The sequence below is a fragment of the Camarhynchus parvulus genome, chromosome 4 (genome assembly GCF_901933205.1).
Source record: "Camarhynchus parvulus chromosome 4, STF_HiC, whole genome shotgun sequence".
NCBI lineage: Eukaryota > Metazoa > Chordata > Aves > Passeriformes > Thraupidae > Camarhynchus > Camarhynchus parvulus.
The window spans coordinates 31181192-31324243 of NC_044574.1; the positions used below are offsets into that span (position 1 = coordinate 31181192).

At 37.8% G+C, this 143052-nt stretch overlaps 1 protein-coding gene across 4 annotated transcripts; it reads left to right on the forward strand.

The window, feature by feature from the left end:
- The first annotated feature begins 10695 nt into the window (after window positions 1–10695).
- Window positions 10696–113542, forward strand: FAT1 (FAT atypical cadherin 1). Of its 4 annotated transcripts, none has more exons than XM_030947369.1 (29): window positions 10696–11175; window positions 19014–22302; window positions 48017–48331; window positions 63397–63458; window positions 66227–66556; window positions 67066–67276; window positions 71534–71673; window positions 78835–79110; window positions 79324–79534; window positions 82032–86099; window positions 86684–86880; window positions 88216–88369; window positions 89812–90045; window positions 91317–91706; window positions 92906–93120; window positions 93524–93661; window positions 93960–94103; window positions 96474–96671; window positions 100704–101505; window positions 102450–102581; window positions 102689–102852; window positions 103396–103858; window positions 104376–104529; window positions 104761–104871; window positions 105086–105717; window positions 105936–106073; window positions 108127–108186; window positions 110891–110926; window positions 111825–113542. In XM_030947369.1, the coding sequence occupies exons 2-29, from the start codon at window positions 19035–19037 to the stop codon at window positions 112451–112453; spliced, it is 13872 nt and encodes a 4623-aa protein (XP_030803229.1). In that variant the 5' UTR covers window positions 10696–11175; window positions 19014–19034; the 3' UTR covers window positions 112454–113542. The 4 variants fall into 4 exon arrangements, with proteins under 4 accessions (XP_030803229.1, XP_030803230.1, XP_030803231.1 ...); XM_030947372.1 differs by lacking the exon at window positions 10696–11175 and adding an exon at window positions 12875–13028; XM_030947370.1 differs by lacking the exon at window positions 108127–108186.
- The last annotated feature ends 29510 nt before the right edge of the window (window positions 113543–143052 follow it).

A 143052-nucleotide genomic window follows, 5' to 3' on the forward strand; every position in this document is an offset into this window, starting at 1 on the left:
CAGGGTCTGTTATAGTAAAACCAAGCTTTATCTACCTGCAAGACTGCAAGATTTTTTAAATTTCTTAATTTGAGAAAATTTTCATGGAATCTAAAATATTCCCTAGGGATTATTACAGAGTAAGTTTTGAGTAATACCTTGAGGTGTAGGTGCTGAGAAGGCAGACAGTGTTTGATTTTTGCTCTTCACTTTTTTTGCTTTTTTTTGAATTATGTCACCCTTTAAGACTCCAGCCCCCAAACCATAAACCATCAGCAATAAATGATGTTATTACACTGCAATAGCACATTACCTTCCTAAATGATGGTTGTATGCTTTTCCAAAGCATGAGAGAAAAGGTTTTTATTAAAAGTCATTCACCATCTTCACTCTTACATAAAAACGTATAGAAACATGTAGTAGCTCCAATGTTGTCTCCCATAAATGTTAATTATTGTCGTTCTGACTTTCCTGAGTTATTTTTGGTGTCTCAATATTTCACAACTAATAATTTAGGTCAGGGCCCTTAGGTGCTTGAATATCAATAGCATTCAATGACATTTTGGCATTGAAGTAATTGTAATATATGACCTGGGCATGCTAATAAAAGGTGTTCTTTGTGTTTCTCTTTCTCACAAAATGAATATACTAGAGCCTTCTAACCACAAAGTGTTATTACAAAAATAAACACATTGAAATTGTGGAGTAAACAATGATTACATGATTTGTAAGATGGTAGTTACATAGACTCTTAGCACTGGATTTGGAGAGGGATCAATGATGTAGCATGGTTCCATGGTGAAAGGACTTATACTAGAAGGGTAGCTTTGCTACATTTTTTACTTTTCTTCTGCAAAGGAAATGCAGAAGAAAAACTGTAATGCTAAAGTGCCAATAGTATCAGACTCTATGCTACTGAAGGGCACTTATTTTATCTAATTATCCAATGAATTTAAAATTTCCATTCTTAAATCTTGCTATTTATAGTCAGCTAAAGAAAATACCCAAATTGTAAGTTTCCCTTGCCCAGATAACTTTCAATCCCACATGTTCCCTGAATACATTCACAAGTCTTGTATCATGCTCAAACATTTATTTCATCTGGGTTCAGTATTTCATGGCCACAGATCTAGGAAAAACAATGTAATGAGAGAGAATTAAGTAAAGCAGCGGGAACTGAGCTTCTCATTGTCATCTGGAAGGTAATGCAGTATAACACAATGAAAAATATTTCAAGGGACAGACATCCCTTATGCAGTTTCTGGGGTGAGGTGAAATAATCAAAGAAAGCAGGGGTTTGATTTTCTTAAAAAAAATAATTCCTGACACTTGAACTGCAAGGAGGAGCATAATTGTGTCTGTCTCTGTGCTATTGTGTCAGGATATATATTAACTACTGAAAGGGTCATCATAGCATTAAGAAGACAAACAAAATATTTCTTTAATAACTGGATGAACTGCATTTACAAATAAACTACGGAGGCCTCACTTAGACTAGAACATATTACATAGACCAGTTTAAAGAAATATTTCAATATCTTATTCAAACATGAAAAGGAAGTTAAATAAAGCTCAGTCATTGGCTAACTCTTTTTGTTTTTAATAATTCACTACTGGAAATCTTATAGTTGTCATCTCAACAAATAAATCATGAAAAGATTTTCCTTGGGCTTGTATGTGTCATTTTTCCCAAATTTACTTTAATCAAGAAACATTGATTTTTCTATGGTTTAAGACCATAATGAACATTTTTTGATCGTTAATTTCATTTAGGGTCTATTTCTGCAAATGGATTTTTCTCATGGAAAGAGCATTGTCCAGTAATAGATACAGAATTTCTCCTTACATTCAACCAGGTAACTTAAGGAAAGGATTCTTGTCTGTAATGATCTCCAAATAGTTTGAAAATCTCAAGTCCTTGATGTCCAAAGCAACACAGAGTAATGGCAGTACAGGCTTCACTCTATTGCTATTCCCCACTTATTTGCATTTTCAGAAAAAATTTTAGTCTTTTGATAAAGTCTCTAGAAGTATCCCTTTTTGTCTTCTGAAATGTTAAACATGTATAAAGCCTTTTTTTGCATCCTAAACACACAAAACTAGATTAATTCACAAACAAATTTCTTACAACCAGTGATGAGCTACCAAAAGGTCAGTATATTCAGTCACCACTGAAATGGACTACATTCAAACCAGTGACTTGGCTGTAAAAATTCCATTCTCACTCCCTGGAGTATCCTTCATCTCAGACAGCCTTTTTACTCTGTAATTATTTTTTTCCACTAAACTCTAAACTACTGAATGATGATTGGGAAAATACAGAAAATTTAACTTCTATATTTGATATTTCATCAAAATGCAGAAAAACTCTTCCATGATCAGAGCTTTCACTCTTCTGTGCAGTGACATTTGCAGTTAGAACACAATTGGAATAAATACAAAATAAGAAATACAGTCCACTGTGTTTGAAGATACTCTAGCAAACTATTTTAATCAAAATGGAAGAGAGAAGTCAGTGCTGCCAAATATTAAAAAGCACAAAATCTTCATAACATATTTTACAAATACAGTTAACATAATGCAATCAAGTAGTGCTCTGCTATAGCCACTGAAATTTAATTACATATAATCTTTTTTCAATGACCCTGCCTGATTGAAAACATTTTCATCAGACAGAAGTACAAAACCAAACAAAATTTTAATAAGTACTTTTATTTATGCAGTTAGATAGTTGTACAGCCCTTGTCACCACACAGACTAAGCAGTTTAACAATGTATTTTACTGTTTAAATCATGCAAGATGAGAAGACTTGAAGACAAGAAGGCAGCAATACAGTTTCACATAATGCAGTTTCTGCCTGCTGCCTCTGGTAATGAAAGAAGATAGCCAGAATATTTCAAGCAGTTCGGTAAAAAACTTATCTCCTTCCAGCACAAACATAGTTACTTACTGAATAAACAAACTTTTTCCATTGCTGGGAAAGTAGCAAGTCTTTTTCCAGTCTGCATTTTACTTCCATTTTGAAAAGGGCTATGAGAGCATTGTGGCAGTGGTTATTCTGACAAATAATCACTCAACTACTTTTGATTTCCTGACATACTTCTACCCTGACATGAAAGTAAAGGTGATGATAAATTCTTGCATTTATTTTATATGATTTTCTTTGAGTCACCAATTAAAAATGCTACTGTAAAAATGCTTCTAGCCAAACACATGCAATCCTTAGAATTGTTTCATTTGAACAGTGTCTTGATAATATAACACATAAAAAGGGAAGTGATGGGCTTTACAGCTCAAAAATGCTAAAAAAATCAGAATTCAGTGCATTTGCAGGAAGTTTCAAAACCAACACCTCCTGAAACAGAGAGGCCTCTTATTTATAATGAGGAAACACTTGATGAGATATTTTTCTGATCTCAGTTAGATTTTCAGAAAAAGTTCAAATGAAAGTGCAGTGGAGTGCCCTATTCCTGAACACTTATGGTGGTAACAGTAATAGGAGAGAAAACTAAGCAGGAAGAAAAGTCAATAACTTGAGAGCAGAGGAGTTATCATCAAAGCCAGCCTTCCATCGTGCACTCGGATTCCTATTACAGTTATAAAGTGATAAGTACACAGAAAAGTTGAGATAGACAGCATTAGCAGAAATATCCTTAAAACCTGTTGGAAAGGAAAGAGGGGTGGGGAAGAGAAGAGAGAAAATACAATACCAAGCACTGAAAAACAGGTTTAGGTATGTCTTCTTCAAAATCATTTTATTTTATACAATGCTTTGAAAATGACAAATTTAAAGTAATATTTTTCCTTATTACCTTGCTTTATTGGACTGATGTTGATTTACTGAAATATATTTTATTATTATTATTAATTAACCAGATTCTGTTGAATAAAATACATGTGGAAGTATTATTTCTTCCAGATTTTGGGCAGCACAGCAGCACTGTGATTTATTTGGAATATTGTGATAGGCCTGGTAGAGTATTTGACTCATCAGCCTTGAATAATTTATCTAATGCTTCTTCCACAGGTCTGAAAAATTCCATCTGTGCAAGATGCATACAGATGAATGAATCACCACAAGAATTTATTACTGGTTACATCTGCTTTCAAGGTACAAATAGACCTAATTACATTGGCTAGTTGAAATATCTGCATGAAACCTGCAAAAAATTCCCTGCTACAATGCTAAGTTCAAACAACTGAATGCCAGCTCTGCAGCTCACACAGTACCTTTTCTGAAAGTGAAAATATTTCCTACTCCCTCTCTCAGGAAACTCATCTGTTGAACTCTACCCAGTCTACCTCACCAATCTAACTTTCTTCTTTCTGCTCCCTAGGTAAGACCCTCTTGGCAGATATATCTTTCTCTGTAGTTTGGACTAAAACAAGGACAATTTTTTCTGAACTTAAAAAACTGCTAAGGAGTTGTGTTTAGGTGGCATGCAAGTTTTATTGCACAGCTTCAGCTTCCAAGACACTAGCTTTATAAAGATTGTCAATATAAAATAATAGTACAGTAGAATTTTATTTTAAGGGCAATTCATGCCTGAAGGCATGCTCTGTAACTCGCTGTGGGTAAGCAATGATGTTGCAATTACAAACAGAAAAGGACAGAATATATATCTGGTGGCTGACACACTTATGATGTGAAAATGGGATACATTGATATTGATTCTTAGTTAGGTCCTATTTTGATATATGCATTTATTTAACAGACATTGCCCTTTATGTGATCCCATTTATATGAGGGAATTTTTCCATGCATTCAAAGGGATACAATATTGGGCTGAATGAACATTTCTATGACATTCATTATTTGGCTAATTTAAATAGTAATAGCCTATCTGATGTGCCATACGAGTACTAAAGATAGTATAGAGTACTAGAAATAGCATAAACTAGAACTTAAATATGGCATAGCTTTATTATGGAAGATGATGTGTTATATTATCTTAGACATTCTGTGAGGCTTTTAATGATCTAGCTATTTAAAATACAGAACTTTGGGAAAAAAAAGAAATAGTCAAGTAGGCAGCAAATTATATTCTCTTTCTTCATTATGAAAGAGAGACAGAAGGTTAATGTGTGCTGAAATATAAGAGAAAAAAAAACTGGTTGTCAAGTCCTATTGAGTAATACAGAGCATAGGAGACAACAGATAATTTTTATACAGAATATACATATTCATCCTTTTATTTGGAAATTTTGTTTTGGCAACACAATTCCTTTGCATATACCCGAAAAGAAATTACACTGCTCTATGACAAGAATTGTGATGGAAAGCCAAGTCAGGTAGAGTGGATAGACCAAGACCTTTTTCTTACACAGAGCTGCCAAAAACGGATAGTAAATTACCTTCAAATACAGGAAAAGTAGATTTTATTAGCCTTTAAAATTGAGCAGTTGACTTAATGGTGCCTAGGCAAGACAGAAAACAAATAAAAAGAGTTCATAAAAGATTCTTTCTCTGCCCATTGTGCTCTTGTCTCAAGGAGAAGTTCTTGTTTCTTGTGCTGGATTTATTTCAGCTGGAGGAGCAATGTTTCAAGAAGTAGAGAACTGCCCCCTAGTACTCCTGAAGCCATTATTCTTTCCATGACTTACGACGGGTAACTGTGTATCCTTTGGATAAACCATTCTTACAGCAGAGACTCTCTTCTTCTTGCTGTGACACTGTGCTTGAACTAGACAGCTAAAAGGAAAGGGGACTGGTCCTGCTGAGCACCTTCTTTTTGTTCCTTAAACACTTGGGCACTTCCAAGATCCAATAGCCTTTCATTGAACTCAGATTATTTTCATTGATTTAAATTGGATTTTGATTAATAACTTAGAGAAGAACACCATATAAACAAAGGAAGAATGGATTTTTCCACATATACACTCTTTCTGGACCAGACAACTCAGTTTACAGTAGATAGGATATCATATGGAATGGGAATTTCTAGTTAGGAGAGTCCTCTCTTACACTGGATGAAATAATATTCCCAAACACATTGAACTTTAGAAACTGGATGCACATACACAAAGCTTAATCAGAAATTAATCGTAATATTAGTAAAATGGGATAAAAACTACCAGTAAAGACCTGGAATCTTAATCTTGATTAAATCTAAGGGCTCTTAGCTGTATGTCCAGATTAATTGTAGCAGAAGAATCACATATAATATTCTATTCTGTGGAAAAACATTGACAGCGATGACAGAAAACAGCTACCTTTCTATCCGCTTTTCAAAATTCTGAAGTCATCTAGGTTTCTAATTATTTGGATTTGCAAATCCTGAACCAAACCTTAACCTAAGATTAATTAAATTTGGACGAATAAGATATCTAGTCTTAAAAAAGCATGAAGTTTATGACATGGTAGATGCCAGCACATTTAAAATCTCTTTGAGACACACAGTAAACTGAAGTCAATTGGATTCTAGATGTACATACTATATATTTTAATGCTATGGATTTATAAGCTGTAAGTCTACAGCTAGTCTATTAAAAAGGACTGATGGCCAAAATAAAAGACATGATGACTTGGTCTCAGTAGAGACCTATGCATTTCCTTTTCCTTAAAACCTGGAGAATTTTGAAGATATGCAGAGTATTACGATCCACCATTTATCATCCTATGCTAAATTAAAGCCATCCTACCAACCAAGGAACTTTAGGTAAATCCATTGCTTATGCAGAGTCCAAAATAATTTCAGATGTTTATGACTACCAGTCAGTTTGTTTCTCTACTTTTCTCCATAGTTCTTCACACCCTAATTTTGGAATTAGGAGCAGATTTTTTTTTAGGACCAAAATATTTTAATTTTTTTCCTCTGTTGCATTGCTCCAGGTTTTCTTTACTACTGCATATATGCGTATTTAACACATATGCACAAATAGTTGTAGATTGTAGGTTTTATGATTGAGTAACCTCAGTAAACTCCTCTTCAGGTTCACAGGGCACACAATAGATTGTCAAGTAGCTGAGATTGCTTAGCATTTCATTATACCAAAGCTGATATATGACTATTATTTTGACATTGCTGCCTTGGAAGTCTTGAATAGCACTGTGAAAGAATACCTAATCAAATAGTGAGTGATATTTTACGCAGTAATAATTCTCTAGGGTAAAAGAAAGTCAATAAAAATAATTAAAATATGAAAAGTTAAATATCCTTGCACAAATTCTGTCAGATAAAAAGATGTAATCCTAAAGAGTTTCAGGGGTTTTAAAAAAGTTTGGTTTAGGCAAGAAAATGTCAGCACTCTCTCAAATGTGTATTTCATAGAACTTGCCCCCCTTCCCCTCTGTAAATGGCAGATGGGGGGAAGGGAAATAGACATTTGTAGTTCAACCCAAGTTTTCAAAGAGTAGACAAGAACAGCCAGAAAGACAGAATTAGTTTTTATTGCCCAGGTCTGCATTTACTAGACAGGAAACAAAGTAGAGTGGTAAAGGAGTATATACCCTTGACTACAGGCCAGGGGAAGGATAATTATGAAGTTTTGGGAAGTTGTTTTGTTTTGCTTTCCAAAGGCTACAACTAATTGAGATCTGGGGAGTTCTTCCTAAGACCAGAAGAGGAAAAGGAGAACAACCAGACCAGAAGTGTTACCAAACAGCCTCCTCCTCGTATAAATGCATTTCAGATGGAGTACAGGTTTTGTGCTGGCCTTTTGTACTGTACAGAATTTGGTTCTTACTGTAAAACCAATCAGGTCAGTTCATATTTAACTGGCAAAGAACTCACTGGAAACTGTGTCTGACCTCTTTCCTGAAAAGATGCTTTTGCCCTCTGTCACAGACAATCAATGTTTATGGCCCCTTTATTGCCCCTGAGTCACAGGCTGTTTTGTGTTCAAAAGTGCTTTTTTTTTTTTTGTAGCTGCACTTTGTATAGCAATTGCAAGTGGTTTACCCTCACAGAAACCAAGAGAGAGTTATCCTTGCCTTGGCCATCTCTGAGCCGGTGCAATTCAAAGTGCCAGTTTTGATCTTCAAACGTTTGTGCAGCTGGAGTTCCAACAACTTAAAATTATCTTCTCTTTAACAAAATGGGAGCTGAGAAATCAGTCCAAAGTACTTCAGATATCATTCCCCAAGTGCATACCTTGGGCTGGGAGCAGGAAAATTTCTCTGGAGGACACTTGAGTTTGGTGTTTACTTCCGATTTCACCAAGTTAACTATCAGCTCCTCTTTGTTAAATATGTAGCAAACAAGAGTTGAAGTCTGCTAGGTTTTGAGATACATTAGTGAGAACAGTGTTAGTGCCATAATGCCTTAGAAGAAGATGGTAATGGCTATGATTATGATTACATGAAAATGTAATTTCTATTTCAGTGTTTGGGAAATTCCTAAGTTGAAGGATTCATATTTCTCTTGAAAGAAAACAGTTGAGTACACATAAGTCTTTTTTTTTTAATTGACAGCTGAGCTGAAACTTGTTTCATCTTAAGAAGTTTGATAAGGACAGACGAATGTTAATACATGACAGGGAGAACCAAACATATTTTGCTACAATGGTTATAAGATTGGAAGACTTTCAGCAATGTGGATGGTGTCCTACACACCCAAATGTGATTTCAAGTACTGTCTTTAGTACCTTTCCTATAGGTTAGCAAAATATAACAGAATATATGGATTTTCTTTGGGATAACATATCACAAAGATACCCTTTCTCATTATAGTGAAAGTAAAGTATAATTATAACAGGTTTATTGACTCTATTTCCAAGAAAAAAAATTAAAGGCCAGAGAAAACACAAAATGAAAATAGAATATTCAGTAAGTATCAAAATGGCTTTGTCAATATTATTTAAGATGTTAGAAACCTGTTTTAGAAGGTAAACCTATCTATATCAAGCAGATTTATGAATATACTTGCCTGGACATCATGGTTCCATGACTTTACCTGAAGTGATTAGCACCATTACCCACTATTGGAGAAGGATGGCACATCCCTTTACTCTTCTTCTCAGGTTCTTTCTGTCAGCATAGCATGTCTGGTAGGAGATCCAAATCAGAAGCCTCTAATTTTTTGTTACCTTTACCGGATACTCTTCACAGATGTTCCTGTCCAACTTACAAGAGGTTGTTGCAATTCTACCACTTCTCCAGGCATTAAGAATTAAAGTTTAGACAAAAATGTAAGCAATCTGTGGTCCTGACCTTTTGTTACTTAACTCAGCAATCAACCACAATATGGTAATGAATCTGAAAGGTAGGAAATTTCATACTCCAAAATTAGAAAATATTTGCAACTGTAGGGAGTAGAAGTGTGGTTTACATTTGTTTCTAGCCCTTAGCTATAATGGTCTAAAGTGTTTCCCTTTTAGTCCTTTTCTGGAATGCTATTTTCAATGCAGTTTATTTTATGCAACTCACTTTGAAGCAGTTCTCACAGAAGAAAAGGTCATTTGGCCCAGTGGCACTTGGATAAGGACTCAGTATAATTCCATTTAGGGTCTTTAGAAAGAAGATGAGATGCTAAATAAATCAGTCAGCTGGGTCTGTTGTGGAAATCCATAAGGACAGAGAATTTTGACATTAAACTTTCCAGAGGTTTGCTCAAAGTGAACATTCCTAGACTGAAATGGCATGTATGCACTATTTGGAAATGTACTTTATATACTGCAGTTTGTATCTGCTCTTCCTATCCTAGAATCCTGCATGATCATTTGGCTGATAGATTTTAGCGGTGTATCTTATAGGAAATAATGATCCAATGTCTTCAGAAGGCAATTTGACTTCTGGAAGAAGGCCATGACTTTAAGGTCCTTAGGGATAAATCATTTAGAAAAAGAATATTTTACCTTGTGAGAATCTCAGAGTGCTTTACAAATTTACTGTTACACTATGTCTCTCAGAAAAAATAACTTTTAAAGCATTTTCTGTAGTTTTTCCAAAATTTCATAAACCACACCATTCAGGACCTTCTGAGGCTGCTCCTTTCAGCTGATCCTTGCCACTAGGCAGTGCGGCATCTCCTGAACTTTGTCGAGGAAGAGTAATTGGTTGGGGATGACTTTGGATGAGGGAGAACCTCATTATAAATATATCTTGCTTGCTTGTGATGCATTATTTTAGAGAAGGAGCTGTCATTCTGCACTTTTTTTTTTTTTTTTTGCTGTGCTTTGAGAAATACACCTCCCTTGAAGAAAAGAGAAAGGAAAAAGAAGAAGAAGAAAAGGGAGGGAAATAAAAAAAGGGAGAGGAGGGGAGGGGAGGGGAGGAGAGGACTATTCTTGACTTAATGTGGCCAGGAGAGTGGGAAATTCCCCTGCTTGGCCCGCTCGGAGCCTCCCGGTTGAGCTGGCGGCTGTGCCCCGCCGAGAAGAAGCCGCCGGGCGCTGCTCGGGGCGCCCGCAGCGTGCGGCGGGGGCAGCGCGGTCCCGCCGAGTCGAGCGGCGCTGCGGCGGCGGAGCCAGCGGGGCCTCCAAGCGGCGGCGGCCGCGGAGAGTCGGGGCGGCGGGGCCGTGCCGGGCACTGCGCGGCGACTCACCTGCGGGAGGGCGGCCGCGGCCCCGGTGCGCGCCGGAGACCCCGCGCGGAGCCGCGCAGAGCTGCGCGCTGCTTCTTCTCACCGCTGACTGCAGCGGCGAGGGCAGGGAGGGGGTGGTGCTGCCGTGAGCAGGGTCCGAGGGGGACGGACAGAGTGCGAAAGAAGACGGAGAGAGGGAGGGAAAGAGAGAGAGAGGGAGGGAAGGAGGGAGGGAGGGAGGCGGGGGAAGGAGAGAGAGAGGGAGGGAAGGAGTCGGCGGTCCGGCGCAGCGTCTCCACTCTCACTCTCTCCGCTGCTGTAACTCCTCAACTGTGCCCGTTCTTTGCCTGGACATGTCTTAAGAAAGTTGGATCTCTCCCTCCCTCTCGCCTTTATTCTTCTTCTTTTTTTTTTTTTTTTTTTTTTTTTCTTCTTCTTCTCCCACACCCTGTGTATTTTTCCTTCCCCCCTCGTTCAAGTTTCAAGCAGCGGATGGGTCGGAGCCGACATGCCGCGCTGTGGCGGCGGGGCCGGGCGCCGCGCTGGCTGCGCGCCGGGGCCGCGCTGAGCGCCAGGGCCACCGCGGGGTTCACGCTCTAGAGGCGTGTGGGCACCGGAGCATTGCTCGTGCTTTCTCCAGAGGACAAAAAAGAAAGCGGGAGGAGGAAACGTGCGGACATGAACTGAGCTGGAGCGGACTTTGTGAGAAGAGTGCCGAGTCCAGCTGGTCTGGTGAGTTCTTTGTTTAATGAGTTTATTATTATCAGCAGGGTGCTGAGAGGGATGATTCCCATGAGAGTTCTAGTGCTCTTAATTTTTGCGTTACTGAAAACAGTAGGGTCTGTGATTCAACCCGTGGTTTTTAACTGTGTAGACTCTGTATGTTTATGTATATATCTGTACATGTATATATACCCGCACATCGACTCTGTGCAAAGCTACGTGTACCTTGGAGCGGAGGTACCCAAGGTTTACCGCCCCCTTCACGGGGACAGCGAGGCTCAAGTTTCCCGACCCGGATCCCCGCAGCCGGAGCCGGGCTCGCCGCTCCGGGCACGGTTGTGCTCCCTTCGGCGGAGCCGGGGCTGGCAGCCGTGCCCGCCGCCCGTGCGCTGTGGCGCGGCGCCCCCTGCCCGGCCGCCGCGGAACTGCACCGCCGCCGCCGCGGCTGCCGGGGGCAGCCGGGCCGGGGCCGGGGGCTGCAGGGCCGGCCCGGGGAGGGGGCGCGGGCCCTACGGGGCGGAGCCGCCCGGCCGCGGGTTGGTGACCCTGAAGGCCAGCGCTTTCTGACGGGGTTGGTTCCTCCTGACCTGCAGTCCTGGGCGCATGAGGCTGTGGTTGGAGGGGGCTCCCTCCGCCGCTGGCTGTATTTATTTATGTGGCTAATAAAAGACTTGGCGGGGCTAATGCGTGGTAAACGCGCCCCCGCTGGCGGCTCCTACCTGCAACCCGGCTTCGTCGTGAGTCCGCTGGGACAATTCCCCAGACAAACATTTGATAGTTATTAAGTGTGATCCCTTATTAATGAGCAGGGAATCCTTCAAGGACTGTTTCGGAGTATTAATCTTTAACGGAGGGCTGACAGACTGCCAGATATCCCTTCAGCATGAATCCGGCATTTTCCCCTTGAGGGTACGGATTGGTAGCCCATACCGTCTCCGCGGGCCGCAGGGTGGTCGCCGCTGCGCTCCCCCCGCTGTATACCCGGCTCCGCGCTCCCTCTCACTGCTGCTGCTTTTCCCGACGCCGGAACAGGGCGCCGTTCCTTACAGCGGTGCCGGGGAACCGCAGGAGACGCCAGTGGCTTTTGGCCTCTGCTGAGACCTCCCTGCTCCGCCCGGCCGTTCAGCGGCGGCTCGCCCAGCCCAGCCGAGGTGGGGAGGCGTGAGCCCAAGCCCGCCGGCGCGCTCCGGGGGCGGCAGCCCGGCCGCCTGTGGGAAGGGCAGCGGTTGCCGAGGCGCTGCGGTCGCCGCTGGGCGCTCCAGGGTACCAGCGGTGCGGGCGGGCACCACGGGACTTGTCCGGGCCACCCGCTATTCCTCGGACAGCAGAGGACCGCGTGTTCCCGCGGGCTCTGACGGTCTCCCTTGCCATCCCCGTAAGACACCCCCGGCAGCAGCTTTCCGAAGTTTCTGAGTAGCCTTTCCGGGGGAAAACTTCGCCGTACGCGAAGTCGCCCCCGTCCCTAGACCGGCACCCGATTCCCTGCCGCTCCCGTCGTGCAGGAGCGGGGCGGAGGTGAGGCGTTCCCCCAGCCTCGGGCCACCGGGAGGAACAGCTCGTGCTTGTGGTTCGCCCTTCCCCCGCTGCTCTGTTCCGCGGCCCGTCCTTCCACGGCGGGGCCGGGCAGGGGTGCGAGGGCTGCCGCCGCTCCAGCCGCGCGCCGCAGAAACGAGTTCCGGAGGGGCGGCCGTCCAGCGCCGCGGAGGAATCCGGCGGCGGGGGGCGCCGCGGCCCGCAGGGGGCGGGGAGGCACCGGCGAGGCGCGCTGGTGGCCGGGGAAGAAAGGGGGAGCGGCGCGGCGGGCACCGTGCGGGGCTGGCCCCGGCCCGCGCCCTCTCCCGCAGGCAGCGAGCCGCACAGAGGTGAGCGCTGGGCCGGCCGGAAAGTTGGGAGAAGTTTTGGCCGTGGGGGAGGGCGGCGGGCGGCGCGGACCCCTTGGGAAGTTGAACTCCGAGGCGAGGCCGGGACGGGGGCGAGCGGCCGCCTCGTGCTGCGGCCCCGCTGGGGCAGGCTGCGAGCGGCGCCGGCCCTTGCCCTGCTCCCCGCCCCGCCGGAGGGGCCGCCGCGCATCGCGGGCCCCGGCGCCCCGTTCCCCCCGCGGCTGGCGGCGGCCGGCCGGGCTGCAGCTGGGGCCGCACTGCTCGGAGAGCCGGCAGGACTTCAGCGGGCAGGTTCCGCCTGAGCTGGGCAGAGGAAAAGAGCTGGCGGTAGTGCTTTTCCCTGAGGCAAGGTGTCTGAGTGCGTCTGATGGGCCATTGCAAACTTCATTCCCGGGTGAGCCGGCAGGGGCGGTTCGCGGCGGGTGAGAAGTACCTTAGGATGAATTTCTTCCTTTGTTCGCACTTCCACACCGCGTCCCTCGTTGCGTTCCTCGCCGGATTGCTCCGAAAGGTAAAGGGCAGTGCCTGCCAGGACCCGGGGCTTGGCAGCGGCTCCCCGGGAGACCCCGGCTGCTGCTGGGCTTCTGCTGCTTCTTTTATTCTTCTTTAGGGCAGCTGGAGCAGAACAAAGTTATGTTTGAAAGATGCACTTTTTAATCTTTCTCGTCAGTAAGCGACGCCGTGTTTTACCGCTGTTAGTATTCCCCTGTTGAAAACTTTTTTTCGGAAGAGCATTAATAAGTTTAAGAATTGCTGCCTTCTAGGAGCAGGTTTTCCTGCGGTTTAAATACTTGCATACAAGTTGTTCCTAGGGAGTGGCATAGGAAATACTACCTGTATTCTTTTACCACCTCTGCTGTCTCTATGTAAAAGAAAAGAAAAGAACGTTGTATTTCCTATTTGCTTTTCTAACCGTGTGGAAGTAATTCCACAGTATTTAGTGAGTAAATATCTTACTTGCACACTGTAAACTATTTTAAAAGTTTTTGTTTTATTCACTATGAAATCCTAAAATCTCGTTTAGGAGAATGAAAGGTGTGCCTTAGTAGTCATCCCAGAAGAATTATGGTCTGTTTTTTTTAATTAAGCATGCTTAAGAACTTTGCATGGGTAAGTTAAGTCTGCTATCAGTTCAAGAAAACAAGTATAAAATGGTTTTAAACTCTCGAAGATTTGCTTCTTTTTTTTTTAAGTTTAAAACTGAATTCAAAATCAGCAGAACTATTTTTGTTATCACAAATTTTAGAGTTTCATGCTGAATTTCAATCAAAGTGTTATTCACAGAGATTGGAGGTCTGCTTTTCCTTGAACAGCTGCTGAGTTCACATTAGATACACCAGTAAGTAACTGCCTACAGATAAACAGTTGCAATTCTCCATGTGAATCCTTGTTTCATTCTGGTTTCAGAATCTTTGCCTGCTGCTGGAGTATAGCTGCTGCGTTTTCCTTTTAACAGTTAATATCTTGAAAACATAAATCAGAGTATCTCATGAGATTAGCTCATGATGTGGGGAATACAAACATAAAATTTACTGGACTTTAGTCACAAGTTGAAACTGTTATGTTAATCTCTGCGACAACGTACATTTTTTGAATAACTCACCAGCTTTACTAAAGTAACACTACCATACACTCTCATCATGTGTTAATTTTCTGAATACCAAAACAGACACCTTCCCCTTCTGAAAAGCAAAAGACACTGTAAATTGGTTTGATTGGAAAGTTATGCTTGCTGAAACAGCTAATCCTGGTATTTCTTTTTCCCATCAGACTACATGAATAATTCCTTTTAAACAATTGAAAGGGTAGGTGTAACCACAATTAGTGCAGCTTGCAGTGTCTCACGATCTCTCATGGACTGCTACACTAGAAATCCTGTCATGACCGTTTAGTTTCACAGTGCGTTTCTGTCAGACAGCATCAGTTGGGTGTGCTGATCAAAACTGACCTTTATGGTAAATAAACATGGTTAATGTTTTGCTTGGTAGGTAGGTTATTCTGGATTTAATTGGTAGAGCTTGCATGTAGAAAAAGAATAGCAATGAGACTAAGACTACTTGGGTGTATTGCCTGATTTGCCTGGTAGTTCTTCTACCTGTGACTTCCATTGGTGGAGGAGTAGATATCTCAGTGTATGCTTCCTATAGATACCTTGTGTGTCTGTGTATGGTAAGTTGGTTCAATGTATCTATGATAAGCAAGATAAGTTTGGTTTGGTCTTTTTTTTTGCTTGCTTGACATTGAAATTGTTCTTTACTAAATTTTGTATTTTTTGCTTAAAACTTTCAAATCTCAAACTACAAACTTTGAAATCTAAATACTGTAAACTTTGTGCTAGGAGAAACAGTCTGTCTTGTGACTGGTATCTTATCCAGTCATCTTAATTTGTAACTTATCAATTTGAGCTCTGCTTGCTCCAAAATTATGCTTAGACCTGTAATGTAAAGATAGTTCATATTTCTAAGTTGCATTAATACTTTTTTCCATGTACAAATTATGTTAATGTTTTAATACGTTAATAGTTTTGATGATGTTCTAACTAATTAGTAAAACTGTCTTACATATCCCAGTGCTGAATTTGCATATAAATAAAAATGACCTGGATATGCATAGAAATAAAAATTATCTGAATAATAATTTCCAGATAGGAAATCACAGTTTGTTTGAAAGTAGCTTTTCAGAATAATATGGTGTGCACTTATGAGGTTAGGGGTGTGATGTTTTGTTAAGCAAACTGTTGCCTTGTGTATTGAACATGGATACAGAAAATCCTAAACTGGTCGGATTCCAAAGATAATAAAATTTTAGGAGTTCAAAGTGTAGCCTTTGGCTAAAATGTTTCTGAAATTCAGTCATTTTGGCACGCTGTAATGAGCCATCTGAGTTTATATCTAACACATTATCACTTTATCTTAATGCTTTCATACTTTCTCTTAGTAGTTAATAGTTTTTTTATAACTGGAGCTGCTTAATACTTTAGATATTTTCCAAGAATATACTATGTTGATTTTTGGATAATCTGAGTCAATGTTTTTAATTTCTAGTAACTGTGTAAATTGTGACAAGATGGAAATAGTGTTATGTAAAAGAAATTGCTAACTTTTTATCTGATGTGGTTAAGTGTTCACTTGAGAGATACTTTTGCATTCTTGTTTGTAACTCAGCGAGCCATAGGGGTTACTGCTGGGGAGTGGATTCTCTTGCTGGTGGTTGTGTTATTGTTTGTAATGGGCTGCCTGTTGCTGGTTCTGAGCAGACTTGAAGTTGCTACAGAAGAGCAGCAAAAAGTGCTCAAGGTATTATGGCACGGAAAAATATTTGCAGTAATAGTAAAACCTACCCATGTGTTCAACTTTGAATATTAATGAGAAGTTTGGATATCTTAATGCATCTTACTGTGGTACGTGTCCGGTCTAATGTGCCTGAGATGCGAGCAGCAAAGGATAAGAGATACAAACAGATACACTGTTTTACATTATAAATCCACCAGTTCAAATAGCTTGCTGCCAAACATAAGCATAGGCAGTGAGTTACGTGCTGCAGCATCAGAAGTAAAGCCAGGTTTTGGACTTCAGTATAAATTAAAAATAATAATAATAAAAAATCCTAGTGTAACTGAGGGAGAAAACAGGGAAGCATCTGATCAGATCAACATAAAATTTGATTATTGAGTAATAGATCATTGGTAATAGATGGCTTCCAAAATTCCAGCAAGATGGAGGAAAAGCTGGGTTTGTTGATTGCTTAAAAATGATGTTTTAAGCAATCTTCTTAACATTGCCTTTTAGGCCAGTCTGGTGGCATTTTAAAATTTTCAGAGTTTTGGAGTTAGTGATATCAGTTATTTGTTGCAAAGATTTGTGTGTGTGTAAGAGTGTTTGTGGTTTTTTTGTTTGTTTGGTTGGTTTGGTTTTTTTTTAAGCAAATATTTGTTAACTTGGCAGTATACTGGAACATAAAGCCCTGGAGACCCAAGTGCCTCTGTATTCCCAGGACATATCATAGCCTGGGAAGGAAAGTAGACGGGGAGGAATAATACTGTTTAGCCATTGAAATGGTGACTGTTCAAATCTCACTCATTTGCCCTCCCAACCTTTTCTTCATTCAGTGTTAAGACCTTGTAAGTATTGGTTCCAGCTAGTGACTAACTTCAAAGAACTTTAATGCTTTTTATTGTCACTTTTTGTTTGCTATGTTTATAGTTTTAATTGTGCAACTTAATGCCTAGATTTGGAAGACAGACACACTTTTTTTTTCTTCTTCTGGAAGGATATTACTTTTCGTTACTCCCCTGCAATACTTCCTATAGTCTGTGTGAATCTGAGTCTTAAATTCCTGTCAAAATCATTGACTTGGGAATATCTGTGACTGAATTCCTTCTGAGGTTTTGAAGTGAACTGTTGACACAAGCAGATTAATTTGCTCTGATATTTGCTAGTGGGCAGTCAGTCCATGGAATGTCAGCCAGTGTGATCTTTCACATATCTACCTGAGCAGGTGGGAAGCAGGGAAGAGAAAAATTACTGGAAGACAAAACATGAGTGGAGAAAGGAGACAACATGTGATATTATTTACAGGAGATGAACAGAAGTAGCGTGAAGTTAGGCACTTAGAGATTGACATCCAAAGGATGAGGGCAAACCAGGGCTAAAATGTGGGGAGAAAAAGGTCAGGAACAATAAAAGAATGACATAGTGAGTAATTAGTTTGATTTGTATAGCAGATTGGCCAGGGAAGAAAACTCAGAAGGAGAGGTAAGGGAAAAAATTTAAGCATAAATAGAGAAAGGAGAAATAAATGAATGTGTACTGCTTAATCAAAGTAATCAAGAAAATATTAGGTGCTTTCTACTTGCTGCAAAGAAATTTTGCCCCCAGGATCTTGTTGAAAGTTTGGGCTTGTTGAGGGAGCCTTCTGAGGCTTTGATTTGTTGTACTGTGAGACTTGAAGGAGTGAAGACAGTTGCTGTAAACCCAGATGAAGCAGATGGTCCCAGACGTCTTGTTCCTGAGGTTTCTGCCTTTCTTCCTGCTGCAATCTTGCCTAGATTTAGGTAGCAAAAATGTTATACTGACTTCAAAAGGCAAATCCAGTGAAGGTGTGCCTGTATGACTGTCTTGCTGTTCCAGGCTCTTTCTCTGTAATTTCTAGAGTGTGTTGGAGAAACCCAACTGAAATGTTCCTCCAGTAATTTTGATAGATTCTTGTTCTTACAGCTCTTGATACTCATTTGTTTCAGATCTGTTCTGAGAGGGGAATAAAGGAATATGTCTTATTCTTTATGGGCTTTACACCTTAGTGGTGCTTGATTTTTTTTTTTTTTTTTTTTTATGATTAGAACTTTCTTACACTATTCTTACAAGTGTAGTCAGAGCTGGAGGGAATACAATACAGAATTATTCTCTGTTCTATTAATAATATTTATAATTCTTGGAACGGGTACACATTGGATACTGTAAAGAATTGATGGTGATATCAAGCCAACTCTTGCAGTTTACTTCCACACAGTTGGACATCAGTCATTTTACAATCTAAATTAAATGAGGGAGGAGAATTTTCCACTAGACATAATTGTCACGTATGAAGTAGAGAACTGGAGTGAATGTTCGCTACTCCAGATTAGTTCTGACCTCGTTTGTTTGCTCATAGCAGACAGCATTGATATATTTCTTCTACCATGTTGCTTCATGGGAATGTTCATTTGAACTTAGCTCTGTGTTCCTCTTGTGTTGTGTTAGTAATTCCTAGGCTTTTGATGTAATGGATTCTTGGCATTTTGTAGGAGTTTTTAATTTATCTATGTTTCTATTACTGCAAATAATTTTGACACTTTATTCGAGAAAATGATATAGTCTAAATGTGTAACCTACAGTTTTCTTTCAGCATGAATTCTGAACTAAGCATCTATGTTTATTTGATAAACTTTTGAACAATCATAAGCCTTACTACATCTCTTTCTTGTTTCAGGGTTTCTTTGTAATTGCTGCCATGGGAAGATACTTGACTATGCTGTTGCTGCTGACGCTGCTGGTGCAGCATTTTGGAAACTGTGAAGGAAATCAAAGGCCACATCATGCTCCATCAATGCAATTTACAGAAATACAGTATAATGCCACTGTGTATGAGAATTCTGCAGCCAAGACTTATGTTGGGCATCCAGTCAAAATGGGCATTTACATTACAAATCCACTGTGGGACATAAGATACAAAATTATTTCTGGTGACAGTGAGAACTTGTTCAAAGCTGAAGAGTATGTTCTTGGAAACTTTTGCTTTTTGAGAATACGGACCAAGGGAGGAAACACAGCTATCCTTAACAGAGAGGTGAAGGATCATTACATGCTGACTGTTAAAGCAGTTGAAAAAAATACAAATGCTGAAACACGCACGAAGGTCAGGATACAGGTACTGGATACAAATGACTTGCGGCCTTTGTTTTCTCCAACATCTTACAGTGTTTCTTTGCCTGAAAACACAGCAATAAGGACCAGCATTGCAAGAGTCAGCGCGACAGATGCAGATATAGGAACAAATGGAGAGTTCTACTACAGCTTTAAAGAAAGAACAGATGTGTTTGCTATACATCCAACTAGCGGAGTGGTAGTTCTGACTGGTAGACTTGACTACTCGGACACGAAACGTTATGAGATGGAAATTCTTGCAGTGGACCGTGGGCTGAAGCTGTATGGTAGCAGTGGCATAAGCAGTATGGCAAAACTAACAGTTCACGTAGAGCAAGCAAATGAACATGCCCCTGTCATTACAGCTGTTCCATTGACTCCATCAGAATCAGACACAGATCCAACATACGCAGTTGTAACCGTAGAGGACAATGACCAGGGTTCAAATGGGGAAATAGCATCATTAAATATTGTTGCAGGAGATGCGCTTCAACAGTTCAAAACAGTGAGGTCTGTTCCGGGTGGCAAAGAATACAGAATAAAAGCCATTGGTCCCATTGACTGGGAGAGTCACCCTTTTGGATACAACCTTACCCTTCAAGCTAAAGACAAAGGGAATCCCCCACAATTTTCTTCTGTAAAAGTTGTTCATGTGACATCACCACAATTTAAGTCTGGTCCTGTCAGATTTGAAAAAGAGATATATAGAGCTGAAATAAGTGAATTTGCTCCTCCAAACACACCTGTGATAATGGTGAAAGCTGTGCCTAGTTACCCACATTTAAAATATGTATTTAAAAACACACCAGGAAAAATTAAATTCAATTTAAACACTCACACTGGTCTTATTACCACATTAGAACCCATAAAAGCACAATATGCATCCCATTTTGAACTTGAAGTTGTGACAAGTGACAGAAGAGCTTCTGCAAAAGTATTAATTAAGGTACTAGGCATGAATAGCAATCCTCCTGAATTTACTCAGACATCCTATAAGGCCTCCTTTGATGAAAATGTGCCAATAGGTACAAGTGTCATGAGAGTAAGTGCAAAAGACCCTGATGAAGGGGAAAATGGTTATGTGACCTATAGCATTGCCAACCTAAATCCTTTGCCGTTTGTGATTAACCATTTCAGTGGGATTATTAGTACCTCAGAAGACTTGGATTATGAATTGATGCCAAGGGTTTACAATTTAAGGATTCGAGCCTCTGATTGGGGTATACCATATCGCCGAGAAGTTGAAGTTCCTGTTACTATTATTTTAAATAATTTGAATGACAATATACCTCTGTTTGAGAAAATAAATTGCGAGGGAATAATCCCCAGGGACCTTGGTGTTGGAGAGCAAATAACAACTGTATCTGCTATTGATGCAGATGAGCTCCAGTTGGTGAGATACCAAATTGAATCTGGAAACGAACTGGATTTATTTAGCCTAAACCCAAATTCGGGAGTACTTTCTCTCAAGCAGTCACTAACAGATGGCCTAGGTGCTAAAATGTCTTTTTACAGTTTGAAAATTACAGCTACAGATGGAGAGAACTTTGCAAAGCCATTGTATATCAACATAACTGTAGCTAGCAGTCGCAAACCAGTCAACTTGCAGTGCGAAGAAACTGGTGTTGCCAAAATGCTCGCCGAGAAACTCTTACAAGCAAATAAGTTGCACAATCGTGGAGAAGTTGAGGATGCTTTCTTTGATACTCACTCTGTGAATCTGCATGCGCCTCAGTTTAGAAGTACCCTTCCCAGTAGCATTGAGATAAAAGAAGACCAACCTGTGGGCTCTAGCATAATATCTGTGAATGCTGCTGATCTTGATACTGGCTTCAATGGCAAGTTAGTGTATGTTATTTCTGGAGGTAATGAGGACAGTAGTTTCATTGTTGATATGGAAAGAGGAGTACTGAAAATTCTATCTCCCCTTGACCGAGAACTAAAAGATAAATATACCCTCAATATTACTGTCTATGATCTTGGAATACCACAGAAGTCTGCCTGGACCCTTTTAGACATAAAAATTTTGGATGCTAATGACAACCCACCAGAGTTCCTCCAAGACAGCTATTTTGTTGAAGTAAGTGAAAACAAAGAGCCCAACAGTGAAATAATTCAAGTTGGAGCTGCTGATAAAGATTTGGGGGCTAATGGAGAAGTGAAATACTCTCTTCTTACAGATACAGACAAGTTTACTATTAATTCTGTGACAGGAGTTGTGAAAGTTGTAGGGGTCCTGGATCGGGAGGAGCAGCCCATTTATTTGTTGAAAATTGAGGCTAGGGACCAACCTGCTGAAGAACCTCAATTATTTTCAACAGTTATTCTGAAAGTGGCTGTAGAAGATGTAAATGACAATCCTCCCAAATTTATTCCTTCAAATTATCATGTGAAAATTCGAGAAGATCTTCCTGAGGGAACAATTATTACATGGCTAGAAGCCTACGATCCTGATTTGGGCCAGTCAAGTCAAGTACGGTACAGCCTTTTGGACAGCGGAGACAGCACCTTTGACGTTGACAAAATAAGTGGAGCAATACGTATTGTACAAAGACTGGATTATGAAAAGAAACAATTTTATAACTTGACCGTGCGGGCCAAGGACAAGGGAAAACCTGTTTCATTGTCCTCTACGTGTTATGTTGAGGTTGAGGTAGTTGATGTGAATGAAAACTTGCACCCCCCACAGTTCTCCATATTTGCAGATAAAGGCTTCATAAAAGAAGATGCTCCTGTTGGCTCCTCAGTAATGACAGTATCTGCTTATGATGAAGATGCAGGACGAGATGGGGAGATCAGATATTCCATCCGAGATGGATCAGGTTTAGGAGTTTTTCGAATAGACGAGGAAAAAGGTAAGGTGACTTTCTGTTACTTTTATACACTAAACAAAATCAAATGCCAGGAAAGAGAGAAGGGAAGCAGCATTGTCACAGTTGATGTAGATGTCCTTGTTTGGACTAAAAGATGCCACCAACAATGTGTATAGTTCTGCCTGCTACTTAGGTGAAATTATTTTTATACATTTGATAAGTAATTTCTCTCTAATACTCCCAGTTCCATTCACCCTACCTAAAGCCATGCTTAAGTCTTAAAATCTATACCACACAGAAAAAGTAAGAATACTCTTGATATAAAAAGGAGGTCTGCCTCATGGGAGTGCATACACTCTGTCTTGTGGCCAGTGGGACTGTCATGCTTTTCAGTCTTAAATAACATTATCTTTTGCTCCTTTTACCGGAGGTATGCATGGGTGTGATATTGTCATAGTGCATGGTTTAGTTAGTTACTTTCAGAGTTTACAGGTGCCCATCTAGAATTCAGTAAGCAGTGCCATCTTCATCGGAAGGATTCTGGCAAAGAAAGCATTGATGCAACCTTAGAAAAACCTCATGTGAATCAAGCGGACTGAACTGTTGACTTATTGCATAAATAATACATACATTGATGTGCAGTGTGAGAATTTTTCCAGTGTCATGTGTTCAGAGGAAACATAATTTTATTTTCAGTAAAATCCTAGTGCTGATTTTTAACATTTTGGTTGGATGTCTGTGTAGCTATCTATTCATTTATGTCTTTGATAAAGAGAGAGCATTGATATTTTGCAGTTATCTAAGCATCTTGAAATAAATTGAGGGGGAATCTGGTGCAAGATTTGTCTACAGGTTACATATAGGTAAATGATGACATATGTGATCAATGTCTTAAAGAAAAAAAGCTTGCAACTGAGAATAAAAGGTGGGAATTATGTCTGATTCATCCAGAAGTCATTCGGTGTGTTCTCTGTGCTTCCCACAATTGTGAATGTGGGTAATAGAGACTCATGAAGCCACTTTACTCTGTAGGGTTTGGGTGAACAAACTGTTCCTTACTATTTTTCTTCTCTAGAAAGTCTGTTATTAAATTATGTGGTTTGTGGCAAAAGAACCAGCTCTGCAGGTTGAAATGTAGCAATGCTTCTCTTAGCTTTGCTTTTAACAAAGCACCTAGTTAAAGTAGTGAAACAGACTCTCTAAAAGTGGAGAATTGAATACTTTCTTTCCAAGACCTTGTAGTTTCGCTTTTGGACATTTGGTATGTGTGCAGAATATTAATTTGTGTATCATGATGCATTTCTTTTTACATAAGTGTATTAAAGTTTACTGTGTGTTATGGTATTTTAGAGGTGTCTCTAGTTGTCCTATAGAATGAGTCTGAGTTTGGCAATGTATTATACATGTGACAGGTAACAGTAAGTGAGAATGAGCCTGTTTACGAGTACGTAGGCAGATGTGTGTGTTTTTGTGGTGGTACTACCATGGCACAGTTAGTTGTCTGCATGAGTTGCCTCTCTACTTTTTTGACACAAAGCTGGTTTACTTGACTAACGAATTGGTGTGAGTTTAAGTAAGTTGCTTTATATCAGCTGGGTTTACAAAGTTAGCAGAGCTTGGGGCAAAGCCAGCTTCTGTTCAATAATATTGTCCAGAACAGTGGCTCTGTATTTTCAAGGCATGGGAGAGGCATTGTCTCTATTCATATCTGGTATCCAGTATTTGCATTTGTTGGGATGAAAGTAGAGGGATTTGGTGGGAAAGAGGTGGTGGTAGAGAGGGGTTGGTAGTTTTTAATCTTATTTAACAAATTCCACTTATGACACTGGTGTGGGAAAGAAAGTTTTTATTTTGGGTTTCTTCATGTGTATTTTCCATCAAATGGTGTGCTAAAGGAAAGAACATTGAGTGTGTACAAACATTACAATGTAGCTTAAATTTTGGATTGACATTTTATTTTGGTGAAAAGCCATAAGAATTGTTCTTGAAGGACTCTTTATACTGCAGTGTCTGAATATTTGTCATATTTTTCAAAATGGACTGGCCTTGATACAGGGAGCAGACTGATTATCAGCCAACAAAGCACACTGAAGAATTTGTGAAAGATAAATTTTTCAAGCAACTTGCTAACTTTTTCAGCTTGCTGAAAGCTTCTTTTGACTTTAGCCCTGAGCTACATGTCTCATCCTGCTGTCTTTGAAGAGCATCATACTACACTGTCAGTTCAAAGACAGATAAATTGGATTTAAGAACTTATTTCAAGTCAACATTAAACTATTCAGTGGTTCAGAGGGGCTCTTTTATCCCTTGCTTATAAGAAATTAAGGACAACAATCATATTTGCAGGTAGACTAGATGATGATAGAAGCATTGAATAGCTAGTTCCATGCATTGATTTTTGTTGACTTTTAGGTTGTCTTTCCTATGTAAAGTTTGTTTTAATTTTACAGTTCTAAAGGTAGGAAATAGTATTGGCATTTGATATTTGAACCTGTAATTCTGGTATTTTCACAAGGGACTTTGTCTTGAGTACTGTTTTCCAAGACTTAACCTTTATTTTCAGTCATCGGTTTTCATAGGTTCTGTTTTTTGCAGTTGTGCCCAAACCATTAGCAGTCAATGTCTTAACAGGGAGCACTAAACACCAATATTTCCATACTCAGGAGCTGCTTTGATTACTTAGTTCCCTGACTGCTCTGATGCTTTTACATAGAAAAAAAGATATGTTAGGAGTGAATTGGGTAGTCAGTCATATTTTAGCTTTCTTAGTATTCTTAAGCCTGAAAAGGCAATAATGGTCAGAAAAGAAGGAGAATAAGATGATAAAAGTCTAGAAAATTGCAGTAGTTTCTGTAGCACCTATATCACTGTCTATTTTTTGTAATGTAAAAAATAGGGCACACGCAGTTACCAGGTTTTAAAGTATTCTTCCTTTCCTAAGCTAAAAGGAAGTATTTTTCACATGAAGTGTAATAAAGTCATGAAACCCATTTCCTCAGGAAGTTATAGAGATTTATAAAGTATGACTAAAGAAAATAAATGATACTAATGACATTACTTTGAGGTTCAGCCTCATGCTATCTTCAGCTCATAAACTGTTAACTGGAAGCCAGGGGGGTAAGGGAGAGAGATCAGAGGTCATTGCTCAATGCATGATTCAGAAGTACAACTGTGCATTATGCCTGATATTGCACAGAAATAAAATTTAAATTGCATGGTAAATGAAGACTTTGAGATATTATATGAGAGGAAAAATGTTAAAATGAGATTTTTGTACTGTGAATTTATGTAACAAAGCCATTTGTTTATCCTTTAGGTACGTGTTCAGGAGAACTTGGAATTTAAGATAGCTTTTTATTTGTGAGTGGAACTGAAGGCTGTAAATTGAGATGATCAATTGGCTATATAAATTGCCTGCTAAAGTAGCAGTAAAATATTTTCTCAAAGAATTTGACAAGGAGTTGAGCACATTGGTGTGCATTAATAAAAGAAGGCATTGTGTTGATGCAGATCTCAGTGTGCCACAAGAAAAACCCATGCACCATCTAAATCCCATTAGCACAGAACAGTAAAAGTGAGATAAATCATGTCAATACCATGCTGCTACTTCGATTGAGAAAAACTCTGAATAATTACAGAAGTAATTGCTGGAGCAGAACTAAAGCAGAAGCTCTGTGGGATCAAGGCACTACTGAAACTTCCTTGTCCCAGTTTTTATTCCAGTGGGCAAGGAGGGAAAAAGAAGAATGTCTTCCTGTTTACTGTTTGGTTTTCAAATACAAGAATGGAGCCTTTTCATTGGCTATTTGCACTCCTCTAAGGTTAACTGAAAGATGGAAGCTCTAGTCTGTAAAAATGGTGTTGGGAAGAGCTCATAGTACTTCTTCCAGTTGTTTAGGCAGGTGAACAATGTCGCTCACTTGGCTGAATGGGACATTATCATGGGAGCACCAGCATGTGCTGAGCCAGTGTCCACACTGATTTTCAGCTGTAAAAAATGAGCCTAAGAAAAATTTGTAGCAGTTATCTGGCCTTCTCCAAAGAATTTTTCCAAGCAGATTGCTCTTTTCCTTGGGATATCAGGACTTCTGGCTTATTACTGAGCACTGCTCTTATCATGTTTCAAGGTTGTTTTTTATGGTTTTGCTTTTCTTTCTAGTGCTCAAAATTTAGATAGCTAAGGGAGCCACCAGCCTCTGGATGTGTAGATGCCATGGGTCATTTAGCCTAAGAAAGGTCTCATTGAAATGCTTAGGGAAGATGGGAGCCTGGAAACCGATGCTCAGAAGTGAAGGAAGGTTTGAGTAATGAATTCCATGGTGTCTGTTATAACTAACCAGTTGAGTGGTTGCATTTACAATCCTTATACATGCAGATGGTGGGTGTTACATGTAGGCCCTGCACAGTAAGATTTCAAGACAGAGTGAATTTTATAAACTGATTATCAGAAACTTAGCAAGCAGTTCAACTTGCAAGGCTACCAGCAGGTGATATCTAAACTTCTGCAATTGAGGATATTTCACAGTACATGCCCTAGTTCCAGAATGGTGTGAAGGATGATATGACAGTCTGAACCTCATACATGATAACCTTATTACTTGTGTTTACAGCGTGTAGTTGTTACCAGGAATCTTACTGCTCTTTCATTAACCTGATTTTGAGTTATTAGGCCATAATGTTACAGAACAACAGTAATCCTGCTTTAACGATATGGACAAAGTTTAAGGTGATTAAACTAATTTGCTGACTTAAAAAGATGCATGACTGTGGTTTTGTAAAGCAAAGATCTGTCTAGCCTGAGATACTGTCTCCAGTAGCACAGAGATGATGCTTTCTTCTAATACTTTCCCAGTCTCTGGTTATTTTGTATTGGGGAGTTTTCAAGTCACATGGTTTGTAACATTCACGTGCTTATCTTTCTTTTGTAGTCTTCTCTTGGAACCATATAACTTTCAAGTGTAACCTTGCTACTGTGATAAGGAAAAGTCTATTGTTTTGGTAAAAAATATTAAAGGAACAAGTAAAAAAACCAGCAGGGGCATATGGAAGAAAATTAATTTTATTGCACTATCTCTGTATGCATAAAATAGTGTCAATAAAGCTTAATGGCTATAGGATGCCATTTTTAATATTACCAGAACTATTTCCAGCTGGGCAGGCATTCATTAAGAAGAATGGATAGGATTTTAACTGTGTAAAGCAAAGTACTGAATTATATTCACAAAGGAACATGGCTAACATGTGATAAGTATGTTAACATTGCTTTGTAGTGTTCATGTAAATCCATTAACTTAAATACAGGATATCATTAAGATTTGTATGTAACAGATAGCTTCAGGCTCCATTTCTTCAGTGGTCTTTGGCTTTTGAGCTTTTCGAAGACTGGCATTAGCAAAGTTTAAATGCCATGATCATCAGTGGAGCAGAGCACGTAAGCACCCAGTGGATAGCTGTTAAACCAGCACCATTTTCTGGAACAGAAACCAACAGGCCTGCATCTACACCAACAACTCTTGTTGGAAGGGTGACTGTACCCAGATCATCTACTGGGAATCCTAATCCTCAGTTCATTCCTAACTGTGCCCCTGCTCTTTGAAAAACGGTAGTTGGCACAAACCAAAAGCAATTTAACAGTACACAAGTTCAAATGTTTGGGAATGTTTTCTGTCTGTTGTAAAGATACAGTCATAAAATACTTGGAGATAGGGGAGACATTTTTAATCAAAAATGAGATTAGTATGACTTGGTTTTAAGTTAATTGTAGTTAAGCAACCTTACAAATGCAGGACTTTCTTGACTTTTGCTTGAATGCTTCATATTGAAGTTGCTCCTTCAGTATACTTTATTACCTTGTTGTATAAATCGTGGATATAAACATCAGGATGTGCAAAAACTTAGTTTAAATTAAAAAAAAAAGGAAAAAAAAAGACATCAAGAAGTTCTTAATAATTTCCATTCTTCTACTATGCAAATTCCATGTTATATGTTGGCTTAGTGTTTATTCTGAGTCTTTGAAGATCTGTCAGATTGTAGTCACTGAAAACTATGAACAGAAAAATATGTTGAGCAAATCTTATTGTAAGAAAGCAATGAAACATTAAATTGAAAATTGTGATTGATCAGCTGATGTTGATACTAGGGAAAGAATATTCTAGGTGGGTTTAATATGATCAACTAATTCTTAGAGTATCTTCACATCATAGACTAAGTTTGTTTACAAACATTGACAATGGCATTTCTGCTTGGGTTCTGCCCACTGATGCAGTCTCACTGGCACATAGGTTTTGCAGTTAAAATTCCTTGTGTGAATATTTTGACCAGTTAAAAGTGAGAAGTAACTAAGAAGAAGCCCCTCATAGAATGGGGTCTTCAGATAGCATTTTTTTCCTGCAAAGCACAGTAGTTCTTCCCAGTAGGAGAGAGAGAAGGATTAATGGGGTCTCTATTTCTGCAAAATGCTAAGTGGCTGCAGCTTTTTTGCACAATAAAGTTTTACCCCAGCTAGCTCAGGTACAGTCATGAGTAAAGCTCAGAGCACAGACTAATCTTCCAGGTATCTAATTAGCTTTTCGGGCACATTTTTTTCATCCTACAGCTGCATTACATTGTACTGAAGTTAATGATTTGCCCATGTAGCTTTAGCAGTTAAATTTCTTCAGTAGCTGAGGCATACGTGTCCTAGAGTAAGAATTTAGATTATTCTGATGCAGTTTGAAGAAAACCCACAAAACCAACCCAAACTAAAAAAAAAATCTCAAGAAACCAAACCCCAAACCTAAAACAACAACAAAAAAAAATAACCTGAACAACCCTCAGCCTGCAAAACAGCCAAAACAAAAACAAAAACAAAAAAAAAAAAAAAAAAAAAAAAAAAACCCAGAATGATTACTAGGTTCTGTAAACTCCAAGTTAGAGTTAAATTCTTAAGCTTATAAATGTTAATTTGGAAGGTTAATCGTTTAAATGAGGGGTTGCATCAGCACTTCAGTTTGCAATTAAGAGAAGACCTAATTCTAATGTATGCTGGAGAGTTGAATGACATTCTAGTCAGCAGATGGAAATTTTTTCTTAATCAAAGGACTTACAAAGATTATTTTTGGATTCTGGAGTTGGTGGTTAGTTGTCACACTGACATCTGGAACAGAATTTCGGGTCAACACCTGGAATTTGAATACAAACTGAAACTTATTTCTTTGGAAAACAGTACAAAGGCAAGGATCTATTTGTTTAAATACTGTGTAATTAAAACTCTTGAAAGAGTTTGAGAGATGTATTTTTGTGTGTATCTCTGTAAAAGTGAATGTGGGGTTGGGTTTTTTTTTGTGTTTTGAGAAAGTTTGGGAACATACCTGTTCAAGAAGATTTAGTTTATCTGTGCTAAATAATAAACAATACTGCTGTTCTGGAAGTATTAAGTAGTATGGATCAGAGATGCAGAAATAGTAATTCCTTTAGCCTTCTCTGTGAGGATAGTTTTGTAAAAATAACACTACTTAGAAAAAGAGGGCAGGGCAAGGATTACTTTGGTACTTAAGTGTTCTGGAAAGATATTTTAATGCTGATACATATTAAGGATGTTTTCTAGGGCTATATTTTGTTCTTTGTCTGGGCATTCTCTCCCTTTGGTGTTGAATTGAGAAAGATGAGGAGCATGAGAACATATTCACTGACTCTAGACCAGGTCTGAACATTTCACCTTTCCTGCTGACACTTTTGTGAATCCTTGGCAGGAGAGTCCTTATCAAGCTTCTCCAGAAACACCAGACAAAAAAGGTTTTGTTGTGACTATAAATAATAAGGCAACTTATGGTACTATGCTCACCCAAACACTATGACCTGTTTTTTAAAGCATTTATCCAATGTTTTTATGACCTCTGTTTCCTACCATAATTTTCAGTGGTAGTCAAGCATGCTATATATGGAGCAGAGCTTAAATTCTAGCTTAGTCTGCAAGATGGGAGAGACAATCATATCTGTGTGGGACACTTAAATTGAGGAGGCATACTTGTGGTTGTTAATTACAGATACTAAAAACTTGGGTAGACTATTTCTAAAATGGGGTGTTATTTTCTGCTTTCTAATTAAGCATAATGCAGTGGGTTTCTGTTGTGTTCAGTATGAAAAAGAAAAGAGAGTGAAGCTGATGCAGAAGATGGTCTGTTTCATTTTGGTTTTATGGATTTTTCTTCAGTGTTATTAAGGCAAACTTGTGCCATTATGCAAGAAAAAATTAGTTATGTTAAAAAAAAGTAACTGTGCCTAAAGTGAGTAGTATTTTGAGTTTAAAAAGCATTTGCTTAAAATTTCATGCAACTAAAATATATTTTCCGCCAATTTGTTATGGTTTTAAAAATGAGTCCTTTGCCACATAGATTCTCTTTTATGAGACGGTACAAATAGTTGTAACACCAGCTTACTAATAATGATTTTTGTACTTCTAGATCTCCTCTAGTATTAGAAATCTAAGAAGTTTTCTTTTAAGACTGTAGACCCAATGTAATACAATTTGTGTCTGATTAAAGAAATAAAAGAAGCAGGGATGCACTATCTGTTAGACTGAGGACAAGGCCTGAATTTGCTGCTATCCGTAGAAAGCAATACAGAAAGTATTTTACTAGAAGATGACTAAATTCAGGTGTCAGACAACCATGGTACTGGCAATCAAGCAAAGTATCTCACATCCAAAAGTTAGTTTAAGTGCATGTTAATACTCCAGTTCAGAAGAGGTTCCCTGGTTAACCTGTCAGGGACCATCTGCTTTTGACTGCAGTTTGCAGCCTTTTACTACTGTACTGAGGGTGTGATTATGCTCATTCTAAGGTCTAGAACTAATGGTGCCACTAGGTTAAACTGTGATATGATGCTGTTGCATTTGTGTTTCTTTTTAGGTGCACAAAGTTAAGCCTGGCATTTGGAACTAATGTTGCGTTTCAGTTTGGCAAGGGTTGAGGAGGCCTGGGTTTGGACCAAGGTCCTGAGCAGCCTGGAGCTAGGGAATTACTTTTCTTTCTTAGGCTTGAAGAAAACCATGTAATTTGCATTTGTGATGGTGGCAACTCCCAAAGTGCTATTAGGTTGTTAATGCAGCTTTTAGAATGTGTCTTTGGAAAAAGCTGAATTAGTTTTAGACAAACATATTCATCTTATGTTCTCTGTTGGCAGGGGCATCTTCCAAAGTAGTTTGAGTTTTCTTAGGTATCCTACTGAGTAAAACATCACCTTAGCTGCCAAATAGGGATCCCATACAAAAGCTGAGGCTCCCCTCCTCTGCTGCAGGCATGCTGAAAGTAAGGGATTGTTCCTTTCTGAAAGGTGTTGATTGGGTTACAGCTTGGTTGATGAAAACAGAGCTGCCTGGGGGCTGTGTCTCTGTAGGAGATGAACTGGGGCTGAGCCACATGTGGTCCCAAAGATTTACCTTATAACAGCAATCAGTTCAGGCAGCAGAATAGATACTAAGGGCCTATTAACTTACTTGGGTCTCTCTTTGACTTGGAAAGTACTTGTGAGCAGAGGAATAATAAAAGAGAAGGGTCGCCAAAAGCTATGGAAGGTGCATCTTGCTATATCACTGTTGGGACATCTGCTAAATTGGGGATTTATTTCCTACTAAGCATCTGCTGAGCTTTTGAAGTACATATTAAGGTCAAAGGAGGGGAGCTTGAAATGATTGCATAATGTTTATTCTTTTCTTTGAAGATTTTAGACTTTAATCATACAGCATTTGGACATATTTAACAAAGGACAAACCTACATGAGCATTTGGCAAACTTCCAGAACTTATTACATGCAGTAGTTGCAGCTTTAGAACTTGGATTTAAAAATACTTTGGGCTTTGCCGAAGCTAGGTTTTGCAGGTCCATTTTTTAATCTGTATATCATTCTTACTGCATATGTGACTTTATTACACTGGACATCTGAATGTGACCAACAATGAATTTTCAATTCATGCCTCTCCATGAGGCTCAAGAAAAGAAAATCTCTAGCATTCCAGTGCCATCAGAGAGGGATTTTTGGAAAAACTGAAGTATCCAAGGAATCTAGCAGCAGGAGTGCAACAAATCGTTTCCATGTTCAGAAATTAGTTTTCCCCAAGCTCCTTGTGTTCTATCCATGATTCTAATTGCTGCTTCTTTTTCATTTAATATTATTTGTGAACAAGGATAGTCAATACCTTCATGATTTTTATAAGTAGTTGCATAGTTTGGATTGGCATTAGGGTTACAGAGCAAACTGCTAGGTTAATTAATAGTAGTGGTGGTCATTAATAGTTCATTTGATTCAGAGTTCTGTCTTTGCAAACTTGTCAGTGTGGTATTGCTGATAACAGAGCTGAATAGCTGCTGTTTGTTGGGAAAGTTACACATAGAAAATACAGTAGTTGAATTGCTTTGTTGACTAATCTTCCACCTAGAATAATCCTTTCCGACATGAATAATTTCCAAAATCTGCATTTATTTTGCTGATGCAAGAAGCCTGATACCATCTCTGTACACAAGAAAGTGAGAATGACTGAGTTTTGGTTTTGAAGCTGCTGATCATAGGGTGCTTGTTCATATTTTGTGTAGGATTTAAGGCTTAAAAGGTGATTATATTACAAATTTCAAAAGACAAGAAGCAAAATTATGGAATAGCCTTCTAATTTTAGTGTTACTGGTAATGTACATGAGCATTACAGAATTGATACAGTCATGTGAGTGAAAAAATGAAGATTCCAGTAACATAATATGCTGTGAGTAAGAGTGAACTAATAATGTGGTAAAAATGAATACAGACTTCCTGTATGTGTTGCCTGTAGTCCTGGTTCTATTTATGAGAGAGAAGGAGTTTGGTAGTTCAGCTTGAAAGACTTTCAGTGCCAATAAGTTTATGATGGAGTTATGGATTATAGAATTATGAATGTGATTTTTAATGTTGGTATGTTGTCTCCTCCGTTTCTCTAAACCTGTGAGAGTGACATGTATAGCTCTTTCACAGGGAATACATCTCCATCCATTCTACAGGGGGTTTGTATTTTATTTTTTTTAATCCTCCTTCCCCCTCTGCCTGTAGATCTGCCATGACAGGGTATATCCTGTCTCTATGAAAATTAGAGATTGCTGTGTAATGATAAGGGTTTAAACTGCAACGAATCAGACATGTGGAAACTTCTGTCTGTGGAATTTTCTGTTTGATCTGAGAGGAATGCCCTTGCTGTGCCCTTCCTGTAATGAAAGCAAGGTAGAGTGAATCAAAGTGATTCTAGATAAGATTGGAATGTGTGCATTGGTTATGCCTCTATTATATTTGGTGTTGCAATTCTGGCCATATGTATTATCTTATTATTCAAGATATTAGCAGCATAGTTCATCTTCTTAAAAGATACCTCTTCTTGTTTTAGCTAAAAGTGCTATATTTTTATTGATGAAATTTGAGTTATTTACTTAGGTTTGAACACAGAAATTCTTGCTTACAACAGCTAATATTGTCAGCAAGATATTAAATGAGCTATGGTAATACAGCATCTTTTTCTTACTGTAAATAATTTTACAGTATTCACTTAATCTTCTTTTTTCAAGATTTTGTTGGTGTGGCATTGTGAGAAATAGCTAACAGTTTCTCTCCATCATTATTTCAAAACCAGTTAATGATTAACAAATGTGCAGCTGCCTGTGCAAGGAATGTTACTTACTTTGGGAGGGGGGAAGGAGAGATTATTTCTTCACATAAGAAGTCTGGTGTGATAGTTCACTTAAAGGTAATTTAAATATTACAGGATCAATTTCAGCAGATTAATCAGAAATGGGAAAATGACCTGTGCCTTTCTTTGATTTTTGGTTGTATCTATGTACTTTCTACCTGTAGTATTAGTTAGTATAGTAATAGTTTGGGTTGGCTGTGTTTGTCCAGACAGTAGTTTTAAAGTAAAAAACTATGTAGGAAGAGATGGCTATTTATTAATAAGTGTATGGATATAGGCAGAACATGGCTCAAAAAAAAAAAGTGATAATATCTAAGCAGTTCATAGTCCAAACGATTTTACACTATTCCTAATCAGATTTCTGAGTGGGGCCTTGTCTGTTAAGTACAGAGACCAACAGATCAGGAACTGTGCTTGTAAATATTAAAACAAGAACTATCATACAATTTGGGCTTTTCAATTAGCTTTTTGCTTGCTTCAGAATGTTCATACTGAATGGTGAAATTTTGTACTGAAATTTTGAACTGACTTAAATCTTTACAGTTAAGGTAGAGCAGGAAAGTGCGAGAAGGTTCAAAAACTGTTAGTGGAAAATGAGTTGTCAAGTTGCCATTGACTCAAATGACACATCAGTTTTAATAAGCATTGTTTAATAATAAGTTAAGGGAGTGACAGAGTGAGAGCAAGATTACTGCTGATTATTGGAGTAAATGTTTGAGTGAATATTGATTCAGTATGTGATGGGAGGAAGTAGAATAAGACGTACATGCCGTTTTATTTCTGTAATTCCAGAGATGATAAAAAAATACTTTGGAAACTGAGTCATTCAGTCTAGTCAAACACAAGAATGACCAACATTTGAGAGTGTCTTTTTTGAGAACAGCTATGCACAGATACAGAGATTTGAGAAGGTCTCCTGGTGCAACTCACTCTAGTTACTGTATATTCTGTGAATTTCTTAAACAAGGAAGAAAATCCTCAGTGGTTAGGACCAAAATACATTTTGTGCCTAAATGGCCTACTACTTACCTACAATATCATATTCTTTCATTTACACTGTTCTAGTGTTGACAGAGTTGATCTACTTCTTTATGACAAATTATTGGTTTATGAAGCAATTATTCATCACACTCATTTTCTTTGCTATTGTTTTGAAGGGTGCAGTTATCTTCAGCAAAAAATGTTTCTGTGGAGAATAAGAGCTTTTTCAACGGAAATTCTGTCAGAGAGACTCTATGGTCTTTGTTCATCCAAATGCTTGCAGGTTTGCCTAGTAAGCAATAAAATGAATTAAATTAATCGATTTTTATACTTTTAAACTGTAACTTGCATTAATTTCTACTACCATTAGTAATTTTTTATTCTGGAGAGTGTTGATTAAGACTGCAGTTATCCATTGTTTATATGAGAAAGACTGAAACTAGTTCCCAGCAAGCATCCAGGGCCCCCACAAATAAGTATGCTTGACATTTGATAAATAGTCTCTAGTTTTCTCGTTACAAGTCTTCTTTTTAGATGTTAGGTATTGATTCTTCAGTGTGCTCTAAGAATTTGCTTGCAAATGGAGGATTTCTCATTTGCTTGATACAGTAACCCTACCAAAGAGAATAAACATAATTTTTCTTTGCTTTCAGGATTCCTCTGGCTTTAAAATTTTACTCAAAACCAGACAAGTTCAGAAATGTTTCTCTGAATGGCCTTGTGTTTAATTTGATTTGTGTGCAAAGACAAATAAGGCTAATAAAAATTAGTTTAACAGGTACTGATCAATGTAGAATCCTCTCTGGAAACAGGACCAGAAATAAAGTCTGAATAAATAAATGGATACTTTGTAGGTTAATACATCTGACTTTGTCAGAACAAGGATGAAAATGTCTTTTGATGTCATTGAATCCCAGATGCTTTCATTCCATGACTTTGTCAATTTGCTTTGTTCTCCTAGCATTAGCATGCCCAGAGGTGTATCAGATCTTCTTTGCACACAGAAATCTGCTTGGGAGCAGCATTTCTGTTGGCAGTAATTAAGTGCTTTTGTGTATATAGCTACCTGGTGCAGTAACATGAACAGCAGTAATAGCCTGATTTTCAGTATTCCTCAACGTGCTACCTCCCTTTTGATAGATATCAGTATCTTTTTTTGCTCAGAGCTGGTCTGGAAACTATCATTGCTAACCAGCAGTTTCTGCAACTGAAAATATTTTGGAGACTGAAAGCTTGAAGCAAAATTGCAGTAGTCCAAACCACAGCCATGCATAAATAACACACACATGTGCTAAACAACAATTTTTTTGTGGTGGGTTAGTCATGAGCCAGAGTTTTTGTGGAACACAGCTGTAACAGCTTCTTTCTGAAGGATAGGACTGCTCTGTTTGACTTGCTGGGCCTTCAGTGTTTTGCGGAAGTAATAAGAGGTAAGCTGCAGTTTCAAATTTCCACCAAAAACGGAATCTGAGAAAAATGAAGTGTGCGCAGGAAAAGTATTCCTGGGATACATGGAACAATTTTTCCTTATTTAAGATGGTCACTAACTCCTGAGATTTACAGAAAAAAAACTGTAATCTGTAAAGTTTAATAGTTTCAAAGTATACTTGTTACAGAACTGTCCTGGTTTTAATAGTTTGCAGAGGTCTAAACAGCTAGATCCTTCTGGATCAACAAACCAGTTTCTGAACAATTAAATGTGTTGCTCTTGGGCATAATTGTCTTCCCATGCGTCTCATTATTTTCCTTGTAGACTCTTCTTCTGCCTAAGGGGGACCTAGGTTAATCTGTCAACTCCAGTTAGTTTTGAAATTCCTGGGGCAATTTGCAGAGGAATTTCCCCTTCAGACGCTCCCCATTTCCCAGCTAAGTTATTAGACTTACCACACTCATTGTCAACAATTCCTTAGTAGTAAGAAGACTAATAGAGAAGTTAAGAGGGATTTTGCAGTCACTGGTGAAGCCAGAGTTCTAAAGAGCATATATTTTTTCATTTGTGTATTTAAGAAATTCTTGTAAACTTTAACAAAGAATATAGAAATTCATCCTTTGCCTTTCTCATGCAGAAGCAAGTACACATTCTTTATGAAAATTTGATTAATTAATTTCCTTCTTTGTCCTTGATGTTCATAAGTAAACAAACAGTGGACCTGTAAAAGCCTTTGCTTGTTTGTGAATCACGTACATTTTAGTAGAAATTTTCTTGGTCATGAAGGTAACTTAGCTTAAAACAGCTCAGCAGTATTATCCCAAAGTGTTTTGCTTAAATAGGTTTCTTATTCTAATTTTATAATACTGTGTAACTGAAGTTCTTGGGACACAGAAACTTGTTGTATCTTTATCTGAAGACAAAAAACTGTCCTGAATGAAGGATGGGTGGCCAGAGCAATGACTTGCCTCAGATCCTACAAACCTTGCTCATGTAAAGCAGAAGATGCTTTTGTGGGTTCCAAAATCCCACGTGCTCGGCCCAGAACCTACTGGCAGTTTGTCCTGCTTTCTCTAGTATTTTATAAACCTGCTGTAATGTTGATGTTCAAGTGCAGTCATGTTTTTTCAGCAAGTTTTCTCTCAAATCGTGAATGACTGGTCATGTTAACAGCAAAGCATGTTAACATGACTAGTCATTCACGATTTGCTGTCTCTTCAAGGCAGTGTAGATCCTATGTGGTTGTATTACAATAATTTTTGCTATTGGCATAGGAGTTAACATTACATTTCCCTAATGTGGACGCATCAGGGGGTTTTTGTGTCTCTCCCTATCGAGCTTTAGCGACATGGTACTGTTCCTCTGTATAGCAATTATATTGCCTGTCCAAAAGCTTGACATACAAGCCGCCTAGCTGACAGAAATAAGCTGGAACTATTAAAATAACCATAAATGAGGCTGACAATGGGAACTGTCTGCCATTGTCCCAAAAGATTTTTTGAACTGGAAGTAATCAGTTGAGTTCTAAGGCAGCACCATCACGGATCTTCTAATTGTGAAAATTCCCCCTTGCCAACCCCCAACTTCCTGAAAGGAAGTTCACTGTCTTTGTAGACCTTAGGAGATTTATTGCTTATAGCCCAGACTACCTAGTACCAAGTCATAATTTCTGGGCATAATATTTTATGTAGACAATTTTAGGAACATACATAAAAACTATTTTTCTTTTATAAATGGCCTGAACACTGTTTTCTGTTCTTTTGACTTGTTTTTTGTAGAAATGTGCAGCAAGCAAAGTGGCAGGAACTAGAAGTTAAAATGTTACTGCTTCTAATTATTTACAATTCTCTTTTTGATATTTTTTTATTTGACTTTACCCATATACATGATAATGGTACCTGATAAATCTGTTTTTTCAATGTTTTAAAATATAGACTGTTTTTGGCGTAGAGCTTTAACTAAGCACATCTTTACTTCTAGGTCTTTGTACAATCTCTAGATGCTTAGTTAAGTGATAGCTGCACTTAACCTGATGAACATTCTGTATTTCTTCAAATCTGTCTACCTACCTGGTTTATAAGCTGTACATAGCAGAAGGCAGTAGGGACCCTTTCTTGCCACTTGAGCAGTGTTCAAGTTTCTGCTGTTCATTCATAGCACAGAAATGATGCATAAACTGTTCTGTGTTTTTTAGTTTTATCTCAGGGTTTGGATTTGACCACATGCTGAGGCTCTTTGCATGCCAAGTTTTTGTCCCCAAAAAATATTTTCAAAGGACGGCTTTGATAATTTCTATGGGCTTGGAAAAGTGAGACAGGTTTCACTGGACACTGATAGTGTCTGATTGTTTCACTGACTGCTCTTGATGTTGTTCCATGAGTGTCATAGAAATTCTTTAATTTCAAATACAGTAGTTTTTTAATGAAGCTTTTTTTTAATGAGAACTTTTACTAAATCACATTTACTTAAGGTACTGCTACAAAACTGGATTTGGCTACATATTTTGCTATATCTAGTCAGTTCAGTGAAGTTGAATTTGATATATAAAACATCATTTTATTATGATTGAGGTTTTTCTGCTGGTGATGGTTTCTCTACTCTGTTTAAGGGTGGGTTCTGTGTGCCTTGCAGTGATATTCTTCCCCTTCCATCTCCCAGAACTTGCAATAACTGGTCCTCGAAAAGAAAGAAAGCAGCGGTGGACTCTATGTGTTTAAGGTCTTGGCTACTGCTGCAGTTCCATCAACTTACTGATATTGATCATGATTTTATTTGAAACTTTCTAGGCCTTGATTTGTTACAAAAAGAGTAATTTGTCCCTGAAACAGCAACAGGAGTTGCTTTCCATTTAACAGTTCTAGCTAAGCATGATTTCTCAGCTGGTAGTACGCAAAACACAACCTGAAATGTGTATAGCTTTCTATATCAAAGTGCTATAAACAAAATTTAATTACATTTTGTGGGATCTGCTCTTATACATGCTGACAAAAGACATGTAGTTCCAGTATGATATTTTCAGCTTAAGTACTTTTTTTTGGTAGCTTTTCCTGAGAATTTTTTCAGTGCATTCTCTGAAGCTGAAATTGTGAAGTTTAGATTTTTTCATTGCCTTTCTTATAAAGAAGAAATTTATTTATGATAAAGAAGAAATATTACATACATATAAAAGTGAATTAAACCCACTGTATAGTAACTTCTTGAATATTTAAAGAAACAAATGTGTAAAATCTGTAAAATATATGTGACAAGTGTTAACTTTAAGAACAAGCGAAATAATTTATATTGATTATGTTGCTCATATTGTATGCTAGACAATATTCTCTTGGGATACATGAGAAACTCTTAGATTGGTTGGTTGGTTGGTTTTTGGTGGGGTTTTTTCCCTGTAACATTAAAATGCAATTAACCAGGATGCATGTAAAAGGTAAAGCACCAAATTATTTAAAAAATAAATCAGAACGTGTTAATTTGCATTTCAGCTTAGGCAAACCAGAAGAATTTCTGAGTGGTTGAAAAGGGAAAACTGAACTATTTCAAACTAGACTGAATCATTAGTTTTGCACATTGATATTCCTCAGATGTGTTTGCAGACAAGTCACTTCACTTTGAGGGATGGAAAACACAGTATTGGTGGTTTCTTGCCAGGTTACAGACTTTCTGTCGTTGCCTAATTAATGCTTCTGGAGAAGAGGTGAGTAAAAAGTAGTGAACATCTCTTGTTCATGTGTGGTTCAAAGGCAAGCAATAGTTGCTACAACTTCTTGCTCTCCTTCAGAGCTGCAAGAAAGGATTATTTATATTCTGAACAGTATTGTTTAGTCTGTGTGAATCTTCAGATGCAAGAAGTCTGAGTAGCTTGCATTGTCACTGATAAGCTTTAAATTGCTCTGAAGGTGAAAAGCAAATCGTACTTCTCTGGGTGGCTTTTGCACCTTGTTCCGTAGAGGTGTAATCATGTAATGCTTCCTGTTCAAAGTGCACACACAATAAAAGTAAGGAACTTTTCAGCTCAACTTATTTGTCGAAAATAATACTTTTCTTAAAAGAAGAGATGGTATATACTTTTAAAAATTCACACTGCCTGCCACACTGCCTTTAATATTTCAGGAGTTAGATTGCTGTGCCTCTCTTGGTATTCTGGTGTGTTTATAGAGTGGATGAGCTGACATTTCACTTTTGCAAGAGGAATCTCGTGCCATTCCTTCTTTAGAGGGAGATTGTTTCATGGACTTACCAGGATGGAGATTTTGGGCTTTTCAGATGATGTTTTATGTACTGAATAGTTTGTTGTCTCTGTGGCAGGACATACATAAAACTTTCAGTGCTTAAGGATAGTTGATTTGTGTAAAATTAGGGCTGATGGTGATATTGTGCTGTCTTTGTTTTGGTTTTACTAAGTGGTTATTTATTACACTTGAGTGATCAAATACTATTAAATTTTGTTGACATTAGCATTGGCTGCTATTTTAGAAGCATGGTAGGCTTAAGGTTTAGTTGTCTCTTGCACCCTGGTGCTTGTTAGAGGCCTGAGTTAAAGTAGCACAGTGGCTTGGGGGAAAGAATATTTTTTTTTTCTTCAGAGTTCAATAGGTTACATGTTTCAAAACCTTCAAATTATAAAACATTTTATGGTATGTAGGGTTGTGACTGCTGCTTCAAGGCATTTCCCACTGTCAGATTACAGTCATGACCAGAAGCTTCAGAAGTTATCAGAAGGAAGTTGGGAAGTTAACAGAAACACAGATAGAGGGTTTTTTTTTAATTGCTGTAAAAGTGGAAAGAATCTGAGCTATGACACTGGCCACAATTAGTATTACAGATGGGTGTAGTACTTGTAAATAGTGCACTATACTCTGCTGTAGTCTGTTTTATCTTACATAGGTAGATACCATAACTATTAATGAATGCACTTTTTTTTCCAAGTCACCTTCCTTCTCCTTAGCATTTCTGACAGGGATCATAAAGTGGAGGGAAAAAAACAAGTGAAAAACCCCTATGTGTAACACACAGGAACACACAGGGTTGCACTTGTCAACTGTCCTGGTTTGACTCTGGAAGTTACTCAAGGGAAAAAGGAGGGTAAAAGAGTGTGGATGTGTTCCTCTTCAAGGCCTCTGGGGTCTGCTGAGAAGCGGACAAGCACTGCATCTTTTCCTATGCCAGATGCTCTTTCCTGGTTTCTTGTGGGTGATAGTTTTTGAGGGGGGGAGGGACTGTTTGTTTTCTCTTTTTTTAATCCTGTCTTCTCTGCTATAGCCTCTGTATTTATACAGCTCAGGAAAATGCTAATCACATCATGATAGGTAATAAGTAGGAAAAAAATCTAGGAAAAATAGAGCATATAAGAAGAGATAAATGGGAAGTAATTTGTGTTCATCTGTGTTTGATCTGGATATGTTTGAAGAACTGCACTGTCATTAACAAAGTTGTTGGTTAGAAGAGATGCTATTTCAAATAAAAAGAGCTGCACAAAAAATCAAAAGTTGAAAATACCAATTTTATAAAATATCTTTGTTTTTCTGGCTTATTCTAGCCGTGTAATTGTGGAGATTTTAGTAACAACCTGAAAACTGTCTATTTTGAATTGTTTAACATTAGAAGCCAAAGTATAATAGTATTTTATTAAATAAGACTTTACTTAGGAAGGTAGCCAAACCACTAGCAAAATCTTTCTTTGTTTTAACAACAACTTAAGCAAAGTTTCACAAAATGTAAAGCAGAAATTTTCTCAGAAAAACTGGCAAGTAAACTTCTGGGAGCTGGGATCCTTTGGACCCTCATTCACATAGTAACTTCTGAAAAATGTATGTTGCCTATCTTGAGGTAGCAGAGATTCACATAGTACACTGCAGTATGTGCTGAGCAATTTTATCTCTAGTTTAAAAGACTGTGCAGGCCTCAGTGGTAGTTTACCCTGCAGTGACTTCCTGTTTGTTTAGAATTCAGGACAGTTGCAGTCTGGGTTGGTGTGCTGGCAGTCTAGTGCCATTGAGGACAGCGTGTCTCCGTGTTTTTAACAGGCTTAATCCACTGGCTTTTGAAATTTAGATTTGAATTGGTTGTTTGTTGAAGGTCATATTTGATAAAAACTTTTGTTCGTGCAATTTGTAAAATACTGCTTTCCCCCTAACCCTCAGAATGGCTTTTAAAGCAGCTGAAGAAGCTTTTTGATTTACCCAACTTATTAGAACTTAGATTAATTGAGTTTGTAATCAGATTTCAAGCATCATGTTCCAGGCCAGGGATTTCTTAGTTTGCTTCAAATGTCATTCCCAGGGCAAATTCTGCTAAACTGCATTTTCATGCTTTGCTGAGAAATGATTGCAGGTTTTGATTTCCATTATGGAATCATTAATATTGTTAATTAGAGTTCTTATGGATAAGCACACTTAAGGAGGATCATCCCTGGGAATTGGGAGTATTATAGTTTGAGCATTTGTTAATTAGATAAAATTGGCATATGTAAGAGTGTCAGATTTGAGGTGTATTTTATGCTTATTTTTTTTAAGAGTGACTTTGGTTGTAGTGATTTGTCTTGTGGGATTTAAACTGGGGGAAGTGTTGCTTCTTGTTACCAGTGGGGTTGCTCTTTAGACCTTTTCCTCAGTTGCTGCATTCATATACCATCCTATTCCTCCACATTAAATTCTGTCTAAATTATATTCTGCAGTAGTCACTTAGGACTTTTGCCTTTCTTTAATGAAATGGATAGAAAAGTCCTACTGCATCAAGTGGGAACAATATCTAGTCTAAAATTTCAGACATATGAATATTGTAAAATCAGTTCTGATGTCCTCTTGCAGATGACTGAGAAACATTTCATCAGAGCTCTTTTGTGCTCCCCTCTGGTGGTTAGTGACTGAATTTAAATTTGTTTTTATCCTGACCACCTGAAAGGTTTCAAGATTGCACAGCCAGTCAAGTGAAAAATGCGTTTTGAATCCTCACTTCACCTTATGTTTTGAATAACAATGTTTGCAAGTCTTTGGGATTCCCATACATGTGAAAGATTCATTAGCAGATTTCTCAACTTGTCTTGCTACATAAAAAGCAAATGGTTTGTAAAAGTCAAAATTAGCCAACTGCCTTGGCATAGAGGATGGATGGGAAATCTGCTGATTAAAGATACTCTGTGAATGGGAGAAGAGCTAGAGCACAGATGGAGCTTTTACAGCATTGAAGATACAGTACAGGCACTTAAGGTGTATTCCTTAAATGTGCCTTGTACCACTTGAAAAGGAAAAATTCTTTCTAGGAGCCAAAACATGCTCTTGAAACTGATGGTATGATCAATATCTTACTGATGCTTAATGGATCTAGATGTCTGCAAGATTAAAACAAATTAATTCTTATTAGATTGTTTTATTATTTCTGTTTGATAGATGAGTCCTGATCAGTTTTTCTCTGTTACCTTGAGAACCACTGGAACTAGAAACCAATGAATTTATTAACTCCTTAAGTGCTGAGTGCTGGCTTTCAGACAGCATTCAGTCTTGTGCTGCCCTAAAATGTAAAATAGGCTGCTGTAGTCTGCTTTTTGGCAAAAGCAGAAAACTGAGACAAGGACCAATGGTACTTAAAGGACTGGTTCTAGACTTGTGATTTGGTAGGAGAATGATTGTTATCATTGTTAACAAAAGTAATCAGTCAATTTTTTGGAGCTTCTGTTTCTTAGAAGGTGTAGTAGGCTACTGAAGTTTTCATGCAATTTTATTCAATAAAAATTAAAAATTATGCTATTAGTGTTCTCATAGGCAAAATCAGGAAAGATTTAGTGTTAAACTTTCAGAAGCAGGAGCAATTTCAACTAGAGTAATGACAATAGGATGGTGTTTTGTAATTACTGATGTAAGATCAGATTGTTTAGGGGGCAGAGAAAAAACTGAAGTACTTCTTACGGTTATATGTGTTTAGTTTTGATTGTACTTTGTGACATAAAAGCTGATATAGAGCCAGAAGAAATTCAAGTTTTGATTGTCTGAGCCTGCCCCCACCCCTAGATGTGTGCTGGATTAGTATATCTGTTCCATTTTATTGCTGGGTTCAAACATCAGGAAGAAAGCTGAGTCATATTAACAGACCGGTCATTCCTTCCTTTGCTATATTGCCGACAGCTTTGAGCAATGAGCAGAGCTAGGTGTGGTGGCCTTTCCTCCATAGCTCTCAATATGTGAAGGTTGAAGGGAAATTTTTGTTCTGTACCTTCCTGTTCCCTTTTTCATAGCTTTTACAATGCAGGAATGTTATTTTGAGTCTTCATTTTTGATATTGTCAAAGTAATTAATCCACTTACCTGCAATGCCTGTCTCTAGTAAACATGGAATTGTAGAATGGTTTGAGCTGGAAAGAACCTTTAAGCTCATTTAGTTCCAGCTCTGTGCCCATGGGACAGTAGACCAGGTTGTTTAAAGACCCATCCAAGCTGGCCTTGAACACTTCCAGGGATAGGACATCCACAAATACCTGTTTCCCAACTTACACATTCATACCTTGTCTATTGCATCTATTTTAAACTGTGTCCTTTGTACCTTTAAAAAAAATTCACTCAGGAATTAACCTGTTTATTAGTGTTAAACACTTAGGTAGATGGTTTTGCATAGGTGACTGATCATAAAATTGTTTTCCTGGATGCTTTTTATTTCAGATTGGAATTATAAAGGCCACATAAAGAAAAAACGTTCATCCTCAAATTCAGGATCAGTTTAGTGAGAAACATGAGGAAAATGGAAAACCATTGAAATTCCCTGTTACTTTGACTACTGCATGCTTAGAGTGTGAGTGCCTCTGTAGGAAATTGGGAATTCTAATGAAAGCAGAGCTAGCCTGTTGGGCAAACTGTGTCCCATGGTGCATCCAGTGGTCAGATCATCAGACAGATTCTAAGCCTTTCTCTGCAAAGTCTATGTAAAATATACAGAAGTAACATTATATATGCTGATTTAAATTGAAATTAAAAATTAACCAAAAGACAAAGTTGCCCATGTGAGCTGTATCATACTGTAGGTTTTTCTATATATTTCTTTTTGAGATACTAATTTTTTGGGTGTGGTACTTTTTTTACCCTCTTCATCTCATGTGATGGATGTGACTTAAGGGAATGGACATTTGAGAACTAATACACTACAACAACAAAATAGGTTCAGTCATCCTTTTACTTGAGGAGGGCTTTGATAACTAGGGAGGTAGAATTTGTAGATGTTAGGTGAGCATATTGCAGGAAGTGAGCTTCATTTCCACAAGAGTCTCTTTTTATCTTTCTTTAGAATCAGACAAAGCTATGTTTAAATTAATATGCCAGTTTTGGTGCAGCTACTGTTTAGAAAGTGGGATGTGTAAAATGAAAACAGTTGCTCTTTTCAACATGAATCACAAGTAATAAAGCAGCATTGCTGGAACCATTGATAGAAGGGAGTTAATACAATCCAGTCTTCTCTTTGGTAGGACATGAAGGGCTTACAGAACTTTCCAAGGCATACATAGTCCACCCAGACTTAAGACTAAGTGTTTCTATGCTACATCCAGCATTTAGATTTAGAAGTGAGGCCACAGTAAGTAACCAATTTGATTTCTCTCAAGCAAGTCTCCTGGCTGAGGAAGAGTCATGAAAAAAGTGTGCCATGAGTTACAAAGTAGAATCTGGGTAACTGAGTGCTCAAGGCTGTGTCCATTATTAAAAGGAAATTTATGCAGAAACTATTCAGGTAACCAGTGCACAAATCCAATGACTACTGAGTAGTATTAGCTTTTTATTGTAATAGTAAAACTGTCATCAAAGAAAATGTAAATACTGAGGCAGAGAGACTGGAAATGTGAAATATCAGTATTAATTAACGCCTAGACTTAGTTGTTGATGATGTTGTTCTGCAAAAAGATGAAAAAGGAAAATACAAAGCCAGTAGTTTACTTTCAGGAAAACTTTTATAGACTGCATGTAATGCATGCGTATTTTGAAATTGCAGTGCCCCTCCTTTTTACCCCAGTTCTGTAGCCTTTGACACGATATTAAACCAATTTCCACACTGACATCTGGTGGTAGTTCTGAAATGCTGTGTTGCTTGAAATGCTATATATGGGAGTTTGCAGGTCTAAGCATCAGTTTCAATCCCCTCCATCTCTTCTGAAGTGATCTTATTGACATCTTAAAATTTTAACCTGCTGTGGTCAGACCAGCTTCTCACAATGCAGAGAAAGTAATGAATAAATAAATAATTCCTTAATATTTTGCTCAGTCAGTATAATGTATCCAAAAAAAGTCTGTAGTGTGTGAAGCACACAATACTTGGAGTTAATTCCTTTCCCAAAGAATTCCTGTGAAAACAGTGGCATAGTTTTATTGAGATCCTGTTTGACTGATGGTGTGTATATGTAAGTATATAGAGATACATGTATCTGTGTGAAGTAAATGAGCTCAGTAGAAGTGCCACATCATGCATACTCACATTATGTGGCTTTATCCAGAGTCCAAAACTGGCTGTCATGGTGATAGTTTGACTCATCTTGGCTCTAGTTCCAATTAGTCCTGGTGTGTGAGTGTATAGCAAATAGTAAGAGCCATGACAAAACCCTTCAAAATTTCCACTGAAATGGTTGCAAGGGCTTACTCTGTTCCTCATCCTGGCATGTATCAGGTTGATCTTAAGTTCTCTTAAGAAAATATCTCAAATCAAATACTCTGTAGGAGTGATTGGATCAGGAAAAGGAAATTGTGAAGTTTTATTCTGCCATGGCTCCATGACTCTATCTAATATTCATCCCCCATCTTATGGGTTACACCATAGCACATAGCCTTGTGACACATGCATAATATGGCTGTACCTGTAGAGTAAGCTGCTTGTAAAGATAAAGTTGTATTTCTTCATGCTGTGTAAATTCTTTAGTCATTTCTGGCCTAGACAATCTCCTGTAGGCTCAGCAGACAGCTTTTTATTAAGTTTGCAAATTACATAGTAGCTCCTTATTTGGTAATTCATTTTATGTTTGTAAGATTGAGCAGATTTTTGCCCCTATTTTTGCTGCCTTCCATTTCCAGAGTAATGGCAACCATTGGTTAGTCATAATGTGGCAAAGGTTACCTTTGGTATAACATTTGATTTTTTTTCTGTGAAATGTCTGTGTGAATATAAATCAGCATATAAAGAAAGTTCAGTCAAATAATTCATTTGGGCACAGAGATAAAAATGTTTCACATTTCAGTAGTTATTAATATGAATAATAGTAAAGAGGTCAAAAATTTGCCATCTAAACCAGATAGTTTAATGTGGTATACAATTTACTGTAATGAGTAAAGAGGGTCATTCAAGTCCCAAAAGATTGTGAATTACATATTTAATTTAATCTTTTAGGCAAAACTGATTTTATGAATAGTGCTAACTGGTCTGATGTATTTCAAAAGATGTTGGAAAGGAAATCAAGTAATATATTGTTTTAGTAAGTGATGCATAATTGCTTAAAACTCTTACAGTAATTTTATTTTTTGTGGCTTCAGATTAGTCTTAATATGTGTGTGTGTGTGTATATTAGCACACAGTGTGGAATCAGTGTTGGTCGTTTTGAACTTGTATTCATTTTGATTTATTAATTTACTTAAACTTGTTGCTTACTGTATTTTTACACATTTCTGCATACTTATTGAGCATTTTCTATTTATCTTTCTTCCTATTAAACAGGCATTATTGAGACTGCAGATCACCTGGATCGTGAGACTACTTCACATTACTGGCTTACTGTTTATGCAACAGACCAAGGCGTTGTGCCTTTATCATCTTTCATTGAAATCTACATAGAAGTTGGGGATGTTAATGATAATGCTCCTCAGACCACAGAACCAGTTTACTACCCAGAGGTTATGGAGAATTCACCTAAAGATGTGTCTGTCATTCAGATTGAGGCATTTGATCCAGATTCGAGCTCAAGTGAAAAACTAACCTACAAGATTACAAGTGGAAATCCACAGGGATTCTTCTCAATAAACCCCAAAACTGGTAAGTACAATACAGTGTTTTATTTTTATGTATTAATACATGAATGTGTTTCCATAATTGCATAAACAGGTGAAATCAAAGTCTTTGGTTTAATGTTGAAGACATGCTTTCACAATAGCTGGAGTTAAGCGGGTGTCTTGGGCTGTGTCAGTATTAGTAAGTTATATAAACATGTAGAAAGAGAGATATTAGAATGGAGCACTTGGTTCCAACAACCTGTCATCCACATCAGGCATGTTTTGTGAAGGCTTATTCTGAGTAGCGCCTCTCCAGACTGGTCAATGTCCAAGCATTTTTATAGTGCAGTAACTATACAGTAAAAACCCATATTTTCATTTAGTTTCATCCAAATTGTTTTTAGTTGTCTTCATAGTTTTTTTGTCAGGCCTGTTTTTAAAATTATTTTTTGGTGGCCGAGGGGAGGGTATCATGTTAGTCTAAGAAAAATAAGCCATTTACTCCCTGCAGACTCACTTGTCCCACTGTCAGAAGATACTTTCTTTGTAATTAACTATTGCTGTTGCTAGAAATACATAATCTGGAGGATTATTTTCAGCTGTGGTTTTTATGCAATGAAAATAAAGAGTCTGAGTTCACTGGTTATTTGGAAAGCTTCAGAAAAAACACTGAGGTTTTAACAGGGGAGTACAAACACAAGAACCAGGTAACCTTTTAGTAAATGAATTGCAGGTACTGTAAGGTGTGTAGGACAGATAGATGGGAAGCAAAATTATCAGTCTTAACTGAAGCTACCTAGTAATTTTGAAAATATTTTAAGTGTTGCCTATCATCCCTTCTGAATGTGGAGAAAATAATACACATACTGGATGTTTTCCCTACAATTTATGCCTAGAGAAGAACTTGGGGTTTTTTTGCAAGGTTGTGCCCAGCTTAGCTTTTCATATGTTGTGTTTAGGTATTATTTCACAGTGAAAATTATGAGAGATGCTTCTGGTTCACTCAGCCAGGTTTTTTTTATCACAATTCAGAGAGTTTTAGATGAGAGGTCCTGCAGAGGTGTAGTGAGCTACTTTAATCTATTACAAACCCAGTGAGGACAAGGGAGCACTAGAAACTTTATTAATTTAGCTCTTGCCCATTCATGGAAGCAATTTCAGGGTACTTAAAGGAGCAAAAATGGAGTGAAAAAAATGTTTTGAAGGCTATGGCCTTCATTTTATTCTGTAGTTATTTCAGCTCAGGGTATGAAAGACTTGTGTGCTTTATCAATTGCAATTGCTGTGTCAGCAAAGCTCTGAGTGCAAACACAGATATGTTATTTGGGTTATTTCTGCCAATAGCTTCTTTGTCAGCATGTGCTGCATCTATGAAAACACTGCCAAGAGGGACATATGAAATAGCTATAGCAACAGAAGATATTTAGTATAGTTAAAGCCTTCATCTAAACACTATATTTACAAAATGTTGGTTTTAGAGAAAAGGGAGCCTGAAAAGTAAAGCAAGAGAAATTCAACCACAGTCTTCTAAAGTGAATGCAGAAAGTGTTTGTATGCTTTGTTTCTATTTGCTTGACTCTGTCTCTTTTTTCTCATTTTACATAATGCAAAAGGGAAAAAAAAGCTTTTTTATCTATTTCCTTGTACTTTCTGATTTTGAAAAAGTTCTACTGCCTGCCACTTTGATATTTTTTGTTGTCTCAATATAATACTGATAAAATGGGAATAAAATTGCCTGTGAGTTGGGGGGGAATAAGTGAGTGACTGCAGTATTCAAATTGCAAAGGAACATAAATTCTACCTCCATTCTTTTCATCATTACTCTATAATTGGCCAGTTATTTTTGGGTATTGTTTCCTTAAATATTCCTGGAGGTCATTTTCTCTTCCTATTTCTTCTGTTCTTTTCCTCCCCTTTCAGCCCCCTGTATCATCAGGTGGCATTTTCCAAACTGTGTTTTGAAAAAAGACACTACTGTACCTCCCTTGCTGAAGTTTTGACATAAAGAAATATCTTTATTCCTATTTAATGGGTAGAATTAGGGCACTGGGAGGTTGGACTTGTCTTTGGACAGAGTTTGCAGTTTTCTATGTCAGTAGCTTACTGTGATCTCATTTATGTTACAAAGGGACCTTGAGAGAGAGAGCTCAGCACAATAGATGGTGAAGTGATAAGGAGCACTTGATAGAAAAGGAATAAAGATTTTCTGTCAGGAGAGCTTCTTACCTGCCTCTATTGTAGCATGCATACACTAGAAGCAAGCAGTGCAATCCACAGTCCTCAGCTTGGTGTTAAAGAATATAAAGCAAAAGGACAATTGGAAATAATTAAATCATTATATTTCAGAACACAAACTCAGGGAATAAAAGAATCTTCCTGTGATTTACATTCAGCAGAAGAACATTATTTTTTCCCTCAATATAATTAAAGGCCCAGGCTTAGATATTCACCCATCATGTGCTATTCATACCACCTTTCTCTGGTGTCTATTACTGTTAAAATTGTAATGCTAGATAGACATGCTTCTAGACAGACATCTTAAACATAGTGAAAGGAAAAAGGTGGGCAGAGCAGAGAAGGGAAACTTGTTCTTAGAGTGCACCCAGATAATTCAATGGATATTAAAAAGCTAATTCATATATATATTGTCTTCCCATTTCATGTGCTCTGATGGGACATACTGCTTATCCTGTACATGACCAGTTTGAAACTGTTAGTCTGCAGTAGGCACTAACATAGGGGCTGAGGTTTGACTAAGATTATCAAGTTCATAAGTTCTCAAGTCTCTCTTCTGTCTATTAGATATAGAATATATTTAATCTGAATAGATCTTACTTGGTGTGAAAGTGTTTTCAATAGAATTGACATGTTAAGGAGTTGAAAAAACTTTAAAAGACACTGGTTATTGTTCTAGTTATAACACAGTGCATTTTATCTTCCCAATCGCTTAAAAGAGGGCTCAGCTGAAGAGTACATTTGAGTAGAATTGGAGAGATCAAGTCTTGTCTTGTTTGCTTATGTGTGTATATTATCCTTGTTGTGCCCTGTGAAGTTATCACACTATAAGATATTTGTCCAAAGAAGAGAAACCTTCCCCAGGGCCCCCAGTTTCCTTTCCAGCCACAGGGTAGATGGGGCTGGAATATTAATCAGGTCTTTTTAACTGTATCCTGTTAAAACATTGAAAGTGACAGTATGGCTTAAATATCTGCTGTTGTGCATCCCCAAAGGTGAATTGAGGACTGTAATGGCATTCAGTTCAAGTCAACTAAAAGCTAGTGTTGTGATTCTTAAAATATTGGTGGCTGTTAAAAATACAGCTCAAGTGGTAATGTGTTATTATCTCTTTTCCTGGTCAAGGATCCGTTGTTTCCTTTCTCTTTATAAAATTTAATGCTATGGTACTGTGGTCCATGGCTGGAATTCCCACAGATAGTAGTAATAGAGATTATAAATAGAAACAACCTACACATAACATGTATCAAGTGAAACGCTGCATTCTGTTCTCCTGATGTAGCTAATGCATTTCTAGAACTTTGTGGGCTCCAGACTGAAATGTCTGTGTCTTAATGCAATAATCCTGAATTTTTAGAAACTTGCTGAGATGGATCTTTGTAGGATATACTTCTTCATTATTCACAAAAAGAAGAGATTTATTTTCATGACAAGAACTATTGACTGACTGATTAGTTTCTCAGAAATGCTACTGGCTTAAGTAGTATCTGATGCTTCTTACTGCCATCTGTTTCCAAGTACCTCCTTCAGTAAATCTTCACTGACACTTTAAAATATTATTGTATTTCAAATATATATCATTATAATTATTTCACTTTAAAATATTATTATATTTTATTTCACTTTAAAATATTATATTTCAAATAATTGTAGAATAAGGAAACACTGATAAGTTTTTCTTCATGTGCTATTTCATTTCTTGGAACAGGATAAATAACGCGGTACATCACAGGACATTTTGTAATCTTTTCACATATACTTGGTCTTTCATGAAAGCAATTGAAATAACAGTTTATTTCTCTTTGGAGTTTCCACGCAATGAAAAGAAAGTGCTGTACGTATGAGCTGTCCAGCTGTCCAGAATAAAAATAGTTATTATAATATTGTTTGCCAGAAAGAATGAGAACAGAGACTTAATTCCACAACTTTCATGCTCAATCTGAGCACAACTGTAGACAAACCTGCAAATTAGGATGACTACTTTATACGTGCTTAACTTCTTGCAACATAGCTTGTAATTAAATACAGAAGTAATTGACAAAGTGGAAGAGTTGCAACTCATGTTAATACATTGAGGTGGAAAGAGTTGAAGTTACACGATTTGGTGGCTGTTCTGAACACGTCCTGGGACTCTGTAGTTAATCTCAGCACATAACACTAGAGCTATTGCTTTGAGGCTCAGAAAAGATTTGCACATTTACCAACACTCATGTACAGCAGAGGATTATATAGCAGTAACCAAGTTCTGAGATTGGTGCCTTGGAGCTTAAAATACATATACAATGCTTTTATAAGCACATGTAATACATACAGTATGTATAATAGTGCTTTAGTACTATTTCTGTTTCTTGCAGGTGTGGTTTATTTGCTTGTGAGCTATTTGGGTACTTGTAGAACTGAAAAGTTTCATGTATCATAGATGTAAGCTCCATGTCTGTATTTACAAAATACAATTGCTTATTTTAATGCTTGGAGTAAACTACTCAATGTTTCTATTTTACATGAGCACAGTCCTATTGAGTAGAAAAATTTGTTTTCCCTCATCTTTGTGCCTTTCATGTTAAAATATCTTAATTTGCTTTTGAGAAGTGTTGGAAGGATGACACTTGATAGCAGGATTGCTTTCTTAGAGAAAGTGGAATAGATAATTAGTATGGCATCTACAGGTAGTTGCTGATGATGCCATTGTATATAAGTGTACATTTATGAGTCAATGAATTATGATTTTATAATTTCTAATCTATTTGGATTTAGAAATTATATATTTAGAAACTGATCTGTTAGTGCCTCTTCAAAAGAGTTATTATATTCATATTACTAAAAGCTTTAAATCAAACAATGTAATTTCTTTCTGTCTGAGGAGGGTAGGACATGCATGAAATATGAGCTTTTTGTTGCACCCAGTAATAATTGTAAGGGTGGTTTGCAAACGAGCTCCCCAATTTAAAATGTGTGCTGACAGTTCCCCAGAATGATACTGTGAACCAAATTCTTTTCCTATCATTGTTTCCCATTTCATATTTTTCTTCTAGCTTTACTTTTTAAATTGTGGGATGGCAAATCGTGTGAAATTAGACGGTATTAACTTGTAAATTACTAACAATAACTCAGCAAGTCATATGTAAAACATGGAAATTGAAGAGCTGGGGAGAACTTCCTAAATTGCTGTAGAACTAGAGACATTAGACTGAATTCTCTCTAAACAAAAAAAGCTCACTGAATTCCCTGAATTCAGTTTCCATATGGATGTAATAGTTTTGCTATGCCATGTTTTTTAAATATGGCTGTTGCTCAGTGTTACAGGCTCTGTATGATGAATATCTCAAAGATTGCTGAGTTAAGGTGCCTGAAAGAAGGTTATATTGCTTTATAAGTGCAGAATGCACACTAGAAGGGCAGAATCTGCACTTGCTTAGAGAAAGGAGTTACAGCTCTCTCTAGCATTACTGAGCAAGAGAATTGAATCCTAACCAGGTATCCATATAGGGCCCTTACAATCTTTTTGTATTACCTTGCACATATATTCAGACTAGAAATAATTTCTGAACTTTTGCCCGATTGGTATGCTTCTTTCCACTTCCCCAGGACTTCTGCTACATTTGTTGTGCCAACCAGTTTGGCTTGGGGAGGGAATCAGGGCTGGGTAGCAAAAAACCACTTTCTTGAGAAGTCATGCTTTACCTCAGAAATTTAAAGCAATAATAGCAAATGAGGAAGATAGGTACTGAATATTGCACCATATAACAGTTTTGTTTCGGATTGGCAGAAATGCTGATCACAAAAGTATAGCTTTTAATGAAATTTGCTATGAAAGTGATGCATGCTTCTGAAAACTAGACTTGGGTTCACAACCTGGACAGGAGAATGCCAGAATAAATTTTAAGTTGTTATTTTTTGCATACTTAGGTTTTGCAGGTGTAAAATAGAAATAATTGTGTGACCTAATTACTTGGGAGTGGTTGCATGTGTAAAATAGAAATAACTGTGTGACCTAATTACTTGGGAGTGTTGTAAAGCTGTATTAATTTATATATGAAGCAGTTTGGTATTTATTATGAGAATAGTATGGATGTACCTTTGAGGAAATTAGTAATCCTAGGGTGTAGGAGATAGTCCATTTAGATAAGGATATTAATTGGAGAATTCAGCAGAAGCTTTGAGTAATTGCTCATTTCAGAACATAACTGTATCCTGTGCATTTTACACAGTAACCTTTAATGAAGAGTGTGTGTGTGTCTATTGGTCTGTCTGATTTGGAGACCGAAGTGAAACGGGAAATGGGTACAGCTGCAAACAACTTCCATGGGTTTCCGATAACACTGGAGAATTACTTAGTGAGGAAATGAAGGGTCAGTGACACAGAGTAGTATTGGCTTCATTTTAACAAAGGAAATCTTTGTTGTTTAACTACTTGTGGGTTTTAATCCCAATTGATGTAATGTTTTGGAACTTGGGTAAAACCAGTGTTAGTATATTGCACACTTATATGATTTAAAATTAAATAAAGATCAAAATGCTGAATTCTTTCATGTAACTTCTGCAGCTGGTAAGCAATGCCAGGCTCAATTATTGTTCACTTATGTCACACAGCTCAAAGTGTATGTAGCAGCCTCCATGTGCTCAAGTGTTTACCTGTGACATGTAGAGAAAGTAAAGTATTTGATTATACTGTCTCAAAAACAGATTTTTTTCTTTACTGAAAATGTAACCAGAATTAGCCCACATGTTTTTAAAAAGAGTTTAATTCTGCAAAAATTTACTTTGATTTGTCTTTTTAAAAGCACTTGAAGTGCTAGGTCTTTTCTTGTAACTGGGAAAACAATATCTGAAATTTTTAATAATATTTGCATATCCACTCACTCTACACTATTTAGAGATATAGCATCTGCAAATATAGAAATTTTGCTATAATAGAGGCAGCTATTTTTAAAATTACATGAAAGCATTCATGTAGAGAGCACTTCTTTTAAATGTTAGGTAGTGGTGGTGGGGCTTTATTTATTTAATTTATTTGTTCTCTCCAATCTCTTTGGAAAAAGAAAAACTGTTAGTAAATGCAGACTAAAAATAATGTAGTCAGTGACTAGAGTATACAAAACTACATGGTTTACTTTTAGTTAGATACATTTGTGGAATTTTCTACAACTATATGATCAATAAATACTAATTTTACACTTGATTTGAACTCTAGTTGAAACTGAAGTTGTACTGTGTTTGTCGTATTGGATGGCTTAGCTGTTTATGTAAATTTTTTTTTCCTTATGCTGTACATAAATAATCTTTGGAGGGTGGCTTGTCTTTGCTTCATGCTCAGATCACAAATATGATTAATGAGTATTCTGCTCAGCAAATTCCAGGATGCTATTAAAATAGTTCAGGTAAGTGACTCAATTTCAGATGTGCACCTTGCAGTTATACTTTATAGTAGTAGGATTGAGTAGTTAAATTGCCTGGTTACAGATAAACATGGTGCCTGATGGTATGAAATATTAGCCATACTTTTTGATCCTATATACAAAGCTTACAGTCTGTCTTGGTAACAAGCAGCAAGCTCATAAACGCTGAGTTGGACTTGATGATCCTTGTGTGTCCCTTCCAACTCAGCATATTCTGTGATATTACTGTACTTCAGTAAATGTGGTGCACAAATACACCCTTATTGACAGGGTGTTACCCCTTGTTTGATGCAGTCCTGGCTTGGGTAGGACTGAGATCTCAATTATTGCTTGACTTTTCATGGAGTACTATTCAAAGGGCAAGAAGTATTCATCTGGGACAAATGTGCCAACAGTGTTTTTTGTGGATGAAATCTGGAGTGTATGCACTAGCATTTGAAGCAGGAATAAGGAAATATCTAAGTAAAAAAAAAAAAAAGTGATCTGAAGAGCAAACAGAATGTAGTTCTTTATGTGTTTCAGCCTTTTCAGTCTGGAGTTTACCTAGGTGTATGTGCACTGTGGGAGTGTCCTGTTGGCTTTTGCTTGAATGGCTGTTCATGGGAATTGAAGGGGAAAAGGTGCCAAAACTGTGAAAGACTGTACTAGTTGAATGCCATCATGCTATACTTAACAAAAAGGGAGCAGTGACTTCATCAGAGTGTACTGCAGTAGGTTTCCATTTTCTTTTTTTAAAGCTAGGGTATTGTAACTCATTTGTGTAATTACCCTCATCAGGAAGTTTATATATGTGAAGTAGAAAATAAGTCCTTTAGCCCCAAAAGTGCATTTAGACTATCCAGAAAAGTCTTCTAGCCACAGGCTGTGTGCTCTGCTAGGCAGAATGAATCTTTGTTCTACCTAAAGAACTGCATAGCAAAAAAAGGTAAAATTCAAGAGGCCAGAGAGAATAAGCAAGCAACAGCAGAACTAAAGGAGAGGGTATATGGCTAGGAGAATTGAAAGAGGAACCCAGGCTCTCAATTCTTTTTGAAGAGTGGTTCTGGTTTTGAGATCTTTGTTGAAAGAACAGTAATGATTGCTTTTAAGTGTTGTATTTGAGCAGAAGAGGCATTTGCAGCCATTTAAGGTGCTTTTAAATTATAATCCTAGTTTCTCTTGGGACTGCATATTTACAGTCATATTTCAGCATTAGAAACTTACTGGTGACAATTCTGTTGCTGGTTTTGATGAGAGTTATTAAAGTGCATAGAACAAGGAAGAGTTTAGGAATGAAAAACAAGTGAAATTGCTAAGGAATTATCTTTAAATGACTATGTAAACCAAAGTTCAGTTCCTTTATTATATATTTGCTCCAGTATGATAGCTTGTTAGCACTATGTTTTTCTTTTTTAACTTGGCCGTCTGCCTTCATGGTGATGTAGGACAGTGGTGATATGTTAGACTTTGTAGCTTATAATAGTCATCATTAGTCATTACATGGCTCATAAGACAGAGTTTATTTTTTGCCAGCTGCAAAGCTGGGATCTCTTCTTCAATCCTCTGCTATTAATTTTTATTGACCTGCTTTTATTAACCTGTTCATTTGGTTTGGTTATGAAGATGATTTTTGGCGTATGTAGAAAACAAGGTTTGACTGTAGCCTTCCCAAAAACTTACCTGAACATCTTCAGAAAGAAAGTGTGGGCCTTTTCTGATGGTCATTGATTGTACGGTAAGTTAGGTGTAAAACACAGTTAACTTGAAATTAGTTGAAAGAAGACTGAATAAAAAGTCATCTTTATGTGTCAGTGATGAAATAATCATGGATTATTGTTTTATCAGTCATTTTGTTTGTATTTTGGAAAATGCTGAGATATCGGAAGAAGTTTAAAATGATCTCATAAGAGATCTTTCAGACAGTGAGACTTACACTCACTGTATTATAAGAGATGTCTGAGACATGATTTCATCACATCTAGTACTTCTGAGAGGAGGAAACTGATGATTTCTGTGAACTACTTAGTCTGTCATACGAAAGAATGATATATTCCTCTGTCTAGAAGGGAAAGCTGTCTTGAATTGGATATAATACGCTGCTTCTTAAATGACAAAGATTAGTAGGAAACCCTCTCTTGAAGTGAGACAGTATCTCTATCACTTGAAGAGACATAATTGGTGTTCAATTTACAGAATATTTGCTGTAATTTGCTCAGTGCTTTCGGATGTGTTACTCAGTAGTTAACATGATTACCATTACAGCCATGTGTGAATTTAAAATCTATGCTTCCTTCAAATCTTAGACTGATTTACATATTAAGACCTTGTAAACAGATCTGAAGGTATAACAATATATTTAAAAAAGAAAACCCTTTAACATTCACTTGCAATTTGTTGGTTTTGGGGTTGAAATGGGGGAACGAGAGCTGAAGTATTAATTGACTAAGTTGTAGTAATCATGACTGAGAGTTTAAGTGATAACTGACTGATGCAGTCCAGAGCAACCATTTCTGCTGGTTAGTTATGGTTTGCATTTAACACAGAGGACAAAGGCCACATTGACCAAATATGTCCTCCCTAATATTTAGTTTATGACCTGTATCTGTTGAAGTTAGTAATAAAAAATTTTGTAGCTGCTTCCTTAATTCTTCAGTTCCAATGCATTCAAAGATCAGAGAAATTGTATTTATTTTTGTACACTGCAATGCAAATAGTGTTATAGTAATTCAGATCAAGCCTATCAGTTCGAACTCATTGGAGGCAGCATGGTACACTTGGCATCTCCTTTAGTCTTTTGGTTCATTGTGGGGGTTAGCCAAGTCTAACAGGCAAACTCCCTCCCATCTCCAGAATCTTCATGGTCTCAAGCTGAATGTGCAGTTGGAAAGTCTGCAGGTATTCGTGAAAGCACAAATGCGTGGGGATGCATGATATATACACAGCAAAATGAAAACTTTGAGCCTTCCTCCTCCCCTTGCAAAGACCACTTTTTCTGATGCCACTTCTTTCATCACTGAGATCGTCCATGCCATAAAGATACTAATAGATAATTCTTAACACAGTACCCCCCTAATATTCTATTTTTTTAAGGATATTGTCATTTTGGCATTGAGATAATGCCAAAAATGCCAATAATTGAGATAATGCCAATCAGAAAGAGATAATATGATGTAGCTGGGAACCAGTGTGAAATAAATCCCTGGTAATATCTGACTTCTGGTGCTAATTTCTATTCCAAATGTAGAGTTTTATTCAGATTTACATAATTGTACGCTGCAGTTGCGTTTCTGAATGTTTGTTTTGCTATTATTTAAAATAGACATCTGAAGTAAGTTTTATCTGAATGCAGTTGTGATTCTCTTAGTTTTTGGGTAGACATCAAATAGACAGCAGGTATCCCCAGAATGTAAACTCACATTCCTCATAAGGAATGAAGAGAGAATAGAATTGTATTTGCTACTGGTGCAGATTTGTTTTGTTTTGTTTTATTTGTTACAGATGTTTACAGTTAGTTTCAGTTGATTCTAGTCACTCTCCAGCTAGGGAGGCAGAATAGCTATGATTTATCCAAAGACTCTCTAAATTATTAAGCTGCTGTTCTGAAAATGTTTCTGACGAGGCAAGTTTTTTAATATTATAAATACAAAAATGGCACCAATTCACTAGAGATACCATTTCCTCATCATTATCTTAGAAATGCTTTTTATAAACTTGCATGTCTCAAGAATGTTTGACCTATCTTGCCATAGTGACATTGATTTCAGGTGAAACAATAGTCAGTAATGTGACTTACTGGAGCTTATTTTTCCTGTTGGTTTTGGAAGAGGGGAGCTGATAAAAGGAGGCAGAAGCAAAATGCAAGAATGTTACTACAAAACAATGCTCTGAGTCAGTTTTGGTTTGAAATAGAATGGTTTGTCACAAGTGACCTGTTTCTCACACATGCTGTTATTTCATTCAGGAATAAACAAATTCTCCCCACCTTGTAACAAAGATTTCAAAACTGAACGTTTTACAGATTTCTTCAGAGATTGAAATCGTTTACTTGCCGCTCCTTTGGGGATGTGGCATGTGCAAAAATGTGGTCATGAATTTATTTTTGTAGAGGTAGTGGCACAGCAAGGATATATACACAGTGTTACAGAAAAGAGAAGTTCCATCTAAAAAAACTTAAGAACAGAGCAGAGTGGTGACTTTTGTTGCAGGGAGCTGACTTACATTAGGTCCAAAGATCGTCCCAGCCCTCTTAATAGGCAGTTACAGTGCATAGGAACACTTGACCCTATTATCACAGCTGTAGTTCAGGAAAGCTCTTCAACAATGGATAAAATCTGCTGGTGCAGCATTAAACATTCTGTAATATAGAAAAACCTTGCAAAAACAGAAGAATGTAGTGATTGCAATAATCCAACCTTTTATAGTCTTAAGCTGAAGTGAGACATTTCACTGAAGCTAAATTAGCACTTAGGAAAGTGCCTATCAGTAAAGAGTTAAATAAAAAGAATGTCATGCATGTGTATGTGATTCTAAATCCAGAAGTGTTACATTTCCTTTGTTGGCATTAGTTTCTGCTGAATATACAGGATATATATGGTGAAGACTAAGCCCTTCTGTTATTGGTCTGAAGTGTTTTAACAGAAGTGTGGCATGCTTGGCTGAAAAGACTAGAAGCTTTAACAGATCAAAGCATGTATATTTTGTTCTTGCTGGATATTTTTTTGCTTACCCATTTGTGTTGTATTGACCAACTTCATGAACAGGAATTTTATCTGGAGCAAGACTTCCTTTAAGAATCATTGGTGTGTAAAGTAGTGGTACATGGTAGAATTTTGCCTTCAGTGCTTAAAGCAAAACATTTTGAACAGTTTTCTGATTGATACTTGGTTTTCTCCGAGTATTAATTGCCATCTTTAGGGGTGGCTCCAGTCTTCATGGCTCTTGATGAAAAATAAAATGGATTGAAAGCTATTGAAACATGCCATTTTTCTGATCTCATGTAATCCTCTACTTGCTGCTGCTGTGAGAGATGAAGTCCTATTATTGGCAGAGGATGTAAACTAACTATTGAATATTCAGGAAAATGCAAGCATCATGAGGTATTTCTGCTAGGTTGCTTTATTTTTCCTGTGTTTTTTGAGATTTTCCCTATTTTCAATTCAGCTGTTCAGCAGTAGTTCAGCATAGCCTTTAGTGGCTATGCTGCAGTCTACCCTTTTCTTGTAACTGTGGTGAGCCTTGAGATTAGTGCTTCGTGGGCGGGCTTGTGCTGGCTTTTCACAGAGGTACTCAGTAGAAAGAGGCTTTAGGAGAACTTGTATTTCCTGAAGTCACCTGCCAGTCCCTGTGCTGGAAGGAAGTAGATGAGATGGCAGCTGTGCCACTTGTGCCCTTCCAATTAACGGTCCTATTCTGTTTCACAGTGCCTGTGAAAAGAAAATGTGTTATCTAGACTTGGGCAGAAAAGTAAAGCTTTTTAGAATATGTGACAATAAATATTTTCAGTTGTCATTGTTCACAACTCTGTAATATCCATGTGAAAATATTACCTCAGGAAGGTTAATAGACAACTATCACATCATTTTCTCTTTCTTCCCTTGCCCCTTTCTAAATTCACAGTAATAAAGCAACTTTTTTCCTTGTTGTTTGTATAGTTTGTTTTAGAGTTTTGTATGTTTTAATTTTCATTACCCCTTTCTTTGTAACTAAGGACAATTACTTCATTATGCCAAAAGATATATCCTAACAATAGCAAACGTATCTTCTATGTGCTGTAAAAGCATAAAAATGTAAAGTAGGAGAAGATGACATATCATTGTCAAGAATACTAGATAAATAATACATTTGATATGGTGGCAAACAAAATTGCAGGAAAAACAAGGGCAGATTGGAACAGCTGTTATTTGCGCTATCTGTTTTTTGCAGGATAGTTGTTTGAACATTTGACTGCTGTAATATCGCCTTATATAGGTTTTGTTCATATTATCTAGTGCAGGCTGTCTGTTTTGTTGGTATAAGTAGACTACAGCTGTTTCTGTCAGAAGCACTGAGTAGCTATGCACCTGTGGTATACAATCCTGTTTCTCTTGGCCTTTCTCTTTTAAGTGAAGTTGAAGTCTTGATTGCTTTTCTTACATACTCTGCTTTTTATCAGCTGAGAGAAAATTGAAGGCTTTTTTATTGTATCAGACAAGCTTTGAAAACTTTATAAGTGGATTTTAATTTTCCTTATATAAGGTCATATTAATAAAAAACTTACTGTGTAGTTAGAAAATGGAACATGAAGTATGCCACCTGCATTTTGATCTTTATTTCATCCTACACTGGGCAATTGCTTCTCTGTTTTCCAGTTTGACAACTAAGGATCAAGGTGGCAATGCTTTCCTCTCACTATCAAAAGCTGGGATAGTTGGGTAAAATGTCTTCTGACACTGTGTTTTCCTCTGTGTTGCTGCTTCAGAGAATATGGCATGCTTTGCTCAGTAGTTGCTTAAGCTGGGCAAATTCAAACCTTGGTGTTTGCTTCATGAAAGGCCAGGTTGGGTCTAGCAAGATTTACTAGCACAGGCTCAGTCCCATGTGAACACAGCAATGGTATTTGTGGGGCCAGCTTGTACCTGTGAAAAGGTTAATGTCTTTCTTTGCTTTTGTGCAGCAAAGAAACTGAATTCTCATGTGGCTGCACCCGTGGCACAGTTAACTCTCCCAATAGCAAATCATTCTGCTATAACTGAGAGTTGAGCAAGTTTACTTTTTGTGAAACTCAATAGTTAAAATTCTGAACTAACTGTTAGGGAGAACGAATTCAAATAAGATCCTTCTGTATTAAGTTTCGCTGTCTTTTTCTTACTTCTTACTCTTTGACTTCCTTCATTTAAGGAAAAACCCATCATGCCTTCCTAATCTTGCATCAGGAGTGTATCAAATTTTTGTGATAAAATATGACATCATGCATCAAAAACTTGTGGTTCTTCTCTGCTATTGTCAACAGCAACTGTTTGACTGCTTGTCATTGTGAAATTAAGAGAACAAGTTGCTCTATTTTTTCTATTATTATTGCACCTCTTCAGGTTATCCTTCTTTTGCCTTTATCACTAATATTACAAATAGGTGTTTCTCCACAAGAGATAGGTAATTAATTCAGGTAATGTCCCTCAGCAGCCTTTGAAAAAGGCATTTGAAAACAAGATTTGATGTGGGAGAATTTCATTCATTACTCTGTCAGAAACATAACACACACAGATGTGTTGGAACACTGAACTGTGTTTGTCTTAAGTGTTACAACGGCTTAGTTTTCATATTGCAAAGAATATTTTCACAGCTTTTAAGGATTGGAAACCCGTCACCCCTTCCCCTAATGAAAGCATAAATTCTGCAAAAATGAAAGTGGCCACCTAAGAAGAAATTGATATTGAGGATACCAGAAACTGCTGATTTAACCTAAACTTCATACAGATTATTTTCTTGAAGGATCTGATTAATTATTCTCTTACGCTTGCAGGGCTAATTACAACCACATCCAGAAAACTAGATCGAGAGCAGCAGGGAGAGCACATACTGGAGGTAAATAATTTATTTAGATTGCTGAAAAACAGTGACTGTAAGTTCATTGCTCTTTTACAGAGAGTAAGGTTTGCCATGAAGAACTTAAAAAACTGGATTTCAGAAGTAATTTCCTTCTGTGTTCATTATGTTGCAATGCAGATAACCACCTATCTTATAAAAACTGTGTGTTGAGGCTTTTTTAGCAGAAAAGCGTAAAGGTACAGATTGAATGCAATTTTTTTTTCTGTATCTCAAAACAAAGATTTACATTCAAATGGTACAAAGGCATGATTGTTAAAAGGAGTGTGATTCCTCTTTTTATCTTCCTGTGTAATTATTGGAATAGCTATTTCAGCCTAACTTTTGCTGAGTATAGGCTTTTGTAAAAGAAGTGCAGAAAGTTTTTGTAATACAGAGAATACAAAAGGATGGTATGTGAGTAGCCTTATTTTCTGCATAAAATGTTTACCAGTCACATCACTTGCAAGACATGCATTGTAGTGACTGAATTCAAGAGCATGAAACTTGTGACATGCTTTTATTTAACTACATTTAATTAATTGCCGGGTGTTTATTTAAGAGCTTTTGTCATTCTCTGTCAAACAACCTGAAAGGGAAACACATAGAGAACTTTGTCATCCAATTTCACAATGTTGTCAAGCAGTGTAATGGTGTGGTACTTCTCCTGTACTGAAGGCTTAATATTCACAGTGATCCTTACGTCCTAAGATTTATCTGGAATCTTTATTGTGCCTCTTGTCCTGGATGACAGATAAAAGACTGCAATTGGAGTTGGCCAAATTAATGTTAAAGACAGAGAAGCACCTCTAGACTTACTCAAAACTCGTGAAATCCGTAGAAAGGTGTTCCAATAGGAGACAAACGACTGCAGAGATGTGGAGATGAATGTATTTATTCCCTGATAGCACAAACGATCCTTTTGCATAATTACAGTATATGTGCAGTCTTCCTGGGCCTTTTGTATCCTTTTGGCGCATTGTGAGCTGGATTAATGCAGCTGTTGGACCAATTTTTTTTATCATTATTTTAATTTCTATATCAGCTTTGAAAAGAATGCTTTGTACCTAAGTAGCGGTGGGGCAGAATTTCTTCTGCAGCGTGTTTCTAGAAGTAATAATAACAAAACTAATTAAATGGCAAATCTGATTTAGTACTAGACATAATATTCCTGTCTATTTTAAAGTAATTATATAATTCTCTTTTCAAATTGCCTCCTCAGATTGGGTTATCTCAGTTTCCCAAAGCACTTCATGTCCTTTATGTCTTATTTCTTGACCACTGCTATGTATATTGGTTGTAAAATTGGTAAATTATGATTTTTACTTCTCTATATATTATACTGGATTTTTAAAATTAGATTTATACAATAAATAAAATGAGCTGTGGATTGTTTTCTGATCCTGAGGTGACACGGCCCATGTGGCTTTCATTGCTTACACCTTATCCCTGGAACAGGGCGACCACATGTTGAAAATTGTGTCTGAATTGTGTGAATTCTCAGGCTGCAGCTAAACAACATGTGTGTGTGCTACTTGTTCTGGGCCAAAACTTATGCCAGAAGTCACACTCACGGTGTAATGTTATGGGCAGTTGTCTGCTTGCAGTCATGCTAATTTAAGCTTAACTTTATAACCTTAATCTTACATGTACAGAACTCAGAAATTTTATTTTTAGGATTACAATGTCACATAATGGTACATAAATCCTCCTGCTTTCATCATTCTATATAAAATAGCAGTTTAAGCTCATTGCTCTTTAGTTTGGAACATTGTTTATTGCCTGCTAGTGTAATTTGTAATTCTTTGTTCTTTGTTAATTTTGAATCCCAACTGGTTGCTAAAGTTTTAACTAAAAGTCTGTGAAGTATGTGACAGAAGAGCTCTCAACTACAGAGCAATACTGACAGACAGCCTGGCCTAAAGTAGCAGTTTTCCCATGTGTTAGTTTTATGTTTACAACTCTGATAATAGGTTGGAAAGAAACCCAGAAATGCACAGAATGGTGGACAGACCCAAATGCTGAGCTAATTAATTGAGCATTGAAATGTTGACCAGATGGGTTGGTGGTTTTATTCCTTTTTAGTATTCAGTTTGATCTTTGATTGTACTATCTTACATAATAGTACCTAATATGCCCCATTTTTTAATTCCCAGTTTTTCTGTTTTATTCCCAGTTCCAATTCACACTTTCTGATGCAGTTATTTTAGGTTAGCTTCATGTTATTCTCTCATGTCTTAGTATAGTCTTGGTTATGTCAGTAATGCCTTCAAAACTGATGTTGTATTCAAATCAAATCGATGTTTCTCAAATTTGCCTTTATTATTTGCTTGGTTCAGGGCAATGCTAATTTTATGTTAATTGACATGTTATCCCATACCCCTTGTAATTTCCTCATTTGGGATATGCTTTGATTTTCTCATTGGGTGTGGTTGGGTTTTTTTGTGAACTGAAGGTGGTGTTCCATTACAAGTACTAAAGGGAACTGATATTCAAATATGTGGAAATTACACCATCTGTTAGAGATGAGCATGAATATTTGCATTTCATGTTGCATTTAATGTGTCAAAATATTAAGATAATAGATGAATATACTTTTGAGTACCTTTTGTAAATACTCACCTAATAGCTTTAGGCAAGTGCTTTAACTGAAGTTAGGGGAAAACTGTACAGTTGCTTAGACGGTTGTAGGAAAACCTCATTTAGGGAGGAGCATTGTTGGAAGGACCATGGTTGAGCTCTAACTTTACCCTTGTTAATAAAAACAGGTAACAGTAACAGACAATGGTACTCCTGCAAAATCAACAATTGCAAGGGTGATTGTGAAGGTCTTAGATGAGAATGACAACAAGCCTCAATTCTTGCAAAAATTCTACAAAATTCGGCTTCCGGAGCGTGGTAAGCTGGAGCGAGAGAGAACTGCCAGGAGAGAGCCAATCTATCGAGTTATTGCTGCAGATAAAGATGAAGGCCCCAATGCAGAGATCTCCTACAGCATTGAAGATGGTGATGAACATGGCAAATTCTTTATTGAACCAAAAACTGGAGTGGTTTCATCAAAGAAGTTTTCTGCAGCAAGGGACTACGATATCCTTTCAGTGAGTGAAAATCATGTATATCATGAATATGTAACGTGATCTTTTATCTGTTCATTTCTTATTCAGTAGCTGGCAGGTGAGTGACTGCAGTATCTAAAGGAAGAAAGCTTCTACAAATCCAGAAGTATTGTTTTGTGTGTTTGTTTGGTTTTTATTGAGGGATGATTTCAGATGTTTGTATTGTGTATTAAGAACTGCCGTTCTTTCCCAGAACTTGGCAGATAATTTATGTGATGAGGGAACATAAACAATCAGTTTGACTCACCTTCAGGAAGAAAGCAAAATAAAAGTGAATTTATGGTAGCAGTTTGTGCTGCTATCAGGTGCTGCATACTTTTTCTCCATTTGCTGCTCAGTTAATGAAGGGCAAGTGGCACTTTGAGAGACACTTAACCTTTTTGGAAATATCTCACACGAGCAAACATGCTTGGAGCTTATTACTGCTTTCTATTTATGTGACATAATGATTTATGTGATGCTGTAGCCTAAAAGATGTGTCTATTTCACAGATTAAAGCTGTAGATAATGGTCGCCCACAAAAATCTTCGACTACGCGGCTTCACATAGAATGGATTCCAAAGCCCGTCCCACCCGCAGAGCCTATTTATTTTGAGGAATCATTTTTTTCTTTTACGGTGATGGAAAGTGACCCAGTTGCTCACATGATTGGTGTAATAGCTGTTGAACCTCTTGGAACACCACTTTGGTTTGACATAACGGGTAAGGATGCCTTAAGGGCTTTTATTATTAGAAACAAATGCGTGGAGTCTGAGATACCGCAGGGATCATTGCAGCTTGGTTTTAATCACTCTTCAAATAAATAATGCAAGGTTCTGACATTCTTTAAATGCAGATGCGGATTTTATAAGTCAAAATTTTTTAATTTATATCAATGCCACTCTGTATCAAAGATTAAAATTAAGTTGCAAAATATCTGCTGTGTTGCAGTTCTAAAATTGATTTTTGAATATTGAGTCACTTCAATGAAAACTAATGAAGTCAATCTCATAGACTGTATGATAGGAAAGGAAATAAGAGGCTAGTTTTCTGCAAAGCAGAATAGTACGCTCAAAAAGAGATTTTACTGTTCACATGGATTTCTTCTCCTCTGGGCTGCTTCTCAGTTTGCTGTCCTTTGATTCAGTACTAAAAGGAAAGCTTGCAATGTTCCTAACCCCAGCAATCTTCTTCTTGTACATATTCTACTAAATCATATCTTAACCTCTGCTGTTGAAAGGGGATTTCTAACCAGTAATACATGTTGATGTCATGGTAACAAAATTAATAGTACTTTTTTGAAGTTCAGACTTAGTCACTAGACATATGAGCATCAGTAATACACAGAGTGTTCACTGCATAGCTGATAGTAAAGCCAAATTCTGTTGTGTGCTAAGTGTGTTAGAATCAAGGAGAATAGCATAGCTTTGTTTCAGGAGAGGTGCCTTGTAATGAACTGCTTCTAGTGTTAAGTGAACTCTCTCAGTCTGCCAGATTTTTGATAGATTTGTGATTTTTCTACTACATTCACAAGAGACGGACCTTCTTCATCTTGGTTACTACTGAAAACTTTAGCCATTATTATGATGTTAAGCTGCTGGGAAGAACATATTTTAAATTAATTTATTATTTTAATTTATTTCTCAATAATTTAAGTATTTTAAACGTCTGTTTTGCTGGTATGTAATTCCTGAGGTATACTGAGAACAGCAACAGTTAAAAATTAAGTTTATGAAACTAACACAATTAGCAGGAATATACAAATGCCAAACACTTGAGAGTGTTTTCAAAAAATTTTCAAGCACATGCAAACAGATACAGTTCTTCCCTAAAATCATGCTTCCCTAAAACACTTGAGAGTGTTTTCAAAAAATTTTCAAGCAAATGCAAACAGATACAGTTCTTCCCTAAAATCATGCTTCGTGCATGAGCAGTCTGTGATGATAGTGATAATCATTGTTAATGCATTAAATACTTACATTGAATTTTTTAAAATGGTTCTTTTTAATGTATTCTTGGAAAAAAAAAGTTCCTGTCCAAATACATTTTAATTGATAAAAAGTGTTGGTGTTTAGACAAATCTAGATTTGTACAACTCTCTAGAGGGACTAAAAAGTTGAGGATGCTTTCTTGCATTCTCATAGTAGCAAAGTTTTGCATTTGATGTATTTTGGAACTGAGGCTGCTCTTTCATTATTCTCCCAAACACACTCAGGGATGTGGGAGTAGAAAAGCAGAAAGTATAAAAATAAGTGAGCAGGAAAAATGAGAAGGTATTGTGTACTTCAATTCAAATTAGGGAATTCATCGCAAACAAATATCTGTGGACCAAAATGAGTCCATTAAAGGAAAGGTTAAGAAAGTGACATTGTCAGAGAAAGGTGAGCAGTTCATGGAGATGAAAGAAAGTAGACAGAATACGCCTCAGAGCTTTCTTGGAGTCTGAACACAGTACAGCGGTGATTTTTTTCTGGGGCCTTTTATTAGCAAAATTTGTTAATTAAATTTGGGATGTACTTTCCTATTGTTCTTAGCGTGCTTCAGTTGTTATGCACTGTGAACAGTGTGTACATCTGAATAGAATTCTAATTGATAGTATTATTTTGATCTGCTCCTTCTAAGTATGCAGCACAGTTGGACGTTTACATATTTTTATTGTATGCCTAATGCAGAAAATGAATGATCTTTTCCTGCTCCTTTTAGAAAGACATATACAGAAAAATCCATGGGGAAAGAGCATAACTTGTCCAAGCATTGTAAAATAAACCATTTTATTTTGACGGTTTTCTTAGTAAAAGTGTTTTGGAAAATTTGATATATGATCATATTGTGAAGTTATGGGCTACTCTTACAGGTGGTCACTTTACCACACTCTTTTACTGTTTCTAATAGCATGAATGAATTTGATTGACAGCTTTCCTTTGTGTTCTGTGCTTGCTTTCCATGCTTTCTTTCTTTTTGGCTGAGCCAGGAGACAAGCTTGCTAGTGAAGTATTTTACATCTTACAGATGGCTTGTGACCTGAACTGTACAGCAGAAGGTATCTGCTGAGATCACATAATTTATTACCAGATTATGAGATCTGAAATGAAAGCGTACATTTATAAACTATTTATTTTATTAACCCTTCGGAAATCAAAGTGCTCACGGTTGCATTTGTGACAGGTTCGTTTTTGTTTTGTTTTGTCATCATTACATTTATACAGCATCAATTCTGAGCATCCAGTTTTGGCTTTGGCCAAAATTGTTGCTGTTACACTTCCAGTGTACTAGATGCAGAAGTTTGGGTTGAGTTCTGCTTCAGCGGATCACCAGATATCGCTGCTACTACAAATACAGGCAAGGCCCTGGTGATTTTCTTGGTAAGGAAGGGAAAAATGTTGGTTAGAGCTTGACCTTGTGTCAGGAAAACTGACTGAACCAATTCATGCTCATTCACTTTACTCTTCCCTTAAAAGGTAGAGAACTTCATTGAGACATCTGAGAAAATGGTTTTGCCTGGCAGCTATAAAAGGAAAAACTAGATTCACCTTCTAAAACTGACATACTACACAAAGCCCATAAAAAAATTCATCTGTTAAGAAAAAAACTGCTACCTTTCATGATGTCCAGTTTCTATCCATTTGAGTGATTCAGAAACTGCTGCTGGGCCAGTAAGAGGAGTTGGCTTTCAATTGAACTAGAAAAATTATGTGATGTTGGTCATTACCAAATATCTCAAATCCAGTGAAGCAGAATCCAGCCCATCTTTCCTAAACTGATATGTTTGTCATGCAGTGGAACCTTCTAAAGGTGAAATCCTTTTTACATGTGAATGGGGGCTCATTTCAGTATTTACTGTTTTTTTCTTGGACTAAGTTCAAATTTGCAACCTTTGGAACTTCACCCTCTCACTTCTAAGCTTGGCTTTTCATAAAACGCATTTAGTGATTTGCAAAGCTTAGCATGTATAATCTTGTTAAAGGAAAGAAAAAAAGCACTCAGATGATATCTGAACGCTATCTGCTAGCCTTGTAAAATATAATTAGAAAAACACATGCCCGTAATTAGGAAAAATTTGTTTGCCATATCTAGCACTGGCTTGACCAAAATAAGAATTGATTCTTCCATTTTAGGCAGTTTATTGAGAGGTCTAAAGCAATTGTGGTTAAATGGCAGTATTCATCATCACTAATAGTATTTGGACTTAATGGACATTGCATTCTCAGGGCAGTCTGCTCCAAATGGCAAGATGATGATCAATTAAATGTTTAAACAACTGAGTGTAGCTATTGATCTACACAGTTATTTAACTATATTTCAAAGAGTAATTTGAAAGTTTCACAAGGGAAATTAAGATAATTTGCTTCAGAAAAGGAACTTGACCATATTTAAACATTGGACATTTAAACATTTAGCACTATTCTGTCTCAGTAAGACTGAGATAGTAAATTCCTTAGATGCTCAACATTAAGATGATAATCCTTTGGAGGTACTGCAGCTTTTTCAGCTTTATCTATAGTCATATATGAATATAATAATATGTATTCTGCTCCAAAAGACAAAAAATTTGACTGTACGTCAAATGGGATTTTAATGTATTTTGATAAAAATATGTTTTTCACTTATTAGCTGATAATCTGCCCAAAAGGAACTATTGCATTTGATGCAGTAATTCTCAATTTCCTGCTGTATGGAATCATTAAATTCCATGGACTTTTTTTTAAGTAGAGAATCTTGCTAATAAGAATGTCCCTGGTGACTTTCCATGAGCTGGGCAAGTCATCTTTGTCCAAAACTACTCAGTTTTAAATATCTCTTAGCAGAATATCATGTTACCAGGAAAAAAACCTAAGTGTTTAAACTAAATGTATGTATAAATATATGTATATATATTTCCACCTTCATTAAGCATTGGAAGACAGAACATGATCATACATAAAAACGATGATACAATAATGCATTTTATTAACTTCTCCCTCTCACAATTTCCTGAACAAGGTGGCAACTATGACAGTCGATTTGATGTGGACAAGGGCACAGGAACTATCATTGTTGCAAGACCTCTTGATGCAGAACAGAAATCAAATTACAACTTGACAGTAGAAGCAACAGATGGAACCAGATCTATCAGCACTCAGGTAATGAACTTTCTGATGAAGCACTTTTATAAAAAGAGTATGTAGCTGGAGGGTGGGGAAGCTGTTAGGTTTTCTTCTCACCATTTTTGTAATCCTAGGCAATGAACATGGTTTGTTTAAATTAGGGACTTTGTCTAAAATATAAGTGAATTCTGATATTCACAGACCCATGTTGTTTGGTGGCTTAGGTGTAAAGGTAGTGTGTTATTATACTGTAGTCTGAACCAACAGTTTTTAAGTTATAACAGGTTCCTGCAGCTAAATAAATTAAAACAGAAACTAAGCCTCTGCATGCATGACTTTCTTACAAGAAAAGGATTAATACTACTCATCTGAATTACTCCTCTTTACAAGCTTCTCCAAAGTCACTACATGAAGTGATTACTGTACTTGAAATTTAAAGACAACCAATTTAAAATTTTGTGGTTCCCCTCCCCCTGGAAGATCTGTGGATGACCAGTTGTACTATATCCAAGAAAGTAAACTGCTTTTTCTGCATAGTGTACATATAGAAACAAGGTTTAGATTATAACATCTCTTTGTATTGTCCCAAATACTTTATTTTAGTTTTGTGAAGTAGAGATTGTTTAGTAATCTCCAAAAAAGCAGCAACTTCAGACAAACCAATGTTTTAAAATTACCTTTTTACTAAGACTCTCTCTGATGGTGGCAATTCTTTGCAGTTGGACTAATAAATTCACTTAAAACTGCAGAAGCCTTTTGTGACAGTATTGCCTAATTCATAGTAAAGTAGTTTATGATGTATATCCCACCTGTTTTTCCCATCTAGTGTCTTTCCCCAGCCCAGAACCTGAATATATTTGAAAGTACAGTTTAGCTGAGGTTGGTGTGAATACAGCAATGATTATAGAGCTTCCCTTTTCTTCCAGACAGAAAGGAAAGGCTCTATTTACCGATTAAAGACTGTTGGGCTTGGACAGTGATGTGTCTGTATTACCTACCCCTATCGTTGACCTTCCCTTCAGGCACTCAAAGAGGAATAAGTGGGTTGCTGCTGTCTTTTCTGTACATGGAGATCTGTGCTACAAATGCAATTTCTTCTTGTTCAGCTTCTGTGCAGTGCATATGTTTTTCTGTTATCTTTTCTAATGTCTTATATGTTGTCTTCTGCTTTTAGCCAGAAGATGTTTTTTGTCAATGTTAAGAATTTTAAACAGAATCTTTATTGAGCTGACTGCTTGTCTGGAGGCTTGGTAGGTCAAATAGAGTAAATTTGATAGTAGAAGGTGACCAAGCTTAGCAATTTCCTTTAAGAAATGCCTGTTCTTAAGAGGTGACAATTGTGAGTGATTTTTCTAGACCATGAATCTTCAAAGACAGCAACATGTTTCCCAGTAGGAGCTTTCTGCAGTCATAGCTGTGGTGCCATTGCCTCTGGTGATGATAACCACCATAAACAGTTTGGAGAATCCTGCTGTAAATTTATTAAATTCACCTACTTGTAGTAAAAATATTGAGCAGGTTCACTTCTAGTGATTACAGAATGCTGGAGACAGGGCAGGAATTTCTTAGGACAAAAAAATAGAGGAAACACAAATTCAGTTAACATTCAAAAAGACAGCAAGAGGCTTTTCCATACACACTTCCCCCCACCTACCAAAAATGCATTCAAAGATGCCATCATACAGGGTGCTGGGGTAGCCTGGGGACTAGGCAAGGCTTAATATAAGGCCTTGGTACTGGAGTAGTAGTCTCACATTTGTCATTTCTGTGATTGCTTTTTCTGTGATTATTTTTCATATGTTTCTCTTCCTCTCTCAGGCTTGGCAGGATCAGAGACTGTGGTTTCTGTTACAAACAAGCACAAAGGCTTCCTTTGCCTTGTCTTTCTTTTGCCCTGCTCATGGGATAAGCACCAGTTATGCTGTTTGTTGGAGTCTCAGTGTGGTGTATTAGATTGAGGGGTGTGGATTAGTTCAAACTCTGCAACTGTTGGTGCATGATCCTGATTTTAATTGATTCTTTTATCTCCCCCATAACTCCTGGCCCACCCAAATGCACTAATCTGTTGAAATAGCCCTCAGGACTATCCCTCAAAAGATGCATTTCGGATCAGGCTTAAATTAGGGGGTTAAAAATGTTGATACAAAATCAAATTTGAAGGTGTGATTTATGGCTGCCAGTGTGTAAACTCCATTACTCACTGCTAAAATACTGATGATTGAAGTTTAAATGCTGATGTGGCATTGGATTCTTCTAAGAGCTGATGAACAGTTAAAATGGAGTGACAGGCAAAAGAAATTCTGAATTCTGAGTGCATACATGAGGAACAACAATATGCCATACAAAGCTTTTAGCTTACAAAGTAATTGCTATAAACACTGGATATAACCAATTTAACAGATCTTGATTAACAGCAGAGTAAGTAATTTTACATTTAATTTGAAAAAGGGAATGGCATTTGCAAGAAATTGGGGAGGGGCACACGAAATGAAAACCTTACTGTGTAAAAGCAGTGTATTGAATCTGACTTTAAACTGGAAGGCATTTGCTGGCCTTGGGCCATTAACATCTGTAGAGCATTTGACTCTTTCAGGACTTCAGTTAAATAGCTTTTTTGAAAAATAAAGCCATAGTAGGCGGGGAGTCTGTTAGAATTTTGCATGCATCTAAATGCCAAATGCATGAGGCAAAACAAGGACAAACAAATTCCAGGCCTACAGTAGTGGTGTTTGACATAATGTGAGAAATTACTAGTGTCAGGCTTGGAAGGATTATGATTAAAAATAAAATAAAAATACAGAAACTAAAAAACTAAATCCCACAAATCAGCGTACCTATGTACTGAAACAGAAAATGTTATTCACAGGCTCTAAGTAGTGATAAATGAACTATTGAATTGATTTTTGGGGGAAAACCAAAATAAATGGTCCTGTTTCTAGCTATAGCCCCCTGCAGTCATTGCTATGTGTATCAATTTTTTTCATTGAAAGTAATATTTCAGATGGTTTACAGCTAATTGCAGCATTTTACCTATTGCTTTGCTATTGCAGAATATTTAATGTTACTTTTCACAAAAGCTATATGGACATGATACTTTGGGAATGAAGTATAGAATAATCTTCATTTACTACATCTTTGCATGTAATTTTGCTCGCAATTACATTGCTCTACTGAGACATTTAGAGCTGGAATGAAGTTATATCATCTCTGGATAATACAACTTTTTATTTATGAAAATTATATAAACATGTCAATGTAACTATAATGTAATTGTGGGACAGGAGTAGATTTTAAACTCCACACAGAATCAGTAAATGAAAAATGATATTAAAGTAACCTAAAATCTAAACATGTTTATGTTTAAATAGTGCACATTGAGTATGTTTTGTCAATGGCACATATCTCCTCTTAGTAGCAATCAGTACATCCCTATGCAAATTTAGGTTTCATCTGTCAGATTATTAATAGATTTTAAGTCCTTCCTCAAAGTAATCCTGCTTTGTTCTCTTTATAACCGGTGTACATTGCTCTCAGTGGGATCTGTGGGCAGAAGGCAGCTGTGCAACACAGCCCTTGCATATTTTTGCAAAATAAATGAAGTTTCTTTAGTTCCAGAGCATTGTTTCAAAGATCATGTTGTGGTCTGCTGGTGTCAAGCTTTTCTATATTGTACCTCTTTAATGTGCAACTCTTTCTTAAGAGATAATATTAGCATATTTCATTTGAATTGAATCTTGTCATTTCATTGAGAAATGTTCAAAAGCTAGTTTTATTTTATACTGCATGTTATGTTAGAATAACACAAGTTCTTCATGTGTGTTGTTCTCAGACACACCATAAACCATATTTTTCTGTACGGGTCTTTAAATCTGCACTCACAATTATTTCTGCAAGTGGTTTCCATTTAACTTCAAGGTCTTAACAGTTTACATGAAAATTTGGTCCTCTTACAATTAAAAGGTAATTGCACATCTAGCACCTGTCACTTAGCCTCAGTAAGAACTCCTGAATTGAAAATAGGGTTTCCTTAGTAAATTTATTTAATATTTATTTAATAGTTCACATTGGAAAGAACCCTGGAGTTCTAGTTAAAACTCATGGTCAAAGCAGATCAAACTGCAAAGTTGGCCATGTTTTTCAGTGACTCATCAGGCTCTAACTGCCTGGGTTGACTAGGCACAACTCCTCTCCCTTGGACTTGCTTTTATACTGGTATTTAACCACTCTCCTTGAAAAAATAGTTTTCTTATGTCTAGTTGTGTTTTCTCTTAGTGGAGCTTGTGAGTGTCACCTCCTGTCCTTTCACTGTGCATCTCTGAGAAGATTCTGGCTCTCTTTCCTGCACCCCTCCGGTGGAGAGATTGCTTTTCAGTCCTCACTGATTTTTAATGACTAGTCATTGGATTTGTTTCGTTTTGTCAAGGTGTCTCTCTTGTACTGCAGGAGTGGAGGTAGTGAATCTACCTTCCCACCAGTGATGTCAAACAGAAGGGGGTAATTCCTTCCCCCTGCCCTTATTAAAGCAGCCCACTGTGCAGAGTTAGACAAGTTATCAAAAGGGAGCCCATCAGGTCACATCATGCTTGTCCAGCAGAATTTGTGCAGGGGCATAAAGTAATAATGTCACTGAGAGAAAAAGGAATCCTAGAGTATGTAGATAAAACATTTTTCACTTGAGTTTAAGATAAACTTTGGATTTTGCATACATTTAAAATGACTGCACTAATATATGAAATTGTGTATTTGTAGTGTTTGTCAGTGTGGAGAAAAACTGCAGCCTGAGCAACTAATGTGACAAGTAATGGAATACCTGAGCTAACCATTTGTAGTGACTGAGTCACTATGTTTATTTCTTAGCAATATTTTTTTAATAATTCATATTTAATAATGCTGTGCATTTTGAGGAGTTAACTCCTTATCTGTTTGCCCCTACAGTACTTTTTGGAGGATTTCTCCTTATGTGTCATTTTAATTGCTTCACTAGCTAATACCAGATTTGATGCCAAATCCTGATCAACAACTCACTTTTCAGTTAAGCTGGTTCATTGGATATATGGCTAGTCCTGTAGGTACTGATGCTGGTTTTAGAGTCACTACATTTCTGACATTTAACTTAGTTGTTTGCATGGGGATTTTTGTGGTGCTCCATTCTAGTAATGCTATTTTTCTTTATTTGTTTTGTGTAATACCAACAGCACAGGTGGCCATGTCTTCTGCTCCAAAGATTTGCTTAACAGAATTGCTCTGTAGTTGCACACCTTCTCACTTCCAATTTTAACCTACATTTCTGTGTTTCCTCATTTGGGAGTGGAAATAGACATGAATTTAAATAGAAATTTTAATTTAAATTCATTGCATTTGACCCCTCATCTTTTTTCTTTTTTTTTTTTTTATGAGTCTGACCTTAATAGTTTCTTGGTGATGGAAAGTTAATAAAATAATTGGTGATGAGTTCACTTTGAAAGCACAGTATCCATTAATGAAGTGTTGTAATTGTATATGGGCTTTAAAACTTCCATTTATGCAGAAGTTTTTTTATAGTTTGACTTGTATTGAGTGTTGGGGCTTTATATTTCTTTAAATTGCTTGTTCATCTTCATTTGGTATAATTTTTAATTTTCCTGAGCACAGTTGTTCAGTGAGCATCTGTTTTTACTCAAATACTTTGTAAGTATATTAGACCTTTCTGTCTTCTTCCATGAGGCATTATAATGTATTTCATTTATACAAAATTTTGCTTTATTGCATCCTGTTTAATCATGACAATGTAAAAAGATAGATTTTTAGCATAATACTTACTCTTCATTTTCCAAGTTAATTTGTTAGTTAATGTATTTTAAAACTTGTCCTAATATGTATCCTGGGTCATGTACCATTAATGTTTCTCCCCACTGAAAGTCAATATTTAGTCTAACTCTTTGTGTCTTTTCTTTAATCTGTTTCTAATCCTTGACAAAACCAAACTCCTTAGTCTCCATAGCAACATCTTGCAAGGGATTTTATCAGTGTGCCAAACCATTCAGTTTTAGAGTAAGATGCTAGTTTTGCAAGGTTGACATTTCTTCTTCCTGTAGCAAGAGCCCTGGCATTTCCTAATTATTTGCCACTATCAGGATTCATCTAATTTAGTTTCTACTGCATGCAGTTTGGTACCTTGTCTAAATTACATCTGTAGACTCCACCAGTTACCAATGGAAAGCACTGAGTGTCTTCAAAGAGCAATTTAACCCACTTACAGAATTGTAAGTCCCTATTTTAAAAGCCTGTTTATATATAGCCCTTAACAAATGTATACAAAGCTCCTAACCTTTGGGTGGATAGAAGCATGGCTGTACGTGCAGCACATAAAGAACCTGAATTTAGCTGTGTGTTGCTGGAGCTTTGCTGTCTACTTGCCAACTCCTTTGCATTCCTGTTACTTGTCTGATGCTATCACTGTTGAAGGAACAGGATGGTGGCTGTCTGTCTTACCCTTTTCATACAAAACTTTGGTGCTGTGTAAAGCAAGTGGGGCTGCAGAGATCATGTGTGGTTCCAGTGAACAATATTATACAAAGACGCAATTTGAAGCATCAGATTTAATTTAACTGTAACTTCAGAGAAATCGTGTTGGTGACCAGTGAGCTATGCTGAAATTAGGCTACATTGCTAGAGAATGGTAAACAAAACCACCTGCAGTTCTTCAAAATAATGCACTTTTGTGGCAATTCCACTACTTTTCTATTCTTGCCTAGGCTTGCAGATGTGAGGGGCTGAAAGAGGACTGGTTTTATGTGAGGGTAAGGAGTGTGTTATGCATGCACTGCCTTGAAAAAGCATTGCTTAAAATTGTAAATTTGCACCCCAAAACAAATTTTTACCCACTCTAGGATCCATATTATATATTTTAAATTTTTAATTCTAGAATTAACAAGGAATTTTTTTTTCTTCCTTTGGGCAAATACCTTTAAGATATCTTATCTAAGATGTTTCTGGTTGTATAGATTTCTGGTTTGACTTTGGGGAAGATGAGGCAGATTTGGCTTTAGTGACATTCTTCTTACCTACATGTCTTGGATCTCACCTCCTCTCAGCAAAATAAAATTGTCTTGAGGTGGTATTACTTCAGTATCATGGTCTAATTTTTAATGAAATATCCTCCTTTCATTTCTTTTTACCTAAAAGAAATGTTTTCCCTTTGCCATTGTATCATTTCAGGTGTACATCAAAGTTATAGACACAAATAATCACAGGCCTCAGTTTTCTGCTTCAAAATATGAAGTTGTTATACCTGAGGATACCTTGCCAGAGACAGAAATTCTGCAAGTCAGTGCCACAGACAGAGATGAGAAGAATAAACTGATTTATACTATGCAGGGCAGCACTGATCCCATTAGTCTTAAGAAATTTCGTCTGGACCCTGCAACTGGCTCTCTTTATACCTCAGAAAAACTGGATCATGAGACCATGAACCAGCATATTCTCACAATAATGGTGAGTACGCATGAGATTTTTTCTGCTGTGAATTACACACAGATACTTTTTAATGTCCTTTTAGTTTGTCCCCATAATTCAAACGTTTATTTGTACGTTTAATTTTTGTGCAGTCTTTGACTCTGTGGCTGATTGCACTATGAATTACTGCTAATATCTGGTGAACTACTGAAATTCCAGTGCTAATTCCTGGTGATGTGCTGACTGTTGCAGGTTCGAGATCAAGATGTTCCTGTGAAGCGCAACTACGCCAGGGTGGTCATCAATGTCAGTGACACGAACGATCATGCCCCATGGTTCACCAGCCCTTCCTATGAAGGACGAGTGTATGAGTCAGCAGCTGTTGGATCAGCAGTACTCCAGGTTACAGCATTAGATAAGGACAAAGGAAAAAATGCAGAAATTGTGTACTCTATTGAATCAGGTATATTCACTTTCTTACATTTTCAGTCCGTTGAACTTGCTGATAGTTTTTCAACTGTAGACATGTGAAAACATATCTGTGAAAAAAGGGGGACAGTGCAGGTTTATGTGCCATATTATGAGATATGTATTGAAGACGCAGCCTCAGAGTATTTAAAAGAAAATTAAAAATATTCATCTATATCCTTTAGCTGTTTATGTTATCCTCTAGATACATTTGGCATATTTAATAGTAGGGGAAGAAAAAGCCATCTTGGAATGCTCAAAAGGAGTAATTTCTTTAGAAATTACAGAATCTGTAATTTCTGTAAGAAATCATTCCATTCAGGTCTAAAACTGCATTCTATTTTGATATTGTAGGTCTTATTTTCTGTGACATAGGCAAAGCAAGGATTTGATGAATAAAGTAAGAGCTTGAGACAAGTGCTTTTGTGTTTAATATAATGCAGAAGTAAGGAGCTCAAAAATAACTTAAATGTGCATGTACCAAACTCCTAATTAATCCCAGCTTTTAAGGTAAATTTTTTGATAGATGCAGCAAAGAAGGGGTTGCTTTCTCTACTTCCCTGTGGCTAATTTTAGTAGTGGGACTGCTATTCTAGCTTATTAAAATATTTGAGAAATTCCTTAAGAGTTGGTCAGTTTGGCATTAAGACTCCTTCCACATTGCAAGCCAGGAAAGAACTGCTCCTTATTTTTAACCTCAGTACATCTTTCCGAACTTACCTATAATAATGTGGTTCAAATTGTGGCAATTTTTAATATTAGAAATCAGGATGACATGGATTCAGTTCACTTACCAGACAGAAGTAGGTTTTGCTTCAGTCCATGAAATCTGAGTTAATACAAGTTTGCCATTATCAAGGTCCTGAGCTTTGTAGGTACCATGACTAGAAAAAAAGAGTTATTTAAATTTCATTCTTTATGTGAAATACTGTTTTCAAGGTAAAAAATAATTTAAATAAAAAATCCCAGTAACAAGCATAAAAGAGAACAACAGGCAAAAGGTTACTCAGTTTCTGTTGCATGCAAAGTGATATATGCTGTTTTTAAATTTTACGTAAATTGCTGAATTGCTGTGTAAAGGACAGGAATTATTTACTATAAATATTTTCCTTTTTCCCCAAAGTGCTGTTTTCATATGAAAGCGCACTTTAACACTGCATTAAAACAAAGCTGTGATTATGATACTCTGACAAGAATGAATGGTTTTGAGTGTCTCATAACTTGCTTAAACTACATGCGATTTTTCTGTCATTTCTAGAAATATGTCATTTACTAAGCAAGACACCAACGTCCATGAAATTATTCTCTTTCCTTCCCATTTTGTTAGTCTTGTTTGCTGAATGCCAAACAATGGCAAGAAAAAATGTGTGTGCCTGCAGTCTAGAATGAAGTGACATGCTGTTCTGTTCCTTTCTTCTGGCTTTTTGTAGGAGTAAATGTAAGACCTGTAAGGTTTATTTTATAGGATGGTGATCTACTGGGAGGTTAAAGCATTATAATTGTTATTCTAAGTAAATGGAAGGAACATTCCTTAAATGCTTGTAATGGCTGCTTAGATATGTAATGGGATATTCTAAGAATGCCACTGTGTTTAGAGTCTGCTCTAAAAAAACCCAAAAATACCCAACCAAAAAGAAGCAACAAAAAAACTCAACGTGAAAAAAACTCAAACAAAACACAAAACCTCCTTCTTGCCTACTTGTGTGCAGAACTCAGAAGTTTTTAAAGCTTTTTTTTCATGCTGAGATCATGGCTTTGGTAATGTCATTTTTTAGGTTGGTAAATTGTTAAATCTTAGCATATTTAATACATAAGTAGGGTCTTGTATGCAGTGTAGTTAGTCTGTATATTTCAAAATTTGAAACAAACACGTGTTTATGTTAAATGGCAGCTGGTTCTTCTCAGCAGGCATTATTTTTCTTCTAATACAGTCACAGGGAATAACTTGTCTGTGTATCAATAGGAAATTAAGAGAGAGGTAACTATTTGTCCAATTTAAAAAGTTTGGTTTTGAATCAGTCATTTAGACAATACTTGTATAAACACTTAAGATTCGCAAGTGTTTGTTACAACCCTTCTTTTTTTCTTGTCCAAAATATTCCAGTTGTTTTAGATTATAAAATGTAACTTTTATTCCACTAATGTTAACTTCTGAATATAAGTTCCTTTCAGCTACAGTTGATGTTTAAGTTTGCTAAAAGAAAATTTTTGCATTAATTTTCAAGTCCTGGATGGCTTTGCTAACTATATTTTATGCAGTATTCCCACAAGTAAAGATAGAATTACTGCCAGCTCTTGATTACAGAAAACTTTCCAGACAGGCTAACAAGTGTTTATCAAGCAAAACTAAGAAATTTTCATAGTCTCTGCTTCATTGTTCTGTCTGCTCATAGTCTCTGTTCCATCTATGTCTTTTTAAGTATAGAGCTAAATAAGCAGTAATCCCTTAAATTCTGTATTCCTTTTTTTAATTGTTTTTTCTTTCTTCACAGGGAATATTGGAAATTCCTTCCTTATTGATCCCATTTTGGGTATGATTAAAACTGCAAAGGAGTTAGATTGTAGTAACCAGGAAGAATACAACCTGATGGTAAAAGCTACAGATAAAGGACATCCTCCAATGAGTGAAGTGACCTCTGTGCACATATTTGTTACAGTTTCTGATAATGCCTCACCAAAATTCACAGCCAAAGAATATTCTACAGAAATCAGCGAAAGTGCCAACATTGGCAGTTTTGTTGGAATGGTTACAGCATACAGTCAGTCTTCTGTAGTTTTTGAAATAAAAGATGGTAATACAGATGATGCATTTGCTATCAACCCCAACTCAGGTGTCATCATTACTCAGAAGATGCTTGATTTTGAGACTTTGCCTTTTTATGCTCTTACTGTGCAAGGAACAAACATGGCTGGCTTGTCCAATAATGCAACAGTTTTGGTACATCTTCGAGATGAGAATGACAATGCGCCAGTTTTCATGCAGGCTGAATATACAGGACTCATCAGTGAATCAGCTTCAATTAACAGTGTGGTTCTGACTGACAAGAATATCCCATTAGTAATTCGAGCTACAGATGCTGATAAAGAATCTAATGCTTTGCTTGTTTATCAAATTGTTGAACCATCTGTCCGCCAGTATTTTGCCATTGATTCTAGCACTGGTGCCATTCGGACAGTAATGAGTCTGGACTATGAGGAGACAAATATTTTCCACTTTTCAGTGCAAGTACGTGATACAGGGATACCACGTCTGTATGCGGAATATGCAGCTAATGTTACTATTTATGTGACTGACATCAATGATTGCCCTCCTGTGTTTTCAAGAGAGCTATATGAGACATCCCTTCTGGTTCCAACTTATAAAGGCGTGAAAGTCATCAGTGTAAATGCCACTGATGCAGATTCAGGCATTTTTTCCCAATTAATTTATTCCATTATTGAAGGCAACATTGGAGAAAAATTTTCAATAAACCCTAAGACTGGCGATGTAACAGTACAAAACACAACTCAGTTAAGAAGCAGATATGAATTAACAGTGAGAGCATCTGATGGCAGATTTGCAAGCACTGCATCTGTAAAAATTAATGTGAAAGAAAGCAAAGCAAGCCAGCTGAAGTTCACCCAGAGTTCTTACTCTGCAACAGTGCAGGAGAATTCCACAGAGGCAAAAACAATAGCTGTTGTTACTGCTATAGGGAATCAAATAAATAAGCCTTTGTTTTACCATATTCTAAATCCAGACAGCAGATTTAAAATAAGCCAAACTTCAGGAGTCCTTTCAACAACAGGAATACCATTTGATCGTGAACAGCAAGAATCTTTTGATGTGGTTGTGGAAGTGACAGAGGAAAATAAACCATCAGTTGTTGCACACATTGTAGTTAAAGTCACAGTAGAAGATGTAAATGATAACGTTCCATTTTTTGTCAATCTTCCGTATTATGCTGCTGTTAAAGTAGACTCTGAAGCAGGCCATGTTATTCAACGTGTGACAGCAGTAGATAAAGATACAGGCAAAAATGGAGAGGTGCGTTACTATCTCAAAGAACATCATGAACATTTCCAAATCGATCCTACTGGTGAAATCTCCCTGAAGAAGAGGTTTGAACCAGACACACTAAATAAGGAGTATATGGTCACAGTAGTGGCAAAAGATAGAGGAGACCCTGCATTTTCAGCTGAAGTTACAGTCCCAGTTACAGTTATGAGTAAAGCTATGCCAGTGTTTGAAAAGCCTTTCTACAGTGCAGAGATACCAGAAAACATTCAGCTCCACAGTCCTGTGGTACACGTACAAGCAAACAGCCCTGAAGGACTCAAGGTGTTTTACAGCATCACAGGTGGAGATCCTTTCAATCAGTTCACTATCAACTTCAACACTGGAGTTATAAATGTTGTTGCCCCTCTTGACTTTGAGTCTCATCCAGCCTATAAACTGAGTGTTCGAGCTACTGACTCCCTAAATGGGGCGCATGCTGATGTGTTTGTAGACATAATAGTGGAAGACATCAATGATAATCCTCCTGTGTTTACAGAGCAGTCTTACATTGCAACACTTTCTGAAGCATCTGTTGTTGGAACATCTGTTGGACAAGTGAGTGCTGCAGATGCCGATTCTGGAACCAACAGGGGAATTTCCTATCACTTGGTTGAGGATAATAGTGAAAGTCATGACTACTTTCACATAGATAGCAGCACTGGACTCATTCTTACAGCAAAAACTTTGGACTACGAACAAATTAAGCAACACAAGTTACTAATAAGGGCCATAGATGGTGGCATGCTGCCCTTGAGCAGTGATACTATTGTAACTGTGGATGTAACTGATCTCAATGATAACCCCCCTCTTTTTAGCCAATTGCTTTATGAAGCCAAAATTAGTGAACTGGCTCCTCGAGGACATTTTGTGACGTGTGTGCAAGCCTCAGATGCTGATAGTTCAGATGTTGGCAAGCTGGAGTACTCCATTCTGACAGGCAATGATCAGAAGAATTTTGTGATTGATAGTAAAACTGGGATTATCACCATCTCAAACCTACGCAGACAAACACTGAAGTCACATTATAATCTTAATGTGTCAGTTTCTGATGGCGTCTTCAGAAGCTCAGCCCAAGTCCATATAAGTGTAATCGGTGCCAACATGCACAGTCCCGTTTTCAGCCAGAATGAGTATGAGGTTGAACTAGCTGAAAATGCTCCACTGCATACTTTGGTTACTGAAGTTAAAGCAACAGATGAAGACTCTGGTACACATGGCCACATCACTTACCACATTGTAAATGACTTTGCCAAAGATAGATTTTATACAAATGAGAGAGGGCAGATATTTACTTCTGAAAAGCTTGACCGTGAAACACCAGCAGAAAAAGTAATTGCCATTAGTTTAATGGCCAAAGATTCAGGAGGGAAAGTTGCTTTCTGTACTGTTAATGTAATACTTACAGATGACAATGATAATGCTCCTCAATTCCGAGCAACAGAGTATGAAGTAAACATTGGGACTGATGTTCCACGGGGTACTTCGGTCATTAAAGTCTGGGCATCTGATGCTGATGAAGGTACAAATGCAGACATCACATATTCTATTGAAGCAGAGTCTGAAAACGTAGAAGAGAATTTAGAAATTGATTCATTGTCTGGTGTAATTACTACAAAAGAAAGCTTAATTGGTTTGGAAAATGAATTTCTTACTTTCCTTGTTAGAGCAATTGATGGTGGATCCCCCCAAAAAGAGTCAGTTGTTCCTGTCTATGCTAGAATACTCCCACCAGAAGTGCCTACTCCAAAATTTTCAGAACCATTTTATTCTTATACTGTCTCTGAGGACATTCCAATTGGAACTGTGATAGATGTTATCAAAGCAGAGCATAATCAGACTTTAGTATATAGTCTGATTAAAGGGAACACTCCTGAAAGCAACAGAGATGACTTTTTTGTGATTGACCGACAGACTGGAGAGTTGAAACTTGAGAAGAACCTTGATCATGAAACAACTAAGTGGTACCAGTTCTCAGTTCAAGCACAGTATGCAAATGGAGATTATAATGTTGTTTCCTCAGTAGAGGTAAGCATTCAAGTAAAGGATGCAAATGATAACAAACCCATTTTGGAATCCAACCCATATGAAGCATTCATCGTAGAAAACACACCAGCTGGAACAAGAGTCATACAGGTTAAAGGAACTGACTTAGATTCAGGACTCAATGGGCAGGTTACTTACAGCTTGGATCCTTCTCAAGAGCTAGACATTATAGAGTCTTTTACCATAAACATGGAAACTGGCTGGATTACCACTCTGAAAGAACTTGATCATGAGAAACGAGACAAATACAAGATCACAGTGGTTGCGTCTGACCGGGGTGAAAAAATCCAACTATCTTCTATGGCTGTGGTTGAAGTTACTGTCACAGATGTGAATGACAATCCTCCACGGTTCACTGCAGAGATATATAAGGGAACAGTCAGTGAGGATGACCCTCCTGGTGGGGTAATTGCCATCCTGAGTACAACAGATGCTGATACAGAAGAAACCAATAGACAAGTCTTTTATTACATCACAGGTAAGTCTTTTTGGGTAAAAGTCAGAATAATTGTTTGAGTGCTGCTGGAATGATGGGAGATAGAGCTTAATCTTTGAAGAGATTGGAAAGTGTTTGAAACCACAGAGCTGCAAAGAAACAATGTATGTGTCTTAATATTAAAAACTTAAGTGGAAAAATGAATTTTAGTGGGCTTTGTTTCATGTGTGCCTTGCTTAAGATGCCTTTCTCTGTATATTATTTATATATCAAATTTTATTTAAAAAACTATACTTAGATTAGTGATGCAGTTAAAGAACAAATGAAAGAAAACTCAGAAAATAATAGGCTGTTAATTTCCAGTGGAATATTTTATTGTTTCTATTTAGTGTATGTCATAATATGATGTTTTCTATAATGCTACATGAATTTCTAAATTAATTTTTATGGATTTTGTTGGCCACAGTTGAATTGGTTGTGTGAGCATCTACTGACAATTTCTACCTGGGAAATGAAGCTGTTTCCTCATAAAGCCACAGAAAGTGTCTGGTTTTTTCTTTCTTTTTTTTTTTTCTTTTCTATACCTTAATTTTGGTAGAGTAATAGTATTTCTTTTCATATTTCAGGAGGTGATCCCTTGGGACAGTTTGCTATTGAAAATTTACAGAATGAATGGAAGGTCTATGTCAAAAAGCCTCTGGACAGGGAAGAAAAGGATAATTATCTTCTAAATATTACAGCTACTGACGGGACCTTTGCAGCTAAAGCTGTGGTGGAGGTTAAAGTCCTTGATGCTAATGATAATAGCCCTGTTTGTGAAAAGGTAGGCAGAGTCTTGTATCTTCCATTACCAGCTGCTTTCATACATAAAATTTACATTTTCTCTGAAATTGCTTCTCAGGAGACTGACAAATAGCTGTTCCTTTTAAACCAGTAACAAAATTTGGACTACTAAGATAGATTGCTGTTAAATAAAAGATACGTCACAGACAGATTTTTTAAAAATCCAAAGACAATTCATTGACGCTCAGTGGGTATTTGAGAGATATAAGAAGAATTGTAGTACATTTCTCCTATGTTAATTCTTTTCCAAAAAGAATTATTTTAAGCTGCAGCCATCATCGCTTGTATGCTCTATTTTATGAAAGAAAGTTTTAAAGAAAGCTGAATCCCATTTCTTAGTTGAATTATGTATTTCCTGTGATAAAAGAGTTGAAAAGAGTGGAACATTACTCTGCAATTGCAGTCAACAGCACCAAAAATCCGTAAGCCATAAATGTTTTCTTGTTACAAAGCTGTCTACCGTACCAGATTTTTATAGTCTGCAAAAATGGACATGAAAAATAAGGAATGTAAAAAACTCAGGAAGATAGCCCCTGCAAAATGTGTTACTGCTTCTCTAGGATTTTTCATAGTTGAACACAGATTTCATATTACTAGGTTGAAATCTTCCCTTGTACTAGGAAGGACAAGTATACAGTGATATAGGATTCTTTTTTTCTTAGTTGATGTTTATGTTGGTTACTTCTGTGTAAATAGTTGCAGTCATACACAGACTGGCAAGTCAGTATTTTTAGCTTTTTTTTCCTTTTATTTTTCCCTTTGTTAATATTGTTGTTACAAGGCTTAGTGCTTCTAATGTAATGCACATTCCTGACATGGATGGAATGTAAGAGTGCTTAGTGCCAATAAATTCTGAATCCTTTTTCTTATTTTTAATTTAATCTGGGAGCTTTTGTGTCATTAAAAGGGCAGCTATCAATTTCTTGTAGATTGAGACAGACACAGAAAAGATAATCCACCAAAAGAGAGAAAAATTAAATTAGCAAAAATTTATAATTCCTATTTTAGGAGCACATTTCATTATTAGTTAATCAGTTACAAGTGTTTTGAGTTCTGAGCAATGCACTAGTGTTCAAAAATCCTTATAGCTGCAGTATTAAATACCTTTGTGAATAATCGAATCAATGTGAAGTAATTAATTAGAAAATAATAAGTTCTTTTAATTTTAAGTTATTTCATCCTCTGGTTCACATGATATGTTACCAGACATTCAAACAGAATATTATTTCCTCTATCATTCCTTCTTCCCCTCCCCTTTCCAAGTTTTGCTTACTTCATATGTTTAGTTTTTCAATGTAACTTTGAAATCTTGCAGACTTTATATGCTGATTCAGTTCCTGAAGATGCCCTTCCTGGCAAGCTGATAATGCAGGTGTCTGCTACAGATGCAGATATTCGTTCCAATGCAGAAATTACTTACACACTGCATGGCACAGGAGCAGAAAAATTCAGACTTGCTCCAGACACAGGTAATAATACTTCATACATTATACAAGACTCCAGTCACCTCCTTTTATAAAATGCTTTGCTATTGCATTAAGACATAAATGTCAGTTGTTAAAACTTTCCACTAAGGGTGGTTTACTGTACATTGGTTTAAAATGTGAGTTTCTACTACATAAATACTAATAATATATTGAATAAACTCAGGCAAAAGGCAAGTATTTTAACTTATGAGGAACTAAAATGTAAACAGGGTAATTGCCCTGAAGCCAGAAACTTCCTTGCTGAAGTGACTGGAATAAAAGTAGGCCATAAATTTTGCTCTTTTTATACTCACTGTAGTAGCAGCAATAATGGTTTGTAACTGTGAAATATCTTCATTCAGATTCTCTTTGCCATCTTTTGTTTTGGAAAATTAAATGGGATGAGGTTAGATGGAGCAACAAATTTCCTTTCCATAGCAAACACCAGAAGTACCCCCAGCTTTATTGGAATGAGATTAGCTCAAAAGTATAGATGAGATAAACTTTTAACTTGCTTCACTTTGGTCTTCATGGTATTTGTGTGTTTTGTATTACACTATTGCCAAAATCCTATACTGTGCAGGCTGCAGTAGACAAGCAGTAGGAGGGTAAACAGTGTAGAAAAGATAGGATAAGATGAATACAAAAATGTAATGCAAGTAGAAGAGATTAGAAAACTTCAGTGACAAAATAAATGAGAAGGACCTTACTTCATGGGTTTGGGGGATATTTTTGGCTTTGAATGTCATCTATGTGATGTGCTACTGTGTTGTTACATAAACTGAGAATTGGTAGGGCTAGAATACTCACAAAAAGTGTTTCATAATACTTTTCTGAACTGTTTATAAGGTGACAATGACTACACATAGTAGTGGCCTCTTATGCATAGTAGTGGCCTCTCATGTTTTTTATCACTTCAGAAGGAAAGTGTGTGTTAGCAGTTTAGAGGTTTGTCTGTAGTAGTAGTTAAGACTTCATTGTGAATAGCTGTGTTTATTCATGGAATGTTAGAGGAGGAATTACCAATACCTATGGAAGGAATACAACTAAACAGCTGAAAAAAAACAGACATGGATTTAACCATGCATTTTTTTAAAGCCAGAGTTCTAATACTTTAATTTACTTTGCACAAACACACATGGATTTTTGCATGCATACACATTCTCTTTGTGCACTAACAGAGAGTTTAACTTTAGCTAATTTCTGTTTCAAGAGCATTAGAAAATAAATAAAGTGTTTTAGTTCTTAATCTTTTCAAGCTAAAAGGCAGGTCACTTACATGTTTTGCCCAAAGTGGAGTTCATTAATACAGTACAACTGTTGATTTAGCCAGTGATGAAATTACTGTAAACAAGAAAATTGTTGTTTAGCTATTGCGATTTTAAGGGAAAACAGGTTAGGTGTACTTAAGCCTTGCAATTTGCATCAACTTATGCTGTTTGTAGGTGAATTGAAAACATTAATGGCACTTGATCGTGAGCAGCAAGCAGTTTATCATCTTCTGATGAAAGCCACAGATGGAGGAGGAAGATTCTGCCAAGCTAACATTATCCTGACTCTGGAAGATGTGAATGATAATGCCCCAGAATTTACAACAGACACTTACTCCATTACAGTATTTGAGAACACAGAGCCTGGAACCCTTTTGACAAGAGTGCAGGCAACCGATGCAGATGCAGGTATGCATTCTTTGACTGATACTTTTGTCATGTCCTCAGACTTACAGTGGTATTTCTTTAGTTTTATCCTGAGAGGTGTCAAGTGTTTCAGTAGAGCTGACAGATGTTCAATACCATTTAGGATCAGACTCCTGAAAGATATCTTTTGGTCAACTAAGTCATTTAACACCTGACTTTCATGTGTGAGTAGCTTGGAAGACATCCCTATGGTGTCTTTGCAAAAAAGAGGAGAGGGGGGAGAGACAAAATGTAGGGAATTTTAACTGTCATAAGGTATTAATGCCGTGATCAATTAGGTTCACCCTTTTACTCCTGATAAAGTAATAGGACTATCAAGTCATGTCTGTTCATGTAAATGGGCATTCATGGATTTTTGTCCTTCTCAGGCCAGCCATTGATGATCATACCATCAAGAGAACGCTGGTCAACTGTAGCTTTATGTATATGCTGTTAAGATTTTTACTGTCTCTTTGTCTTCATTGTTCTGTTACAAATATTTATGTGAATATGAACTGAAAATGACATCAGAAAGAGTTTGTTTATAGGCTTTGTTGTAAGGAACACAACAGCACTTAAGGTGTATGATTTCCACATCTCATCAGTTTCTTAATCAAATAGTATTAATGAATTACTCATTCATTAATGAGTTGCCTCATTTGCTAAAACAAATGCCTCAGTTTACTAAAACAACCAACCTGCTTTGTACTATGATGAAGTTAGATTGCTCATTTGAAAGGTAACAGACAGTTGTTTCCATACTTCACTAGTTTTTGAGGATCAGGTGGACCAAAATATTGCCCTTAAAATCTATAAGGTTTAATAAAGAAATGGTGCTAGAAATTATGCTTCTGTTAATTTTGGGGCATGATTCCTAAATAAATGTACTGGTTTTGAGTCTAGTTAATTGATGCAACCTAACTCTCCCATAACCTCCTCTGTTATTATAAGCTGGCTAAGCAGATTCTGTTGTTCTAAAGTTATAATTACATTTATATTAACAATTGCTTCGTATTAACTAGTGCTGTAACTGAAGCAGAACTATGGTTCATGTTTTCTGTATGACGGAAAATCAGTGCAGTGAAGTGTTAGCTTAATGCTTTTTTGGAAGTAATTCTGCCCCTCACAAGAGACTTCAGCTCTTTCTGAAATGTACTTTTAACATGAATGATAATATTTAGCATGTGTGTCTTATTTTCATAGCTATCAGATGGATTATTCTGTTGTGTATTTTAAAGGCTGCTTCATACTTGAAAATTGTTTTCAAAATGCAGGGTTGAACCGTAAAATCCATTATGCACTGGTGAACTCTGCAGAGGGGCAGTTCTCTATTGATGAATTCTCTGGAATCATTCGTTTGGAGAAGCCTTTGGATCGGGAATTACAAGCTGTGTACACGTTAACTTTGAAGGCCACAGATGAAGGCTTACCTAGAAGACTGTCTTCAACAAGTAGTCTTATCGTTTCTGTTTTGGATATTAATGATAACCCACCCGTATTTGAGCATAGGGAGTATAGTGCAAGTGTGTCAGAGGACATTCTGGTTGGAACTGAAGTTCTCCAGATCTATGCTGCAAGCAGAGACATTGAAGCCAACGCTGAAATCACATACTCAATAGTCAGTGGGAACGAACATGGAAAATTCAGCATCGATTCAACAACAGGTAACAGGTTACAACTGTGAATATTACTTCAGGCCGAGCAAGTCATAGTGACTTCCTCCATAGTTCAGCCAGGTTATGTACAATCTGTGTGCTTCATCCCAGCTGTAAAGTTGCTGCTGCTGTCTTTTCACCCATTTTACCAGCAAGCTTACTAGAGGAGTGCAGTAAAATGTAGAATGGGAAATTTATTTGTTGTTTCTATTTATTGGATTATTACTTGGATTGGGTTCATTTATAAGGGGTTCCTAACTGGAAATTCCCTGCTCTGGGGGCAGGCAAGTGGAAAGACATAGATCTGTAATGAGAAACATAATTATCTTTCCATAAAAGGTATATAATCAGAAGGAATGGCCAGGCTTGGCAAAAGAAGGATTAGAAATAAAATTGGTTAGGAAGACTGGTCATTGGTCCACAAAGGCAGTAATCCTAGAGAACTTTGATATGGCATTAAAGAGAGCTTGGAATTGGAATATTATGTTCAATCATATGTCCAGCATGACAGTGGAGATTTTAGGCTTGTATGATAGTCAGATTTAGTCTTAGGGGCTATTTTGGTTATGTTGAGAATTTTTCACTATTAATGAGAATTCTTTGTTAAAAATCAATAAACACTTCCATTTTAGTTTTGTTTACTTATGTAGTTCTTTTTCGAGAGATAATTTCTTACAAAGTTGCTTGGGTTTGGGTTTTTTTATTATTGGTTTTGTTTTTAATAAGATTTCTACCTAAAAGTTAATTCTAATTGACTTCTGATAGTTAGCTAAATAGTTTGGTAGTTAATTGTACTAGTATAGTGGAAATTACAATTCTGCTTTTTCAGTGGATATGCTGGTACTAAGGTATGGAAGATAAACTTCATATATTTAAAAGGAGTAAAAATGTTCCAGAAAAACTCATCCAGCAAATCAATTTGTATGCTAGGGACTGCACTATCTTAACTAGTCAGTTAAAAACTCACATTACAAATGTAAGCCTGGTTGTTTTAAACTGTGAATCTTTTGTGGTAATGGCAGGAACTTTGCATCTCTTTACTTACATGTGTTAAACATAATCATTTCACTGGGTAGCTCTAGCTTTACAGTGACAAACCAAGCCCTGAAAAAGCTGAATATTTGTCAGGTCAAAATAAAAAGTTCCAACACATAATACTACAGCAGTAGCAGAGTTTGTATGAGGATTTGTTTCTTCTTCTTCTCTAGGAGCCATTTTTATCATTGAGAGTTTGGATTATGAAAATTCTCATGAGTACTACCTGACAGTGGAAGCCACAGATGGAGGCACACCTTCATTAAGTGATGTTGTAACAGTGAATATTAATGTCACGGATATCAATGACAATTCTCCAGTGTTTAGCCAAGACACTTACACTGCAGTAATCAGTGAAGATGCTATGCTTGAACAATCGGTTATAACAGTACGTATTGGTTTCTCACTTTGAAATACTCTGTCATGATGAACATGCTTTCATTCTTGAAGGAATAAGTATTGATTTGAAGGTTAACATCAATTAGTAGATGTTTGCCACTGAGTGAATTGAAAATTTACTTTGAAAAAGTTTCAGAAGTAGGGACTTCAGATCCTGTGGGAAAGTAGATAATGTTTTGTGATATGTTTATGTTCTCCTCATGAGACCATGACTTAACTTTCAGAAGAAATTCAGGATGTTAAATTATGTTGGTATAATGTATTGAGATGGCATTTCTCTTGTGAACTATGAAATTTTTTAGACCAAAAGAGCTCATCTTGAGGGTGAGTTTATCTGAGAGATGCTAGAGTCTTTTTCAATCTGTTTTAACTGAGACTCTAATGTCACTTAGGTTATGGCAGATGATGCTGATGGACCTTCCAACAACCGCATTCACTACACAATTATAGATGGCAATCAAGGAAATCCTTTTACAATTGACCCTACCCGGGGTGAAATAAAAGTGACTAAGCTTCTAGACAGAGAAAAGGTGAGTTTTTTGTCATTTTAAGGCATCTGGGATTAATTTACCTATGCATAGTTGATGACCACTGTTTCCTTACTCATTTCTAAGTTACTGTTTCATGTTCCAAAATTAGTATTGCTATAGTAAAGTGCAAGCATCTCTTTATATCAGTACTTTTGGGAGGAAGAGAAAGGATTAAAGATATGAAGGAAAGCTTTACTGGGGGTTTTGCTAAAATAATTCTTCCATAAAACAAAATCTGAGTTTGTTACTTTTTTCCTCTTCAGTAAATGTTTTTAATTTTTTTTATTAATTTTTTTAGATTTCAGGATATACCTTGACAGTTCAAGCTTCAGATAATGGAAGCCCACCTAAGCTTAACACAACTACAGTAAACATTGATGTTTCTGATGTAAATGATAATCCTCCAGTGTTCTCAAAAGGAAACTATAGTGTTATCATCCAGGTAAATACAACTATTGAAGTAGTTACATCAATGTTATTGGACTGCAATTTGTGACTTGAATTTTTCTGTATTTTTAATTATTTAAGGTCACCAGTGAGACTGCTTATCAAATAAGTGTTGAGGGTTTTAAAATTCCTGTTAGCACGTTATGTAGAAACTTACATTGCAAGTTGTAAGAGCCACAGAGTGGGTGAGGTTGGAAGGGACCACAGTGAGTCATCTGGTCCAACCTCCCTGCTAAAACAGGCTCATCCTAGAGCACATGATTGAGTCCAGTCCTGGGCACAGGATTGACTCCAGGATGCTCTTGAATATTTAAAGTGAGGGAGACTGCATAACCTCTCTAGGTTCTTCTTCTGATTCCTTGTGTGTGTACATGTCTATGTATTATAAATTCCTTTTATGCATAGAACAATCTTAGAATCATACAGGGATGTTAAAATACATTATAATTTCGCTATTTCTTTTTAGTCTTAAGAGTTACCACTTAGAAAAAGATCCTTTAGGTACCTGTTACTTTGAAGCTAGTGCTCTGCACCATGGCACGAGGTTAAGCCCTAATTCCCACTGGCTTCCTCTGGGATCAGCAGCAGTTAGAACAAGAGTGGAATTTCATATGGCTGCATACCAATCCTTTGACTAATTTTACACTGTAGGATGGTAGCCGTAGGCCACATTCTCAAGTGTCTGGCATGTACTTGCCTGATTCAGAAAACTGCTAAAGCAAAGACAGCAGAGTCAGCATCTATACTTCTTGTCTTCCTAAATCCAATAGGAAATAAATGGAAGTCAACAAAGGAATTGCACTAAGGCCTTTGTTGGCTAGTAATGTAAATGAGCTCAATCCCTTGTGTCCTTCTGCTGTTTCGTGGCCTGGTGCAGTAGATCTGTGAGGATCAGACAATGTTACCTGTTGCACTGTGCCATCCTAACATACCACTAGTGTTTGAGACAAGTGTGCATCATTTGTAAGGGCAGGTCTCCAAAATAGGACAAAGTGAATTTATACAATATGCACCCAGTATGCAAATATGATAGATATCCTGGATCTTGCTTTTAAAAAAACCCAACCAACCAAAAAAAAAAAAAAAAACCAACCCCAAAAAACAAAGCAAAACAACCCACAAAAAAAAAGAACTCAAAAAAACCCCACCACATAAAAAACCAAACCCAAACCAACAGTTTCCAGATTCATGTTTGTGTGCTGTCAAATGTATCTCCTATTATAGTCTTTCTTGAAATAAATGTTAATTAATATCTCGCTTAAACTTCAGACTGCATAGCCAATGTCTGTACTATTTCCCTTACTCAATTAAAAAGGAAGCCCTCTTGTCTTATAGTTCATTCATATGGGCCTGCCCTAGTTGAAGGTAGCAGAGAAAAAAGCTGGAGGAGTTGCCCATGAATGCTGATGTGCATTTCCTCTTGTATTTGAGATGGATATGTTTGGACAGAGTAGAAAATGTGCTTAGCTTTTAGGAAAGTCAAATTACTTTGGATGTCCAGCTGTAAATATTTGTATTTTAAAGCAATGATCTTTGTTCTGCTGAAAGGGAAAAAGCTTCAGCTTTTTGCAGTATCTGATAGCTAAATTGACTTACTCTCTTGGAAACAGAGTATTATATTCAGGAGTTTTTACATCTATGAAAGGGATAGCATTTTGTTATTGTTGTACTTCAAAATAATGTTTCTACTTTTCTTGCTTTTCAAATTAGTATGTATATAGAGAAATATGGCTGATAGAGCAGAGCACAAGTATTCTGGGAGAGGTGTCACAAGTGTCAGATAAAGTTATATGTATGTGTAACATATGTGATAAGCCGACATATGTGAAGTGTCTGTGAAACCTCAGACATCCACATGATACAAGCTTGAAGGGATTTTATGATGCAGATTTTAAAACCTGGATTTCATATTTTAACTGGATGGTGCCTGTAGCAGCCACAGCTGTAGGCAGAACTCTTAATTAGGGGCACAAGGGGTCAGATGGAGGCATGTATTTTTCTAGCCCTCCCAACAAAGGCAGTAGATTATTCTTAGCAGGTGTTTTCTCTAAATTTCAAATCTTTGATGACTTAGTAATTAGGCTACAGTAATACTAATTCAGACCAGAAGTGGAAAATGTAAAGTGTCAAGCTACCTTTAAAAATACAATACCAAGTTTAAAAAACTGCCTTTCTCCTTTTACAGTTTTTGAGTCTTAATCTCAGAGGGTGGTAGTTTCCCTGAAGCAATATTGTCATTCTGATTTCTCTTGTACTGATTAACTGGTTTGACAGTAATTTTTTGGGGTTTCTGTTGCAAGGAAGAAATCAGCTTCAGACCCTATCCTCAATTATAACAAAACCAATGTGTATTATATATCTGTAGGAAAATAAGCCTATTGGATTCAGTGTGCTGCAGCTAGTGGTGACAGACAGGGATTCCTCTCACAACGGCCCTCCTTTTCTCTTCACCATCCTGACTGGAAACGAAGAGAGAACTTTTCAGATTACCCAGCAGGGAGTTCTCACCACAAGTGCTGCACTGAATCGCAAAGTGAGAGATCACTATTTGCTTCATGTCAAGGTAGGATGTTTCTGTCATGTTCCTCTTACTGTTTTGCAGTGTAAGTATTTGATTAACTTTTCTGACTCGTGTTCACTCCACCACTTGTCTTTCTGTTAGGAGATCCTGACATGCCAAGTAGTCATTTGAGGCATGTCCCATGGGGACATGCGTCTTCAAAGAAAAAAACTGTTGGTTTAAATGCTAATTTACACAGATGCAATGGGAAGTTCAGTTAAACTCACAGTTAGAAGTAAGGTGTAAGTGAAATGTTAACTGGGTGAGTGGTCTTAATAAGCGCTTTGCCTTCATGTTGGAATGCTGGAAAACCAGCAGGGGACAGGTCCCTTGAGCCATTTTCTATTGCCTGCATAATTCCTCTTGCTGCTATCGTTTTGACCCTTGAAGCTGTGTGCTGGACTAAACTCACATGATGAAAGCAGGGATATTGCACAACATAGCAGTAATGGAAAATTTTCCTGTAGTGCCAAATTCTTTTTTCAATGGCAATTGAAAACATATTTTTTTAAGTTTGGACCTTTTTTCATAGTAGATATTTTTTCATAGCATTGAAACTTACAGTGCAGTAGTTTGAGATCTTAGGATCCTGCAGTGGAAGCTGCAGTATAAAACTCAAAAAATGACCCTGAAGTGCTGTAATATTCGCTACATTAGCCATTGTTGTACAAAAAGACCACACCATGTCCAAGGTTACATTAAACTAGCTAAGTTCTTTCAAATACTTTTTGTAACCTAGTGTGAGAAAAGTTCAAACCAATTGTTTTAATCTTATCTAGTCCTTTTAAATTCAGTTATAAATTAAGCAGCTGGGAACAGAGGACTTAAAATTAGTAGGCTAAAAGTAGTTGCCCTTAATTCTTCATTTCCAGATTGAGGTTTTAAGAAAAATTCTTACCTTCATTTTCACATGAGGAATTTCTTTTAATCTCCAAATTGTCCTTATGCATACTATTGCAGATAATTTATGAGTAAACATGCAGTTGCAGTATTTTCGAGTAATACTGTTTATAACAGTGTGTGCCGAATTCCGTCCACATTGAGATAATTGTGACATATTTACACAAACTCTATTTTCTTTGGGAAAAGAAGAAAAAATTCACACAGATATTGTAATTTGCTGTTTGAGTCACTGAAATGTTAGTATTCAGGAGCCATTAATATAAGGACAAATATAGTTTCATTTAAGTGTAGTTTAGTTTAGGGTTTAAGAATTGGGATGAAAATGGGGGCAGGTGTACCATTCCTCTGTTAGCCATTTTTTCCTCAGTAGTGATATGCCAATTCCCCCAAAGCCACCTTTTTGTTTATGGGTGTTTTTCCTGTATGTGGACTCAGTGTAGTGCAAGATTCATATATTTTCCTTTAGATCTTCTCTAACAGTAACTAATTTCTATTTATTTTGCTTTTTAAATGTGTTCTTATAAATGCATGTACAGGCAGTTATATTTGTTCTGTATAGACTATTACACTGACTTTGTCACATTTCATGATTTAGCTGCAGCTTTGGCCCTTCCTGATGTGCCTAGCTTTTTTTAGGTGTGAGATGCCTGTCTAACATCTTCCTCTGGGTGGAATCTTGCAATTCTTTTATTTCTAAGCCACTTGGTCTCTAGTCTGCTTGTAAACAGCCTGTCAGAACTTCAGCTATTTTGTCTTTAGCACAGTAGCTGAAAAGTGCTTTTTTATTAGGAAATGAATATGGGCTATTTCATTGGCATCCAGTAGCTAAACAAGTGTCTTGAAACAAGTGTACTCATTTAGAGCAAAGACTTCTCAGAGACTGTAAATCATTAAAGCAGACCTTACTAATGTGCCTCTTCTTGTCAATGTTTTGGACCTGTCTAATCAGTTGATTTCCAAGCTTCTTGACTGGATTCTTGAAATATATCACTGTCTTTTAATTGCCATTTGCCATTTTACACTTTGCTAGCTTTTTTCAATAGACATACTACTATTATTTGCTATTATCTTACAATCCACAGGTATGAAGGCATCCAAGACTAAAGCTAGCAATTTCCCTAACACAAGACTCCAGTTCCAATGATACACACAAAATTATAGGCATGGCTGTTGAGGAAAAATATTTTTCCTCTGTTCCTTTAAAATAATATTTTTTAAAGTCTGTAGGAAGGCATTTTCTCAACTTTACATTATGTTTAATTTCTACATTTTGATCTTGCAAATCACAAGTTAATGGCTGTGTATGATCTCTTGAAACCCATTTTCAGTTTTTAGTTGACCTTTACTGATGCGCTTTTCAGTATTGACAGCTTTCACTTTAGTTGCTTTTTGAATGGATTGCTGAGGTAGTGATGTTTTTAATTTACAGGCATACTTTCATTTGAAAAAACTCATAACTAAAGAAAACCCCACTAAAGCTACACAAACTTTCCCCATATGCGCTCTACTCACTCACTACCTCCAAAAGACTTTACTTTTGTCATTTTAATAGAAATAAGGATTTTGTTCCCCAATGATCACCGTATATGGGCATGCCAGTCGTATTTGCTTGTGCTCTCTCCAAAGGAAATAGATTCTCTATTAACAAATGTCTCACAGCATTAGTGTGCGAAATCTTCAGCTATGAGTCATGCAGTCCTTTGTGCCACACACTGAAGTCTTCAGTTTAAAACCACAGCACATTTTAAAATATCTGCACTATTGAAAAACCATTTCTCCTGGGGCTCTTCTTTCCTACCTGCTGTCCATTTGTTATAATTTTGCTTGTCTGGTTTTTTTTGAGCCTTTTCGGGTTTCCCTTGGCATTTCTTCTGTAGCTAAACTGCCTGCCTTGTCTTGTTTCCAGGCAGAGATCTAGGCAAAACAAAACTTTGCCAACTTGAGCTAAAGCTCTTATTATTTATTTGGGTAACTGGAGGACAAGTTTCTAGCCATGCCTGTCTTTTGGAGTTAACAGAAACAGATGAAGACATATAGTTCTAGGAGACACACATTACCTTTTAAAAATGCCACATTTATGTGCCCATCCACAGATAATCTTGTGCCTGGAGTTACTCCTCTTTTGCTTAAATTTGTATAAAAAAATCAAAAGCAGCCTCTCCACATAGATCTTCAAAGTGTACTCTGTAAAATTATTGCAAAATCTTTTAAACAATGCAGAATATCTTCTACTTTCTGAGCCCTGTATTTCCCCTCTGTACCTTCACGTCTCCAATTCTTCTTTAACTAATTTCTTCAGTGTCACTTTCAGTAACTGAGAGAGAGTTCTGGAAAAAGTAGATGGGAAATAAGAGGTGAGAAATAGAAAGAAAAAAGTGAACCCGAGGGAATGCTCTTAACTCACTTTTCCACTCTTCTTTTTTTACTGTCCTAGTACACCAAGAGTATATGTCTTTGTCCAAAAGGGGTGGAGAATAGGGTGTTCAAAAAGGCTTTAAAATTGAATTAGGCTGATACAGTTAAAGACAGTTGATTAACTGTCTGAAGCAAATAGTACTACAGGTACCCACCTCTTGTTTTCCTCTCTGTGACCAAAAATCATGAAAGGCAACATAATTAACTTTCTGCATGCATTTTTTTCCTTTTGAAGTTCCATTTGGCACAGTACATTTACTTTGTCTTCCAGATTACCTCCTAATTGTAGTGAAGCATGTTGTACATTTCTAGTGCATGACTCATTTCAAGTTTGTAAAGTGTTTCTGTGCTTGATATTAAAAAGCTTCAAGCACCATCTGCTGTCTGAAATCAGCTACTGTGCATTTCCTGTGTATTTGCTACCAGTGTTAATAGCTTCCTGGCATTTTCAGGTAATAAGAGCACTGTAGGCTTTTAATCTTGGGAGAAATGAAAACATGTTTGTGTGTGTCTGCTTATATAAGCTTTTTAAATTTTCAGTGTTAACTTTTATGTTAGGAATTGTGTTACAGAATTTATGTAAAGCATCTTCCTATAGGACTTTTTGATGGGGTTTTTATGGGTACAAAAATACAGCTCAACTATATACAGGATAAATATCTGCAGTAGAATTTGAGATAAAGCAAAAATGTAAATCTGTCCTCATCTTTCCTTTAGGTGTCAGATAATGGAAAACCACCGTTGTCATCTTTGACTTACATTGATATTAGAGTTATTGAGGAAAGTATTTATTCTCCAGCAATACTGCCTCTGGAAATCTTTATCACAGCCTTTGGGGAAGAATATTCAGGTGGTGTCATTGGAAAAATTCACGCAACTGATCAAGATGTTTATGATACCTTGACATACAGTCTGGACCCCAAAATGGAATCCCTGTTCTCTGTTTCCAGTACTGGTGGCAAACTAATAGCACACAAAAGGTTAGATGTAGGACAGTACCTCCTAAATGTCACTGTTACAGATGGAAAATTTACAACTGCAGCTGATATTACTGTACACATCAGACAAATCACACAAGAGGTATTAAATCACAGTATCGCAATACGCTTTGCAAACCTGTCCCCTGAAGAATTCATCGGTGATTACTGGCGCAATTTCCAGAGAGCATTGAGAAACATCTTGGGCGTGAGGAGAAATGACATCCAGATTGTTAGTTTGCAACCTTCTGATCCTCCTTCTAATCTGGATGTCCTCCTGAATATTGAAAAGTCTGGTAGCTCTCACCACCCAATGAGAATTTTGCTCCACAAGATAAACTCTTCTGTGCCTGACCTAGAGGAGATTTTAGGTGTCCGGATAATTGATGTGTTTCATAAGCTCTGTGCAGGCCTAGATTGTCCTTTGAAATTTTGTGAAGAAAAAGTAACAGTGGATGAGAACATCATGTCAACCCACAGCACAGCCAGGCTGAGCTTCGTCACTCCCCGTCATCACAGAACAGCAGTTTGTCTTTGTAAAGGTAAGAAACACAGTAAGGGAAATTCTATCCTTGAAAAGATTGCTCTGGTTTTAAAAAGCAGTAATCCACAGATGGAAATTTATATTACAAAACAAGATCAGGAATGTTCTGTAACTCTCTCTACAGTATTTGCCTAATTTTATTTGTAGTAAAGAGTAATTCCTTCTTATCTCATTATCTCATTTCAAGAGTTTACATAATACAAATTTATGGAAGTGAGTATTTGTTTTTTTTTATAGCTACACCTTCATTTTCCATTTTATGAAAGAAGTTAATTTTTTGTTGTTGTTGCCTATGCTATTTTGATGGCCATTTTCAGTCTTGTGTGCACAAAAGTAAGTTCCTGCAGAGTACATGAATACTTTGTTGTTTCTGCTTAGAGGAGTAGCCCACACAGTTTCCAGACTTGTTTGGGAATGAGAGGGTAATGTGGGAAATAAATATTCATTAAAATATATGTAAGTATAAAGATTTCTGACAGAAGATTAATCTTTATCTCTGAGTAAAAAAACATTGCTTTTTAAAATCAGGACTTAACCTTGCTGGGTGAACTTGCACATATGAAGTAAATATTTAAAGCCTGTTCCTTTTCTGTCTCACATACAGACATACTTTTCTCTGCTCTCCCCAACCTACTCTGTCTGTGTTTAATATCTACATGTTGAATTTTTGTGGTGAATGATTCTAATGGTAAGCCTTAAACCACAGCACCAGTTTCCCAATTTTACCAATTGAGCTGAGTAATCAAGATAAGGATAAGCATCAGCCACTCTATATTCTATTTGTCTAGTCTGTGCCAGTCATGCCCTGTAACTGTTATTCACTTCCTTTTCTGATAGTCAGGAATATCATTTGGGGCACTTTCAGCTACTATACGTAAGAGTCCCTTTTCACAAAATACTATCACCATCAACAGAAAAGAAATAATGGATTTGGTTTTACAGAAGGGAAATGCCCCCTGGTGAACAGTGTGTGTGAAGGAAACCCATGTCCTGAAGGTACTGAATGTTTAGGAGATCCAAAGGAAGGAAAATATACCTGTGTTTGCCAAGACAGCAAAGCTGGACAATGTCCTGGTAAGGAATTAACTTTAAAAAACTCTGTGCATATTATATTACTTTCCAAATATAAATTTTATTCCAGTCCTGTGCTAATACTTTTTATGCTTTTCTGTATTCCTAAGCATCAGCTGGCTCTGCTGTGACATTTACTGGGAGCAGCTATGTGAAATATCGTCTCATGGAAAATGAGAACAAAGAGGAAATGAAGCTGACAATGAGACTTAGAACTTACTCTGCTCATGCAGTTGTTATGTATGCTCGAGGAACAGACTACAGTATCTTAGAGGTACATTAAAATCTCCTAGTGCATATCTCCTCCTTTCTTCCTACCATCTTCTTACTCTTTTTGTGTCAGATTAAAAGATTGAGTCATAACATCTATGTAGAATGGTTATAACTGAAAATTACTTTAAAGGTAGGGTCTATTACACATCCAGGTGACAAACTTGTACAGAAATTTTTACATGTGTAAACAAACAAAGCTTCCTGAATCATATACTTTGAACAACTTTAAATTTATTTGGTTATAATACTGAAGTCCATACAGGAAAAGCACAAGATGAAAGATATTGAAGTATTGTAATATTTTGATTATGATCTGTGATTACTTTACTAGAGGAACAAAATGTACAAAGTGTACATTTCAATTAAAAGAACCATATAGAATAAATCACAGCTACCATGACTGGAAAACAGTGTTATTAAACTGCTTTTTATGAACACCATCATCATCCTGTCTCTCCAGCAAACATAAACTTTTATAGGCATCAATATTTTATACTCTTTAAGTGTGCGGACCATTTATTGATGTTGTGGCTTTCCTCTGTAGATCCATCATGGAAGACTGCAATATAAATTTGATTGTGGCAGTGGACCCGGGATTGTCTCTGTTCAGAGCACTCAGATAAATGATGGCCAGTGGCATTCCTTATCTCTTGAGGTGGATGGAAACTATGCACGACTTGTTCTGGACAGGGTGCATACTGCATCCGGTACTGCTCCTGGTACACTTAGGACACTAAACCTAGACAATCACGTGTTTTTTGGTGGTCATATTCGTCAGCAAGGTACAAGACATGGTAGAAGTCCTCAGGTTAGCAATGGTTTCAGAGGCTGTATGGATTCCATTGTATTAAATGGACAAGAGCTGCCCCTAAACAGCAAGCCACGAAATTATGCACACATGGAGGAATCTGTAGATGTCACTCCTGGGTGCTTACTGACTGCCACAGATGGCTGTTCAAGCAGCCCCTGTCAGAATGGAGGCGTCTGCAATGCACTGTCAAATGGAGGTAAGCTGCTCTTTATTCTTCTGCTTTTAGCTTTCAAAATTGCTTTTCAACTTCTCTGCTTTGAGGGACAAAACAGCTTCATCCATAATTCTTGGTTTCCCAGAGTTGTAGAAGGTCAATAGTTGAATAGGTAGGAAGGCTGTGTGTGCCTTCTAGATTCGACTGCTTGGGGTATGAGGTAGACAATGTCCATCTGGCAAAGCGGGGATTTAATCTTCAGTGCTAACATCTAAGGTCCATCCTCTTGACAGCCTACTTTTGAGCTTTTCTTTAAAGATTCTGAAATCATTGGGACAACTTGTGTTTTGTGAGAAAAATGTTTAAGAAAACTCTTACTGTTAGACTTTACCTCACCTTTCAATTAAAAACGTTTCTATTTTTTCCCATCCTTTCACTCATGTAACAGCTTGGTGGGTAGGGAGGAATTTAACTTAAATCTGTAGGTGGGCAGGGAGGATTTCATCTCAAATCCAGTAAAGCCGTGTGCACCTTTCAAAAAGACTGTATTTGATTTCAGGTTACTACTGCAAGTGTGCACCTTTGTTTATGGGAACTCACTGCGATGTAAGTGTCAACCCATGTGCTTCCAACCCCTGCCTTTATGGTGGGACTTGCATCCCAGTCAGTGATGATTTTATCTGCCAGTGCCGAGGACAATATACAGGTCAAAGGTATGTTTCTATGGTTCATTGTATCAATGAATCCCTTGGAAAACAGGATATAAATGTAGCACTTTTTCTGTTTCTTTTTTTATGTGTTTCCTACCTTAAACTGAGATTTGAGACATACTGGAGCTGGCTGAAGTTAACAGCAGCCCCTGTGTTACAGCTTTGTATCCCACATTATGAAAACGCTTGCAGTAAGGTAATGTTCAGATGGCTTTGTTTGTTTTGCCTTTGCAGATGCCAGCTGGGTCCATATTGCAAAGACAATCCTTGCAAAAACAGTGGCAAGTGTATTGACAGTTTGGATGGACCTGTTTGTGAGTGTGAAGCAGGCTTTCGTGGAGAAAGGTAGGTGGTCTTCCAATGTACATTGAATTTTAGTAGTATTAATTAACAGATTAATAGGTCAAACTGGTTGAAATCTGGGATGTTGATAAAACAGCAAAATGCATGTTAGTGTGCAGTACCTTATAATAAATAGATCTAAAATTGTTGAAAACAAGATTACAACAAAGACTACTGATGTAAACTAAACATCACTGCTGTGCTCTGTTTCTGATAGGTGCCTGACTGATGTCGATGAATGCGTAGAAAACCCGTGTCTCAATGGTGCCCTTTGTGAGAATACTTATGGTTCATATCACTGCAACTGTAGTCGTGGATTTGGAGGCAAACACTGCACAGACATTGTTCTCAATAAATATGTTTCGACATCTTGGAACATTAGCTTAGCTGAAGTGATTGGGATTATTGTTTTCGTCGCAGGAATCTTCTTGTTAGTTGTGATTTTTGTTGTTTGCCGCAAAGTGGTTGGTAGGAAGAAGAAGCACCAGCCAGAGCCTGAAGACAAGCAACTGGGAGCTACGACAGCCTTCTTGCAAAGACCGTGTTTTGATGCAAAATTGAATAAGAACATCTATTCTGACATTCCACCACAGGTTCCTGTTCGTCCCATTTCATACACTCCAAGCATTCCAAGCGACTCCAGGAACAATCTTGACAGGAATTCTTTTGAAGGGTCTGCTATCCCTGAGCACCCCGAGTTTAGTACTTTTAACCCAGATTCTGTACATGGTCACCGGAAAGCTGTAGCTGTTTGCAGTGTTGCACCAAACTTGCCACCTCCACCTCCCTCCAACTCACCTTCAGACAGTGATTCAATACAGAAACCCAGCTGGGATTTTGACTATGACAGTAAGAGACATTCTTATTTTTTACTTTCCTGTTAAATGGTTATGCTGGTACAATTTTAATATGAGTACAAAAGACATTATGTCTTTACGGGGTTTTGTCTCTGATCAGCCTTCATGCTCTACTAAGTTTTGTAAAAATGCGCAGATCTCAACTTTGAGTAGTATTGATTCTTTAATCTAGAATCTATTCATTGTCTCACTTGAAACTTTTTCTTTCAGCTAAAGTAGTAGATCTTGACCCCTGCCTTTCTAAGAAGCCTCTGGATGAAAAGAACTCCCATCCTTACAGTGCAAGAGAAAGCATGTCTGAGGTCCAGTCTCTCAGCTCCTTCCAGTCTGAATCATGTGATGACAATGGTACGTAAAATGCAATCATTCTGTACCGCGGCTGATGTTCATTTGTTCTGTCTTTGCATCTGTATCTCTTAGTAACAATAGGATTTACATATATTGAATATATATTAAATAGTAGCTTATTTAATATATATTTGTATTTACTTATGTTAATGCCCAAATCTGTTAATTAAAAAAAGATATTTTACCTATCTCTATGCCAACTGTTAATTACTTTACCTTAAAGTTATAATCATTCTACTGTTAGAATATTACAGTGAAAATGCAGCTCAAGCTGCTCAGAGCCTTGTGTTTAAAACATATTAGAATTTGGTAAACTCTTCTAGGTTATCCTTAGTTATCATCTTATGCAAGAACACAGTGAATTTAAAAAATGACCTCTGCACAAATATAACTTTCACTTTGCTGTTCAGCTCTCAGTAAAAAGCTTTCTGGTGTTACAGTTTCACTTGTTTCCTTCTCTTTTTCTTGCTGCGACCTCAGCTCCCATATGGATCAGATCAGTTCTGAGTGAGAGCAGAGTTTAAGGGACTGCTTGTAAGTTTGATTACTTTAGTAATGAAGGAAACTTCACAAAAAGGAGTTTTGTTATAATAGAGCAGTATATTTGGCTTTCACCATGATTGAAATGAATTTATAAAAACATTTCATACATTGAAAAAAGCCAATATAAAACTATAAATATTTTGATCTCACCTCAAGTCCATCAGAATATAATCAGCATACATACTTGTGGGTTTGATTATTATTAATTGGATGTCTTTTCCATTGTGATGACAGATGCTTTTATAGTTGATATGAATGCATCTGTGTATTCAGAAACATGTCATACTGATTGGACAAAGCCACAGTTCTCTCATAATTAATTTGCTAAGTTAAGGTGTTCTTTGACTCTTTATTCCACATTCTACTTTTGTCTCTGCCTGGTAAAAAGGAACTTGAAATTCCTTTAGCTTAGGAATAAAGAACATTCTGCTTCTTAATGAAGTAGAGTTATTTGTTATTAACAGCATGAAAAAAAACTATCTGGTTTAATGATTGGTGAAAGTAAAATGGTATGCTTGCAGTCCTCATCGTTTTATCAGTAGACCTGATGCCAACTTGCAACTTTTTTTCCTGTGGTTTTAAGTGTCGTGTTGTACATGTTGTTCTCCCCTCCTCACTGTCTTATGTCTAGTGTATTCTTTCTCCCATTTCCTGTCATGAATTGATTACTCATTAATACATCATTTTAAGAGAAATAGCTGTAGCATCATAGATACTGTTCCTTCCTTCCATTTTGGTAGATTCAGAATTTAATAGCTTGATATTTAATCCCTGAGCTGTGCAAAAGAGTTGCATGTGCTTACTTCATTTTTACCCTATAAGAATAAATCCTTCTCCATTTCAAAACTATCTTGAGGGAAATTGAAGACATAAAAAATACATCCAAGTTTGTTTTTTTTAAAATAAGTATGTAACAGCCTGAATTTGGTATTCCTACTGTGGAACCTCTATTTTATACAAAACTTAAGTAGGTCAGTAACAGAAATTTTCAGTAGGTATTTTTCGTATTCTATCCTTTTAGCTCATTTCAGGGAAAATTTCTTTCCTATATCTTTCATTGGTAGGGAGGCAACATAGTTTACATCTTTAAAGGAGAAGTCTAATGCAATAATCCTTAATTCACTCAACACAAGCCTTGAGAAAAGTCTAGTTTATTGCTATGTAGATAAAGTATGGTGCAAATGAGTATATTTAGGCAACATTTCAGAAGTTCTAACACAAGTTAAGCAGCCTTGTGCTCATGCAAAATGTACTTCATGAGTATTACAAGTACTTTTGTATGTTTAGCAATAATAAAATTGAGCTTTAGATATATGTTTTATGTGTTACATGCAACTACTCTCTAGCTTGAGAGTGAATGTGCATGTACACTAATAATGTTGCTCTATAAAACAGTAATGAACTGCAATTTCACGGTGTTGATGGGGGTTTTTATGTGTATCTGTCTGCTGTTTAAAGTGATACTAACTATAGGTTTGTTTTAATTTGCTCCTTTTATACCTTTTACAAGCTTCCGTAGTGACTGTAATACACCTTGTCAATGCTGTTGTTGACTCGGTGGAAAAAGAAGGTATATACATGTTTTCATATTTATTTACTGCTTTGGCAGCGTAATGCACGTTTGTTGTCTTACATTGTCTTCTAGTAATGTAGTCCTAGCCAGATGTGAGTTATAAAATATTATTCACTTAGACTTTCTGATAAGTTATAGGAAAAAATATATTTATCTTGTAGATCTGTTAATGTTTTCTTGAATAGGCTGTAGATGCCTTGTGAACAGGTTTCAAAGTGTGTTTTCTTGGGGAAAAGGGGATTGGCATAAAAAGATCTGGGTGCTTACTCTCTTCTGAAAATATTCATACTAAAGCTGCCAGCAGAATTGAGACAACGTCAAAGGCAAATACATGCAGTACTGTAGATGAAACAGCAGCAGCCTCTGCTTCCTTTTCTTCTCCCACCCACACCTGTTGACACCTTGTTCAGCTGAGCAGAATCAAAATGGTCTGGTATCAGTACTCACTTCCTTGGTCTTCAGATCAATCTGTCTCTTAAGTAGAAAAAAATAGTTTTGTCTGCAGCTGAGGTATGTAGCCATATACATCCTCCTCAGTTTAGGTAGCTTGTTACTATGCAGCCTTACAGCAGTACCTAAATGTGCAATTGGGTATATGTACATACACATATATGTGTGTGTAGTATGTATTTGGAAGTTAGAAGGAGGCAAGGTAGGCATTTTCAATGGTATGTTATTTTATTTCTGCTAACATTTAAGAACTAATCACTCTGGGAAACACAAACTCTTTACAAAATAATAGGAATAATAAAAGTGCCAGCGAGTCTATACAAATGCTAACTGTTGTTTTAATTTACTAAATACTACTTTCAGTTCCAGTAAAAGGCAAATGATTCACTCCATGACCATGAGTTTGCAGAGGTTTCTTCTGAAATAGCATCCAACCTATGCTTCCTATTTCTAAATACAGACTAGGAAACGTAATGTTTTTACTAAGTCCTACTTAAAATGAAGCCATTGTAAGAACATAAATCAATTAGAGTAGCTGAAGTTTCACTTTGGTTTGTTATCTGAAGTACACTCTTAATTCACACAGACACACAGAAAGTAGACAAATACAAGGACTTCCAATTACTTGAGAGTATTTCGTTAATGTGTACCTATAGACAGTAGTCCTCTGTGCAAAAAAATTGCAATGCACAGTACTTGGGAATGGGAGAATTACAAGACTAAAAGAGGCCAGATGTACCAGGGGAAATATTTAATAACTGACTCAGATTTTCTCTAAGATTTTAATTGGTAGAATCTGAAAATTATAGATATAGTTCTCAAGTCAAAGATAAAAATATTGCCTGGTGTTTTAGTATCACCATAAGATAAATACAAACATTGTGTGCATTGCAATTGTAGAGAGATTAAATATGTCCTACTCCAGCTGCTTCTTAACATTTGAGAGTTTCTGCTCTTATTAAGCATTTCTTCTTTCAAAACATCTTAGGTAAGGAGTTCTGCTTTTGAGCACCCTCAGGGAGGGTGTCAGTTCAAGCAGCAGAGATCCTTACTCAAGCCTGCCGCAAGGTCATGTTCTGGGACAGATGGTCCTTACCTTAGTGTCCCCAGTGTTTCTGTCCAACAGGCATCCTGGAAGCATGAACTGTAGCTAATCTCATTGTAGGACAGTTTTAGGCCTCTATTCTCTGCACTGCTCCTCAGGCTGTAGCTTGATGCAAATCAGCAATGCTGAGTGCAAGAGAAAATACAGCTCCAATCTAGCAGATTGTCACATAAAGATGGGCACATCCAGTTCTAGTTGGTGTTTCTGCCATTTGCATTAAAGGGTCTTTGCCTGAGAAGAAGAGGAAAATCAAGATCTCACCATACCTTAGTGAAAGTACTCTAAATCATAATGCCTATTGGCTTTAGTTTTGCACACAATTTCCCAGGAAAAATAAAGAATGTTGACTTCTAAGTGGAGTAATGATCAGAACCTTCTCCTGGAGTTGAGGCCAGAGATGTTTTAAGAGTCTCAGAGCTCAGACTGACGTCTCCATTAGTCTGAACAGTATTTTTCTTGTCTGGGCTAGGCAAGCTTAAGAAAATAGGAACTTCTCTCTGAAGTTCCTCTGTCCCTTCAGTCTTCCAAAAGATGAAAGTATGAATTCTTAGAAGATTTTGCCATTAGGATAGGCATCACCATCCTTAGAGACTTTAATAGGGAATATAGATTCCTGAAGAGAGAAAGTTTTAATATTTGTCAGGGCAGTTCTCTGCTGAGCATGAGTTGTTGGAATTGCTGTACAAAGGGAGGCAGGTTTCCTAGTGCTTATGTATGGAAGCCAGATACTAAAGGAAGAGGTACCTTGATTCTCAAGAGATACTTCAAAGTGTAAGCACCAATAGATGGATCCCTGTATCAAAACACAAGGGTAGATACAAAGAAAGAAAAAAATCAGATCAAGTCCTACTACCCTGTGTAGCAGAAGTCCTGTATATACTGATACAAGGATTTCAGTAAACTCCAGACTGCAGATGGGCTGTACATGAATTCAATAGCTGTCCTACAGTTTAAGTCTTAACAAATAAGGAGCCCAGGAGAAAATTAAAAAAAAAACAAAACACTTCAGTATTGCTAATTAAACTGGAAAAAAAAACAGTGTGAATGTCATAGTGAGTAGTCATTGTTTGTCTTCATATTGGTTCTACTATTTGATTCCTAACTACAGATGTTTTCTCCTTTTTATTCTTATTCTGCCACCTAAAGAATCTTTTGCTGTTCCTGACCTCAGCAATTCAAGAGGTGACTTCTGCATGCAGTTCATTGATGTTCACCAAAATTTCTGTTAATATTTGGTTTTAACACAGACTTACTATCAGTTGCTTGCTGTGCATTTGTCTGCAGTGATTTCTTTTTACTAGATTTGCACTATATTACAACGTTGTATTTTTTTATTGGTGCTTGGATGAGAGAAATTATTGGTTTTTAGTTAGTTTAGGTTTATATCTAGTTTCCAGCAAATACAAACTTATTCAAAGGGAGTTTGCAAGAGAGGATCATGTCCAGTCATTTTTGCATGATTAAGCTTGATTTTCCTGGTTTGTTCTTGTAGTTGAATGTGAAATGTCTTTACTAATAACAAAAGATTTTTATCAGAGATGTTCCTGTAGAGCTAACAGCATTTTGGGAAACTAACTTTATAATGTGCTTGAGCAGCAGAGTCACTTTAAATGGTCTGAAATACTTTACCAAATAGAAATTGCTTCTTTTATCTAAGAAAATAATGGGTTATATATGCTAACTATATTCTTAAGAAAAATAGGCCATTGTTATCACCCTAACTAATTAATCAGCAACAATTAAGTATTTAGCTGCACCAGGTAGGGTGTTGATTCTTTGCTATCCACTGAACAACTATGTATTGTGACAGCACATTCCATAGGTAACTACAGCTCTTCCCATGTTAGGTGTGATGTCTGGGAAAATGTAAAAGTTCAAGTTGTGAATGATGCACTGTCTCATGCATGGCATAAAGTAAAGTTGTGTTGAATGTCTTTGTGCAACCAGGGCAACTGCTGATTAACAAGTGGTGTCCTAATCACAGTGATTGCGTTGTCTTAATACACGTGTTGATTTCTCAGTTCAGACTGACTCAAATACAAGACAATAATACTATTTTTTTCTTTAATTAACTTTTCAGGTTATCACTGGGATACATCAGATTGGATGCCAAGTGTTCAGTTGCCAGGTATCCAAGAGTATCCAAATTACGAAGTGGTGGAGGAGTCGGCTCCCCTCTACACTGATCCAAATGCCATTGATACAGACTATTACCCTGGTGGTTATGACATAGAAAGTGATTTTCCACCTCCACCTGATGATTTCCCTGCACCCGATGAGCTTCCACCGTTACCACCTGAATACAGCGACCAGTTTGAGTCAATACAGCCACCCAGAGACATGCCAGCCGTAGGTAGCTTGGGTTCTTCTACAAGGAGCAGGCAGAGATTTAACCTTAATCAGTACCTTCCCCATCACTACCCTGCAGACATGTCAGAACCTCAGACCAGCCCCGGTGGCGGCGGCGGCGGCAGCTACAGAGAACCGTACGCTCCATACTCGCTGGGGTTCAATCCAGACTTTGAAGCACCTCCTGTAGACAACATGTCCATGTCTGTGTACGCTTCCACAGCCTCCTGCTCGGATGTGTCGGCATGCTGTGAAATGGAGTCTGAAGTCATGATGAGTGACTATGAGAGTGGAGACGATGCTCACTTTGAAGATGTGAAAATTCCTCCGCTTGATTCCCAGCAACATACAGAAGTCTGACACACTCAACAAAAGTGCCTGGACTCTAACAAACTTTATCAAATCTAGAACAATTTTCAAGAGCTTTTTTATTTTTTCTTTTTTTTTTTCCCAACCACAGTGAATGCTTTTGTTTCAGTGAGCTAAACTGGCATGGCAGCGTTGGATCATGCAATTCATTTCATTAAATGAACCTCTTTCCATTTCCTGACCTACTGTATTTGGAAAGTTCTAAGATTTCCATTGGCTGTGCCATTTCTGAACATCCTTTATGTACTTGCATTTTCTATGTTAAAAAAAATCACATACCACTTCTCCATGTTAGCATGATGCATATATTTATATAGTTCTAATGCAATTAATTTTCTCCTATTTTTTGTAAATTTTATGTACAGTTTTGATTTTAATAGTTTTAACTAGATTTTGTAGATATTTCGTGAATTTGTTTTCCACTGAAACTAGTGGTGTTAGTGTGCCATTAAAAATGAGCACCCTGACTTATTATAATCAGGGCATCACTGTATGTATTCTCCTGAAAACTAAGGTTTGACATTTCATTGTAAAACATTCGACATATTCACACAATTTCAATTGTACATACATTAGGTCTGATATTTTTCTGGGTCAGCTATATGGAAATGTCTTAAATGGGTTGCTGTATTTTAGAACTGTAAACATTTTTTTCCCTTCTTGGAAAGTGTGTTGGGGACCCTCTGCATACCAGTTTAGAACCAAAACCACCATGACACAGTTTTTATAGTGTCTGTATATTTGTGATCCAATGGTCTTGTAAAGGTTTTTACTGAAAATTACCATTAGCCAGTCTTTCTTACTGACAATAAATTATTAATAAAATACTTTAGCTTTGCTCTGTGTATCTCTATTATATACTATACCATTGACAAAGCATTCAGTGCAGCATTTTTTAAGTCTGTATATGTTTTGTACTGTATTAAGTTACTTGCTCCAAGCAACTCCTTTTCCTCTCCTCTGAAATGAGCCTGCAGCTGTGTTAGAGATGCTCACAAGATGGCAGTGTGTGTCTGCTTAATGGTGTTTTTAAAAGTAATCGGGCCAGTCTGAATAAAGATTGATGGGTATCAAACTGCAGCAGCCTTCTCGGTAGTTTGCATTTTTCTTTAAACATATAACATCAGCTATGTAAGTTGCTGAATATTTTTTCTCAAGTCACAAAAAGATATACAAAAGAAAATCCCCAAGACCTTTTAAAGCAGTTTTGCCCCTCCTTTATCACCTGAATACTTACTTCCATAACTAGTTACCCCTTGCTTGTGCACCTGCATGCTGAAATGGCTGTGCCATTGTCTGACTTTGTGCTAAATAGTTGGTGGTTTCCTGCAATTATATTTCAGTTGCGGTTTCTTACATTAAGTTCACACTAGAATTCTACCTTGAAGAAGTAAAGGTGGAATACAGTTTTCCTGTGTATTATCCAGCTGCTTTTCTGACTAGAAAAAAACAAAGCCTTTAACAGAGTTCTCTAGCATATATTTGGCCTGATGGTAAACTAAAGGAATAATGTAACTGTCTTCTACATCTTGCTTGAGGGATGCTTTTTAAGTTCAGAACAGATTTCTTGGCACATTAGTGAATTTTTAATATAGCCTGGAATCCTTTCAGCTCCACCTCCATTTCGTTCCTACTGTCATAAAGTTCTGTAGCCTAGAAATATACAATATTAGATTCTCTCCCATCATGAGAGCTAAGCCTCAGCCTTCTACCATCTAGGGGTACAGGGTACTGTATTTGGAGTGCTATTTATATACAAAATGGAGCAACTCCCAGCTTGGCAGCTGTATAGTGGAAATTGGGTGGATTACAGGACACAGCCAGGCACTGACATTCCTGTGTTAACTTGCCTATATACAGGTTAAGAATCCCATTACTTATGTAAAAAGACTAAAAAAGTAATTTTAAACCCACATTCTGGCTGTGCACTGCAATATTCACCCTGATAACTAAGAGCCTTTTGTACGTCAGACTGTTAGAATTTTCTTAATTAATAGCTTTAGAAGAGTCTTACACAACTGTAAGGAGAGGGTGTCACACCTCTGTAGTAGTTCACATCACTGCTTAAGGCCCATCTTGAGTGAGGAAGGTTAAACTTACTGGAAGTTTTGCTCAAGATTTCTTAATATGTGCTACTTGGTAGGAATGACTCTTAGGTGACAGCAAGAGGAAGATGCTGCACAAATTTGTATCATTTCTCAGTTGATAAGGATTCCCAGAAAAGATGAAAACCTACCCTACAAATACATTTTATGAAGTTACTCATTTACAGAAGGGCTTGAAGACAGATTTTTAAAATTGAGACCTGTGAAGAGCAGGAATATCAACACTTAAATATACTTTTATTTGTAGTACTGTGAACTGAAGGCTAACACAGAACATCCAAACTGAAAAGGAACAATGTCACATTATTCTACAATGAAATTCCATGTCAGTGTAAGAGAATGCTTTGTTGAAAGTATCAGAATATATATACATATATGTACATATATGTATTTTTTTACCTTTTCACAAGAATAGTGCTGCTAGGCAACACACAACACCAAGGTTATACTTCACAGCAGAAAACAAGGCTGCATCATAAGGCTCACTTATGGAAATAGCAGGCATTTTCAACTCCACAGCTTTCAACAGCTTTGCTGTTGGTGTGTAAAGCAAGGACATGTTGGACAAATGCTCCCTTTGTGAGGAGCTCTTACCGCCTAATTCAGGCCCAGTAAGTGCAATCAAACCTATTTTCCCACACAGAGCTACAGCAATACACCAGATGAAGCTGGTGACATTTTAAACCCAATTAAAACTGATACAGCAGAGCTTTGCTATTTGACTCAACAGTAGTCCAGCACATTCAAAAACATTGGCCATGTGATTTACTTTACAAGCCAAACATTTTAAAGTCAGGAATTTCAGTGAAGTCACACATTCACTATACCAGTGTTTATCTGTCCTCATGTTGTCACAGCAAGAGGTTTGAGATGTATTTTCATGTGCTTCAATTTGTGCCCATTCCAAAGGGTACCACTGAGAAGAGCCTCTCTCTGTCTTTACAGCTTCACATCAGGTATTTATAAACATCATCAAGTTCCCCACTGAGCCTTCTTTTTTCCCCAGATTGATCAGCCTCAGTTTTTTCAGCCTCTCATATGAAAGCAGCTCCAGTCTCTTCATCATCTTACTAGCCCTTTGCTGAACTGTACTTAAGTCCCCCATGGAAGTATTTTTTTCCTATTTTAAAATACTTAGGAGCTAGTAGAACTTAAAGTTTTATTGAGCAGATTTGAGTCAAGCTCATTGCTGCTTTGTCCATTCTACATTTTGAGCAAATGAAATGTCACTTAGTCTTGAAGCTGAGAACAAACTGCAATTCTACCTGATTAAGAGTAATTGAGGCAGAAACAACAACAGACAACCCTATGAAACTTCTTTTATTCAATATTTGACAGACCTGGTCTGAGAACTCCAGAATGCAGACATATATGCTTAGTAGAAGGAACATGACCAGAGCACCAGATTTGGGCCCCTTTCCCAAGGATATTTACTCAGATGTTTTTTCCACTGTTCCCTGTTCTACCCATGACCTCCATGAAACATGTACTGCCCCAAGAAACCACAGGAGAGTCCTCGCACTGCCCAATGGATGAATCCACCCCTTGGTGGATCCCACAAATCGGAGTCTACTCAAGCCAAAGATATGAAATCTGTCTCTAACTGCAAGCTCCGTTTTTGAGTACGGGGGTAAGAAGAAATGCTCTATTTCCACCTTGAATCTACCTGTAAAGCCCTTGAAGGAAGAGAGCTGCAGGAATTAGTCTGTGTTGTGTGAAGGGGTCATGACTGACACCTGTCTGCAGACAGACCATTGCTGAATATGTTCACAAAGTGCCTCACATGACTCCTGACTCATCTTTGCCCCTGGAGAAGCCATGCTGATTGCCTTGAATCACCTCCCTGAGCCTTTAGCACAGCTTCTAGGATGATGAAAGTCTAGGATGACTTTCCCAGACACAGATGTGGGGCTGACAGGTTGGTCCTTCTTTCTATCCTTTCTAAAGATGGGCACTGCTGTTTCCCTTTTTCTAGTCACCTGGGACTTCACCTGGCTGCCATGGCTTTTTAAATGTCATGGAGAGAGCCTTGGCAACTACATCAGCCAATTCCCTCATGACTCTGGGATATACCTCATTTGGTCCTACAGACTTAAATACATTCAGGTTCCTCATAAGGTCATGAACTTGATCTTTACTTACAGTTGGAGGGGCTTTGCTCCTCCAGTCTCCATCCTGCTGTCCATCTTCTTGAGAGGTGTAAGAAAACAGGTTTCCATTGAAGACTGAGGCAAAAAACTCTTGGGTAACTCAGCCTTTTCTTCATCCTTTTGTGCTGGACTGACTGTATCAATGGACAAGGCAAGAGCTACAGCTGTCATTTATCTGGACTTCTGTAAAGCCTTTGACAGGGTCCCCCACAAAATCTTTCTGTCTACATTAAAAGAGAAGGCTTTGGGGTGACCTAACTGTGGCCTTCCAGTACCTGAAAGAGGCCTACAAGAAAGATGGAGAGAGACTATTTACAAGAGCCTGTAGTGACAGGACAAGAGGGAATGGCTTAAAACTGAAAGAGATCAGGCTTAGATGAATTATTAGAAAACAATTTTTTTTCCTACTGTGAGGATGATAACAGACTGGAAGGGGTTGCCCAGAGAATGCCCCGTGTCTGGATATGTTCAAAGCCAGACTGGATGTTCTCTGACCAATCTGGTCTAGTAGAAAGTGTCCCAGCCCATGGCAAGGGCTTATAACTGGATTATCTTTTAGGTGTCTTCCAACCCAAGATATTCTATCATTCTATGATTCACAAGCACTGTCTGGATCACAGCTCTGCACACATCAGCTGTGAACGTCCACACCAAGGTACCTGCAGGCTCCACACAGGGAGTCATACGTTTCACTGAGAGCTCTGCACACACTCCACACATGTCAGACAACCAAGAGATGGGTGCCTCAGTTTCTTTTCATAGCTCTTGCCAATATTTAGCATTAAATGGCTTTCAAGCCCACACAAGCCTTCATAAAAATACTAAATAGGGGAAGTCCCCATTAAACCAAGCATGCTGAAGCAGACATAAATTCTGGCAGCATTACTCATTCTTCCACAGCTGCACTAGGGTTGAATAAAAATCAGAGAAGCATAGTGCAATATCCAGTGAAGTTGCAAAGCAGGAAAATGTGATCTTTGCTTTGACCTTACAAAGATTTAAGAGAAAGATAATTACAATTATTTCCCCTAATGTAAGAAGGAAACTTGCCAATAATCAAAAGCTTATTAATTACCAATGCCCAACATCCATTGCTAAACCTGGTAACACACATCTAAAACTTCACACACAAAAAAGTTAGGTACTAGAAGCAGTCACCCAGGAGTCAAGGCTATCAGTAGGAACATGACCTTAGAACAAGAGCAAACACTCTCATTTAGCATCATCAAAGCTGAGCCATATGCCTTTCTAGACTTTTTGCTGCAGATGGTCATTTCTCAGCTTCTCATATTCTTACATGCTTTGAATTGAAACCTTCAGTGTGAGGAAAAAGCACTGAGAAGCCCAATTATGGGAATGAGTCATTCTATCCTTAATCCCCAGGGTCCCAATTGGAAAACATGCTAAGCAAGATGAATTGCTTTCAGAGCTTGAATTTAACTTTGAAGAAATACACAGGGAAAGATTATGCTGCTGCATCAAAAACATTATTTTGCATTTTCATCTTTTTCTAGAGAACTTGAAGCACCAACAGTAATTTATAGCATAAAAGATTAAGGGCCTCCTGTTTAAACAAGTAATACCTCATGATGGCCATTTAGGTAACAGAAACTTCTGCTTTGACTTTCACTGGGGAAAAAAATACCTCAAGTCCCTCAGTACTTCAAGAGAAAAAGGCTAAAAATACAATTAGCCTGACAACTGGAGCCCAATTGTATGCATTGAGCTTTTTTTGGTTTAAAGCCAAACATTGTTCAACTTGCATAAAATTTCACAGAACTTACCTCCAAAAACTTAGTCTAGCTGTTCAGAAACACCTAGAAAGTGTAAGAACAAAGTTCACTTTGGCTGAGTTGGACTAGACGCTTTCAGTTCTTAAATCCACATCTTTCACTGATTGCTCACCTCAAGACCTGGAGGAGGCTGAGGAAGCCAGAAAGCCATCTAACCTGGGCAACAAAAAGACAAAAGATGCACCTGATGTCCCAAGGAAACAAAAGTAACTACAGAAAAAGAAACCGCCAAAACCATGCAAACACACATAACAACAGGAACTTACCAGCTCAGAGTCAGGTATGCATAGAAGCAAAAATGTGAGGAACTTTGAAAATCAGAGGAAGATAGCTACTAAAAGCAAACAGCAGCTGAGGAAGAGAGAGGTTTTGCTTTAAGTCCAAGGAAGTATATCCTAATAAAGGTTTCAAAATCTTTTAGTAGACCATGTCTTAAGTATTTTAGACATTTAAATTCATAGCCTCAAGGCTTCCTCTAATTCAGTGTAGGCTAATTCTTCCTCAGTGTGGAAGCTTTTCCAAGAGCTAGATGTAAAGCTGTGTTCCTCAAGTTAAAGTCCAGTCTTGCTTGGGAGACAGCAAACCTTTCTAAGCTGTCCTCAATAGCCTTCCTAAAAGGAAAATATTTTCCTTTTTAAAAGGGCTACTAGAATCCATATGCATCACTATTGCTACTAGAATTTTCTATTAGCCACCCTAAAAATCCTACAATCAATATTTTAACACTATGAGGAAGTGAGGCAGACTCAAAATTAAGCCTCCTCAGTCCCACAGGGACAGCAGCACATTACTCTTCCATTTCTTCAGCTCTAGTTGAGGTTAATAACTTTGGTTGCCAAAGCCCTGCTAAACAGCCTACAGCCACTTTGCCCCATAGCACAAGCACACAGGAAGGAGGGCTGGATTTGTATCTCCAGAAGGCAGTGGTATTCACACTCCTGGTTGAAACAAGTGGAGAAAAGGTCTTGTATTAAGGGGTAGACATTCAGGTCCAGCTGTATCTGAATTCAGATATTACTGAGTCACCTCTCAAACAAGGAAAACGTACAGTTATGCTGTGTTTTAAATGCTAGAGGGTATTTCCCTGTACCTGGAGTGGAGCGTGTTCTTTTAAGCACCCCTGAGGTTTAGAGTTTTTATTTGGGACTCTTTGTTGGGGGTTTTGGCTATAAGTAGTCAATTTTCTTGTGAAAGGGCAAAAATATCTTCTTCCATGTTCATATTTGCTTTAACCACTCTGCCAAAAATTTGTTCAACATTTATGTGAATAATCTTCAGGTAAAATACTCAGGAGTGTCTTATTTAGCCAACGTCTCACAAGAGGGTTAGAGTCTAAAGGAAAGCTTGTAACAAACAGGTTTTTTCTATCTCTTTCTACAGAGTTAAAGAGAAAGAGATGCTCTAAGCGTGAAGGGTATATTGAACAGTTCCATCTGGGACCTGTGTAAAAAGTTAAAAACAATTTCATTCCTACACTGTGTTTAAGTAGGCTTTTCATCTGAGAATGGCTAGATCTGTTGATATCCATTAACAGACACACATACAGATTCTCAAAGATGACAAAATTTAAGAAGGAATCCTCTGAACAGAACTTTTCAGGATCATTCAAAATTAATGGTTTTATTTCTCCATATTTCCCTTGCATTGTTCATTTCCCACAAGCTTAACTCTACAGTAGCTTGCCTCAGGCTCAGCAGGGTCCTTATGGTCTCCCCCATTCCCAGCTGTGTGGGTATTTGATGCCCACCCACAAAAAGTACCACAAAAAGTACTTTCAGCAGCTCCTTCATTGCAGAAAACACGCTGTGAGCCCCTAAGAGCCAAATTTGGCTTTTGACTTGTGGTTCACAGTACCCAGTGACTGCTGACACTGACCAAGAAACAGCATTTAACAAAAGAGTTTAAAAATGAAGATTTGAAGGAGCATCAAAAGCCAGAACTTGTAACTGCCGTGATCAAAACCATCTAAACAACACAGAAGTGAACAAATTTTTAAAGAGAGCCAAGAGAGGCAGCTAAAAAGGCAATTCTTAGAATGGAGCACAGAGTGTACAAAGATGTCATATTGGCAAGCTTGTACCATTTATTTCAGCAAGAGCTGAAAGACAAAAAGGAGAATGGCACAGTACAACAGGAAAGCAAGGAAGGCTATGATCTCAAGGAGGTGGAAATTGTACAAAAATGAGGAAAAGAAGGAGCAAATTCTGGCAAGTAAGATAATCCAGAAGTGTTTGAGGACCAACTTGCAAACATTAAAAATTAAAGTTTATTTCAAAATACATTAAAAGCAGAAAGTTCTGCCAGAGAAACTATAAATATGAAACTAGTGGAAGATCAAGGTGTAACAGGAACTTTGGAGAATTCAGGACTAGCAGATATCTTCCCCACCGGGTCTGTGTCCACTGAGGGAAAAGTTGAGATGTTTCACTGTGAGTTATACGTCTTCACATATAACTCACACAATAAAAAGATATTAGTGAACAGAAGTAAACAGCATCAAAGTCAATATGGCACTGGCTCAGCAATTCTAATCACTTAAGGATCAGAGACACAGGCGTTGCAGCATATGTCATAGCTGAGACGGCCATGACACACAAAATACCACCCACCATTCCACTTCAGAAAGCCTCAGCCTATGCAGAGTAACACCATACTACTTCAGAAAGCTTCAAGCACCTGCTCATGAAGAGCAACATAATCCCACCTCAGAATGCTGCCAGCATCTGCCCTTTTCCTTTAGCCCAACCTTTTATACCCTCATGTTGATGCATTGCACCTGTGTGCCCTGTGTTCCCTTTGGTGGTTGGTCAGTGCCTCTGGGCACTCCATGGCTCATTGCTGTCAATGCTGCTCACCTGCTGCTCACAGCTGCAGCCCATTGGGGATGGGGCTCGGCCACAGCCCCACACCCAATGACCACAAACTGTGCACCCACACCCAGGTCTTCAGAGTCACAGCCAACTAAAACCTCTTCAGGACCACATGACCAAAAACCGGCAAAGACAGGGTACTGAGCAAGATGAACCAAGCTTCTCACAGATGCATACACTCTTAAGAAAGAATGCAAACACTAATAGCAGAAGCAGCAGCAAGCCATTGAGACAATTGAGACTGTTAAACTGAGATTGTTAAACCATCAATGTGGTCCACTGCTTGTAAAATGAGAACTGAATCATATCACATGGTACCAGTTTTGGCATTCGCGCATTCTCTGTACAATCTTTTAATGTTTTCTTTGTTTCCAAACATAAGAGATAAAAGAGCACCTGCCAACATGACCATTATCAAAAATATTCATCCAAACAAGATGAATAAGCTTGGTCTTATCTAAGAAAAAAGCAGATCTCCCATGGGCACTGTGACATTAGGAATATAATCAACCTCAGGGGACAAAAGCTTTCATTTCTGCTGTCAACCAGACAGTTATGGAACAGGGACAGAAATTCAGTTTCAGGTAGAAAAAGCAGATTAGAATTACTGCCTAAACATAACTAGATTTCTTGAAAGACAGGTTTGCACAGCAGCCAGTTCTAGAAAAAAAAAAGGGGGGGGGGGGGGAAGTCTCCTTTATGTAAAATAGGTTTTTAACCAAGAGTTCCCACTAAAGGGAAAACCATTTTAGCAATTTGGAGCTGTCAATAAAGGTGTAGAGGAGCTGTACTTGTGCCTTCTCTCAATTTTTATGAATTATTTTAGTTCTGCTCCTTCACTGCTTTATTAAATAAATGAAAAAAGATGTTTTCGAGATGGACTAAAAGTTCACTTGACCCAAGGGTGTTTTGGATTGGCTTTTTCCAGTGTTCATTTCAGCAAGATACAGGAGCTTTCATACAGCTGTACTGAAGGAAGATTTCAGTTTGGTGTCTGAACAAGGGAGAAGTTATTTTTACCGCCCTGCTTCTGAAACTGCTCTTCATCTTTTTTACTATATGGCAGTGCTGTCAGCTGTGTTCTACAATGAAGTTCCTTCTATGCTTTTTTAAGCAAAGGCAACCCAACACTGAAGAAATGTTATTTCCTACAGCAGAAATCACTGCTGCTGGAGCACTCTGGCATAGTTTCCTCAATGTGTTAATTTGCACTGTCAAGTCTTAAAAGAAAGTCATGGGCAGCAAAGTATTGGTTGTAATTGAAAACCTCTGTTAGCACTTCAAGGCTCTAATCACACCTTCTACTACCCCTCCTTTGTCTAATTTTAAATATAAAACATTACATGGGCAAAAAACCAGGTGAAGTTGATATCAAATTACAGCCTGAAGTTAGTAATTCAGTCTCTCAAAAGCATATGGACTATGAGGATACATAAAATAAAACTGAATTATGTCTGCTTCCCCTTTCAGGGAATGTCATGGGTGAAAGGAAGAGTTTAATATTCCTTTAATATAATATTCCTTCTAAGTATTTCTATTTCTACATAGTAGAAATTAATCCAAACTCAGTGAAGTGTCTTTTCATTGGGATTTACAAAAAGTCAAATCTACTTTCTATTCTATACTAGCAATAAATAACTACTATGTTAGACACACTTATGACTCAATAAGACCTTACCTCAATAAGATCAACATCCTTATATTTCAGCTCCACTTTCATTCAAAGGAATGATGTGACAAATGCAGATCAACACACAACAGCCACACAGGGCAATGGAGCAGCACTCACAGCAGAGGTTTGGAAACCACTGGCAAACCTAATACTGGCACTCAAGACCAAAGACCTTCCTACCTTTTCAAATTCCCATTCTTTTGTGATCTATTGTTACTGCTTCCTCCTATTTCAGAAGCATCTCACATAGCACAAAACACACAATATGTGGAAAAATATTTATTGCACTTGGTAAGGTGGGACATTTCTCCAACATTTCTTCTTCTTTTGATTCCAAAGTGCTACAAAATACACTACTGGACCAGCAAACCCACCCACAAAAGAGCCCAACAGGAATCTTGGAGATTTTTCAAGGGTTCAGTGCTAGGTGTGACACTAACTGTGCTCCTGGAGGGGTCAGGACCCCAAAGCAGCCCTTGCTGCTGGGCAGTCACTGCCTCCCAAAACATGTCTCTTTGTGACACTAAATAATCACAGAAGGAAGTCTGAAGGAGGATAGATTTACACTAAATACCAGTAAGAAATTTACTGTGAGGGTGGTGATACACTGGAACAGGCTGCCCAGAGGGGTTGGAGGTGCTCCAGACCAGGCTGGATGGCACTCTGTGCAACCTAGGCTAGTGGAAGATTTCCTGCCTGTGGAAAGGGGGTTAGAACTAGATGATCTTTAAGATCCTTCCAAACCAAACCATTCTATGACACTTACGCTCACATTTCTCCCCTCTAGAACTCCAGTTCAGTCTCTCCTTTAGGTCTTTCACTTCCCTAATTATACTTCTAGGCTGTTTTCCAGAGCAGATCAGCATGTGGGGAACAGCTGGGGGTCTGGCATTGACACAATCCCTTCCCTTCCCACTCTGACCCACACTGCTGCCCCTAACTCAGCTGTGGATCTTGCATACAGCAACAAAAGCCGTCTCCCAGAGCTGACCCTGCCTTCCGTCCCGCAGCAGCCTGGGAGCCTGTTTAACCCGTTTAACCAGCGCTGCCCGTATGGAGACCCCGAGTGCAAAAAACTCTTCTCGCAGTCACGAGGGGCCGCTGTTCGCTGCTGCAATCCGGACAAGAGAGCTTCGGAAGCCTTCCATGCCTCAGCATCAAGCAAAATTCTCAGAGCAATGAAACTGAGCGCTCAAAAATGCAGGGACAGCTCCTGCACTAGAAGACATATGGGTTTCTTCCAGGCGAGAAATGTCTTTTTTTGGTACAGGATTTAGATTACCGCTACTGTTATCAGGGAGTGGAACCAGCGTACCACTGTGCTGCTTATTAAGAAGCCACAAAATTACAATGCTTGAACTGGCCTTTAGATAGTGCAGATGGCCTGCCAGGCTGAATTAGTGAAACCGGATATTGTCATGGTTGCCCAATATACAAATTAGAGAGGAAAACTATTCCCTGGGGAAAACAAGCACATAAAGGCTTTAAAGTAATGTGCATGCAAGCTTCAGTCATAGCCAAAATATAGGATATGATGCTGAATGACACTGGACAGACAAAAGAAACCCAAGGGACTGCTGTATTTCAGATCTTAGGATGGCATCAAACTGTACAGCTGAGAAATCATCACCTAGTCTGACACACCTAGAGCAGTACTATCCTTATGATTATGTGTATTTACTAAAGCAGACAGACAGTAAGGGAACCTCAGCCTGAACCTGATTCATCATTATTCTCTGAAGCATCTTAAAAAAGTATGTATTGCTAGCTCAAATTAAAATATAAATGGATTTTAAAATGACTGCAATTTCTCTTCAGCTTGTGATCACAACACCAGCCTGGTTTCTTGTGCTTAAAGGATCTGTTCAAAAATGTCTCTGCTATTCTGGTTATACTATTAACTTCAGAACTTGTCCAAATGAACTGTCAGCCTCTCAGGCTAAAGGAGCCTGCACCCAGCCTCTTGGACTACATTTCTCATTGTGCTCACTGTTACTTGGGCAGAAGAAGCACCCAAGATGGTACTCACAAGAACTGCGGTTACAGAACATTGTTTGGTTTGAACTTCAGGGCATGTTGCTGCTCACATACCAGTAAACTTCTGGTTTCAGCTGCAGAGAGGGGTCCCTCCTCTCCTTTTAGAACGAGACATCAGTAAGAGTGAAACAAGCTATCACATTATTCCTCCGAGGTAACAAGGATCTAAACTGAAAATCAAATGAGTAAAGACTTGTCTTATATAAAATTGCCACACAGCCCTGACTGCTGCACAGACTGGCTGGAGGTGGGCATTAGAAGGAGCAGTAGTCAGTCCAGAATCTGCATTAGTAAACAATATCCAAAAATGTGGTGAATTTTCTTCTTCAGGACAATAATAAAACCAATACAAGGAAATCACAGTGAGACCTGGACAAATATCTGTTCTTTCATCATGCTTACATACATCTTCTCCACCTCCCTTACAGGAAACTGTATTAGAGTATAGAGATTTTTATCACTTGGTCAGTCTGGCCTCTCATACAGGCTCATGTTCCTTCAAGTCAGCCCCCAAAGCAGCTCAGCTCTTGGCAGGATTCCCACTTCCCACACAGCTCCAGCCAGACACACAGCCCTTTTGCAGCTCACCTCTGGTTGGAGGCATTACCCTCAACAAAATTTCTCCTCTCCGCCTGTTCCCAAATGAAGGCTGTGCCAACCTTCCCATATCCTCACTTTGATCCTGTCCAAGCCTCAGGGGCAATGCAGGACACTGAGGACAGACACACTTATCAACCCTTCATATCAACCTGCAGGACTTCATGCAAAGATTCATAGGAATAAATTTTCAGTAAGGGTCTGAAGAAAATTCATATGACCATCTGGATGGGGGCGAGAAAGGCAAACAAGGATTTCAGGAGCTTGTGGCTTCAATTACAAAGGGAAGAAATAACAGGCCTTTTACAATTAGGATTGTGCACAAGCAGCTCAAAAACAACTGTAAGATAAAAGTGTAGCCCTTTGCTTTATTAGTCATCTAAACAGACAGAAGCTGATGTCAGAATGAGACAGACTAATTCCCTTCCAAATATATGCACTGCAGCTTGCTTAAAGCCTCTATGCATTCCCTTTAACCATGACCCCACTGCTTGAATTCCCACTCTGGCTAATCTCCAGCTTGAACACATCCCTCTTGCCACTCTCTATTTGCAGTCTTCACAGAACAATAAGCAACATCACATTATCCTTGAAGATTTACCCCCTGGTAAATCCCCTGGTTAGACTCATCTAGCTTGCTAAAGAAATTCTCATCCTACATTAACTGCAGATAAATTTGGGTCAGCAATAACAACATTTTTATGTACATATTTGTTTGTTTAGAATTCCTTTTCTTAAATTGTTCACTTTTGTCGTTGTTTACTCATCACCATACATGTTGGCTCTTACCATCAGGTTGAAAGTGCACAGTTTTCCAGTTCTGTCAGCCAGCAAATAAACCTCCAAAATCTTAATACCAATTCTCTTGTGACTGATTCAGCTTCTAAAACATACAGTTCATTGGTTTTAACAGCACATTTTCTTTCACACCAGATATGCTGTGCAGTTGCACATGACACTAAATGCAGAACAGCTTTCCTGAAATAGCAAAATAACAGTTGTAAACAACATAGTATTTGTATAGTATGTGCTCTGAAGTTGTTGCTTTATTTAGAAGACAAAAAATACACTAAATCTTTCTGGAGGTCTTTTCTTGTCCATGCATATTTGTGTGCGTGTGCATAAGGGCATTTCTTTGGTCTGTAAATTGTTTGTTTGTCCATATCATTTTTTAAACATGCTGCATTGCTGAGTGAGAGGCACCTCAGGGTTTCATCAGCTCTTTGCTGTAATTGCTGTAATTGCTAATACTCTGCTCCACCATGAAGGATATCTGTTTACTGTATTGTAACAGCATCCTTAAGGGTGCACAGTGAATACATATTTAGAGAGAGAGAAAATTACCTTGAAAAGCAAATACAAAGATGGAGGTGGACAAAAGGCTACAGTAATAAGACAGTCCATTAAAAACACAGTTAAATCAATAGAAAAAGACAGAAAAATGGGATAAGTTTCTAGAGCATCCACCAACATTTAATAATGTGTGCTTGCAGGGGACAACTACATGAACTAGAGAAAAAAATAATTTTTTTTCAGCTTTTCACTATTATGTAACTTCTTTACAGTTAAGTTGTGCCCAAAGGGCTTTGCCTGTAAGAAAGGATACAGAACTATTCTAGGAGACAGTCTTTGCAAGACACATGGATGCTACATTTTCAGGGACACCTTAAAGCCAGTAAAAAAAATCCCATAACTGACAAAAAAAACCCAAAAACAAAGAAACAAACCTACAAACAAAAGAAACCAAAGAAAAAAGCAACCAATCAAAGAAGCAAAAAACCAACCAGAAAAACCCCAAAAACCAAATGACAAACAAAACAAGAAAAACAAATAAACAAAGAATTCCAAACAAAACAAAATCCCACAAAAAACAAACAAACAAACAAAAAACAAACCAGAAAAACCCAATAAACAAACAAAATCCCCAGTTCTGAATGTGTTCAGACAGTGCAATCAAGAAGAGCAGACATGTGCAGTGGGCTGTGCTGGAGTACCAACAGTCTGTCCTGGCCAGCTCTGCTGCCCTTTCCCTCACCTTCCCCTGAGAAGTCCAGCTCCCCAGCTCTCCACTACCTTCTGCTTGTACAGCCTCTAGAACAAAACCAAGGAATCCATGTGAGACAGCAGCTGAACTTCCCCACAAAAACCAAGCACTTCAAAGGGCTGAACGAATGGGGGTGGTTAGAGGGCCAAAAGTTAATTCCCTTTTTTCTTCATGAAGAGCAACATTGTGGTTTTGGCACTCTCTAAACCAGTGGAGCATTGGTACGATTCTATAACCCACAGAGATTTTTTACCTTTCATAAGTATTTGATCAGAAAAGACACATTCTCTTCTCCACCCCACATCTACCTTGTTTCAAGCACTCATTCCTCCTTCTGACTTGTACCTACTGAGAGGTCTTTGTCACACTGTTCTGCTGGGGAGGACGAGATCTTCTTTCTCTTTTCACACAGCATCTACAAATCATGGGTGTCTTCATCTCTCTAAGAAAGAGTGTGTCTTCTAGTACATGTCATAATAGGACTAAGGCTCAGTTTAAGAATTTTTCTCAAGAATTCTGTGGTGTGTATTGATTCAAGCTTTAAGGTTCATCTGGTGTACTTTGAATTTTCTTCCTTAGCCCTGGAGAAAAATGCAAAGCTAACAATGTCCATGGTAATAACAGATGGACAATGCTTTCCTTATGATTAAATATATGTTTATACTAGGGTTTATCTTCCTGATTCAGCTGTTTTCTTGGTTTAAGTAGGAAGTTATTTTTCTTGATTCATCTATTTTTTAAAATTTTTCTTTCTCCAGGACTTAAGAAATGCATAAATACAATAGCTGTCCAGAGTGAGATACATAAATGCATCTAGTATTTAAACTGCCTCTCACACAGCACAGGATTTTCTTTTCCAACTCAGCTATCTACTTTGTTTTTCATTTCCCAAAGCACAAGAAGGGCCTTAGAGGAGATGATTACAAGATCCATGTTCCCAGTATATCCAAATGCCACTTTAAATCCAAATTCCATTTTAAAATTCCTTCATTCTAGTCAAAATCAGAACACACCTGGCTTACTAAGGAAGAGCTATAACAAGGCTCTCACAATGGTACGAAGAATATTTTATTGCTATTAAAGCCATAAATCATCACACAGAAGATGAACTTCATGTTGATTACTTCATTTGCTATTACCTAAACTAACAGGATAGGTGTTGGGAATAATATAAGAGGAAAGGCAGGAAGATCAAAGAGGATGTGACATCTATACAGGGCTTATCCTTCCTCTTCTACCTCACTGAGTGGTTTCCCTTGCAGTGCTGACATCAGGACAATTGACTCACTGATGGAGTTTTGCCAGGGTGCCAAACGCCACACCTGTCCAAACAGGTCCTACTCGTTGAAGCATGACAGGAATCACATATTTTGACAGCAGATCTGCCTCCTTTCCTTCTAGAGTAGGTTCTCCCAGTAACAGTATATTGTAAAATCAGGGTGCCCCAACAAAGGCAGGAAAACGATGCATCTGACTCCATCTTATCAGAAGGCTAATTTATTACTTTATTATACTATATTATATTAAAGAATATTATACTAAAGAATACAGAAAAGATACTTACTGAATGCTAAAAAGATAATAATGAAAACTCGTGACTCTTTCCAGAGTCCCGACACAGCTTGGCCCTAATTGCCCAATGAGCCAAAACAACTCATACCTGAATCCAATCAGGCAATCACTGTTGGGTAAACAATCTCCAAACATTCCACACCAGCACAACACAGGAGAAGCAAATGAGATACAAATTGTTTTCCTTTTCTCTGAGGCCTCTCTTGCTGCCTTTCAGCTTCCCAGGAGAAAAACACTGGGCAAAGGAATTTTTTCAGAGAACGTGAATGCCACAGCAGTGTCCACAGAAAAGCCACCTTAAGGTCCAGTCACCTAAACTATATTACTTTATCCTTTTTTTTAGGTATCTTCTTTTACTGAGCATGGTTTTACACACATTCAAATGCAACAGAAACTTGTAGCACAGCTGGCAAGTTTGAAGAGGCTACAGTAATCAAAAAGGAGTAAAAGAAGAAAGGAAGAAAGAGCTGGATCTTGTCTAGCCAATGACAGGACGGTTTTGTTATGTAATTGAGCACTCTCTTTCATTCAAAAAAGAGTATTTCTCTCCCAAAAGAAAATCATTGTACATCAGAATGATTTCAACACCAGGCATATGACACAGGGACAAAGGGCTCATGTGAGAGGAAAGCTCTCCCAGATTTTTTAACCTGACTCTCTTGACAGACTTTAAAAAGCAGAAAGGATCTTAAAAAGAGAATTGATTTGGTGCTATCTCATGTTCATGAACTCTATACATGTAATGAGAAGATTGAAGCAAAACTTCCAGGCTCTGTTATCTTGGTCTAGAACAGATTTGCCTAGAAGCACAAGCAAAGCATCTGGAAATACAGGTTCTCACACAAAATCTCATTTAAGAATTCATTAAGAACAAAATTTATTTAATTAATTCATTAATTAATTCATTAAGAATAAAACATGCACTCCTCAAGAAATCTTGACAAAACTCACATACCCTTTCCTAGAATGGGGACATCAGCCATTGCTTCAGTGTGGGCTGAGTCACCTCTTACAGGAAGGATTGGGTTGTGGAGTTCAGGGTCTCAGAGCTCCCATGCAATCCTACAGCTGCCCTATGAAGCTCCTTAAACACTATTTTGCTCATTAACAGGGTAGGACACCAGGCTTTACACTGACCCAGCAGCGCAGGGTTGTCTGTGCCTTGACCCTGGTTTTATCTGCAGGGGACAGTAACTCCTCCTACCCTGATCTCCAACCAACACCAGGCTCCACACCCTGCTCTGCATAACCCCAGGGACCCTTTCTGTTTGCTGGTCTACATGTATGCCTAAATCCCAGTTACCCACAGTGTTCGTAATGTCTAAATTCAAAATGGAAGCAGAAAGCAAACCTACACAAAACCATAACAAGCCCCTGCTCTCCCAGCCTTCTGTAGCACCCACTGCAGACAGTATGTGTGCCTCCTTGGTTTTTCAGCAGACTGGGAATATGTGTAACCGTCTTCATTCTTAATTCCACTACACTGAAGTTCACCTTGCACTTCAATGACAACATATTATCTGGGTTGTGTCCTCCAGCTTTGCTCTGAAATAAGCCAGTGTGGTGCAACTACAACTCACATTGCATGTTATTTAAGGGCAATGCCACACATGCACCTGACATGGTCATGCAAATGCAGGCTAACCTGAACAGTCACACAGGAAAGAGACATTAAATAGCTCAATGAAAAAGAAAGAAAAGGAAAAAACCCAACTTATTTTCAAGTGTGAAGTTTGATCACACATTGGAACATGTTTTACAATACTGGAAAAATACACACACGGCTTCACTAGACAGTCCTCTAAATTTAGGTTGTCTCTTCTACGCACAGAATAAAATAAGGCACAGATTCTCTCTGGACTCATCAGTACCATGTATGCCTGTGAGGAAAGCCTAACAACTTAATTTTGCCCTGTTTTCTCAAGTCTTTTCCATTTCCTGTTTCTGTGCTGCATGGCAGATGTGTACCTTACATTCAGTGATTGCCATTGCTGCAAAAAACGTATGGGGAAGAACACAGAGGGGGGAAATGGCTCTGCTCTCTTCCTTAAGAGACACTCATGTTTTAGCCCCACTTCTGTGATGTAATGATCAATTCCATCAGATTTCTTGGTATTTTTTATGCAGACTTCACTAGATTGGAAACAGATTACACTTAAGCTTTCAGATTCAAAAATGTTTAAATAAAAATGCTCTTCTTCTGCCCATATTTTTATTTGCCATCAAAAATGCATGACAATAGAACACACCTGAAAACAATTCTATTAATCACTGAAAGGGGGACAGCAAAATTTGGAATCTTCATTTGTAAAAAAATCACATTGTAGATGACAAAACCCACTGAAATAAGAAAAAATACTATAAAATCAAATGCATTTCATTTTCTTTTACTCTCAATATACTTGTTGCTTACATGCAACAGGCATCCAACAATGAAGTAAGAAAATCCAAAATTGTGCCAAGGATTTCATGAATCATTTAAACTACAAACCTGTTTCCACTGTTTCTTTGAGTTACTCCTCAAAATTTTTTAAATATCAAAAGATCTGGCAGTCCATACAGTAGCTCAGCACTACATGGTGAATTTTCTTAGTGATTCTTGAGGCTTTAGTAGCACTGACAAAAAATTTACTAACAGTGCATATGACAAATGCATCATAAACAAAGCCTGACACTTGTTTTACTTGCAGACCACAGAAATATATCAAATTAAGGTAAAATAATAATTAATAAAAAAATCTCATCCCACAATTTAGTGAACATTATTGTTCTTAGTAAGAACATACATGGAAAAAAGAGTAACTTCAACCTACTATATAACTTGCTAATTATTTCATCAGGTTAATTAGTAAGAGAAAAAACAAAGACCATTATTTTACTAACTATGGATCCTTTCTCTGTACTGGCAGTTACAGACAGTTACAACAGATTAGAATTTTTTGTTTATTTTCTTATCTGGGATACTTTGTTACATGCAAACAAAACTCATCATAAAGCACATGCCCATGCCAAGAAATACCACTCAGACCAGGGCCTAAATGTCTGGAGAGAATCAAAGCAAGAGATACAAATATATCCTCTTGTATGAAAGGAGAGACAGTCCTTCATAACTAACAATCCACATGACAGGCAAAATGACAGATATATTTCTGTATGATAGGGCAACCTGGCAATCTGTTTTCTCATATAAGGAAAAACCTTCAGCACCTGAAAAATGACAGACAAAAATAGAAGGGATAATTAATAGCAGTGAAAGAAGCTCATAGAGATTACATACAAAGACAAATGAATACATCATGCAAGACTTTAAAATTGTGATTAAAAAAACAACAAACAAAACCTTTTGCAAACTTCTCTCAGAAAATAAAAAAAGAAAAAAAAATCCACACAAATCTCCAAACTTGTACTGGAAGGCTTTGTACCATTTATTTTATTTTTTTTTTATTTTACTGTATTCAGCAGACAGCTTTTTTGCTGCTTTGTATTTTGGGTCATTTCCTCCAGATATATATTTTAAAATGTACTGTAATTGAACAAAACCAGTCAATAATGCTACATAAATTTTGCCGAGAAAAATTGTATTGTGTTCAAATTATCCTACATCATTTGAAAAGTAAAAAACTCGGAAGCTGGCTTTTAGATTACTTCTTCTCCACAAAATCACAAGAGTTCTTCAGTTATAATTAAATAGCTGCATGTTCAACTACGTCAATTAAAACAATTTAAGTATTATATCTGGATTCTTTATTAGTCAGATAGTTGTTCACCAAAGATAATTTTAAGTGGATTCAGGTTACAAATAAATTGTTGGGTCACTAGCTCTAGAATAGAAAATTTCTCAACAGACTAATTAAAAATATTGATAGCCACCACTCACACATGCTAGCTGTAACCTTGAGTTACACTCACAGATAAAAGAGCAAGTAATTTTCCACCTCTATTGCTTTCTTATTGTGTCAGCTGAATTTGCTACAAAATGCTAATAAAAGGAGTTTTTATTCTTTGAACATTGCTTTGATCTATTAACTAGATGAAAAGCACTAGTTTATTTCATGTAAAACGCCGAATGGTGAACATTTATCAAATAAGTCAGATAGAAGATAAGGAAAATAAGTCTTCTTAGGGGATGATATATTTATATGATGTCACAACTACTGGAGTTCAGAAAAAGCTTCAGGGTTTAATGCTACAGAGGTGTTATTTTGTATTCCCCCCACTTTATAAATTATTTAAAAATATACAGCTTTGGAAATCTTCTTTCTTATTAACAGCTCCACTGTTTCCTCCTCTCTTGAAGAAATAATAAATATGATTGGCATCACTGGCATTTATCTCTTACAACAGGCTGCAGACCAGTTCCTCACACATAAACAGGGGAATATCACAGGAATCACAGGCAAAATGTTGGTCACCCATTTTCAGCAATGAACTTACACATTTGTTCCAAAATAAATCCAAAGGATATGTGCACCTAAGAAATCACAATGATATAAATATAGCTGAAATCTGCTATGAAATTCTAAATCCAAAAAGCTTCTCTGAAACGGATCACTATATCAATTTCAGTAATATCTCAGATAAATTCAACAAAGTCAATGCACAGCATCAAAGTGACAGCCTTTATTCTATGCCCCAGATCACATAAAAAGTATATGACAACTTTATATGATGTTTTACTATATTTAGATTTAAAAACAAGCCTAAAAGAAGCATGTCTTTTCATAATGGAGATCGAAGTTATATGAAAAGTTCTAGAGATTTTATCAATGGCAGAAAATTCAAACTTTAGAGACAACATACCTTCAGCAGACCTTGTAGCAAAACACTCCTGAAATTAATCACTCATGTCAACAAAGAAGATGTGGATCTAATCAACATAAGTGAAATTGATGGTACTAAAAATTGCTGGCTAATATATAACTTTAGCTAGTGCAGATGACTTTTGAACACAATGTCTGCACTTTCATATGTAGGTTATTGCTGCAGAATTTTTCACAGTTGAAGTCCCAGAAGGTAAAAAATGTAGATAAGGTGAAATTGGCAACGCAAAACTGATCAAACCCTTCACCCAGTACATCACAGAATGGTTTGGGACCTTAAAGATCATCCAGTTCCAATTTCCCACCATGGGCAGGGACACCTTCCACTAGATCCCATCCAGTTTGACCTTGAGCACTTCCAGGGATGAGGTATCCACAGCTTTCCTGGGCATCCTGTGCCAGTGCCTCACTACTCTCATAGTTAAGAAAATTACTAAGAAATCCTCCATTAGTACTTTATTTATGTGCATGCTCTGAATTTAAGCAATTCCATAAGTTTTTTCATAACTTCGAGGTTTTCCACCAAGAGTGAAGTAACTGTTCATATCTGTTTTTCAAGAGCTGTAAAAAACCATCATTTTGACCACATCAGACTAATAGGTATTAAATGACAGGTTGAGTTATAAATATTATAAATTCTGATTTTATAGAAATGTTTAAAATAACTTAGCCCAGAAGCCTGGTGCATATAAATAATTATACTCTTGTGAATAGTTTCTAGCATTTTCATGTCTAGAAGCTAACTGGGCACCTTTTTTTAAAAAAACTAGTCAGAATAAATACACGTTATGGTAACCATCACAATTCTCAAGGAGTAAAGATGTTTATACTACTTTTGACTCTTTCATTAGCATGCTGTCTTCTCATTCAATTTTGATTTGCATTTTGTCACTGTTTCCATTTTGTTTTAGAATGCAAAAGTTTCAGCAAAACGAGAATTTTTATTTTCAAAAATTAATCATGGATTAATGATGTCAGATTTCTAAGCCAATAGATTTAAATGGTATCCCCTTAGTGAGTGTGTGTACTACAAGTGGTGCTTATTCACTGATTAATCACCAGATTTATTTTATTCTGTTTTACTGTCTTCCCATTTTCCTTCATCTTTTCTAAGAGACATGGGAAGTTTCTTGTTGAAAGAGGGGAGTAATTACCAGGAAAGAGCATGCTCTGAAAAAGTAGAGAGCACAAAATAATAAATACCTTTGTCTTACTGTCCCAGGCTGAGGATTCAAGGACGGAAGTGAAATTAAATCCGTAAGTGCAGAAATTAAATGTTAGGGTGAAACTGTCTCAGAACTGAAGACAAATTCTGTGGCTGAGCTTGAGGATTGTGACTAAGTCAGACAAACAAACTGGATTTCTCAGCAAGAGGATGGGACCTGTAGAGGGAGATAACACAAATACTAAAAAAAGCTGCAAGATTACTAGGAGTTAGATAAGCACAAGCCCACACAAATATCTTGACATGAGGATGCAAAACCAGCAGATGAAATTAATACAATCAGCCCTGAATAGGACTTGTCAGGAATCACAAGACACAGGTCATGCTACCTGGAACAAGCTGGACCAAGTGACAGTGTGATGTAGTGCTGAGCACTGACTTCAAAAATATTTTACAGCCTCCCATCACCGCTTCAGATTTTCCTGAGCAGATACAGGAATAGAGACATGTCTTACATGTTCTGTATAATATTAAATATCTCAATATAGCAGGTACCCTGGTTACAGTTTCCAAAAAAACAGCAAGTTCTTCCTCTGAAGGCAGAATTGCCCTCTCATGCCTCATTGCCTCTGAAATGTATATTCAGGTACAAGAGTAATAGAGATGGCATTTATATTCCCTGGATGTATTGTACATTTTCCACAAAGAGGAAACATTTCTCAGAGCTGTTACTCGTCTCTTTGAAGAGCACTATATTGAAAACACAGAAGTGTTTTTTGATTACTGAGCAATACTAAATGTGTCCAATCCTTTCTAAAGAACCTCTGATGTGTCACTCGTTTTGTCTTTGAGGAAAACATCAAGCTTTGAGATCCCTGAGAAGATTAAGTAACCTTTGTTGAACTCATGGTTTATTTTGTGACTAGGTTTTATATTGACACAATTCTTAACTACCCGAGGAGTTACTAATACTAATATGGATGAAGTCTAGTGTAGCACACTGAGGGGGAATTAAAAGGTTACGGCAGAAATTGTCACAAAATCTATTTTTATTAGTGAAATGAAAAGAGTAGAAAATAAAAATAAATTAGATAAAGTATGAAATAACCTGTTGAAAGAAGTAAGGAAAATTAATATAAAGAGCTGCTGAGCAGTACACAATTGCCAGCTCAGAAAAATTACTTGCTTGGCTTTTCTAGCCTCCATTTCTTCATAAACATTCTCTCCTTCTAGGATTCAAGTTTAGAAACTGCTCACAGTGGCATGTCATCTGGATGATTTAGTGGGACTTCTGTAATTTTCATAGGCAAATGGAGAAGGTAAATCACTGTCATGAACCCTATTATCATCTACAAACTGCATCCAAGCCTACCCTGGGAATACTGAGGGGGATGTCTCTATACGTGTGTGAGTGTGTGTGAGCAGGGGAAGAAGGGGGGTGTGCAAACAGAAACAAACAAATTAAAAGCCCCCAAACCTAGAAGTTGTTATTTGTAGACTCCAGCCTGAAAGATTTCTGGAAACACTGCAGACAAGGCAAACTGTTTAAAAATCTCTTCCAGGATTCACTGATGATACTGTAATTGAAGAAAATGGCTCAGCTCATATTTGCTGAATAAAAAAATTTGTTGCTGACTTTTTTTTTTGTGAGATTCTATAGTAACAAACCCATACAATAGTTAGTACAGCATCTGAGGATTTCAAGTCAGTTTAAATCTTTGTGCTTTCCCATCAATTCTAATTGCAAATGATTCCACATTTCCTAAAGTGTGCATTGTGAAGTGCTCCTTAGCATTACATCATGGAATTGTGCCATCACTGTTTCAACCAAGTTTTATTCCACTGATTTCAGATCATTAATAACAGCCTAAAACTAGAATATTGACTATGCACAACAATCCTATGCTTCTCCATTTAAAGCATTTTGACCTCTTCCAATCCCCCAGACTCAGCACCCCACCCAACCCCACCCTTGGCTCATTCTCATCTAGCTTCATGTCAAAGACTGCCAGTTTCAAGACTACCAATTTCGATTTTTCCCATTCATTTCAACCATTTCCATTGTAACTTCTCCATGCATTCTCTGAGGCTGTAAGCATTTTTCTGCTTTTCTACACTTGGTAAGAACTGCACTGGCTGGATTTTAATACTTCAGCTTTACTACAGTCAATTCTTTTTGTAGTCCCTTTCCAGTTCAGTGATTTCAATTCAAGACATGTTCCCTCTATTCCCCATATTTAAACAAAAGGAAAGCCAAAGAAAACATTCACTCAGACTGACAAAAGAGTCATATAAAAGAATACAAGAAGATATTGAAAGGTTTTAAAGTCACTGCCAAGGAGGAAAAAAACCACACAATGGCAGAATATTCAAAGGTAAATATAAAAATATACAACAAGAAAGTGAATGTGATTTCTATTTTAAACCATTCTGTATGCTTTGTTAAAGGAATATTCTATTTCCCTGACTGTAATAGATTCCTGTATAGAAAAAAAAATTACAAAACAAATTTAAATGTTAAGTAGACAGGCTGAATTTGGTCAGCATAGTGAGAACACCAGAGAAATGGGTGGGCTGGAATCGGTACAGATTTCTGAGTTTGTTTAACAAAAAAGCACTGTAACAGCATACAAAAACAGGCTACAGCCTTGCAAGAAAAGAATACCAGCTAACAATCTGAATGTGCAGGTACATTCTGGCTTTTGGCAGAGCTTTTATTTTATCACAGGAGTATTCAAACCTCTATAGTTAATGCAAGTAAATGCATTACCAGGAATTGTGGATCTGTGCTCAGAGAGCAGGGCAGAAGGGTGACATGTTGTCATGACACTATAAAAAGCTAGTGCCATGGAAATCCTTATTCTTAACATTTTAAATGCAGACTTGAAGGAAGCAGAAGGCAACCACAAATAATAGGACAGCTCTGTTCCCTCAGTGCACACAGAGTGCCCTCTCTTCAGCTGCCTTGCTTGTTACTGGACTGCTGACATTGTGGAACAATCTATGTCAATCATCTCTCAAAAGCAGTGGCTGGGGACCAATATCCTGAAGAATCACAGGACAAAGAAATGGACATGGCAAGCAAATAGACCAGAAGAACAGTCTGAGGGAAGCAACCTCACTCTATGCGTAGCAAGGTAGGTCTCTTAGTGTGATCTGCCACTAGATGCACTGATTAGAAGTCTTGGAGCCACAGAAGACAAAGCTGAGTATTAATTCACCTATCTCAGTAACTGTGGTGTGTGACTGGGCTTCAAAAAGTACCAGTTTCTGGTCAGGAGTTATAGCCCTGAACCTTACCCACTCTCATCCCTCCAACTTCAAAATCAGCTCCAAATTAATCTTTAAAATGAAAATTATGAGGTAGTATGCTTAAAACAGTCAATTACAGCATTTCACTTTCCTACCCTAAAATACAGATAAGCTGAGATTAGTTATCTTTTCTGCTTTCAAAGTTTCAAAGATAATTTTCTAATAATCCTGGAGACTGCTTTAACAATGATATAATATACCATTCTAAAGTGAGAAGCTACTATTTCTTCCTTTTGAGGCCATTTCATATTGGAGGAGAAGAGAGTATTAATGCAGAGAAGAGTCCTAGGATGTAGTTCCATTTCTAAATGCAATTCCCTGTCCCAGCCATGTGGTGAATAGCATCTCACCTTAGAAACCCCAAAGCCAGAAGCAAAAGCAGACTGTGTTGCCCAAGAATTGTCATAGCAGTGCTCTCTGAATACAAAAACTGTGCTCTAAGGCAGTGCTGAATGAAGAATTAAAGAGCTGGCACATTTCCCATCAATCTCTTGCATCATCTGCCCAAGCCCGATACTCATAGAGAGGATGCGATTTACAGAGCTGGTTTATGACTTAAAACATGTAGGTAGGAGATGCCACAGATTGTAACTATGAAAAAAACCCTGAAATAAAAGACTTGTCAGGGAAGGAAAGCTGCACGCCACAAAATAAAACATGGCAAAATTTCAGCACTCTGAATCACTCCTCTAAAAGACAGAAGGAACAACAGCCAGCTTGCCAGCTTTTTTTTTTTTTTTTGTAGTAGAGCATCACAACCAATGGTCTGATGATGTAATGGAGAGTAGATACCTCCTGCCACAGGATGAGCTGCAGCAAGCCTGCTGCCACAGCAGTTTAACTGTTGGGGAAGTGGAACTGCCCACAGGTGTACCAGCAAGATCTGTGTACTGAACAACAGCTGTCAGGGCAGGGCTATGGGGAGAATAAGTGACTGTGTCAGTGTGCTGGGAGAGCAGCCCAAGAGGCTGGCAAATGTAACAGTGAAAATGTCTCCGAGCACCACAGTGGAGAGGAGCTGTGGGTTTCCTTTCTTTCCTAGAGTGCTCAAGAACCATCAGCATCATAACTGTTCTTCAGTATTACAGGGGAATTATGAAGGTCTCAAAATAGTAAGGAACAGCACCAGACAGAATCTGCACCCACTTAATTTAATGCTAAGCATTCAAATGAGCAGCTGCTCCTACTCTCCGCACTATTGCTCACCACAGAAACACACTGCCAGGTGGCTTACCTCATTTTTTTCCACCTCAGTTCTAAGACAGTTTCAGCCTTTCACTATGGAAATACCTATTGTGATTGAGGAGAACAGAGTCTGCATTTATAGATTTCATGCAGCTCTTGGGCTTTTCTGAAGGAGAGAAGGGCACCAAAACATAAAGTATGTCAGAAGCTGCTGCTTCTCTGCCACAGGCACCACAACTTACTTACCTCCCTGTTCCAGCACAGTCCTCCAAGGCCTTCCTCTCATATTTGTATTCAAGCCAGCCTCTTCCAAGATATCTTATCTGCCATCAGCCTCCACAGCTATTTCCTCTGATGTAAGAAAACCACACTGTACCATGGTGAAAATTTCTCCTTAAGGAGACAAATGTTCTGCCTTTTGCCCTCCCACTCCATGCTCTGCCAGGCACCCACACCAGCATGCTCTCAGTACCTGCCCCTGTCACTGATCATCTCGGCCCCATCTGCCAGGCAGTCTTCATTCTCTTACTCAGAGAACCAGCTGAATTGTGGATGTCTTCTCATGTTTTCTATATTTCCATCTATCCTTTCAGGGGGACGGTGCTCCCTCAACTCATCTAATGTCATTGCTGTGTAGTTTTAAGAGCTTCTCCATAGGAAAGCCAACCAGGAGCCAAGGAAAACCTGAGCCTGGGCTGTGCCCAGACCACAGTCTCACAGGACCTAAGAGCAGCAGGCAGAGCCAGATACTGACCACAGGCTCAACTGCTAGCCCTAGACAGGACAAAAGGAAGACTCAGGCCTTGCACTCATCCAGAGAGACCAAGTTGAATCAACAGGAGACAGGACCAAAACCAAGACTACAACATCAGTTCAAGATCCACCAGGAAACTTGGCTGGAGACAGAATGAGCAACAGGCACGTCCCAAACAACTCAAGCAAAACCAAATCAGGACATTTTATGACAGATCAGACAAGTTCCATATTTCTTCATGTAATAAGATCTCTGCCAATGTTGCTCACCACAATGAAGTCAACTCTGATTTAAATTATTATAATATGGGGTGGCTGGCCCAAGTGATTTGCTTGTTCTTCTGCCCTGACCTTAATCTTATGCTGCTTTCATGTAAAGCATCATTTAACTTCACTCAGTTGTACTTTAAAAATGCTTATGTAGAAAAAGTGTAGAAAATGTGAGGGCAGAGAGAGCAGACTCAGAGAATGTAACAAAAAATACCAAACTGCCTCTAAGATTGTCTGACTGACTCTGAATGTTGATCAGTGTGAAGGAACCTGATGTTGTTAGATCTGCTCCTCTGCAGTTTTCACAGCTTGCTTGTTTTGGGTGGCATCTTAGAGTCTCTAGCTCTCCAGAATGTGAGTAAACACATGCAAAACCTTAAAGAGCAGCATTTTATAGTATGAGGTGTCTCTGTCAAGGTGAGAGGGAGGAAAGAGAAAGCTGTCCACTCCCTGGTGGGGAATGGGAAGTTGGTTCTTGTTGGAGCCTGACCCTCATCCTGATGCCCGTCTCCCACTCTGCAGGAAACAAATCCAACACACAGAGCAGCAGCACAAGGTTTCTCAATGTTTATGGCCCTTGCTGGTGCTTGGGTCACTCTTAGCTCTCATACAGGGTTTTCTGGTGGTGATGCCTTAGGACATCTTCAGTCCCCTTTTCAAGAAGCGTTCCCTTGCCACCACACAAGCAGCCTTGGTCCAGAGAACACTCTTTTCACAAGACTAAAATGGCATGGATCTAGTAAGATCTCCATTCTCTTGTGGATCTAAATTGCAAATATGTCACTGAACATCCCAGGAATGAAACAAATAACAACAGCTCCTGCATGGACCAGATTCCCTTTCTTTGAAGCAAAATCCTGGGCTGATCCTCATCCTTGCTCTACCTTCTGGTTAAAAATACCTGACCTTGTAAAAAAAACTTCACAGCTGTCTCTGTGCAGCCAGCCCCTCCCTGTCCAGTCAAACACCCGTGGATGTCTACTGAGGACCAGGCAGTTCTGCCTGTCTCCACGTGTGGCTGCCCTTCGTCTGATATCCCCCTGATACTGGCTCCTCCTATTTTTAATCTTCTCCCACAGCTTGATAACCTACTTGTTATGCACCTACACGGACACATGCACTAACCGGCCGGGGGGATGGAGGGCGGGGGCTGGGGTGGGTGGATGTGGCTGTCATGGGCGGGTGTGTGCTCACCGCCACCCTCTGCCCAGGAGCTGCGGCGCCGCGCTGAGGGGTTCCTCCTCTTGTAGTGCGGGCTGCTGCTCTCCATCTCCAGTGATGGATGGGCTTTGGATGCTGCTCGGGAAGCAGTGGGAAGGAATGCTGTGTAGTGCCGACACATCTCCCCGGGACTGCTGTTTATCGGGGCGGCGGGAAACCACGCTGCCGGAATATTGAGTATTTAATAAGTCAGTAAGTGATCAAATAAATCAGCACTTCCCGCACCGAACACAAGCGGTCTCATTCACCAGCGGGAGGCTGAGCGGCGGTGCTCCTCGCTCCGCTGCCCGCGGTGGTGTCAGAAATCCGTGTGTGAATGGGAAGCTCGGGGTTTCCCTGGCACTCAGCCGTGCAGGCTGGGACTGCGGCTCCTGCTAGGGCGGGGGTGCCGCCGCCGCTGCTGCTGCTGCCTCCACCGCCACAACCCTGCCCGTCCGCGGCTGCGGGCCGGCCGCTCCCGCGGTGTCCTGTCACACCCGCCGCGTTACGTAACTGCTGGTGACAACGGTGGCTTTGGTTATCCCTCACCTCGGGCTGCCACGGGACACAGCGCCGTCGGCTCAATGCTGGGCGCAGGCTGCGCCGCATGAGCGCCCCCCGGCCGGCTCAGAGCCGCGCACCACGCCGCCCGCGCTGCGCTGTGCCGCGGCAGGAGGAGCCCCGCGCTCCCGCTGCGGATCCCGCTTGCCCGTCCAGTGCAGCAGCACCGAGAGCGGAGGCTCCGGGCGGGACTGCGCTGGGTGCGCGGGGCCGCCCCTGGGCGCCAGCACCGCGCTCAGCCCTGTGCTCCGCGGAGCACAGCCCGCACTGCCACCCGCCCTCGCAGCCCGTTATCCTGAATGGGAGAGTGATTCTCACGCCCAGTTTGCTCGGAGATTCTCAACAGCTCTATGCCATACAAGCGAGAAGATTCAGTCGGAAGAAAGTGCCTTTTTTTTTTTTTTAATTTAATTTATTTACCAGTGCGCCCACCGCCCGAGAGGGTGAAGGGGTACCCTATTCAGTCAACTGGGTCCTCCTCACA

What these genes read in the sequence shown, in the direction of transcription:
- FAT1 (XM_030947369.1), top strand. Translation starts at nt 19,035, where the DNA reads ATGGGAAGATACTTGACTATGCTGTTGCTGCTGACGCTGCTGGTGCAG. An exon ending in AGCAGTTTGTCTTTGTAAAG is followed by an intron (nt 101,506 to 102,449) that starts GTAAGAAACACA and finishes TTGGTTTTACAG; the next exon opens with AAGGGAAATGCCCCCTGGTG. An exon ending in TGAATCATGTGATGACAATG is followed by an intron (nt 106,074 to 108,126) that starts GTACGTAAAATG and finishes ACCTTTTACAAG; the next exon opens with CTTCCGTAGTGACTGTAATA.